At 48.7% G+C, this 124,094-nt stretch overlaps 2 protein-coding genes across 2 annotated transcripts; both read left to right on the top strand.

Moving 5' to 3' along the window:
* The first annotated feature begins 23,695 nt into the window (after nt 1-23,695).
* LOC146195064 (high-affinity choline transporter 1-like) lies at nt 23,696-30,121 on the top strand. Its single transcript, XM_084596712.1, has 5 exons — nt 23,696-23,945; nt 24,530-24,637; nt 25,563-25,718; nt 26,382-26,530; nt 30,092-30,121. Exons 1-5 carry the CDS (start codon nt 23,696-23,698, stop codon nt 30,119-30,121), a joined length of 693 nt encoding a protein of 230 aa, XP_084452838.1.
* A 117-nt stretch (nt 30,122-30,238) lies between these two features.
* LOC146195063 (high-affinity choline transporter 1-like) lies at nt 30,239-68,564 on the top strand. Its single transcript, XM_084596711.1, has 6 exons — nt 30,239-30,259; nt 30,637-30,807; nt 61,005-61,134; nt 62,325-62,542; nt 65,019-65,220; nt 67,153-68,564. Exons 1-6 carry the CDS (start codon nt 30,239-30,241, stop codon nt 67,815-67,817), a joined length of 1,407 nt encoding a protein of 468 aa, XP_084452837.1. The 3' UTR covers nt 67,818-68,564.
* Nucleotides 68,565-124,094: the final 55,530 nt, after the last annotated feature.

The following is a 124,094-nucleotide window of genomic DNA, read 5'->3' as shown; positions in this document are numbered from 1 at the left end:
ACGTAGAACTTAAGACTGAGCTAAATGGGAGCGAACAAAAGAGAGCGACGCGACGAAGCGGCTCTGCGAAAGCGACTATGTTTCAATATGTCGCCTACTGGGGAAGATGCGTGCTCGCGAAAGTGCGACCCGGCGGCAAAGCCAAACGGCGATGATGCTCTGCGTTGCTGGCCTAGTAAACAACTAAACTACATGCAAATGCAGTAGCAGTCATAACAATTGCAAGAATTTAAGTATTTTGCGACAGCATGGAAAATTAAATGGATTTACAACACACTATATCGAATTTGAAATACCATGTGTTAACATGCGCTATACATGCAGTCACGACACCTCTTGTTTTATTGGTTGTTATTCAATTTTCGTTGAATGTTTGGGTATTTCCCACTATTCGTACAAAGTGCGAAATTTACACGGCAATCCATAATCACCATCAAAAACACTTAAAACGGGCTAAATGAGCAGCAGTGACGTATGCTGATGCACAATTCCGGGCGAACGACGAAATTTTTTCTTTCGGCAAATTCGAGCGACGAGCCAAGCGGCCAAGCGACATTCATTTTTCGCGTACATGTAGCTCAGCCCAGTCGCTTACATTCTTTTCTTTCCTTAGCTACTGCTCCTGGTCATTCGCCACGCTGTTCGTTTCCAGTTCTTCGACATAAGCCTTTAGCATATGCACCCTCTTTGATGACTGGCTCTTTTCTATGCCATCGCTGGTGCCTTAAACGATAGAAAAGCTTATCTTTATACGGTCGATCCTGTCGTGACGCTGGGGCTACGTCGACCCGGCCTTCACTTGGTAGCGTGCAGAGACTCGGGGTTGAAGAAGGACTGAATCTTCGAAGTTGGTAAAATATATACAAGCAGGTTTAATGGCACTTTGAGAAAACTTATTTACAAGATTATTTACAAGAATATTTACAAGAAAAAGAAGGGTACATCGGCAAAATGGCAAGCGTTAAGAGTTCATAGCGAGAAGCGACTGGATGAGCCGTTTACCCAGGGCCCAGAGCGACATTTCGTGCTCTGCAGCGTCCTTAAAAACCCCTATGTCCAGCCCCTCTCTGAAGATGTTGACCAACCAAATCCAGGGCACGCCCCTCAGATATCGGCATCCAATCGAACACATCACTGCACTGATGGTCTGAAGCACTGACTGGCCCGGCATTGTTTCGTTGAGCCTGGTCACTTGTTGGCGGGAAAAGCTTGGCGAGGAGGAAAACGGCGAGGAGGTACATTTCTATTCTTCAGCCAAGAATCGATAGGCAGCTGGTTCCGGCAAGTGGATTTACTTCTCAGAAACCCAAGTGCACGAGCGCGCCGCATACGCTCCCAGCATTGTCCGTTTTCGACAATTGCAAATCTTTCCTGCATTCCCGGGAAATCATCTAATGGCCGTATGCGTCATGCTCCTTTCTTGTCCGGCATTCCCAGGAAATCCTCTAATGGCCGTAATCACCTTGCTCGTTTCTTGTCCTGTACGTCAGCGGACGTGTCACTCTGTCGCCTCGTTTGGACAATAGGCATTCCTTACTTGACCATAGCGCTTCTCGACGGGAAGGGTGAACAATTGAACGAAAGCACTTCAGGCTATCTCCCGCAGGGACATTTCTTTGTGTTTTTCTAGACGTTCTCTTGACAGGGTCAATTTGGCATTTGCAGGGTGTCCACAAAGCAAAACAGGCTTACAAAACAGGATTCCTGGAAACAGGCTCACTTAGAGCCATTGGACCATCACCACATATCCACAGCACTTATTCATGCCCACAGGCGAACAATAGAGCGCGCCAATGCGGATGCACGGTCGTAACAGCCTCCTCCCCCGCCAGAAGAGTCTCGGAGGGCAGCAGTCGCAGCTGCTGCATGAAGAGACGACTTAATGGCCTGCACGTGAACGCTTGAAGCTCGCTGTTGCTTGTCGCGTTGTCTTGATTGTTGTAGGCCAAATTGCTCGAGCTGTCTGAAACTCAACCACATGTCTAAACAAGCACTCGGCTCCGTCTGAAGAGACCAGGTTAAAAGAAAACTGCCATTGTTGTTCGAGAAAAGCCCACTCTCAAAACGTTCAGGACCCACGTATGCCTCGAAAACCAAACATGCTGCTTTACATAGTCACATATATTCAAGCGCACGAAAAAAAAAAAAAAAGAAAAAAAAGAACCTGAGTATCAGTTTGGATACATGGTGAGGAACATCTCGGACCGCTTAGAAAGAGCGGCTAAGCGCGTCCGCATTCCCATTTAGCTTCCCCTTTTTGTATCTTATTTCAAAATTGTACTGCTGTAAAATCAAGCTCCACCTAAGAAGGCGACGGTTCTTCGATGTCGCAGTTTGCAGCCAAGCCAGGGGACAATGGTCCGTCTCTACGGTGAATTTGGCCCCTCCAAGATAGCACTGCAATTTTTGAATGGCCCATACAATGCAAGCGCACTCTTTCTCTGACGCGCAATAAGCCCTCTCTCTAGAACTCAGTTTTCTGCTCAGGTAGAGCACGGGGTGCTCATTACCGTCGTCATCTCTCTGGCAGAGAACGGCACCTAACCCTCGATCACTGGCATCACACTGGACCGTGAATTCTCGGCCATAGTCTGGAGCTCGCAATACCGGACGGCTAATCAGCACAGCCTTCAGGTTTACGAAGGAGGCTTCCTTTTGTTCGTCCCAGACTACATTTGTCGGTTCTGTCTTGCGGAGAGCGTCGGTCAGAGGGCTAGCCAAAGATGAATAGTGAGGGATGTAGTGGTTGTAGTATCCCGTCAGCCCTAAGAATGCCCGAATTTCCGTCTTCGTGCTCGGCCGCGGGTAGTCTGCTACCGCAGAAATCTTAATCTCGCTGGGTTTCCTGAAACCTTGACCTAGATTGTGACCCAAGCAGTCCACGGTCGCCCTTGCCAGGCAACATTTCTCTGCCTTTACGGTTAGTCCAGCTTGACGCAAAAGGCTCAGTACAGCTCTTAGATGTACCATATGGTCCGCCCATGAGTCGGAAAAAACCGCAATGTCATCTAAATAAGGCACCGCGAATGTTTCACACCCCTTTAAAACCCTATCCATGAGTCGGGAAAAACAAAATGGAGCATTTTTGAGCCCGAAACTCATCATTGTTGGCTGGTAGCTGCCCGTCGGAGTGACGAAAGCCGCGTATCTGCTGGCGCGTTCAGTGAGCGGTACTTGCCAGTATCCTCGAGTAAGGTCCAGCGTAGTCACATATGCCGCTCTACTGACCTGTTCTACTCTCTCCTCAATATTCGGAATAGGATACACTTGATCCCTGGTGAGAGAATTTAGCTTTCGGTAGTCTACCACAGGCCTAGGGTCTTTACCTGGAGCTTCTACTAAGATCATAGGCGAAGCATAATCGCTTTCCGAGGGTTTTATTACTCCTAATTCCAGCATGCGAGTTACTTCCCTATCCAGAATTTCTCTTTGCCTTGGAGAGAATCGGTAGCACCTTGATCGCACTGGCACGTCTGAAGTCAGCTCAATATCGTGCTCAGTCAAATCAGTTCTGCCTGGCCTGTCCACGAAGCAGGCCTCAAACTCTGTTATTATTTCGCCCAAATCGGACAGCTGGGATTTCTTTAGTTCCCCTCTCTGCTCCGTCTTTTTGAGAAGCTCCTGAGCGTTGCTTCCTTTTCCGCTGAGGCAAATCAAGTTGTCCCCCATCTCCTCGGGAAGGTTTAACGTTAGATTTACCACGGCTTCCCTCTGCACATAAGGCTTCATAAGATTGCAATGATAAATGCGCACTTCTTTACGCCTACCGGGAATTTTCACTGCGTAGTTAGTGTTAGAAAGCTCTGCAACGACTTTAGCAGGTCCTTCCCACTGTACTTCGAGCTTATTCTTGGGATCATTGGTTTGCTCCATAGCTAAGTCCTCTCGGGTTCCACTTAGAAGTCTCGTGAGATTACTAGACACTGGCGGCAAGAGGTTACTCTCAAGAACGTCCTCATTCCGCGTCTCATCAAGCTCACTTTCAAGTTGACATATCTGAGATGCCTCGCTCTCAAAGCTTTCTGACCTGCTATCTTCCGCATTTACCACTGTTTTAACTGCCGTTTCCTCCGCTGTGGCTTTTTCTGGAATGAGCAGTGTAGCTAGTTCTCGCGCCTTTGAACGTGTTAAGGCTTGCACAACTCTGTCTCCGAAAAGGATGCCCCTCTTTCGCAGCAGCATGTCCGATTTGTTGGAGAACAAATACGGATAGCACTTAGGAAGCTTTCCTGAAACGGCAGCCTCGGTTGTTAATTCGTCGAAAGGGCCCTCGATGACCACGTTCGCGATCGGCAAGCACACACTCTGTTCCTCAACTACCTGTCGGATCCATGCACACTGTCCTGTATAGTCGGAAGGCGATACATACGCCGGATGGACAACATCCATCGTTGCGGCCGAATCGCGCAGTACCTTGCAAGGCTTCCCGTTGACTACTAGGTCATGCAGGTAGGGTTCTAAAAGCTGCATATTTTCATCGCAGTCCCTGACATACGAGAAAGCAATCTTTTCTTTCCGGCAGTTGATGGCAATGTGACCCTGCTCATTACACCTAAAGCATGTGAGCGGCTTCCTAGCCTCAAGCTTATTCTTTGTGTTCTGCACGTTGGTCACTTCCCCACTCTTCTCACTGCTGTCCTTTCTAGGGCGTTTGCCTGAAGAAGCCTTCCTTTCTTCGTTTGCAAATCTAGCAAAGTGCCTTTTCTGACGGTTATTCACACTCAACTTGGGATTGCGGGGCCTATCCACTGCTCTGCTGCTGCTGAATTGTCGGCGCGAAGCGTACTCCTCAATGAGTTCGGCAGCTTCAGTTGCCGCCTTAATGTCGCCTCGGTCCTGTAACCAATTTCTTTCTTTTTCTGGGAGGCAGTTATAAAACTGCTCCAAAAGAATTCGCTCGACTACAGCGTCCCTATCACTGTAGGAATCAGTGCTCTTTAGCCACTCGCCCAAATTAACTCTTAAATTGTATAGGAATTCAGGGTAACTCTCGTCCCTGGACTTAGTAGCTTTCCGAAAACGTTGTCTGAACGCCTCGGCGCTAAGCCTATACTTTCTCAGAAGGCAAGCTTTGACCTTCTCGTAGTTGTCCGCGTCCTCCTTGCTTAGCCGCGCGACAACCTCCGCTGCCTCGCAGGGCAGAACCGTCAATAATCTCTGAGACCAAGTGTCTCGCTGGAAGGACAGTTTTTCGCAGGTTCGCTCAAAGTTAGCCAGATACAGACCGATATCCCCTGATATCACATATGGCTGCATGTACTTTGACATCTTGAAGTCTGCCTCCTTGTTGAGAAGAGGTACCGCTAGCTGGGGACAATCGCCCGACCTCTTGCTCAACTCTAGTTCTAATTTCCGGAGCTCAATTTCTTGGTCCAGCTTTTTTGCTTCTCTTTCACGCTTCTTTTCCTCTTTTTCCCACTCTTTCTGCTGTCTGAGCTGTTCCTTTTTTTGACCGATGAGGTTCCATGCTTCACTGAGCTCCTCATCATCGGTTCCCAGATCAGTGATTGCCTTTATAATCAAGGGTTTTCGTGCCAAACCACTTGTATCAATTCCCAATTCCTCACACAATAGCAACAGGTCCGGTTTCTGCAGCTTTTGTAGGTCCATGATCGCTCCGAGTGTCGGCTACTTCCAAAACAACTGTGCAAACTACCAAACCTAAAGGCGTTTCCACACTCTTTTTACCAGTTCTAAAATCTAACCCTGTTCTAGAACCTGGTCCACATCAGAAGAAAAGCCAAGCACTCACCCACACATGCGATCGATGTTCCGAGCTGCTTTCTTGTTGGCCGATTGTTGCTCCTGCTTGTTGCCTGAGATGCCACCTCCGATCACCAGATGTTGTGGCTTGTAGATTCTGATCCACCTCGAATCACCAGATGTTGTAGCTTGTAGATCCAGATCCCACCTCGAATCACCAGATGTTGTAGTTTGTAGATCCAGATCCCACCGCTGGTCACCAGTTGTCGTGACGCTGGGGCTACGTCGACCCGGCCTTCACTTGGTAGCGTGCAGAGACTCGGGGTTGAAGAAGGACTGAATCTTCGAAGTTGGTAAAATATATACAAGCAGGTTTAATGGCACTTTGAGAAAACTTATTTACAAGATTATTTACAAGAATATTTACAAGAAAAAGAAGGGTACATCGGCAAAATGGCAAGCGTTAAGAGTTCATAGCGAGAAGCGACTGGATGAGCCGTTTACCCAGGGCCCAGAGCGACATTTCGTGCTCTGCAGCGTCCTTAAAAACCCCTATGTCCAGCCCCTCTCTGAAGATGTTGACCAACCAAATCCAGGGCACGCCCCTCAGATATCGGCATCCAATCGAACACATCACTGCACTGATGGTCTGAAGCACTGACTGGCCCGGCATTGTTTCGTTGAGCCTGGTCACTTGTTGGCGGGAAAAGCTTGGCGAGGAGGAAAACGGCGAGGAGGTACATTTCTATTCTTCAGCCAAGAATCGATAGGCAGCTGGTTCCGGCAAGTGGATTTACTTCTCAGAAACCCAAGTGCACGAGCGCGCCGCATACGCTCCCAGCATTGTCCGTTTTCGACAATTGCAAATCTTTCCTGCATTCCCGGGAAATCATCTAATGGCCGTATGCGTCATGCTCCTTTCTTGTCCGGCATTCCCAGGAAATCCTCTAATGGCCGTAATCACCTTGCTCGTTTCTTGTCCTGTACGTCAGCGGACGTGTCACTCTGTCGCCTCGTTTGGACAATAGGCATTCCTTACTTGACCATAGCGCTTCTCGACGGGAAGGGTGAACAATTGAACGAAAGCACTTCAGGCTATCTCCCGCAGGGACATTTCTTTGTGTTTTTCTAGACGTTCTCTTGACAGGGTCAATTTGGCATTTGCAGGGTGTCCACAAAGCAAAACAGGCTTACAAAACAGGATTCCTGGAAACAGGCTCACTTAGAGCCATTGGACCATCACCACATATCCACAGCACTTATTCATGCCCACAGGCGAACAATAGAGCGCGCCAATGCGGATGCACGGTCGTAACAATCCTTACACAGTGGACAGTGTGTTATGCCAAGAAAGCGCTTACAGTCCAACATAAGAACTTGAGTGCTGTATGTGCCCGTATTTTTTTCATTGACGGAGTCCCGTCACATCGTCACATCACTGAATACAAAAGCCTATTGTCAAACTCCCTGGTGCCTTTGGGACTGAAGCCTTCATTATCTTCTGCTGGCACCACCTGAAGGCGATTTCCTTATTTGTGCACAAAGCGCAAAATGCGTTTACTCGTGCGTCACACCTAGAAATGCAAAAGTAAAAAAAAAAAAAAAAGAGAGCGCAAACCAGCTTAAACTGCACAAAGTCAATGAAAAAAATTGCTCCAATAATAGCAAAACGCTTAATAATTCATGCGAAGCCAATGTCCTAGCCTTCCTCATGACTGATGTTTATTGCAGTGTGGTTTCAAAACATAATGGCTGCTAATAACTTTCTTCTTTTAATATCTAGGCGACATTTGTTGAGCTCAACGGCAGTTTAGTAAACATGCAAGGCAAGATTTGTATTTCAAAATTGTTTCGTTTGTCTGCTTGAATGAAAAATTTGCTTGCTAGCTGTCACTTTTGTTTTAAATTTTGCGCTTTAATGTGAGTATTAGGCCAAAAATTAAAATTGTTTTTTTTTGCAGCACACGTCGAATATAGAATTTGAAATTTTTTTTATTACGCAGGCTTGCCATAAGGCGGATATAAAATCCATGTAAATTATTTTCTATAATGAACCGGAGGAGGCTCCTGCTCTTATTGTTGTCGGTGAACCATTTAGAGAAGTCTTCTTCCCTTGTTGCAGTTAGTCCCACATCCTGCAGAATCTTTATCCTTGATACCTTTGTCCTTGCAAAAAGTTCACAGCAGGTGGCGAACATGCACTTCTACAACTGGCGTGGAAAACTGCGGGCATGTGGTTGGTCCGATGCCTTCTTCATATTCCCATAGGCATGTTACCGACGGGGTAAGGGCTGCCCCAGCTGTTATCCTTCTAAGGCAAACCTCCTCCAATCTCGTTAAAGTATGAGGGAGGGGGAAATTACACGGGGGAATGAGAGCACGTCTACTTCTACTTAAAGAGGATGTTAGGGTGGGAATAGCGGAGCGGGCATCAAACCGAATCCTAATGGGGGGTGCATAAGTGTTTGGAACTTCGTGTGTGAGGTGGTCAACTTTTTTCTGCTTGGCGTTCTGAGCATCGTCTTGTGTCCAGTGTATCTGAATGCGTATCTTTGTTTTTTTTTATTCAGTGCGTGGATTTCCTGGGCTACACACAGTGTCTTTGTGAAACCCGCCGGGGTGTCGCAGTGGTTAAGGCGCTCGACTACTGTTCCCAAGGACGCGGGATCGAATCCCGGCCTCGGCGGCCGCTTTTCGATGGAGGCGAAAAGCAAGGTGTCCGTATGCTGTGCGATGTCAGTGCACGTTAAACAACCCCATGTGGTCGAAACTTCCGGAGTCCTCCACTACGGCGTCACTCATAGCATGAGTCTCTTTGGGACGTTAAACCCCACAAACCAGCCAATCAACAGTGTCTGTCGCTTTCTGCAGTTGTTTTACGGCGCCTAGGAAGTCTGTATAGATGTGGGCTTCTGTTATGGAATTTATTCTATTTATGGCCTCCATAGCATCGTGGATTGCATATAATTCCATCGCAAGCGGGTCCGGGTATTCTGATACATATTCATTATGTACTTTTAGTTCACTCTGTGTTGGGCTAGTGGCTGCTGTTCTACCGTCATTTTCTATAATTGATGCGTCCGTGTATGCAATGCAGGTACCTGGAAGTACATCAACCAGAGGTCGAGATGCCAGTTTTTTTTACGATGAAGCCGAGTAGTCTTGGTTGTCGTAATAGTCGTGAATTCCCACGGAAGGGGGTCGGCCATTGTTGGTGTTTGCACTGTCACTTCATCATACAAGGATGCTATGGGCATAATGTACTTTCGCTTCATATGCCTTGTTACCTCTCGTTGTTCAATTAATTCTGTCAACGTATTTAACTGTGCAAATTCTTGGAGAATAGGGATAAGGGTAACTTTGGTAATGCCGTGATTGTGCGCGTTGCGTTTTGTATTTATTGTTTCCAATTCCACCCACTGCCGCCTCGTGAGTCTTTAAAATTGGGCCTGGTATAGTATCCTCAGCTGTAACACCGATTGTACAAGACGCCTTGTCATGTATCTCCGAGCTCCACCTCCCCTAGACGAAAGGCGTTTTATCAAGTTTAAGAAAGTCGCAGTTACTTTTTTGACCTTATGGAGCCATTGTATTCCTTTGCCAAATTTGTGAATTTCTAGGCCAAGAACCCTGAACTCGTCCACCTCTTACAATGCCTGATGCAATGACGTTTTTAATTAGCAAATTTTTATTCCAGTCAAATTCAATTCTAAATCCAATCCACGTTTTGTAGTGTGAACAACATGGCAGATATGCGATACTGTTTGCACTAGTGCACTGTCCTGTTCTAGTTCGCTCTACTGTTGTGTTCGAAGCTGCATCAATTTAATTTTATTGTTAGCGCACTTTAAGCTCTTTATTCTTGGAATTGCGAGAATGATGAAGCTGCGGAACCGCTATTTGGAATAAAGGGGTGATCTAGACGACATTCTAAAGACAACAGATATCGAATGATGCATCGTCTGCCTTGTGGACCTGAAGTTGCCGATATGCCAAACAAACGCAGCACGTGGACCTCGATCTACAGGTCACAAGAGACTGACTAAGGACAGCAAGCAGCAAGCCAGTTCGACAGGGAATATCAACAACCATCAGGTGCCGCTATGCCTCAGGTGACAGATACGCCGAAGGATAACACAAAACCGCAAACAGCAGAGGAGGAGGAAGAACATTTATTTCCGCCGAATATGGTGCAGCAGCCACCTACGAGTCCGCACGCAGGCGTCCGGGGAGGCAGTCTGTCACACCGCGGCCAGAGGACACCCGGCCTCGTCTAGGAGAAGAGGTCTTCAGCCTCGGCCGCCAGGCGGACGGCGAATCGCTGTGTTTTTTCGTCGGAGCTTCTTAGCGTGGTCTCCCATTCATCGCTAGTTTTAATCGCGTTGCGCCCTGGGGCACGAACGCATCTCCATATTATATGATCTAATGTTGCCACGTGGCCGCAAAATTTACAAATTTCGGTTTCTGCACCGTCCCTCTTCCGCCCTCTGGCACCCGTCCAACTCCTCCACAGGGGCGAAAAGAAATTTCGAGCTTGGAGTCTTCTCCAGTCATACGATTCCTTTTTACTCAGGGATCTAACCGGTGGCGGATATATCCTCCGGTCTTTCTTCAAGTTGTCCGTTACATCCCTAAAGGTACCTATACATTCTTTGGCTTTAGATGTTGTGGAGGCGTCCGCAGCACCCCGAGGTAGCGAGGAGCGGGCGAGCATGTGGGCAGCCTCGTTGCCGGCGAGACCGGCGTGTGCTGGGGTCCAGATTATGGTCACGCTTTCGGCGAGAGACGACTCGTTCAGAAGTTTTGCAGCACGATTGCTGACTGACTCTACCCTTGCTAAAATTTCTAACCGCCGCTTTGCTATCGCTGATGACGTGTTTCACGCCTGGTCGTGCAATGGCAATGGCTATTGCAATCTCCTCCGCCTCTACCGGCGGTAGATCTCGATTTCTTTCTATTCCTATGGCGATCCCAGTGTCCAATAGGGCGACCGAGGTTACGTCGCCTTCTTTCCCGATCGCTGCATCGGTGTAGGCGACCGATCCCGGCGGGAGTTTGTCCAATTTGTTAGCGAGGTGCTTAGCTCTGCTTTTTCTCCTCCCCTCGTCGTGTACGGGGTGCATGTTCTTCGGTATGGGCGAGACGTATAGATGCTTTCTGATTTCTCGATCTATGCTTTCTCTGACACTTTCGCCTTCCCCGGGCGCTAGTAGGTTTACCCAATCGAGGATTTGCCTACCCGCCGCCGTTCCTGCGAGTCGCTCTCTCTGGGACAGCCTGACCGCCGCAGCCAGCTCTTTCCACTCATTATGCAACCCCATTTTCTCTAGAATGTCGTTAGAAGTAGTTATGGGGAGTCCTAGAGCGCACTTCGTGCATCTCCTAATTATGGTGTTTAATTTGTGTTCTTCGGTCTTGTTGATATTTAGGAATGGAGTCGCGTAGCACATTATGCTCGTGACAAAAGCTTGTACGAGTCTGAGTCTACTAGCCTCCGTGAGACCACTCCTTCTGTTGGACGTCTTCTTAAATACTCTGGCTACGAGCTCCGCCTGATCTTTTAATTTCTTCATCAGACTTTTGTTACTACCCCTGCGGTTGATAATCATACCTAATATTCTAATTTCATCTACTTTCCGGACTTCGTTTCCGTTGACTTTAATTTTGATATCTGGAGTTATCTTCCCACTACTGGTGGTCATTACCAGAAGCTCCGATTTTTCTGGCGAACAGCATAGACCTACGTCCTCTGCGTGATAGCTGATTATATTTGCTGCCTCTTGGAGCCTGGATGTGATGTACGAGTCGTTCCCTTCGCACATCCAGACGGTCACATCGTCCGCGTAGATGCTTAGTTTTAAGTCATCGAGATGGCCAAGCTTACTGGGGAGCTTCCTCATTACGATGTTAAAGAGGAAAGGTGAGAGCACAGCCCCCTGCGGAGTGCCTCTGTTACCCAGCGGGAACTCCTCCGAACATAAGCCCTGAAAGCTGATGATCGCCGTCCTGTCTCGCAGGAATGATCTAATATAGTTGTAGGTTCTTTCGCCTACTCTAAGCTCAGCGAGCCCGTCGAGAATGGCGTCGTGACTGACGTTGTCAAAAGCTTTCTTAAGGTCTAAGCCTAGAATAGCTTTCGTATTTTTTTTCCTGAAGTCTCTGACAACATCGTTATGTAGTCTGAGCATGGTATCTTGCGTACAAAGGCCGGGCCTGAATCCGACCAATTCAGCCGGCCATGCATCATTCTCTTCGGTGTATTTGGTTAGCCTCCTCTGAATAACTTTCTCAAGTAGTTTGCCTACGCAGGATGTTAGCGATATTGGGCGGAGATTCTCCAAGCCCGGTGGTTTTCCCTGCTTGTGGATTAGGGTGATCTTAGCCCTCTTCCACTCTTGGGGTACTTGACCACTCTCCCACACCTGATTTAAATATTTGGTTAGGGCATTGATCGATTCGTCGTCCAGATTTGCGAGCATCTTGTTATTAACGAGGTCCGGCCCGGGGGCCGAGCGTCTTTTTAGGCCGTGCAGCTCCGCTCTGACTTCTGCCACTGTTATGGACGCGTCAAGCTCGCTGTTCGCCGGTCCGTTGTAATCTCTGTAATGCGCTGTGGCGGGGGGAGCTACGTACATGGACTTGAGCTTGTCAATGAGCTGTTTGTCCGTACCCTTAAAGTTATACCTCGCCTTGACCTGTTCTATATTGGCGACCGTTTTGGACTTAGTCGGGTCTATCAGGAACCTGAGCAGTTGCCACGTCTTGGCCCCATTCATGGTGCCCTCCATCTCGTCGCATTTGTTATCCCAACGTTGCGACTCGAGTTTCCGGACGTATGTTTCTATTTCGACGTTGTGTCTGGCTATCTCTCTCCTGAGATTGCGGTTCCACTTTTGCTTTTTGAGCTTCTTCGTTAGCTCTTCTTTCTTTTTGAACATGCCGAATAACCTGCTATCCATCGCCTCAGGCAGAGCTTCGCCTTTAATTTCTTCGGTGGCCTCGTTGACATGGGTAATTAATTGGGCGGCCCAATTTTGAATGCACTCTATATCTCCAATTTCTTCCCGTTCTCTGATCTGTCTGAATTTATCCCAATCCACTTGGGTTTCCGTCCGACACACAGCGCGCTTAACGCTCACTTTCCTACTTAGTTTACCTCTAGCACGTAGTGGTCGCTACCTAGATCCCGATGCTTGTTCGTCCACTTGACTATGCCAGTTCTATGGCAGAGAGTCAATTCCGGGTTTGTGTCCGCTGACACACTGTTGCCCACCCTCGTCGGGCATCTAATGTCGTTAGCAATGTAGAGGTTTGACTCAGTGATATCTTCCAACAGCGTTTGACCCTTCGGGCTGCTGGTCGTGTAACCCCATTCTCGATGTCTGGCATTAAAATCGCCGGCTATTATTAGTGGGTTCTTACCTGCCAGGCTAATCGCTCTCTTAAATATCGGGCCAAACCTCGCCTTCGTGCACTTCGGGGAGCTGTACACATTGAGTAGAAATATGCTGCCTCTGTTCTTTTTACCGGTCAGGATTTCCACAAAGACCGTTTCGGTCTCCCTGTTGCCTACTTCGTGCTGGACGACGGCGACGTTGTTTTTGACGTACGTCGCGACCTGTGTTTTACTTCCCTTCCCGCTATCGTAGCTTTTGTACCCCGAAAGCTTCCATACACCTCGCGTTTCCTGCAGAGCCATTGCCAAAGGCTGTGTGTTCTGGCTAGCTACGTACTGTTGCAAGAGCCATCGCTTCATTGACAACGACCGGCAATTCCATTGCCAAATCTTAGACGTTTTGGGATCCATTATGATTTTGATATTGTATACCCGATGCGTTGCAAAGGGCTTGAAGCATCGTTTCTAGCACTCCAAATCTCGCCTCAAGTTTCTTATTCAGGTTCAATTCGAAGTCTATGATTTCATCCTTGACTAATTTTCTAAAAGCCACGTGCTTTCTGGCTTGTCCAATTACACTAGTGTCGTCCGATTTACGTTTCGCAGGTCTAGCCTGATCGATATTCATTTCATCTGAGTCGTCACTGTCCCTGCCACAATTGCTCTCGCTCGCCCCACCGGGGCCCCGTATGACGGGCGGCCTGAGCATCGGAGGTGCCGGTGCAGGTGTAGCTTTTGCCTCTTTTAACTCTTTAATTACCTCGACTAGAGATTTGAGGGTTTCTTCAATCTCTTTGATGTCTTCTTTAATGATCTGATTTCTTTGCTATGCTCGGCTTGAGTCTGTTGTAATTCCGAAAGTTCCAAGTTTTTTTCTTTGGAGACCCCGCTAGCGAAGCTGACCGACTTACCGCCTGCGTTAACTTCTTCATTCGTCTTTGCTTGTCCGGCCGGCGTCTCCCTGGGCTTCGGCCAGTGGTTCTTGTCTTCCTTGGGTGGCGGTGGTTGTGGCGGCCCCCTGTTCTTGCTCTTGGATCTGGGCTCATCTCTGGTGACGGATGCGCTGGAGTCTCTCGCACGGCCCGTTGTGCCCGCGGCGTCGCCTCTTCCTCTCGATCTGCCCCGGGTTTTCGTTGGCTCTTGCTGCTTGTTTTGAGCCTGGGTGGCTTCTTTCTCTGCTTGTCGGACTTTGAGAATGTGCGGGGTCCGGTACATGCTCCTGCAGCGGTTGTGCCCCAGGGGGTGGCAGCCGCCGCACAGTAGGCATTGCGGCTCGCAGTTTTGTTCGTGCCCCTCCGGTGGATTAAGCATTCTGCACCCTCGGCATCGAGGGCTGGTGGGGTCCGGGCAGACGTCCGACCGATGTCCTAGGTTGCCGCATGCGTAGCACACATCGAATTTCTTTTTGTAGAGGTTGCACCGGTATAGCAATCCGTTGAACCACACCTCTCGCGGGACTTCTTGGTCTTCGAAAATGATGAGCACGGTTTTAGACTTTTTCCCGAGCCTCCTCGCTCCAATGTAGCCAGGGTTATCTCTGAGTCCCTGCCGAATTTCCTCCTCCGTGACGTCCAGCGGAACGTCGTATATGACGCCCTTGCCGCCCTCCGGCATGGCCGCGTGAGCAGTTGCGTCTATCTCAACTGGCCCGATTTTTATGGTCGTAATTTGCTCGTACCGCTTTGCCCTGCCGAGCTCCGGGGTCATAATTAGTAGGGACTGATTCTTCGGGTTGGCGATGAATCTGTCTTCCCCGTTCAGGTTGAGGCCTGCAGCCGTAACCAGGACCTGGCGCAGCTTCGGTCCCGCTTTCCTTGTCAGCTGATCGGCGCCGCCGTGCGGCCGCAGCACTACGCGGAACATCCCCTTCGGTATTTTCGATCTGACCGTGCCTACGGATCTCTCGGCGAGTGACCTTCCTATCGCTTTTTGCCGCGATTTGGCGGCCTCGGTCCCTTCGCTCCCCTTCACGGGTGCCTCCTTCTTCGCTTGGAACGCTGCGTCGCATTCCTTCACATATCTGCCTCCTTGTCGGCGGAACCATGAATTTTATTCTAAGGCCTCAACCGCCTCCATATTTCCGTCCTTACTAGTGTCAGAGCAGAAATCCCATTCGACACTCAGCTTCAAGAATCAACAGGTGCTTCTGTGCCCCAGGTGATTGGTGCACCAAGCACTAACACAGCACCGGTCGCAGCAGTGCCAGTTGACAGCCGACTTCAAACGTCTTCAGGTGCTGCCATGCCGCCCTTTGTGTCCTCTGCTACGCAGTGCTTTGCAATAGCACCCTGTACAAATCAAATTGACCTTCAAGTACAATCTTCACCTACCGAGACGGTACCAAGTGGCGCTTTTGAAACAGAGCCTGTTCAGCCTTCTGATATTTTAGAAGTTAATCCCGCTGATGAAAGCGAAACAAGCTGTCTTTTACCACACGATCTCCTGGCTCTTACACTCAACTTTTCAATCGAGTTTGGTCTACCTTGGAAAGGTGTTGAGGCACTCAAAAATATGATAGCACACATCCTTGGTAGAAATGGTACGCTAGGTACAAAATACTTGTATAGAAAGCATGCTGGTGCAAGCGTTGAGGCTGCATGTTTCCATTTTTACTGTAGAGAGTGTAAGACGGACGGTTGAAGAGACATCGGAAAGTCTGTCTGAAAGAAACAGTATTTAAAGGCACTGTCCAGAAGGGGAAAAGTCCTACAGTGGCAAAATGGCTGCAACATGGCCACCTTTTTCTGACATTGTCCCTGGAATCACTGCTAGAATCGCTAATTGCTGACCGAGCCGTGACAAATGCACTTTTAGGCCGGCTTGAACACATTCTAGACAGCAGTACGGAAGAAATGAGTGATCTGACAGATGGTCACTTATACAAAAAACTTCGAGCCAATCTCTCTCATCATGACCTTATTTTAACGTTCTGTGTGGATGGTGCGGCGACGTTCAAATGATCTAAATATTCAATCTGGCCGATTCAAGTCATAATAAATGAACTGCCTGGGCACCTGCGCTCCCAATATATTCTCATACCAGCCTTATGGTATGGGCAGTCACATGCAGACATGACCTTATTCATGCAAGCATTTGCCAGGCAGATGCATCAGCTTGAGCAAGCTGAAATTGCCTGGAAAGCTGGGTTGTAAACCGCGCCCTCCACGGTAATCTGGTTGACAATATTTATCATATTTTTTCTTTTATTTTCCTGCAAGTGCATTAGGCTCGTAAATGATATGAAGTTTCAGTCTATTTTTTATTCTTGCAGTGTTACTGCATCAGCTCTTGTGCTGATCACCGGCATGGGCACTCTTGAGTACATGGTTCACTTTAATCGTCGCTACGGCTGTGGCTGTTGCTTTCTACCAGGAGAGATCATTGATGGTCGGTAAATACTCAAGTCTCCGCACTGATATTTATTTCATATGATATGAACCTTGCATTGCATGAGAAACGTCAATTATATACCTACATGTGACATTATGTCACTTGACTTTGTTGATTGCTTTTGTTTTCAATTTAAAATGCATGACATCCTTAAAGAAGGGTTCTAAGCTTAACATTGCAATAGTTATATATGCTGACAACAATTTGCAGTAACTAAATTAGGCTTTCAATTAGGTTTATGCCAAATGGTGGTTGCCAAAATCAGGTTGGCTGCCATCTTGTCCCATTTGACTCTGCAGGTGCAGGAGCCATAAAGTATCCTTTTGGCACCAGTGTGCAAGAAAGGACCAACTCTGCAGCCAGAGAGGAAATGGCTGGTGCTGCAGCATCAGGAACCGTCATTGCTGGAGTGAAGGGACCAACTCCCCTTATGAACTTAAATTGATTTATTCTGGGGGCTTACCCGAGATTACATGCATTGTATATTGCTAGGTGTGACACGACATTTACTGAGATGTGGTTGATAAAGGTACATGAACCATACTATATTAGCTCACGTCATATATTTCAAATATTAGATGCTCGCCCCCTAATGCTGAAGCCACCACAGTGCATCTCACGACTTCAGCTTCATTGTCAGTGTGAATATTCTGGGCAGCAACAGAGTGGCAGCAGTGGCTGCTGTATTTCTCTTTGCAATGCCTTGAAGGTATTTCGGCCTCACGCTACCTTAAGTATTCAGCTCGCCTTGTGCAAGATATCTGTATCTTGCTTAAAGACACTGTGACAATGACAGAAGTAGCAGAGAGAGAACCCACTACCTCGTGAAATTTGCTGTGGACACAGTTTCTTTATAGCAAGAGGCAGATGACATTTAATGCGCACCAAATTATGCACTTGCCAAAGAACGCGATGCTTTAGGGGCCCCTATGGGCACATTCTTGTTTCGCTTTTGAGATAAACATGGGCCGTTTGAAAGAGCTGGTGAAATCAGCCAAGGGTGTTCCACTGTAGATTGTGGAACGCTTTCCGATAATCAGCAACGCTAAAAGCCTGACAGCATTGGCATCAGTGCATACGTTGAGGTTTTTGTGAAAAGCCCGGAAATTGTCTAGCAGGAATGCAGTGCTGCTCCAAGGTAAGCCACAAAGAATATGTGAACCACTAATGACCTATGCCAAAGCTAATGTTCGCAGCATTGTTAATGGGCCCGTTATTGAACATAGTGGAGTTTTATTGTCTGGCCATATATTTGATAGTGAGCAGCACTGCAGGCTAAACAAAACGAATTCAACAGCTCTGATGTTATCAACTTGGCTTTGAAAATTGAGCACATAGTGTCTTTTAGAGACACAGAAGATAAGGTTAGGGGTTTTGCCGTTGCAAAAAGTACTCTATATTGCCATTGCTCATGACCACTCACATTGCAAGGGCACAACTGCACTGGAAAAAAGTATTTGTTGAAATAACTTCAGATGTTATTTCTTGTATCTTTATGGATTTAGGCAATAAAGTGTACTTTGCAAAAGTAGGACAAAACGTTCCTTCAGTATCTCGCTAGATATATTGTAGTGGCACATGTACGTACCCACTCAGATGGCGGTTATAGTGTGTGAGCTTTTCTCTTCGCACAGCTACTCCCAAGGTTAGGTGGCATCACTTCGTCGGCCTCGGGCCGAGAGATGCTTTAGTGAAGGGGTTCTGAAATTTTCAGCTACCTGGCTTCCTTTAACATGCACTGACGTTGTGACCAGGTTGGGGATGGGGGGGAATTAACGACTTCTTTGCAGGCAATTGGTTGCTCAGTGTGATGCATAGCCATGCTTGAGATATCTTATGCTCAAATAAATTGGTTTAATTGGGATAAATCTCTCCAATATTTTATTCAGAAATGAAAGTGGTAAAACTGAGATTTTAATTAGACGCTTGCCAAGATTATCCCCCCCCCCCCAAAAAAAGTTAAGAACCCAATGGCTTATCATGCAATTCCTGTCGGTGCCTCAGATCTCCTCATCATAAGTGAATGTCAATTCAACCATCTCAGTTACAATGCTTTTGGCTTTGTCCTGTTATCAGTTCCTAATATTTAGAGAAAACAGATCATTTGAAGTATTTAAAGCACTAATCATCTTAAAATACCAAAAACAAATGTTGCACTGACAAAGGACGTGCATGTCCTGCTTTAAAATAGGGTCATCCATCTTTAAAACAGTGTATTGTGTTTATTTCACATGCTTCGCTGGAAATTGTGTGCACGATTTTGCTGACTTATACCCCATATTTTAAAACAATTACATCTGCACACTGCACCTTTCATAGAGTGATTTTACAGCATTTAGTATGTGTGTACTGATGTGAAAGCAGCACCCCAAAGAAATATGCATATATACATTCGAGAACATTGCAGACCATTTGTTCACAGTTGCTATCAGCTTAATGATATTCACTGTTGGAGATGGCTCTCCAATAGCTCTCAATCCTTAGTCTGTGCCAGCCATGTTACCTCAGCAAGGTTCCAATCTGATCTGCTGACCCGACTTTGCCACTCCTTGCTGTGTTTGCCCAATTTTATATTCCACTCTGTTACTGCAAGGAACTAGTTGATTTCGACATTGCAGCTAGGGTATCAACTTCTGTTGTATACCAATTCAAATCTCTTAACAATGTAGCTATAATTTTTCCCCTTATTTCCGTGTGGTATGCTCAATTTTCATTCATGTGTTTACATGAGGCTTCAACTTTCTAGTGGAATACAGCTTTTATATAATTGTGTCTTTTTTACCATATTTTTCTTATTTTGTAATTTTGGCTACTTTAACCTTATATTTCGTCTCACAAGATGTTTGCAGCATGGCGAAAGCTACGGCTCTCTCGTCCAATCAGGACTGCGCGCACTGCGTGACTGTGTTCCTACGCGCCAGTGGCCCCGACAAATGGCTCCATCCACGTGAAAGGAGGCGTACTAGTAGTTAGCTTCATTTTGGCTCTTGCAAGTGGCGCTTAATATCTTTTTGTTCTTTCTTTTGTTTTTGGACAGGAGAACGCCCGTTCCAAAGGAACTTGCCCCACATTTTTTTCACCACCTGTTTTTATCAGATCCTCAGTTGTAAAGTCACAGCTATTTTCAGCATTTATGTCATGTGCACATAAATTTACTTACTCCAGCGTGGTCACTGCACAAGTAGGCTGGGTCAAATGCAGGCTGGGGCGGCGGAAGTTCGATGTTGGCGGAATGAAAAACAAAGTAAGTCCCGAAAGTACACGCACAAGCGCTCAAAATTAATCTAGAGTCCTCCACTATGGCGCCTGCGATATCTCATGAGAGACGACATTGTTCTCATTTTCACTCTCGCTGCGACCGTATGAATGGTCCAGATTTGTGCGTGCACATTCCAGGAATCACGTTTGCACATTCAAGGTGATTATTTCATCGTTCTTATCACAACTCTATTCAGCGCAGCTGGTTGTGTCGTTCTTCAGGTTGACAACAATGCCTTGGTCAACAACATCGTCGATGAGGTGGTACAGGTTTCGCATCACATCTTCCTCACTGATAACATGCTGCACATATTTCTTCCATTTCTCAGCTGCCACTTGCCGGAGCCTTTGACAAAGCAGAGGCTCCACGACTTCGAGCTTAAAGGCCTTAATATAGTCCAACGTAACGCAAGCGCACGCGCACGTCAGCCTCCGCAACATTACGTTGGCCAGAAACCGAGGAAGATCGATTTCTCGTCGCGTTCATTTGTAGCATAGTGCACGCAGAACGGAAAAGCGTTTTCGCTGTGTCATTCGTGCTGTGAGCGCGAAAGGTTTTTATGAACTAATTTACTGCTCAAATACTGCAGCAGAAATGGTTTATTATTGTGCTGGACCAGTGTCGGTAAAGCTTGTACAGCTAGTTCACTACAGCTACCTAAAATGCTTTGCCGCACTCTGGCGTTTTTTAAACTGGGCTGTCCGAACATTTGCGATACGTCGAAACTATTCCGCTCTCCGTCTTTTTGTGAGCTTTTCAGTTGTCTTACACTGGTTGGTAACAACTTTGGGAATGCGAAAAAAGCCTACTTGGGTTCTCATCCCAGGGCCCTTTTTTTAGTGATTACTAAACCGAGACACAGCACTGTTCCCCAATGCTGGCACTCGGCAGCCGCGCTGGGCGACGCGGCGCAAAACACTGCCAACTTGTTCAGCGCAGAAAGCTCCTGATACGAATGTGGTTGCGGGAACAATCACCACCGTGCAATCATCTTGCGGGTCACTTCCTATGGTGTCTGTAGCCCATGGCGAACTTGAGACTGCGAGCAGGAGCTTCGGGCGTGCGAACAACGACCGCGAAAATGACGGTCTAGAACGTGCAATGCTAGCGCCTTCTGAAAGCACGGAATCAGTGAAACACCCCTATAGAATGGATGTAGTGCTTATTCAATCAGCGCCTGTTCGTATTATCTCCAAAGCCTCAAATATTTCTCGCGTATTGTTGATATTGCTGTTTTTGTTCTATTCTTTTTTTGTCTTTTACTGCATTCTGCGATTTTGTTGTAATTATAGAGGCTAACACTCGTCAGGCATTCGTATCTTTTTGTCAGTCTTTTCGAAAGAAAGGTATTTTTTTCTTGCTCTCGTCTGTCTGAAATAAAGATTCATTCAAAACTGAACTTGACATAAGTGGAAGATGCAGACCATCCTTGCTTTTGTACTTGCACTTGAAACAGTGAATGATCGTGTGCCCCCCCCCCCCCCCTTGAACACACACACACAAGCACACCTTTTTTGTCCACGTTGTAATCATGCGCCCTTAACGTCTCATTACGGCATCTTTCTGGTTATCAATGACTAGAGCGTGAAGCGCAAAAAAAAAACGACAGGCATAGACATGGTATCGCTATAAAGGACCCTTTTCTAGTACGTAGCTATGTAGAAGTGGTCAATGTTGGGGAGGTTATTGATGTGAAAGATTTAGATTACTCCCTGACTCATGGCACGCTGCTCACTGTAATAGAGGATACCATCCCTCGTTTCGGCGTCGTGTCTTTCGACAATGAATCCGGAGTATCCATCTAAAATATTTTAGAACTCTTACACTTTTATCTCCGTTCCACTTTCATAGATTTGCAAGGCATTCCTCACATTCAGAAACAGGAAATATGCATTGGGTCTTGCCTGGCCTCCATTCTTAGTAACCTGTAATTGGTACGTCTTGACAGGATCCTCCAGGATAGCCTTATCTGCCCTCAAGTGGTTAGAATCTTTAGATTTGTTGACGGTTTTCTTCTTGTCGTTTGTATGTCATCTCGCTAGGAGCAGGTGGCTTCCTGTAGTTTATCCACTATAAAAGGCGGTTTTTCACCTCTCAATTAACGAAAGGCCCACCGAACGAGAGATCCGTTTTTTTCATATCTGTTTTCGTTCGCCGAAGCTAGCCTTCATGACAGAAAATGCGCTGCATGCATGAATGAAGCTTTCTCGTGGCAAGCGGTTCCGGCTCACGTGACTGCCAGCCCCGATTCGTACAGTTGCTCAGGAACGGGGAATTGATAGTCGCTGAACGACACCAGCTCGCGGAAACCACCAGCGGCTACAGTGGAACGCGGTCAAGAGCCTATGTCTATTAAAAGGTTGCACACGATCATTACCTGTACGTTAATGCTCAACTAGCATAATAAAGGTTTCACTACCGCCACTACCAACAGATGCAGCGAATTGTGACGTGGATGCTGAGAAATGAATGACATTCGCCCATACTTGTTTGCTATAGTCCTTTGAGACCAACCAACCAATAATTTATTTATTAGCTCTAGGCCTTAAAGTATATGTTATGATGGATGAAGGTTATGGTCAAATAAATAAAAAAAGGTTAGCTGTTGTAATGAAGCCTACAATTGAACTATGATGCGGCACCTACATCCAAATGCATATGACGACGGACCGTGGGGGGGTTAGACGAGCTGCAATCAGGTGCCGGATCCACGTCGGCTTCAGCGCTGGATATTCCCACAGCAGGAGATGGATATCGGTTTCAGCATCTAGGTACTTGCAGATAGGACTTCCAGGCTGGGGATACATATCTCGAAACTGAGGCCACTTCCGAGTCATTGCACGTGTACGAACAGCACAGCTCACTCTCCGAAGCGCAACCTTCTCGGCACGGGTTAGACTGCGGGCGAGGCTTACCATACAATGATGTATGAGAGTAAGTATGTGGTCTCGGAGGTGCTCCTTTCTTGTTAAAAGGAGAATAGCAATATCCAGATTTAGGAGCGTTGGCGATGGCAAGGTTTGGATAGAAAGGCGGATCACAGAATCAGCACGGCTTTGGGAACTCGGAAGGTCATGCGGAATGCATTGAAAACGGATTGGCTGCGGAATACGTGCCGCTAGACAGTGTATATTGTGGCAGATATCGGTGCTGCTACTGGCGCGTCTAAGCAGCTGTGTTACCTGAAAGGCATCGGTGCGTGCCCCAATGCGGGTCTTGGGAAGCATGGGAGTAGCGGTCATGGAACGAAGCGCCCCTCGAACAGCAAGAATCTCGGCACAAAAAAATAGATGTAGGTCCGGTAATGGAAACCTTGATGTCTTATTAAGTGCAGAACTGAAAGGGCAGTAAACTGAAGTTGTCACTTCGCAAACCTACATAATGCCATTCGCAACCTCAGGGACCGATTGCAATTGGCAGAGCTGATTGGAGCATCCAAAGGGGATTTCCGATTGGAACATGATTCCTCATTTTCATTTTGAGTGCCATTTGGAAAAATCTGATTGTAGTTTTACACCTGATTGGAAAGATTTGGGATCCCGAATTTGTATCTGCACATCGATTTTGTTAACCCTGTTGGATTACGATGTCCTAATGGGTCGCATTAGTCCCATTGAATTTCAGTTAGGTCGATTTGGAACCAAATGGAACCATTTGCGAATCCCGGTTGGTCCCAAGCGACTTTTTTCACTGGGTCTGCAGACAGGAATGGTATCCGTTGTTTGTCGGCTTTTGATATTCTGGAATCGCTTTTTGCAATGAGTTGCTACGCCCATGCTGCATGCAGCGACCAGCTAGGCTCGTGGCTACGTGCCGAAAGTGCGTGAGAAGGAAGAAGACAAGCAGCCTGTGTTCTGTCCCCAGTCTGGCTGCGCTCGGGAACAACTGGCGCTGGCGGAGAACAGTTGTCCGCGATCCAACCAAGGAGCAGTCTTCTGCAGCGAGGGATGCCCGCACTGAACATACTGGCTGCGTTGGTGGTGATCGTGTACTACGTGGCCGTCGTCTTCGTGGGCGTCTGGTCAGGCCGCAAATTGCACCAGTGGCCAGCCGGCCTGCGGCGTATCAGCCGCGGTTCAGTCGTGCGTGTCAGCCGCCTCGACTGTCGCACAACCGAGGATGAGAACGTCTACCTGCTCAAGCTCTTCGTGGCCAACCGCGACATTCCGCTCTTTGTCGGATTCGCCTCTATGACCGGTGAGCGCGTTTCAGTGCCGTGGTACCTCACCCTCTTCTTGGCTGATGGATCTCCGAAAGCCATTCGAAGTAAAGAATATGAGAAGGTCTGCAGGTTGTGTGTTGTATATTGGGCACAGACGTTTTCGAGCAGTAGGAACAAAGTGGTACGTGTTGTCTGCACTATTATTAGCTCCTTCGTAGCGTAGGTGTTTTGCCTATCGCACTAAGGTACAGGCCGAGCGTGTGGATAACATTAATCGCTGGCGTCTCGCACAAGAAGGCGCTGCGTAGATTGGATGGCGGAGCAGAAAAGGGTTCGAATGTTTCAGCAGTGTGCCAAGGTTGACGCGGTAGTTCATGGTTGCTAAAGACCACGACGCCAACTGTAATACACGGCATAAAGCACTTAACTGATCTCTCCCCATAAATGGTTGCCCGAAAATACTAAATTGTTTTCCGCCCTTTTCTCTCACTGAGTGTTGCTTTTATCTATCTGTGTTCCGTGGGGCAGCACTTACGGAACGAACACATCGCAGCGGGGTTGTGGTTGCTTCCATTCATGAACTTCCATTTTGCCCTCTTGCTTTGCCCACTGCCTGCAGCCACGTTGGTTGGCGCCGCCTACCTGCTGGGAAGTGCCGAGGCAGTGTACCGGTATGGCCTAACTTATGTCCAGGTTCCAGTCGGCTGCGCGATCAGCTTGCTTATGGGTGAGCCCTCTACTGCACGAATATGCTCGTTAACGGCGGATACGGGATAACAACTCGCGCACCTCTTCTAGAATAGACATTCGTGCAGATACAGATGTAGGTCAACACGAGCTGTTGTATGGGCTGTCTCGCCTGTCATACCAACAATTAGGTACTGCGCATTCATCAAGAGCCCCGCGAGTGAGCTCTGACGTGCTCAAATTCGGTATGGACTCAATCATGTATCGGGCAACGCCCTAAGCCGGGTTACATCGTTATTGCACTTTCCATTTGGTTCTGTTCGTGCCACTGTACTGCCTCTTCCATGCACAGTTTCTTTCGACAGACAGCTTTAGTCCCAAGTGTGGAACTTAGCACTGGCGGCACAGCATACACCGTTGATGTTGCATGTCCACGAACAGAGACCGACCTCGAGCTCAAGTGTCGATTATCCACCCTATATAAATTATGGGGCTGAAACGTGGAGGCTAAACAAGAGAGTTCTACTTAAGTTAAGGACAACCCAGAGGGCTATGGAACGATAAATGGTAGGGGTAACATTAAGAGATAGGAAGAGTGCGGAGTGGGTGAGAGAAATAACTCGAGTTGCCGACATTTTAGTGGAAATTAAGAAGAAGAAATTGGCATGGGCAGGACATGCAGGGCGAAGAGAGGATAACCGATGGTCGCTTAGGGTAACAAACTGGATTCCAAGGGAAGGAAAGCGTAGCAGGAGGCGGCAGAAAGTTAGGTGGGCGAATGAGGTTAAGAAGTTGGCAGGGGTCAAGTCGATGCAGCTAGCACAGAACCGGTTTAATAGGAGAAATATGGGAGAGGCCTTCGCCTTGCAGTGGGTATAGTCAGGCTGATTATGATGATGATGATGATAAATTCGTTGCAGTGCTTGGCGACCACTGAAGATGCTTGCTCTTATATCTCTTCGCAGGTGGCCTGTTTTTCGCTAAGAAAATGCGAGACACTAGGTCCTTGACTATGATCGACCCGTTCCAGAAGCGCTACGGCAATTGGATGGGCGTAGTACTTTCCATACCCGCCGTGTGCGCTGATATCTTCTGGACGGCCGCTACATTCACCACGCTCGGTGAGCGATGCAGTCAAGGCTGTAAATTAATCGGTGTGATCGCAAACAAATTTGTTAGCGGTCTATAATAAGGGAACATACGCTCTGGGGTGACTTACCATCTCGGATAATGCGATTCCTTTAGCTGACTCTGTCTAATATCGTCACCATGTTCCGTCACCACGTGGCTAATTGCTAAGAGACTTAACGTGGCGCGTCAATTAGCGTGCAGTGAACAATAGCAAAAGCGAGCGCGTATTTATCGAACGCATGACAAGTTTGGCAGCATATGATATAAATCTTAGTTTTTTTTCGTAAGCAACTTTAATTGTGAAAACACATGCAACGGGACTGCGTGCGCGAACCCTGGCATCTACTTCACTGTTCCTTATCCTAGGAAATACGTCTTACAATGCTTTCCTAAAGGTCTGTGAAATGACTGACATTAGCGTGTTCCCGATGCCCATTTTGCGAGGGGTGTACACGTTTAATGACTGGTGATTTGAGAAAAATAAACAAATTAGGCAATACGCCGGAAATAAAATTGTACATGGTCATTTTGGGGTAACAATGTTCGGCCGACATAGAGAAACATATGCCACATTCCTTGAACCAAATGCCATTCACATTTTAATGGCTTCTGCCACTGAAACAAATTCTCCCTCTGCTCTGCGTAATCCGCAGGTCAAATGGCGCAGTTATTCATTGGTGTGGACGGCACGATGAGCATCATAGCGTCGGCCAGCACCACCTTCGTGTACACTGCCCTCGGCAGCCTCTACTCTGTCGCATACACAGACGTGCTCCAGCTCGCAGTCACTTTCTTTGGCCTGGTGAGATGCAAAATCTGTTTACCTTTGTAGCGCCATTGTGTTAATTTGCAACTATTTCAAGAGAAAGCTTCGCTCTAAGACAAACCCCAGACTACTTAAATAAGTTTCAGAAGTGAAATAGACGTTACAAAATGTTTTTCAGTTGCGTAGTTGTGTGTTACACCAACCATGCTGAAATAGAGACTTGTGATGTTGGTTTGCCAAGCCACATTTCGACTTCAGAATTTTCTATGATGCACTAACCGCTTACAGGCTTTGTCTTACTAGTCACGTTTAGTTGCACGTTCGCAGTGTTTGTGTACGGACCGCTCATTGTGTTGCGTGGCTGTAAACCACGCGAACAAGACATATTTAATTGGCCTTGCCGCAGTGACAGTCATGTGCAATTGGCACAGTCGCGTTATTCAGTAGCAAGAAGTAAAAAAGAACTTGAAAAAAGAAGAAATACTTGAGCACTCGGTTTAAAAAAACATTGGCATGCAGTTAGTTATGAAAAGAAAAGTCACATTTCGAGTATTTTACTTCAAGAGAAAAGAGTACACGAATTCAAGAAAGTATAAATGCCACCATAAACCTGAGAAAGCATGTCGCTGCTATGATGATTACACACGCAGCCTAAAGTTAAGCTTACACGGCTGAAATCTCCTAGTTATGTAGAAATCAATTATTTGTTGCATATACCTTGCCGTGTGGGCGAGAGTGAGTGCAAAAAAAGAGACAGGTATCATTTAAGGAAAGTTTACGCACCAAAGAAGCAATGGCGAGATGTATAGGGGACAACCATCGCCTCGCCATGTTGTCAAAGCATCCCGCAACGCGCACCTATGGTAAAGTAAGTTAGAATTCTGGCTCTATTCTAGCGGATGTAGCCGGGATATGTAGCGTGCCTGCGTACATAGGGCCACCCAAGCTACGTACGGATCCGCGCATATGCATTCGTTACCCGCATAATCGATGCGTACGTATCGTCAGTGAATACAATTGTCTAAACGTGTTAATATTATACGCTATCATAAAATATTGTGCAAAATGTATGACAATTTATTGAATGGTAACGCTTGTATATTGATAATAAGGACAAGACAGAACTCTTTCAGGAGAGACATGAGTAGATGCCAACCGCCCTGTGGCTGTGACTCAGCAGCAACTGCGCAGACTTTGTAGCTGGGCACGCGGTCGCGATCTCGCCTGCGGCGGCCGCGTTTCGACGGAGGCGAAAACGAAGGCAGCGCTGTACTGTGAAATGGCAGCGCATGGTAGAAAACTGTAGATGATCAAAAAGGCGTTTGTAATATCTTCAGTTGCTTCGATGGTAAATCCTGTGAGATCAAACTGTGCACGTCGTGAGAAGGTTTCACTCTCAGAAGGCAGGTCAGCTAAATTCCCGGTGGAGAAGGGAATAGCAGAATGCTGTTTTTGTAGCAAGCAGAGCCAACTTCAACACGACCATGCGTGGCGACGACGATGGACAGTACATTAATTGGCGAGAGGAATATGGATACAGGAAAATGTAACAGGAAAAAGTGCGATGGAGTAGCAGCGAGCGCTTTATTGTGCTCTGCTGATTACTTCGTCATTTTCATTATATTACGTAACCCGGGTGTATCGAATAAAGCATACAGGCTTGTCACTCAATTATTGAATGTCTATAATGAAATCGGGGGCGTGCAGCTTAATCGCATATGCGCCACGCGGGGGGAGGGGGGCGCCATCTTGTTTCCTGTGGTCAGTGCGTCGTAGAGGCAGAGTTTGGTCATGAGGTCGCATAGCCTTGTTGATGTCGCGTCTTCACCTCGTCGTGTCGCGTTGTCAGGGCTGTGCACTGGGAGGGGGATTGTTGCGGCAAGTTTCAGAAGGGGTAAGTTGTACGACAGAATCACTAGGCCCTCGACCGACGACCAAGCTGAACTGAAGGTACTGAAACTTTAGGGCTTGCATACGGAGGACGTTCACACCCCCGCGATTATGCAACGCGTTCACAAGCCGATCACGACAGGATGACGTAGCTACAGGTTAAGTGGACCTAGTGCGAGTATTGTCCCGGACCTGTGTCCGCTTCGTAACCTTCTGTCTGTAACAATAGAGCGAATGTCTGCCGCTGAAGCGCGAGCGCTGTTCTTCCTGATCATTGGAGTCATGGCACATGAGGGGATTGACCAAGGCTTAGTGAATATACCTGGAAATTGCTGTGAGCCATCCATTTTCTTTCTCTTGATTCTAGTTCGTGACTAAGTTCGATTGAGGCGCGTCCTCAGAGCAGTGGCCAGGGCCTGTAGACGCGACTGCAGTCTCATCGCTGGTAGCCTGTGGGCTCACGGGATTTATATTTGGTCGAGGAGGGGGGGGGGGGGGGAGAGGAATTCGCCATCTTCGCGGTCCTTCATGTCCACTGGCCTCGATATTGGATTTACTATGGAAGGGAGTGGCGATGTCAGACTTCGTGATTCTGGCTTTGGCACCCAACAGGGCATGTCGCGAGCTCACACAATGATCAAGGAAGTGGGAAAGGTCTTCTGCAAATGCACCAAATGTAATTTGGTCTCCAGCCACAAGACTATAAGTGATCTCAAACGGCGTTGATGTGATTTAATGGCTGTGTATGTAGCTCAAGCGCTCCGCCTGCTCCACTTCTGATTCTTCGCCTTCCGAGTCGTAAACAATATGCTTCCTGCGTGCTATACTTTCGGAATAATACTTATCCTGGCGTTGGTGATTTCTGTGTCACCGAAATGACCTTTCTGCCTTTATGCTTTATATTTTTATACCCCCAGTTATCGTTTATCAATGTTGTAGTCATAACATTCTCTTCACGCTACACGTCCTAAACTGTTGCATTCACCATAACCGACGACAAGCGGGTTAGTCAAATACTTGATGTTACCAATATGTTTCGTTTTACAATGCTTGTACACGTTCGGCATTGACCGTCTTTTTATTCGCCTAAAATAGCAGGTCGACAGACGTGTGTATTGACTTGGTACATGACCTTTGTTTCTGTCGAATGCCACGAAGGATGTTCAGTGCTTTCCTTTCCTTTATTTTCTGGGCCGGTATGTTCAAGTTCTTTTTGTGGATGTATGCACGGATCTAGATTGGGAAGAGGAAACAAAGGTAAATCTCAGTAGGAAAAAGCTCAATATTCGGCAATTGTCTTATGCAATAGCACGAATCGCACAGCAAGATTAAACTATAAGGAACGAAAATAAATCTGGTAACGTAAAAGTAATGTGAAGAAAACGAGTTATATTACTCAAGCTGAGGAATAAAATGATGTTAAAATGGACCGTGAAGGAATGAAAATGGTCAGTGAATTGTCGGCTTACAGCACGTTATGACTGCATGTCCGCCTCACGAGAATGAAATGGCTGAAAATGTATTTCATTAAATGAAATAAAGTTGATAATAATAAGGAAAAGGTTGGTTAGTTTGTGGAATTTAGCGTCCCAAAGCGACTCAGGATAAGAGAGACACCGTAGTGCAGGGCTTCATATCGACCACCTGGGGTTCCTTATGGCGCACTGATGTTGCACAGCACACGGGCGCCTTGTTTGTCGCCCCCAGGGAAAAGCGGCCGCCGAGGATGATGCGTAACCTGACCTTTGGGCACAGTAGTCGAGCACCCTAGCCACTGTAGCACTCCAGTGGGTATACTGGATTTATTTATTTGTGATACCATCCGTCCAGTCAGGAAGCCACAGCCGTGGCGTCATGTGTGAATGCCTGGTTCGGGTGCGGAAGGCTGGGGGTTCGATTCCACATGCCGCCGGTCTACCCAGCCAATCAATGCATTTGGAACAGGCGGTCCCGCGGCCAAGCGCTTGGCTGTTCAGGGTTGCTCCCCTTGGGAGAAGAAAACCTAAGCCTTAAATTCCGGTCGCCTGTGGGAAAATGATGACTCCCCAGTCTAAACAATCGCCACACCAACTTGCAACGTTGAAAAAACCCCCGAGATTTACTCCGAAGCGCATCTCAGCAACACTAGCCTGCGGTATTGCCAAGCTGCAATGTGGCAGCCTTTTCCTCAGGCCTCCGGCATCATGTATTTGTGACGGGAATAAAGGTATTAATAAGCCATCAGTATTGCTGGACTTTACCCGCTTAGCCAGTCACGCGCTTTACAACTGCAGTGGCTGTGCGTGCCTTTCTGCGCATTTCACCCGGCATCGGGCCTGATCGGACCGCCCAAGAACGAGTGGAGAGGGCCGTCGCGTGGAGTGACCACCCTGCAGCTTTTGGATTACTTCGTAATGGCCGTCTGCGGCGGCATTCCGTGGCAGGTAAGCGCGCATCATCATACGTATGCCGTAGTTCAAACGCGCATGATTTTTCAAAAAGTAAAAAAAAATACGATATAAGATAGCATGAGTGTTAGAATCGGATACCAAAAAGGGAGAGGGCAAATACCGTCACACCATTCGTCATTGCTGCTTCAAGACAGCGGCAAAGGCGCTGAAGCTGTCCGCTTGTGTGAGCAGCGATGTCTGGCAATTTTGGGGATGCTGGGAGCGCATACGGTATCTCAAAGGTTTGGTTTGGTTTGTGGGGTTTAACGTCACAAAGCAGCTCACGCTTTGAGAGACGCCGTAGTGAAGGATTCCGGAAATTTCAACCACCTGGGGTTCTTTAACGTGCACTGACATCGCACAGCACACGGGCGCCATGCTTCTCGCCTGAATAGAAAAGCGGCCGCCGAGGCCGGGATTCGATCTCGCGTCCTTGGGAACAGTAGTCGAGCGCCGTAACCACTGCGCCACCCCGGCGGGGCGGTGTCTTAAAGAAAAGTAATTCCGGATTTGTTTTGTTCTACAGAAATCGTTGCGTTTGCTCACTTCCTAATGGAGTTGGCAGAGCCAATGTCCGTCGCTTCCACTACGAGGCTGCTTTTAAGAAAGCCATCCTGCGCGCTGAGGCTGCCGGCAACAGAGCCGCCGCACGCGCTTACAGCGTGCCGGAAGCGTATTCACGCGCCCGCATCAGATTTGGGGGCCTAAACGTTTCTCCTTCATTATCAAAGTCAGGTACACGTTAGAAGTTTTTTTTTGGGGGGCGGGGGTATCTGTAGACTCTGGTATGTATAAAGAAAGAAAGCTGGTATAAAATACGCGTGGTTCTGTTACCGCTGTTGTGACTGTATAAGGAGAGGAAAAAAAGGCCCGTGCCTGCCATCTTGCTTTAGCTGAGTCACCACCCCTGCCTCGTGCGGACAAAGAAGAATTGAGAGAGAGGAGAAAAAATAGAAGTCAAAAGAGACGCTCGTGGTAGCAGTCGTCGTCCGCCACCGGAGAGGCGGCGTCTTCAGTGACGGCATGCGCTACATATAGAGATTCACTAGTGGCAAAGGGGCCTCCGCCGCAAATGGCGAAAGTCTCTTGGTTCCTACCCCGGAGGGCTGGGTACAACGTGTACAACGACCCCCTTGCGTTGTTAGAGCACATCAAAACCATGAGACCCTCCGGGCCCAAAGATACTGTACGCTTTGCGCGCCTTATTCGGGTAATTGCGTCTTATTTTTGGTTGAAGTGCTTATTCATGCTGGCCACATTTAGCGAGAACGTCGGGCACAAGATTTGCGTGGCAGCGATGGTATTGCAATGGGCTCTTTATTGTGCCTACTAGCGCTCACGGAGGGCGGAGAGACCACCTGGGCGGCGGCGATAACATCTTCGGTGGTCGTCGCAGGGCAGAATGCGTGCAGCTGTCGATCGCGCTCAATTTAAAGCTAGCAAGGAACCTCTGCGCAAAGGCTCTATACGCTCCGTGCAAAGCGATGGCCACGCCGATGGTGGTACAGTTGACAGTACACCCGGGAGCAGAGCTGGCCGCATCATCTGCTAGCCGCGTGTTGCCGTGTGTTTCTATATGCATCCTCGTGCCATGAATTCGCTTTCACTCGGCGTTTGTATCGCTTCATAAACAGTATTCGCTGCCAATTCATTGTGACAGAAACCACAGGGCATCTTCAGCAATAGGTTCTCATTGGGTAAAGGTTCGAAAGCTATCAAAAATTGCTAAAGAGTATATTTACTAGTGCCAGCTCAGCAAGGAATACGACCGAAAGCGGACTGTTCGAGTTCGCTTCCCGTTATCAAGCCGCTTGCCATTCGTGTCTTATAATTCGATATAAAAGCGCTTCAAAGAATATCAGCACATCATCGTAACTTTTCTGTAGATCGCTACTATTCGGGTTTAGGTACAGGAAAACACCAACTACAGGAATCTACAGGAAAAACTGGAATCTAACATTGGCATTTGCGTAACCACGGCGGCTGCGTTTCGATGGAGGCGAAACGAAGAGGCGTCCGTGTGCTGTGTGACGTCAGCGCACGTTAAAGATCCCCAGGTGGACGAAATTACTCCGTAGCCCTCCACTACGGCTCCACTTTCTCTCTTTCCACTTTCACTCCCACCTTCCTCCCTTTCCTTACGGCGCGGTTCAGGTGTCCACAGAACAAATATGACAGATACTGCGCCTTTCTTTTCATCATTCTTTTTGAAGAGAAGGTTCTCAAAAGTATATTATTCTTTTAGGACTTGTACATATGTTTCGAACTGCGGTATATTGAGCTGAAGTAGAAGGTAATCATATTACATATGGAGAAATTGTCTGAAGCCTAGAACCTGGTTCAGTGAGTCCAGTTAGGAAAATAAATCCCGCCGATCTCAGATAACGAAAGGTTTGTGCCTAATGTTCAAATGTTACTATGATTTGTTGTTGTTGCGACTGTAGGAAGAAGGAAAAAAATGCACGGGGCTGCTACTGGCTCTGCAGCTGAGCCACCTCCGCTGCCTCGTGCGGAAAGAAGAGAAAATGGAAAAGAAAAAAAGAAGAGGGAGAGAAAGCGCGCGTCGCAACAGCCATCGTCCACCACTGAAGCGGTGGCGGGTGCAATGACGGCCTACAAGAGATAAAAATCTGGTGGCAGGCTAGCACCGCCACAAGAGGCAGTGAGTGACCTTCCAGTCCCAACCCGGTAGGGGTAGGAGCAGCCACCCCACTGAGACTGTCAAACTCTGGATATCAAATTGTGGATCTATCACCGTGGAAAGCGAAGCACATATATTAGAGAGTTTGATCACCCTTGCCTTTCCCCCTTTGCATATCACTGAAGCTTGTGAAACGCAGCTGTCGGGACGTGGTGGTGGTTAAACATTTATTAACTATTAAATAGTTACAAAGAGGTGATTGGGATAAAGCCTTAGCGTACTCCTCCCCTCACAATACTAGGGGGAGCCCCTATTCCGGGGCTCCATTGGCAAGCAACGCCGCCCGCGTTCGTTGCCTCCACCTCGGAATAAGGTTAATTTTATACATACTGCGTCGTCTTACAACCGGAGAGTTGTGCACGTACGACGTGGCTCACTTGCGCCACAAGACGATGAATTCTGGCATTCACTCGTGGCGCTTCCTTCGACCTCGGTGCCTTACATCGGCCAGGTGGTGATGAAAACGTTTATAAATTCTTGCGCCTTATGAATATTACCTATACTGATGGGTCGGATCGATATTGCATAGGATGGGCGGGAGCTTGTGGCTCTCAGCGACTGTTAGAACCCAGCCCACCAGCTCCTTCTGTGCAGCCGGGTCCGAGCTGGACACCGTGACCTTCCATCGCTCTATGTCTGATAGTTGCCAATTGCAGGGTGGCTGGAGCTCAGGGTAAATGTAGAGAATTAAGTGAAAGTCTGCTTTGGGTGCTCCGCAGAGGGTACATACAGGGGACAAAAGGCCGGAGTGGATATGGGCAAGCTGAGTTGGAGATAGAAAGATACGGTTTGCTTTGGTTTGCAAGGTTAAACGTCCCAAGCGACTCAGGCTATGACAGACGCCATAGTGGAGGCCTCCGAAACTTTCGACCACCTGGAGTTCTTTAACGTGTACTGACCTCGGATAGCACACCGGTGCCTTCCTTTTCGCCTCCATCAAAAAGCGGCTGCCGAGCCAAGGATTCGATCCCGAGTTCTTAGGAACGGCAGTCGAGCGCCGTAACCACTGCTTCACCTCGGCGGGGTAGAACGATACAGGATTTGAGCATTGCGCCAAGTCACCTGCTCTAGTAGATTGGTGTGGGGGGCGTATATTGGTGTTGTTGCTCCCTGTAGGCGAGAGTAATTTCGTTATAAGTAATCAAGCGTTCGCGTGCATTGCCTGGGGTTCTCCCTGCCCAAGTGACGTGCGCTCGAGCTGTGCTGTAGGCAGCTTCATTCCTAAGGTTGCCCACATGAGTAGGTACCCATAAGAGCTCGGCCCATCCATACACTTTTCAAAAATGTCCACCCTGTCCACTACCTAGCTCGGCGCTGCACAAGCGCTATCACGTAGATACTACCCAACGTTACTAGACTAGGTAGTAACATTGGATACTACCAGTGCAGTCTATGTGGACACCGCAGAATATGCTACATCGGCCATGCGCCAGCGCAGATGCGCGCATGCACGATCAGTGACAGCGAGAATAGAACAAGCGCTCGTGCTCTCCAGGAGGGCGCTGCGATAGCCGAGAAGCGCCTTCTGTATAGTAAGATAAGGGTAAAGTTGCAGTCTCGCTGACAATTTCTGATCGTGATCGCTGACGACCAGTTCGTCTCGAAGGGGGGCGCCCTCACAATGATTAGAAAGCATGTAAACTGTACTCACGAAGTCTTTCGCTTGGTGCATTTTTGCGCCTACTTGATGCATAGGAGAAAACCACATCATCATCATCATGCACGAATTTTCTCACATTGGCTCTGTCTTCTATACATGATTCCGCAGCGATTTCAACCAAATTTCACCGTCTTTAAGGCGAAAGTCTTTCACGCCTTATCGTCATCGACAGAAGGTGGTCAGCAGAAGGCTGCCAGCAGTGGTATCAGAGCAAGGGTTAAAAATAAATTAATAAACCTTGTCTCCACCGCGAATCTAACCTCCACCCCTTTGATCCCCAGCCCAGTGCTTTACCAACTGTGCCACGCCCCGGAGTTTTTTTCTTTAATGCCTGGCTTTGTTTTGCCTCCATCGAAGCCTGGCCTCGGTGGCTGCGTTTCGATGGAGGTGAAACAGAGTGGCGTTCGTGTGCTGTGCGATGTCAGGGCACGTTAAAGACCTCCAGGTGGTCGAAATTTCCGGAGTCCTAATACGGCGTCTCTCATAGCCTGAGTCGTTTTGGGACGTTAAATCCCAAAAACCAACCAACTAACCAATTTGGCACACTACATAAGACGAAAGCTATGTACATAAATGAATGTAATCGTGAAACGCTCTTCATAACCCCTTGTCTACCGTGAGGATAACAGGATTCCGCGAGTGACAGATAATGCGCCTTCCCTTTCCTGCTCCGCCGCGGTGGTGCAGCGGTAAGATGCCCAACTGCTGTGCAGGAGCATCGGGTTCGATCCCGATCGCGGCGGCTGCGTTTCGGTGGAGGCGAAAGGAAGAGGCGTCCGTGTTGTTGTGGCTGTAGGAAGAAGGAAAATAAAATGCACGGGATTGATACTGGCTCTATAGCTGAGCCGATTGATTTATAGGAAGGGAGAGGCGCGGTAACTGTATCACTTGTTTTGTGGACACCTCAACCGCGCTGTAAGGGAAGGATTGGTTGATTTTATAGGAAGAAAAAGGCGCGGTATAAGTGTCACGTGATTCTGTGGACGCCTCAACCGCACCGGAAGAGAAGGGGAAAGGGTGGGAGTGAAAGTGGAAAGAGCCGTAGTGGAGGGCTACGGACTAATTTTGACCACCTGGATATCTTTAAGGTGCACTGACATCGCACAGCACACGGACGCCTCTTCGTTTCAACTCCGTCGAAACGCAGCCACCGAGGTCGGGTTCGAACCCGGGAACTCCGGCACAGTATTTGGGCGTCTTACCACTGCACCACCCCGGGCGTCTTACCACTGCACTGATTTATTTAAAACTGATTTATTTATAGGAAGGGAAAGGCGCGGTAACTGTCTCACTTGTTTTTATGTGGACACCGCAACCGCGCCGTAAGGGAATGGAGGAAGATGGGAGTGAAAGTTGAAAGAGAGAAAGAGGAGCCGTAGTGGAGGGCTACGGAGTAATTTCGACCACCTGGGGATCTTTAACGTGCGCTGACATCTCACAGCACACCACGCCTCTTCGTTTCGCCTCCATCGAAACGTTACCACTGCACCTGATTTATTTATATATAGGAAGGGAAAGGCACAGTAACTGTCTCACTTGATTTCTGTGGATACCGCAACCGCGCCGTAAGGGAAGGGAGGAAGATGGGAGAGAAAGTGGAAACCACTGCACCACGGCCACGATGATTTATTTATATAGGAAGGGAAAGGCGCGGTGTCTCACTTGTTTTCTGTGAACACCTCAACCGAACCGTAAAGGAGCGGAGGAAGGTGGGAATGAAAGTGAAAAGAGAGAAAGAGGAGCCGTAGTGGAGGGCTACGGAGTAACTTCGACCACCTGGGGATCTTTAACGTGCGCTGACATCGCACAGCACACGGACGCCTCTTCGTTTCGCCTCCCATCTAAACGCAGCCGCCGAGATCGGGATCGAACCCGGGTACTCCAGTACGAAACCACTGCACCACCTTCACTGCCTCGTGCGGACAGAGAGAGAGAGAGAGTAGTTGTTGATGGGGATGGACAGAAGAGAATATAGAGAAAAATATGACGAAGAGTGCTGTGCAATGTCAGCGCTCGTTGAAGATCCCCAGGCAGTCGAAATTACTCCGTAGCTCTCCGCTACGGCTGCTCTTTCTCTCTTTCCACTTCCACCTTCCTGCCTTCCCTTACAGCGCGGTTCAGGTGTCCGCAGAAACAAGTGTGACAGATGGTGCGCCTTTCGCTTCCTGCGAACCAATTATTATTATTATTATTATTATTATTATTATTATTCACTTTCCTGTAAACGAATTATAGAATGCCGGTGCACTTTGATGCGTTCAATGAAATGCTGGTTTTGTCCAACAAATGGGGCGCGATGTACTGTCACGACAGGTCATTACGTCACCAGGTAGGTCACTAGGCAATTCATGCATTTACAATGCCGGGGGTGGGGAGTTAGGGGACTCTATTTAAGGTGGGCAATACAGGGTTTCATCCATCCATCCATGCATTTACGAAGCTGATCCCGGCCGGCGTCTGATCCAGACATTCGTGCGGCGCCTTTCATTTGCCTCTTCTTCGAACGCCGCACCACACTGCAAGCAGAAGCAGGCCCAGATGTCTAGGAGGCGTTAGTACAACAGGCATTCCCCGCCGGGGTGGCGCAGTGGTTACGGCGCTCGACTACTGTTCCCAAGGACGCGGGATCGAATCCCGGCCTCGGCGGCCTCTTTTCGATGGAGGCGAAAAGCAAGGCGCCCGTGTGCTGTGCGATGTCAGTGCACGTTAAAGAACCCCAGGTGGTCAAAATTTCCGGAGTCCTCCACTACGGCGTCTCTCATAGCCTGAGTTGCTTTGGGACGTTAAACCCCACAAACCAACCAACCAACAACAGGCATCAGCGGCGTTTAAAATTGATTGACAAGCTAGAAAAGGCGCAGTATAATTCACCGCGGACATATGTACCACGCCGTAAAGGAAGGGAGAAAGATGGCAGTGAAAGAATAGAGGGAGATAAAGGGGCCGTAGTGGAGGGCAACTATCTACCGTGCCTTTCACCTCATTGCCCTTCAGTGGTCCAAAGTGCGGTCTAGAATTTTTTCTTCCACTAACATCTCCGTGAAGTGACGCGGAACCTATGCATAATCGACTTAGAGGTGGAACACTAATTTTCATACATTTGTGTAGACGTTTCTACCGCGACTCAGCCGCCGCTGTGCTGAGTGCTGATGCCTATAGGCGGGAACAAGAGACCCTGGGCTTAGCGGATGCGCAGGTGCGCGCTCGCTGGCGAGTGTTCCTTGCCGCATCGAAGAGTAAAAACTGATTGATTTATAGGAAGGGAAAGGCACGGTAACTGTCTCACTTGTTTTCTATGGATACCTCAACTGCGCCATAAGGAAAGGGAGGAAGGTGGGAGAGAAAATGGAAAGAGAGAAAGAGAAGCCGTAGTGAAGGCTATGGAGGAATGTCGACCACCTGGGGATCTTTAACGTGCGCTGACATCGCACAGCACACGGACGCCTCTTCGTTTCGCTAGCCACCATCTCCATCGAAACGCAGCCGCCGAGGTCGGGTTCGAAACCGGGTACTCCGGCACAGTAGTCGGGCGTCTTACAACTGCACCATCCCGGCAGAACCCGGCAGACTTCTATACTACGTGACACCGACGCGTTTCAGCGTGAGCTGAATCTGACGCAAGACCCTACAAGCTCAAATCATCAAGGGGTAAAACCGAGAAACGCCAAGACGCGGATCATCAAAGCCAATAGGATGCCCCTCCTGGCGAACATTAAGATAATTCTCAGACACAAGGGCTGTCTCGACATACTCAAGGTCGGTAGGACGACTGTCATGGTGGCTATTTTCCAAGCACGCGTATCAACCACAAAGAGAGAAAAGAAGACAACGTGCGCCGAATACGCAGCAGAATAATCGTGATAATCAGCACGCAAAGTCGCGCGAATACGGACAGATACCTCCATGTGGAACAAAGTCAAATCTACGACACAAAGTACGCCGTGAAGAGCTACGAAGCGGCCAAAATAACAAACGAAAGGGGGTGATCAGGGAGACCCCCTCGCAGACGGATCTAAGGAAATCGATGAGAACACAGTCAACCTAAAAAATCCGTTGCCGGTGGCGGTCATAAGGTTTAGAAAAACAAGAACAGTGATCATAGCCTTCGACTGTCTTGTGGTACCCAATGTGGTGATGTGCGGCGCAACCCTCGTCAGATGTACGTTATACCAGAAAAAGATGCATAGATGTCTGTTACCAGTGCGCATGCCTCGGACACCGAATGAATGTGTGCCCAACCCGAAGAGCAGGATATGCAGAGGCTGCGTGGGACACATTCGCAAACCCGATGAAGCGCTAGCTTGCGTAGGAACCAAGTTCATAATTAGCGACAGCAAAACTGGCATCCAAAATTTTGGAAAGAGCAGGATATCGTCGGAGACAGCCAAAATCCTCACCCAAAGTATGCTGAATAGAAAAATTCAATTAATTTGGGTACCCTCTCATGCTGCTGTCCCTGGTAACGAGGCGGCTCACGAGCTAGTCCGAGCTCTCTACTTTCGTGTAGCCGTCGAGCCCCCCGAACACAGGGAATACTACGAGCGTCTGCAAAATTACGGGGAAATCATCGACCATAGTAATTTGGGACGTAGATTGGCACCCCCGCCAGATGTTAGACTAAATAATAGAGAAGCTGTCGCGTGGAGGCGACTACAAACTAATACCTGCATTAACCCGTTCTGGGAGTTTCACACTCGACCAGACTTTGTGGACAATGATCTGTGCAAACACTGTGGGGTGAGACGGACCCTCAACCACATAATTTGGGAGTGCCCACAATCTCCAGGGATATGACTAAATATAACACGTAGAGAAGCCTGGGATACCCTGTTGCGCGGACCCTACAATCCAGCACCGCTCCGTCCATCTGTCTGTCCATCTGTCCATCAAGAGGCCGCAACAAGCCAAGGGCTACCTGCTAGCCTCTAATCCGCGGGCTCACGACTCCCCGTCTTCCCCGGCACGCGTGCCCAGGGTGGGGAAGAGCACGTCCATTTTCGATGGAAATAAAAGTTCTGCAACCAACCAACCGATAATGGACACCAGTGTTCTCTAAAGTGCAGCCTGTGCGGTGGACCACACCGAACGGCGACAGAGAGTGTAGAGCCAGGCACAAGACCCGCTACGTCGTTAGGAGGAGATGCGAACAAAGTGCTGCGACAGAGCAACAGGTCGTCGACGCCAGCGACTTTCCAGCCTTGGGGCGTGGGTTCCGCCCCACATCGAAATCCCGGACGAGGAACAGATCTCACAGCAGTGTGATCACTCGAGCTACTTAAACTGGTCCTGGGTCCACACTGGGCATTAGGAAATGGAGGCAGACTCGGGATATACTTTTCAACATATTTAATTTAAACAACTGGCTCAGTTTCGCTTACAGCTCACCGATCCTGGGCTGCGTAGATGCGTCGGCGTGGTGCGGCACGGTCTTCGAAGAAGGGCTGGAATGCCGAATGCTGCGGGTCGCCATCACTGGGCTGCGTCGCTGCGTCGGCGTGGTGCGGCACGGGCTCCGAAGAGCTGTGCTTTCGTCAAGGCGAGGTTGTGGAATGCTGCCGCTGCTGCCTTTGTTCAGCTAACGGTGGGATGAGCTGCCAAGTGTAGAGGCTAGATGAGAGGGACCGAACTTGAACGGCGGCTAGACCCCGGATTCTCAGGTCGAGGCGCAGCCTCAGTCAGGTGGCTCAGCAGCTGTGAATGCGAACGGACGTATGGCACATCGGCTCCTTCAAGTTTCGCTAATTTCTGCGGCACATCAACTCGGGCCCTCTTGAAATTTGTGCTACTGTATTCCTAACATCATCAGGATACCGTGAACGCCTAATATAGCCAGGTGGCCCAATTTTCATTTAACGAGGGGAGATTTTCTCTTTGCCACGAGGAGTTGGCGCTCGGCCTAACGGCTGCGTCGCTTCCCGGGGGCAGTGACTCACCCTCGTCACCTATCAAGATGGCTTCTCAAGCTTCTCTGAGGGGCTACGAACCTTCCGAAATGGTCTGGAAGACTGTTTCGACTGTCCAACCTGAAGCTGTGACGGAACCTGCCCGTTTCAAGCACGAGGAGCTCGTTCAACGTGTCAGCCGGCGTTCCAGAGCCGGCTCCAACATAGCGCCTGTCACATCGGCGGCGTCCCAAACCAAGCAGCAAGCGCCAGCGCACGAATCTGCCTCATCGCTTCGAAACCAAGCTAAGCCGTGTCTGTGGAAGCCCCGTCTTATGCCACGGATGCACCCTCAAGACTATGTTGTCATCATCAAGCCCAGGGTCACCGCGGACCTGAGGAACACCTTCCGACGCGGTGAGCTGGGCAAGGCACTGAACTCGCACCTAGGCATTTCTGCTGCCGACAACGTTCTCGACATTGTACCCGCATGGGAGCAGAACCTGCTTGTTGTAGGGACATGAAATGCAGACCGCGCCGATCGCCTCATTGGCGAATTTAATTTACCAACTGGTAAAAGCCCCCTACCAGTGCACGGGAATTTAAAGCTTACCGGAGACGTGTGCCGCGGTATCAGCGGGGGCGTCGCCGACGATGAAACAAGCGCGACGCTCACTGCCCAAATTGTCTGGCGAGGAGGCCAGATCGCCAGCATCCGCCGGCTCGGAAAATCAACCATCGCGCTCATCACATTAGTGGGAAAGGTGGTCCCGCGATGCGTTCACTACAACGGGGAACTTACCCCCGTCCGAGAATATAAACGAACTGTGCCGGCATGTGTAAAGTGTGGTTTTGTGGGACACCGCTCGGGCATTTGCTCCACGCCGAACTCGCCGAGGTGTGGCCTTTGCGACCAAACTGTGACTGTGACGCAGGACGGTCCTGCGCCACACGAATGCCACCCGACCTGTGCAATCTGTGGACTAGCCCACCCCAAGGGATCGAGACATTGCACGGCCAAATTTCGCTGACTCCATCTTGCCGGAGCCAGACCTTCCCAACCTGAAGGACCTGAGACGCCAGCGTCTGAAAGCAAGCAAGGTCGCTGCACCGGCAGAGCCAATGGCGGAGCGCCACGGTGCGATCATACCACCGGCTCACACCAGAGTGACGTGAACACGGCCTCCTCCTCTCCCTTACAGTCATCAACTGTGAAGAAGGGGAAGAGGAAGAAGAAAAACAAAAGAAACAGATGCCGCCAGCGCCCCCCAACTGAGACGATGCCGAGCACTTCCCGCCCTCAAACCAGATGGCGCTGCCGGACCCGGGCTCCGGCGCAGCAACAAAACACTCAGGTGAGCAGCTGGGCGCGGGACGCCTCCTGCCTTCCCTCATCCTCACCGCTTCCCCTTCCTCGACACACGGCGTTGATGTCGAAAGCCGGAGGCAAAATGAGCAGCTTAAGGCGCAGATCGGGCAACTGCTCGCCAGAATTGAAAATTTAGAAGAAAAACTATCCGCTGTGACGGGTGTCTCGAGTCCCGACGCCATGGAGAGTGAGCCCGAATTGCCGCCCGCGTTCGCGTCGGCAATGGCCGCCATGGAGGCGCGCCTCACCTCCATTTCCAAAAAATGGTAGAAGCGGCCATGTGCTGCTTGCAGACCAAATGCGGGGCATTGGTCCCTGCAGCCATCACCCGCTGCATGAAATCAACCACCCTAACGAGCCATCGGCTCGAAGGCATCCAAACCTTCAACAGGCACAAAAAAATTGTCAACCCCACAGACGCGAAATCAGAGGACTACAAACCCGCACCCCCATCCGTTGCTGGCTCTGGGTCGGCGTCTCATAAATCCCCATCTCTCATTTCCATTCCTAATCATGGCAGGACGGCTTAACAAGCGTTCCTCTCCTCCCAAAGCTCAGAATTCCGTACCCGTAACGCAATGGAACTGTAGAGGCTTTAAGGCTCGTGAGAAACGCGCGAACCTGCGTCTCTACCTCGAAACATTCGAGGCTTTGCCTGCCGGGGTCGCCCTCCAAGAGCGAGGAGCGGCAGCCATGTTGACTATTACGCGACGTTCCAGCATGACCCTTTGTCGTGTCTCCTCGTGCACAAATCATGCACAGCCACCGAAATTGACCTCGATGTCAACATACCCTATTCATACATGATGGTGAGGATCCTCCCTCTTAGGCGATCGGATCCTTCTCTGCACGTGCTTAACGTATACTGCTCCCCGAAACTGAAGCGAGTGACCTTCGCGGGCCTCTTTAGCCGTGCGCTTAAAGGCCCACTGTCCACCTTCTGGTCGAAAATATTTTCTTCCTCGCCCTTACGGAAATCCCATATCTGCTCCAGATATGGAACATATGCTGCCAGATACAAATATATAAGGCAGCAAATAAGACCTTAACTGGGCCAGATAAGGCCATATATGCGCAAAATGTTGCCCTTATATGGCTCAGATTTGGCCATATCATGCAACATATAATCCATATCTGAACGGGTGACGGGACCTTATATGGCTTGATCAGGGGCATATATGGTATCCTCGCGACCTTATGTGGCCTGATAAAGGGCATATATGGCATCGTAATGACCTTATATAGAGAGACCAGGGCCATATGCCTGGCATCAACGGGACTTTATATAACCTCATCGGGGCCTTAATTATGTACGCGCCATAGTGATTGTATATTAGCAATATATGGCTTTCGTCTACCTTCCGCAAATATTCAATATTGGCATCATATGGTCGAGCTTCAATTTTTCTACACTCAGCATGGCCTGCATGCTTAGTGTTAATTGTATCCAATTCAGAAAATAGCTACGACTCCTAATATTTCAAATATTCTGCAGATTTCGCCGCACTATAATTATTACACCATGTGTTCCTTAATCCAGGAGGGCGCTGGGTTATGGCTACATGCTCCTCTTTCCGTCTACTAACTCGCATTTTCATTTAAAATGCGGCGGCAGTCCGGTGCACAAACGCATAGTCGGTTAAGTTGAGTGATTCAAAATATCAAGAAAATGATGGCTGTTCAGTATACGGCCCCCTTCGAACTGTCTAGACGTGACTCACCCTCAGAGAATGCTGGCGGTTGCTACGTGGAGGGCCACACTGGCTAGACAGTGACCTCTCCTCTCCTGCGTTCCCCTCTTCCCTCTCAAACAGCGGCGGCCCCTGCGTCGCGGGCTCGCATTTCATCTCTCCTTCTCGCTGCCACGCTCTATATCGCGTAACCGGCGAGCTCTCCGTTTTGTGTGTGCTTGCTTCTTTCCCCTCCCCCTTTCAACTCCGTGCGCCTAAGCACTTGTCTCGTTCCTTTCGCGGTGGCAACATCAGAGTTCGGTGCGGCTGGCGGGCGTGCTGCATGCTGTGTACGCTGGTGTGTGTGTGTGCCAGCGCCTGTTCGCTATTAGCTGTGTGCATGTAACAAAAATGCGACAGCAAATCTACAAGAGCTTCAGTCTGACTGTCGGCACAGAGGAAATTACTGTGTCCCACTGCGGGTGGAAGCTGCCTCCCCAGCCGTGGCAGCGAACCTGATGGTCGATTGAGCTTTTCGAGGCTTCTGCCCTGGGTGGCCCGGCCAGATCTTCACCATTGCGTCGGATCGCACCCTCATCGTGCCGCCCCATCTTCACGCCCGATCGCCAAAACCGTGAGCGTGAGACTTCTTGTCGGGAACTAGCACTTGCCAGCCTCAGGATATTGTTCACTTTATTATTTTGATGGAAAAATTTTCCAATCAGTAAATTGGATGGTAATTGTCAGTATGTGATATTTTTCCGTACATTTCGTTGCTAATTTGTCTTTCGCTCCAGCAATTTTAACAAATTTCAGTGGGTGCATAGGGTACTTCGTTGTTTATTATTATTATTTGCACTACCTAAGTAGCTTCATGCTTGATTTGGTTTAGGGGCACAGCTGTCGCTGTCATGACAAATGCCATCGGACATGCTTTTTTCTTTGTTTTCTTTCTTAATTTCAAAAGTAACCACGAGTTAGGCACGTTCGCTCATTTTGCACTGCAGTCTCTGCTTAAGGTAACACCAGTACTTCCTGACAGCCTATATGTACTTTGCTAAGGTTTAGGTATTATCAGCAGTCCCAGCAGTGTGTGTTTTATCGTCCTGCGGTTTAGCGGTACCTTTTCCGGGTATCGAAAAACCTTTAAATTCCCTTTCAATAGTCTAGTTCAATTATTAGCCATTTATTTTATTTAGCTTAGCAAGTAAACCAGCTCAAACTAAAAGCATTTACTGGTTAAAGCTGTGTGTAAAAGAGTAGAGTATTTTATTTAGCTTAGCAAGTAAACCAGCTCAAACTAAAAGCATTTACTGGTTAAAGCTGTGTGTAAAAGAGTAGAATAATTTAATAGGTTAATGTCTTTCACTTTAGCTTCTCGTGTAGACATTATTCTGTTCAGATATTCCATTAGTTTGTTATAGTATCGCGCCTAAATGAGTAGAATCTCAATATTTACTAACAGATGAGCATGTCTTTGACCCTCGGTATACACACGTAATTCAGGCCCGTCTTTGAGCGATTCCATATTGGCTGGGAAAAAAGAAAACCTGTGGTTTCAAAGCTATTTTCCTGTAAGGTTTGAAATAAAAGGGGGAATTCAGGTTTCCCTTGGCATACTTGATTGAGCATGCGTTTAGCTGGAATACTGAAATTGTCTTGTGTGTGTTGTAATAAAGTGTTATGTTGATATGCAGATATATAGATCTATAGTTCAAAACCTACATGCCATGCGGGCTAGATCGTTAAATCAGGAATTGGGTTGATAAGACATATTTGACCAGATATGCCTTATCTGGTACTCGAAATCAGGAATTGGGCAGATATGCCTTATCTGGCCTAGATCTGTCCTAATATACCATATCTGCCCAATTCCTGATATACCTGATCTGGATTTTTTTATAAGTACAGATATGGCATTTCCGTAAGGGCGGTGACTGTGAGACTTCGCCCCCAGAAAGCAAGGCCGCAAAATGTTTTTGAAAAGGGTAACTAATAACGCAGTTACAGCCACCCTAATCGCCTGATTCTGTCCTGGTTCTCTCCTTCCGTTCCCTCGCAAAGGTTTTTTACTCTCCTACCCGGTGGTCTAGCCTCCGCAAGACAAATTCCCCTTCCTCTGCGTTTGGCGGGAGGTGGGGCGTGGCACTCCGCTTGCGCGAAAAAAATGAAAACAGGCGAGGGAACGTACGCCTCTGGATTCAGTCGGGCCGTGGCGAGGGAAAAGCGCGCAGCGAGCGGTAGACACCCATCCTTCACCCTCAGAGAGCGAGACGGACCAATGGACGTCGTTCGAGGAGAGTACGTCATTACTGTGGCTCGACGGGCCAGCACAGGAAACGGGAAGCTGGCTTCCCGAAGGAGTGCTTGAGAGAGCTTTGATTTGTATTTTTGTTGCTTTGCGGCGCGCGTGTCCCTGTAGCATTTTGCACAGACTATCTCCGGTACCTGATCGAAACACTGGCCTCCTTCGCCTAAAAGGTCCTTCCCTGGACAGTGGCCCTTCAAAGAGGCGGGTCGTGATCCCCTGCTGATTGTGGGTGGCTTCAACGCCCCTAGCCAGCTGTGGGGCTATCGTAAGGAGGAAGTGCATGGACGTATGCTGGCAGAACTGGCGTCCACATTGGGCCTCATCCTCCACACCGACCCAGCATTTCCCACCCGCGCAGGCAACTCGGTGACCCGAGGCACATGCCCGCACCTCACCTTCACTCGCAACATAAGACACGCAGACTGGATCAACACCGAGGAGACCCTCTGTAGCGACCACTGTATCCTCAACACAACCGTTTACACACGCCCCCTGAAGCGCCCCACAACGAAAGCCCGCATCTCCGCCAAAATGTTTCAACAGCAACTAACACGAGCATCACAGAGTAAGGCTACACGACCTGGTCCCAGTCAGTCCTGGCGCACCTTCACTCCCATGAGAAACAAATACAGCTCACAGAGGTAGTTACGGATGCGGACAACTACCTCCTGCATCTCTTGGAAGCACGCCGTGGCCTCACGCGCCGCTGGAAGCGTCAGAAACACAAGAAGAAGCTCAAAGCTCGCATTGCGGATCTCACCCGGCAAGCAGCAGAGTGCGCGGCCCAACTCGCTGACTCTGTGTGGGCCGTTGCAACACGGCGGCGAGGCAAATGTCGAGCCGCAACACGTGGCGGCTATTCCGAGCCCTCATCAATCCAACACAGACACGCACGGAAACGCACAAACACCTACACAAAGCCATGCACTCATTCCAAGGAAACACAATGCAGCTGGCAGTGGCGCTACGCGATCGCTACCTGTGCACAATTCAGGACCCCCGCGGATCGGCCTATTCCTATGCAGGCAGGGAAAACTCGGAGTTGGATAACCCATTCCGGCTCCACGGTCTGCGGGCCAGTCTGGCCAAAATGCACAGACTATCTCCGGTACCTGATCGAAACACTGGCCTCCTTCGCCGAAAAGGTCCTTCCCTGGACAGTGGCCCTTTAAAGAGGCGGGTTGTGATCCCCTGCTGATTGTGGGTGGTTTCAGGGACCCACAGGGACCCAAAGGGGCCCACAGGGGGCTTCAGGTGCGCCAGGCAGGGACAAGGTCACCGTAAAACGTCTGGCTAACCTCCCTGACATGGCGCACCAGTGCCTTCTTGAATATATCAATGCGATCTGGACAGGGGAAACCCCCCTTCCCATTGAATGGAAGCAGGCTCTCGTCACCTTGATTCCTAAAGCCGGGAAACCAGTCGACACGGACAACCTCCGACCCATCTCTCTCACCTCGTGTGTGGGCAAATTGATGGAGACGATGTTGCGGGATCGGCTGTCTGAGTACCTTGAACAACACAACACTTTCGCGGACACCATGTCCGGATTTCGCCCACACAGATCCGCACAGGATGTCCTGCTCCAATTCGACCGCGAAATACTGAACCCCATCACAGGCACAAGAAACGACAAAATCGTCCTCGCCCTGGATCTCAAAGGGGCATTCGACAATGTAACACACGAGGTCATACTCACGCACTTGAGTCAAACGCACTGTAGCACGAACACTTTCAACTACATCAAACAATTTCTCACAGACAGACTGTCTTATATCCGAATACAGGATCAAGAACACGGACCTTTTTTGCTCGGCACAAGGGGCACTCTGCAAGGCGCAGTGCTGTCCCCTCTGCTATTCAACGTTGCAATGATGCGCTTACCCGCTCTGTTGGGTGCGGTCGAAGGGGTGCAACACGCGCTGTGCGCCGACGACATCACCCTTTGGGCCACGCAAGGGCGTCTGGGGGACATGGAGACCGGCCTGCAAACGGCTGCTAGCATAGTGGACCGCTATGCCCGCGGCTGTGGTCTCCAATGCTCACCGCAGAAATCTGAATTTGTGCATCTGCGCCCCTCGCGCTCATGCTCGACACAAATCAATCTCACCTTGCAAAGCGGCTCCCATTCAATAATTTAAGGAAATCGGAGTTCTTGGGCTCAACCAGAGACGATGTGACACAATACAGGATCAAGAATGGCTGACCCCCCCCCCTCCTTGGGAATTCACTACTATCACGACAAACAAGACCACTCGGCTTCGTCGCAAAGAAAAGCTGGCATCTCGACCTCTGGTTGATGCACTTCCAGGTACCTTAATTGCATATACGGACGCATCAATTATAGAAAATGGCGGTAGAACAGCAGCTACTAGTCCAACACACAGCGAACTAAAGGTACATAAAGAATATCTTTTAGAATACCCGGACCCGCTTGTGATGGAACTCTATGCAATCCGCGATGCTATGGAGGCCATAAATAAAATAGATTCGATAACAGAAGCCCACATCTATACAGACTCCTTAGCCGCCATAAAACAACTAAAGAAAGTGACGAAGACGCTATTTGTTACCCAGGAAATCCACGCACTCAATAAAAAAACAAAGATAAGCATCCAGATACATTGGACACAAGACAATGCTGAGAACGCTGAGCAGAGAAAAGTTGACCACCTCACACACGAAGTTCCACATACTAATGCGCCCCCCACCAGGCTCCCTTTCGATGCCCGCTCCGCTGTTTCCATTTTAGCATCCTCTTTAAGGAAAAGTACACGTGCCCTCATTCCCCCGTGTACATTCCCACTCCCTCGTAACTTAACGAGATTGGAGGAGGTTTCCCTTAGAAGGATAAGAGCTGGGGCGGCCCTTACCCCGTCGGTAAAATGCCGATGGGAATCGCAAGCTGAAATCGGACCAACCACATGCCCAAAATGTTCCACACCAGCTGCAGAAGTGGATGTTCGCCACCTGCTATGGACTTGTGCAGGGACAAGGGAATCAAGGAGAAAGATTCTGCGCGAAGTGGGTCTAACCACAACAAGGGAAGATGACTTTTCTAAATGGCTCACCGACAACGCTAAGAGCGGGAGCCTGCTCCGGTTCCTCACGGAAAACCATTTACATGAGTTTATATAATATGCTTTATGGCAAGTTTGCGTACAAAAAAAAAAAAAAAAATACTCGCCAAGCTCCGGCAGGTGGCGGACCAGGTGGGCCACATGGTCCGCCGGGTTTCCAACAAGCGCGGTGGGTTACGATGTAAGGATGCCTTGCGGCTGGCGAACGCATTCGTGACCATTCGAATCTTGTATTCGACTCCCTACCTCCACCCGCGGAAACAGGAGGAGGATACTCTCGAAGTTATCCTTCGTAAAATCACAAAACGAGCACTGGACCTCCCGGTCTCCACCTCTACCAGCCGTCTCATGGCGCTGGGTGTGGTGAATACTTTCAAGGAGCTTCGGGAGGCCCACCTCACAAATAAGTACACGCGTCTAAAAAAGACAGAGTCGGGTCGCCGTCTTCTTGCCCGACTTCACATCCAACACACCCAGCTCACAGAGGAGAGATGTCGCATTCCCGAAAAAGGGAGACGCGCCCTCCATGTGCGGCCTCTCCCCGCCAACATGTCCAGAGGACCATAATGGTCGGCGCCTGGCGCGGGCGGAATCCTTGGACCGCCATTATGGAAGCAAACCAGGAGGCTTCTGTGGACGTCTCCGGCCCGAACCCTAGGGGTTGGTACACAGCCACGGTCATCTACAAGGGTAAAACAGTAGATGGCCTTACGCTGAAGGCCCGCTCACCAACCCACGCAGAAGAGGTTGCCATCGCCCTCGCAGCCTCTGACTCCTCCTCCAAATACAACATAACCGACTCGCGAGGGGCTTGTCGGAACGTCCAGCAAGAGTGGACTGCTCCCCTAGCTTACCGCATATACCAAAATTGTAGTCGAGATTCGAATCCCGCGTACCGATCTCTCGTTTGGGCTCCAGGTCACCAAGCTCTCCAAGGGAATGGGGCAGCCGACGCCGCCTTCCGCGCGCGCTCTCTCCGGGCATTTCCCACGGGACCCGACGCGGACCACGATTTTGATTTCAGCGCAGTTTACAAGTTTAAAGAAATATGTGAATATTACAGATTTACGCATCAAACTCTTCCCACCCCGTGCAAAGGGCTGGGGAAGGCTAACGAGCGGGTGCTCTTGCACCTGCTCACCAGTACAATGTTATGCCCGGCTACTCTAAAACATTTTGATCCGCAATTTGACGGGCTGTGCTCGCACTGTGCGGAGGTGTCTGACACCTACCACATGGTGTGGGCCTGCCAGAAAAACCCATCTTTGCCCCCTATCCCCAACCCCACCCGAGAGAACTGGGAGGCGACCCTGTCCGGCTGCTGCACCCTAGAGGCCCAAAAGGTCTTAACGCAGCGCGCCCGGGCTGCGGCAAACGCCAATGGAGTGCCTGTCTAGGCATCCCACCTAGTGTATATACCTCTATGTGTTATAATAAATGTTTTCACCACCACCACCACCAGCCTCAGTCTTCTGTCCTGCTCGTCATGCGTTCACCCGTATCGTCCGCTGTCTGTGATTCTTCCGCCTCGCTCTCCCGTTCGTCTCCTATTTTAAGCCCTTTCGCTCCACAGTTGCGCCTACATGGGTTGACTGGTTTCCGCGGCCACCAGCTGCCTTTCTCAGTTCCCGCGTGGCTTTTGCATCTTCGCAGGTGCCGTCCGAAGGAAGTATTCGGTGGTTGTCCATATATGGGTAGGTTTTCGTGCCACGATACCAAGATATGCGTCCGCAGCTTCTTGCATGCGCACGAGCCGTCACACCTGCACCCCAGGCAGGCTCAGGTTCGGACTTCATGTACAGGGTCGTCCACTTCTAGCTAGAACACGGTCACTGCTTTTAAAGCAACATTGTATCTGACGCAGGCAGATATCGATGCAAAGCGATGCAAGCACACAGAGACACGGATGTGCTGCTTCACATGGCCAGCCACTTTAGATTACTGCGTGGCCGGGTCGGATGCAATGACACCTTGAAAGCAGTGACCGTGTTATAGCGTTTACAATATGCGGCCGTGCTGCACCGCGACAAGATGAGCTGGGCAGATTCGGCTAAAGACACCTCGCGAGAGGTATCGGCAAAACTCCCAGAGCCTAAGAAATACGCCGAAAACGTGGCACTAGAACAGTGAATAAGAGAAACGCAGTCATGCGAGAATTAATCCAGATTAACTCGTGAGGTACAGCAGCTCAAAAGCGAACGCATGCACTATAAATCCACACAGGTCTTAGTATCCATATCTAACGACAAACCGCCAGTGATGTCCACTGCCAGTCCGGTAAGGAGTCAAACTCCCGCACCTTTGCAACCACAGGAGGGAAGTATGGGGGCTTGGTCAGATCGAAAATCAAGGAAATGATCACTAACGTGCAGAGTACTATCGGGAATTTGCACAAGACGCTTCTCAAGTTAGCTAACAGGATCACGTGCCTCGAAGGTAGGAGGAGCAGCATTATGGTGACGGTACATCAGCATTACCCGCAGCATTTTCCACATACAGACATGAAAAACATCTCTCACGATGCCTATGCACAGATAGGCGTCGCTCCGTTAATCAACATGGCCCTCAGTAATCAAGGGATCTTCATATGGCAATGGAAATGTAGATGACTGCTCGGTGAAAAGCCTGTCCTACAACAGTACATTAGAAACGCGACACGTAAACGGGATATCGTTTTACTGCATGAAAAACTACACACACCAGATTCCCTTTGTTTACCTGGAACATTTCCCCAGTGTTTGAAAATATGGGTTTATTCCCTCTATTTGGCAAGATGATGACTATAGGGCGTGAACTGAAGGGAGTCAAAATTGAACACCTGTTCATTGAGCTATACAAACCAAGTTTATGAAAGAAAGTATGTTTGCCTTCAATCTGTGCACTTGTCTCAATCCCACTCTTTAGAAGAAGTGCTTTCGTCTCTCCTAAAAAAAAATCAAACAAACAAAAAACACTGCGACTGGCCGGCAACAATGCCTTTGTGAATGTAGGCGATTCCAACACTAAAAACAGCACCTGGGGTTACAGCTAGAGCACAGTGAAGGGCAGTCAGCTGTGAGAAGACTCCCTACATCCCGACCTCACGCTCATAATCGATCCCACTGACCCGAAGAGGTCGAAAAATTCCGTTTTTTGAGACGGAATGCCCGATTTCACTTTCACTAATAACGCCAAGTACGCCACACGGAGAAACACTGCGGTCGACGTGGGCCACGATCATAGATTCTACAGATAGTCCTCGCGATCTCTGTTAAGCCAATAACAGACAAACAGGAAGTGGACAGATTGGGAAGAATTGCAGTCAGTCTTAACGGCCAGGCAAAACTCCGCGTCCTTCTCCATGAATGGACACGTGGACTCAACGCCACACCAGAAACGCCCCGAAGAAAATCGCGACCGAAGCCCAGACAGAGGGCATGAACAGTCGCCTCGCTAATCGAATCCAATCCAATCGAAGCCAAGGTGTACATTCTCGCCAGATGGAAAGGTCAGCGACAGGAAAATACGAAGGAAGGTTGCCGAAATGAACAGAAATATCGAGGAGCGCTGTCGAATCCGCTGCAAACAACAGTGGGATGAGATATGCAACTCGTTCGACGGAAAGTTACACTCTACTCTAGCATCTTTTAGATAACGCAAACAATACGTCGCAACAAAGCGACTGCTGTGCATCGAGTTCAAGGAACTGGGCAAAGAAAGGTTGGCAAAAATACTGCGGCAGAGGTATCTCCCTCTGGGGCTTCGTCACACAAAGCTCTTACGCTGCTAGGCCTAACGCTTCACCAGATGAGATTTCAGCAGCGAATAAATTCTTGTGGCGCTGCACGACCTTCACGGTAGGTCGGCTTGCGGACTGGATGGCGTCACCAATAAGTCTGAGAAACTTGGGCGACGCCTCAGTGGAGAAACTCAATGAATATATAAATGAATGATGAAGGGAGGGCTCCGTACCGAAGCAATGGAAGACCGCGAACGCGGTACTCATCCGCAAATCTGGGAAAACCCTTAGCCTGGAGAACCTGAGGCCTATATCGCTTACTTCATGCGTGGGAAAATGCATTCCTCAAATGAAGTAAACACTCACCTCGAAATGACAGGTGACTATCCACACACCGACATCGTGTTCCGGCCTCCTCATATCATAACATCATATCCTGGACTACAAGAGTCGACCCGCCAAAGCCATCCTCGGACTAGAAATCGAAGGTCCATTCGACAAGGTCGCCCATTCATCGATTCTGACCAAAATCTCTCGTATGAACCCCGGCTAAAGAGCCTATAATTACGGAAAAGGCTTTCTCGCAGACAGAGGGGTGTTCTTCGTAGTGGGAGGATCTGGGTAAACTGTGGCAACGATTGCCAGTTCAAATCTTTGCTGCAGGAAGCGAGATGTGAAAAAATACTGGAGTAATACGGCGCTCCGCTGCTTGCCCAAGAGGTCATGGCTCCTGTTTTGCCGCCACGTAAATAGGCTACCATCCAGGGGATCAAAAGAGACAGAATATGAAGAAACCAGGTTAAACATAAGTGATGGCGAAACCATTCCAATCGTGAAAAAAATTCGAGGCGTGATCATATAATCCAACGCCGTAAACGGGGAGACGATCGGTAAGTTTATACACAAGACTGCCAATGCAATGTGATTACTAAAGATAGTCACCAATAAGTGAAATGGCATGAGGGAGGAGAGCCTGATACGACTCGTCATGCGCCATATAACCTGTGTGGCCGCATTTCACAATTGATGCAAGGCGGAAAACAAAATAGATGTGATTATACGCGGTCCTTGGACTGCCAGACTAAACTAGTACAGATTTCCTGACACAATTAGGAATCCACAGCACGTTGGACAAACTTCCAGAAGCGATATCGTGGCTAGGAAGACTGACGATCACCGTAGCTAAACGACGTGTACTCGAGCGGTTTGGCATTGGCTACCACTGTGAACACGGTGAGAAAGAAATAGTCCCTCGGAACGTCAGGGACGGCATCCGCGTCTGACAAATCAGGCGTAACGTACACCCGACGGATAATCTATTCAGCAGACAGGCCAGAGCCGCGGCCCTGCTGCGGAACTACGGAGAAGTGAAGGAAGCGCACTTCGTGGATGTTTTCGAGACGATCGACGATACTCTAGTCGACACTGCTAGACGCTTGTGCACTGCATCAGCGTAAAATATTTACACGCCGAACTATTAGACACTGCATTTTCCTTGAGACCGGCTGATTACCTTGGTGTCCAAGTGCAACAATGAGTCGACGAGAGGGAGGTCAGTGTTGTGCGATGGAGGTTTCCGTACGAGAAGTTTGGGAGTTTCACCAGTTCAGACGCCTATTTCGATTGCAGTCAAAGCCGTCAATGAGCGGCTCGACTGATATGACCGGGCTTTATGCGAAATTATGTTCACAAATACGCACTTCACAAATGGGGTTCTGTTTACCTTCTGCCGTTCCCCTACTGGCGTAAATGTCATACGTGACGAAAAATGAGACCACTGTCGATTACTGTATTGCACGTTTACTGAAGCGAGTAGCTTAACGCTGGGAATTTGAGAGGAGGGAAGCAGCCCTGCATCGTTAAAAAGAGGGCTTTGCGGTGGTCACGCGCGTTTAAATCAAGAGCCAAGGACGGGCAGTGGTAAGACGGAAGTGAATATGCAAAATTCTTGAAGAGCGGCGTCAGGTGGCCTGAAACGGATGTAGGAATGGTGATGCGATCCGTTAGAAATTAAGGGAATAGGAACTGCATTCGTGTATGGTCAGGAGTGACTGGAAGAACTATGAACGAAAACAAAGCATGCACAGCCCCGAGAAAAATGGAATGTGACGAAATGAGGCGGGCAAAACATTAACCGATATATTTACCAGAATATCAAAAAAGAAAAAAACTTGCATGTAAACCATGCAGGCCCTTAGCCTTCTCGGTGTCACGATTCTGGTCCGTGTCCGGGTATTAAGGCTCCGATGCCGCAAAATTAGGCGAACGAAAGGTGAATATATACAGTATTTGCAGCCATGTTATAGGGAGCAACAATACCGGCAATGGAGCCGAAAGTTACTAGCTACTCGCGAGTGTCTTCGCACAGCGGCGACCAAAGAGACTCCGCCATGTCCGCTTCAGGCGAGCAGCACTGCACTCGACGACGACTCTCACGATGGCCTCCCACGACAAGCGGCGGCGTCTTCTTTTATAGCCACGGAAGCCGCTGGCATTTGAGCTGACCAATCCAGAGGCAGCAGCCAGTGGCGGCCCAAAATGCCCAATAGCTAGCGCACTCGCTCCCACCCCGTATCTGCTGCGTTGTCGGGGAGAAGAGGGCGCGCCTCTACGGTGTTGGCGAGGGGGTTGGGGCGCCTAGCTGTCTGGCCCACTTGCGTGGACTTGTCCGACGCTGAAGACATGAAGCGCAGCACCTTAGCTTGTAAGGGGCATTAGGCGCTGTTCGGCAACCGCTCGGCTCCACTCGGTCGTTGCAGGAGGTGCGGGACCCGCGGCTATAAGCCCTATCATAACATCGGCTAGACACGGGCACATGCAGGAACTCTTAAGAAAAAATAGCAAGGCCACACTACATGTGCATAAATTTCGTGTGTCACAAAATATTCAATTACAAAAATAAAAATGAAACACTCATGAAATTGCGCAATGGATGCACAGGTAGTAAAAGGTGACGTGTGGCCAAACACAGCCCCCCCCCCCCCCCGCCTCCCTTCATTCTAAGCGCCCCCATAACTGCGCAATACAAATTTGAAAAAAAAAATTAGTTGTGGTTTAAGTGTGGTTAACCCTAGTTGAATAGCGATAGCAATGGCGGAAGCTTCTTTTGCCTGCAACATTATTCTGGTATCACGCATATCAGTGTACGGTGCTACATTATTGAGGACACTTAAGCTCATCCTTTCAGAGTATGACGCGAGAGCATAAGTTACCAGTCTTCTTATATTCCTCCTCGGCTGTTAAAGGTCAAGCGTTGCCTCCGCCTGAACCACGCGACGGCTCGAAATTTGGCGCAGTATTGCTTTCGCAATAAAACGTTTCCATGCGAACCTAAGCACCCCCGTTTTTGCGATAAAAAGCGATGAGACAAGGCTGGGAGCGCGCTCGCTCACTCATTCATTCGTAGATCCGAAGCCGTCGGAGTCCCGAGGGCGCGGTTTCCGTGGCGTGATCTCCTGTTTCTCAGGTTCCTGCGTTCCGAAACTGCAGGACATCTGACGACACAGAATGACAAAAGCCGGGCGATGGTGACATAATGACTCTGTCAAAATACTGCCACGCGCACCCACTTGGAAACGGCGGCACAGCGCACATGCGGCAGTACTCGGAGGTCTCGCAGGCATCGAGAGCCCGCGTTGCTTTGTGCGGTGCGAGCTCTTTGACAGCCATATTGGACGTCGGAATTAGCAAATCTTACGCCAACTGTAATCGCGTTTGCTGAAAATGTTTTCAATGTTTCTTTACGAAATAAAATTTTATTGCTGCGCCCTTCTCGGCAAGACGTCGCCGCGAAAACGAGGTGTGTGTCGAGGCTGCAGGGGATGGGGTATTTTAGATTCTTAGAATCTCAGCACCCCCTCTCTTTCGACATTGTGATCATGAAACAGAGGGTGCTTAGAATAGAGTAAATACGGTATAATGGAGTCACATAATGATGACATCTGCAGAAATATTATTTCGGCGCTTGCAAAATGACCTATATTAAAGCTGGGATGTAGTTTATTGTTCCATACTATGGTCGCAGCGTACGCAACAGTTCTTTTGCCGTGCACGTTCTTGATAGTTGTAAGATTGAATCAACAGCTAGCAAATTCTTTTTGGATGATGTGGGGAAGAAGCCGGAGCCAAGCACCTCAATGGCTGCACTACTTCAAGAGAGGGAGAGTGGAATGCCTTTTCGTGGTATCTTCACCAGAGGAGACAAGTGCAGGATAAGCTCTAGGTTGCTGCCAAACTATCTCTCAGGTACACTGTCCTACCCAAGCAAAACATTCTGCGGCACCTTTGCCCGAGATGGTGACATCTTCATGACAGCATGCCAGGACTGTGTGATCCGTATCTACGACACGAGCCACGCCAACTTCAATGAATTTAAGACTGTGCCTGCTCGAGATGTGGGGTGGAGTATTCTAGACATGGCTGTAAGTCCCGATGGGCTCTACTTTGTGTATTCAAGCTGGTCTGAATATCTCCATCTGTGCAACGTTTATGGAGATCATGAGGTCCACGAGGCACTGCCACTTAGCTACCGTGCGGTGACGATGACATCACCTCCGACGCTAGCCAATGTGTCGAACAAGCACTACAAGTACGCCAGCTAGCCAGCATGCACATCAAGAGATAACAAGCTGCCGATGCCCGACATTACAACCTTCGCCACAGGGACGTGCACTACGAACCGGGTGACCAGGTGTGCTTGTGGACACCTGTGCGTCGCAAGGGTCTGTTTGAAAAGCTCCTGCATTGCTATTTTGGCCCGTACAAAGTCCTCCGCCGCCTAAGCAACGTGAACTACGAAGTTGTACTTGACGGAACTATGGCAGTGGCTCATCGGCGTCAGCGACCCGAAGTCGTGCACGTGGTGAGGCTCAAGCCTTACTTTTCGCGGGACTGAGTTCCTTAGTGCTGTGCTTTGTGTAGTTCTCCTTTGTGGTGTGATTGTGTGGTTCTTTGTTGTTTTTTGTTTCGTTTTTTTTTACATAGCTCTTTTCGCATCGAGGCGATGCTTACTCTTTTTAGGGGGGAATAATCTCACGTGCCCAGCACCACGCGGCCTCGGCGCTGGGCTGCAACGACGACGAAGTGGTAGTTGGCGCGTGGACCTTGTTCGAGGAATGCTGCGTTGAACGCTTGGAGAACGTTTCGTTGGTCTGCCTGCACGTCGCTCTGCGTCCGCTCGTCTGAGGCACTTTTGGTCGTGCCAATAAATATTATATATATATATATATATATATATATATATATATATATATATATATATATATATATATATATATATATATATATATATATATTGTGAAGAAGAAGATGAGCCCTTTTGGCTGTACGCTGGTGAAGAGGAAGCAGTCTGTGGAATTGTGATCGCGCAGATCATCGTGCTGGTTTGATCATCGTGCGCTTTCTTCATGCATGTAAAACCACAGAAGCCAGTTTGAATTCCCCATAGCAGAGAAGGGTGTAATGTCTAGGTTAAAGAGAACAGCATATAGAGTGGCTTGATGTTTGTTATTATATGACGAGCTGTTTTTTGTAAATAGGAATACTTGATTTAGATACGTATGATGTACTAGTCTTCATGACTACACAGCAGTAAATCATGTGGCTGTGAAAAAGGCAATAGTACAGAGATTTGATTGCATGAAGTGGAAATACCTTTCAAGCCTTTTTAGGGCAAATATCGTAATTGACCGTAGTGGTTACAAGAGTTATATGAGGATGAAACTTGAAACCTGAGTCCTGAGTTAAACCAAGACATACCTGTTTACCCACTAGTTTGGGACGCTTTTGGGAATTCGCAAGGCAGATTAGGTATTAAATATGCTATAAGGACAATAGAAGGTAATGTACTCAGTTTCGGAGGTATTTACTATTAATTTATACTCTAAGAACTATTTGTTGATCAGAGAAAGATTATTGGCCTGAATTTCGAGCCGAGAATACGAAGGTAGGGCTATGCCATTCGCATACATTACAGAAAAGCCATAATATTATGGGAGATTATATATACAGTTTCTGTTTAATAAAGGCGCTCACTGCGATGCGGTAAGAACCGATTATTAGTGACCTACAGCGTAACAACCTACATGAGACAAACTCTTTCAAGCCACCATGATTAGGAAGACACGCAAGAAGGGATGCATAAGTGAACAATTTAGACAACAAGCCATGGTATACGTAGAAGCCGTGTCCGTCGATGAGAACCAGCCAGGTTTCTAAATAACATCCTCTCGTTATTTCTGCGTTTTTTCTGCTATCTTGTACAATCAAGCCGGCTACTTCGTGCATGTACGTACTTTCGATTTACGAAGATGTCGTGTTTACACGATCACTCTTAGGAAACAAAAAGGGCGATAATCGCATGTGGTGGAGGGCCTAATGCAGAGATCGCGACAGTGTTCGTAGGCAGAGAGCCACTTAAGTGTTTGCGTGAGAATTCGAAACTTATATAGGTCTCTGAACGTTATTCTGATATTGCTGTATATATTTTTTAATAATTTTTTGTGCACGCTGTCTCATAACGATAACGTCTTGACTTTGTCGTTTCTTTATTTTTCTTTTCCGGTAGTGGTGGTATTGGTATTGTACCAAAATGGTGGCAAGTGGGCTAAGATAAATTAGCCTGGGTAAAGAATATTGGGGCTTGAATTGAAGACAAAAGAGGGTTGGCTGTACAGAAGTGGTGCGGGTATAGACTGCGTTCAACAGCTGAAAGTGAGTTCGGTTATATGTGGGACGCCGTAGTGGAGGTGCCCGGAAAGTTCGACCATAAGGGGGGGAGGGCGGGGAGGGGGGGTATTGTTCATTCAGGTATGATTTCGTATTCTGATATTGCAGAGCACCCGGGCGCCTTGCGTTTCGTCTCAGTCAAAAAACGGCCACTGCCGATCGCATCGAACCACTGTCTCCTGGCTGACTAGTCGAGTGCCCTAAACGCTTGAGCCGTGTACAGATCATTGCAATGCACTTTGTATAAAATTGTCTATGAGGAGTGTGAGGCATAAGGTCTCTTTGAAGTTACAGTTTCAGGAGCCATCTTAAAGGCCAATTTTGGCTCCACGTTTGAAAATCGGTTGCCCTGCCTCAAGGATAAAACGCTTTTGCAAACATTAACCGTGCCTGTGAACCGGACCACGAAGTTTCTTTTGCAGGATTGTCAAGGCTTTTCTCTGGATTACCACTGGTGATGCACGATGCGAGCTGAAAAAAAAAAAAGCTTCTTGTCACTTTGTAAAAATGGATTTACCGTGTATCCGGAATAATTTCAGGGCTGCTGACATTACCTGTTGACAACGCAATACCAGTTGATAATTTAATTGAGGTTATTAAACCAAATGATATATAAAGTCTTTGGTTCAAATCTCGGTGGCTCCAGACAGCATCAGCATGGGCCTCAGGTGGTGCTTTCATGCTATGAAGCGTCCCCTCGCTGCTTCATATAGGGGCGTGCATAGAGGCACCTGGCCTTCTTTGAATGCCATTGAACCAGTCACGTGCTCAAAATTCGACTTGACCCCTACCGCGATGGTGCTGTGGTAAGGGCGCTATACTGCAGTGCCTAAGGATGCGGGATCGAATCCCGGCCGCTGCAGCTGCTTTACGATGGAGGCGAAAAGCAAGGCGCCCGTGTGTTGTGCGACGTCAGTGCACGTTAAAGAGCCCCAGGTGGTCGAACTTCCTGGAGCCCTCCCCAACGGCGTCTCATAGCCTTGGGAGGCTTTGCGACGTTAAACAGAATACACCTAACCAAACCAAACTTCTACTGGCCTATACAAATGCCCGCGTGGTATCTTGCGCACGCAGGTGTACTTCCAGCGAGTCCTCGCTAGCAGAAGCGTGTTCGACGCCAAAATGGTGTCCTTTACGACTGCTTTGGGCTGTCTCGTCGTGTCCGTCCCTGCCGTCGTGATCGGTTCTATCGCCAAGAACGCAAGTGAGTACTCCTATTCCCTCACGCACTGGGCTGTTGAAACCTCTGATCTTTTAACCTCTGCTGGCAAGCGTTTCAGGTAGAAAAGTAGAGCGCAAATTGAACATTGGACTTTGCTATACGCTATTCATCGTCTGCACTACTACACGCTAAAGCTAGTTCTCTATTACATCAGGCTGTTGTTCAAGGCCACAATCTCCAGGGATAGGACAAATATTACAAGCAGAGTAGCCTGGGATACCCTGCTGCGAAGCGCGGACTTTGCGATCCAGCACCGCACCATCCATGTGGCGGAAGACACCGCAACAAGCCAAGGGCTACCTGCCAGCCTCTAATCCGCGGGCGCACGACTCCCAGTCTTTCCCGGTACGCGTGCCGGGGGCGGGGAAGAGGACTCCCATTTCCGATGGAATTAAAAGTTTTGCTACCAACCAACCAAGGGCCCGCTTTTTCGTTTACGGGCGTTTGAGGATCTGTTTACGGCGTAGTTTTAATCTGCACAATGTGATCTAATCCCTGAGCGCTAAGACACTCAACAACGTTTCATTTACCAAGTGGTGCTGTATGTGAACGTTCGATGTTTTCAAAAGTGCTCCAAATTTATAATCGCAAGTTTAGCCACCAGGAATCTGGGTTTAGATTCGAACGCGTGCAGATGTTTTCTGCAATTTAGAGCTACCCCAGTTTTTAGGGCGACAGCCTTTCTAAGCACATGTAATGAAATCCCATGCTCGAGAGTTATGCGCCGCATCAGTGCATCTGATTTCTGCGCTGATATGTTACTTGCAATCATCCTGTTGACGTCATCAGAACAAAAAACTTGCTCCACGGAGAATTGAACCTCCATTCCTCAGATCCCCAGTGAAGCTCTTTAACCAAGTGCGCCACACTCGGAATTGTGAATTTCCTTGCATACCGTGAGGATGATAGTAGCGATGACAAATAAGCTGTAATGAGTGATAATGACAATGATGACAGTAGCGATGATAATGACGGTGTATTTAGTTATAATTAGAGCAAATTTGATGCACTGGAGCAACAGCAACGCTCCAGCCTTCGAATTTCTGCAGTGTAGATTCCAAAGTGCTATTGGAATTATTTATTTACCAAGAAATTTGTGGCAGAGAGCTGCCTGAAGCACGCCTATTGCATAAAAAAAATTAACGACAAAGAATCGTTATGCTGCGTTGCAGACTTCACAGCTGCAGGATACGACGGCCCTTACAACTTGCTCGAAGAAGCGCAGCCCCAGGTGTTGGCGTACGCGCTCCATTTCCTCTGCCCGGGCATCATAACAGTGGTGGGCGTCAACGCTCTGCTGGGTGCCGTCATGTCGTCGGTGGACTCATCCATGCTCAGCGCGTCGACAATCGTCACACGCAACTTCTACCACTTCGTAATCAGGCCCGCGGTACGGAATGTGACGTCCCTGTCATTGAGGGCTTTTAGAAAGGCCACATCAGTGCCTTGTGCCATTTATAAATATGAGGAATATTTTTCACTTCTTTGTTTTTTAATCTCTACATTATTCTTCTATATACCAGAAATGTCGGTACACCTTCCTCCCGCCCCGCCGGGGTGGCGCAGTGGTTACAGCGCTCGACTACTGTTCCCAAGAACGCGCGATCGAATCCCGGTTTCGGCGGCCGCTTTTCGATGGCAGCGAAAAGCAAGGCGCCCGTGTGCTGTGCGGTGTCAGTGAACGTTAAAGAACCCCAGGTGGTCGAGATTGTCGGAGTCCTCCACTACGGCGTCTCTCATAGCCTGAGTCGCTTTGGGACGTTACACCCCACAAAACCAAACAGCTTCCTCCCCGTTTCCACACTGCACCAAAGGCCCTTGAAAGCATCACGAAAAGCTCCTAAGCGCACCTCCCGAGCGATGCTTTACTGCATTGCGGAGTGGCGCCATGTCTGCTCCTACTGCCCTCTGTTGTAGCTGCGAAAGCACCTTCTGCGCTATGCCTACACGTTTCTTCTCATTCTTGTATAGGGCACAGGAGCTGTCCTCGTAAGAACTGGCGCCGCTGCTTCTTATTTATGTGCTTTTAATTTTACAGCACCATTCCGCTGCGACTTTTCTTCCCTACTGCGTCGCTCCTGCGTTTCCCATTTTTTTGCACGATGTCTCACTAATACATCTGCTTACGGTGAAGAATGGCAAGTGCTCAGTGTGCGTGCAAGCTTGAAAAAAAAAAGGCATAAGGCTTCGAAAGGGAAACTCAAGATGCCACACTTTGTACAAGTGCTGAACAAGAAACGAAACTGCGCACTACACATAGAGGAAAATAACACTAAAGAGAACATTGCTATCCTACCGCACTAATGGTCCTTCCGCGTAGTCGACGAAGTCACGCTCATACCGTCCTGTTACCGAACGCTGGTGGTTCGCACGCTATCTCGGATGTGAAGTACGGGCAAAAACCCAGGTGTTACCTTGTTCAAGAGAAGCCGGTGTTCCCCACTTGAGGAGGACCAGGAGAAGGGAGTCGATGCTGCCTCGTCGCCTTAGCTGGACGTCCGCATTGGAGTATCCTGTCACTGGTGACGAGGTCTCGGAGGTAGCAATAGCCAGTGGCTTTGCCGGCGTTCTGCTGATGTTGACACAGGGCCCGCGTTCCGAAGACGGGGTCAGTGTCATGATCCGCGAGACCGGGGCACCAGCCGGTGCCCCGGTCGTTTGAAGCCCCTGGTCGGTAGGCTTCAAACGAACAGCTCCTGCAGCAGCTGACGGCCATGCACTAATGTGTGCACCTAGAACGCTCCTCCCCTGTCTACGTCGCCACTCCTCCTTTTATACGTGTACTTCATGTCCATCTTCCACCTCTTATTCGGATTCGTCTCCGAATACCACTGCACTGTCTCTTCTTCCCTCTGCTGTTTCTCTCAAGTGACAAGTGCCTATTAACGCACTTCTACTTAGGTGTAGTATTTTAAGCATCTCTTTGTTATTTTTCTCTCGTGACACAGATTTACTTTTTTTTTCTGATATGAAAGGCAGGCTTAGTTGAGAGAGCTAGGTACGCTGACGGAAAATTTGTGAATTTGTGGGTTCCATCTGGTCGCCCCGATCGGTTTTTTGATTACTCTACAAGAACACTATCACAAAATTTGGCGATTTTCATTAGGAAGGGCGCATACGCAGAGGGGTAATCGTACAAAAACACAAAAAGTACTCGCCTCTGAGACCACCTCTATATTCATCAGGCAATTTTATCGCCGGTGTACGGTGCATACGGTTACTACGGGAAGTGATAGCGTGCGGTAAACGTGACTACATAATACTGGCAATGGTGTCAACGGTAGCACAATATCGTATCTGCCGTATGAATATCCGGATGCGCTAAAGCTCAGTAATTACAAAAGAATGAGTGTTTTATATTAACGAGAAAAACCAATTGTTTCAGTATACACGCATAATACAAGTGCAGTATAGCAGCAAAGATCAGTAAGCACTAACAACTGCAGACGTAAACGTTAACGTCATAGCAAAAAAAATATTAAGCGAGAAACATGAAATCTTATGGTTATAGTGCAACTTTTGACACATTGTGCTGATAGTAATGAAGCATCATGTACAAGTCTGTATTGTATGCTGGTGTATACTTAGTTATTCCTGAAGTGTGTGACTAATTGCTGGTTCTGGGTTGTAATACTCCCTAACTGTGAGTGTGAAAAATCAGTCTGTACAGTCAAAGCGCATGAGCATTCCTTTTTCATCCAATGTTTACGAAGTGTGGATCCTGTTGTGCCGCGCAAATATTCTCATGCATTACGTTCAAGAAATTGCTATCAGATATGGCTTTCACATGTGTTAACGGTTACTTCAGACGCTTAGTCAAAATGTTCGCTGTGAACACAGAACTCTGCGCGCCTGTGCTCGTGCAGGCGACGGACAGGGAGATCACCCTGGTGCTTAGGTCTCTCATCTGTCTGCTGGGCACCATGTCGGCAATTCTGTCGCTCTCCGTGACGTCAGTGTTCGCCCTGTGGACGTTCGCCTGTGACGTTGTCTTCGTGCTGCTCTTCCCGCAGCTGCTGTCGCTCTTCTACCTGAAGGAGAGGACCAACGCGTACGGGGCGTTCGCTGGTGAATAATTTGCCCCTGCGTCCTCCCACACCCGAATCTCGCTAAAACACTGCAGCGGTGGTGCAGTGGTTAAGGCACTCGACTACTGGGCCTAATGACACGCAATCTAATCCCGGCTACTGTAGCCGCCTGTAGATGAAGGCGAAGAGCTGGGTGCCTGTTTGCTGTGCGATGTCAGTTAAAGAACCCCAGGTGGTGGACATTTCTGGAGTCCTCTACTGCTGTGTCTCCATAGCCTTGGTCTCTTTGAGACGTTGGTTGTCATAAACCAAACCAAACCAAACCAAACTGAAGCTCTCTGAGATCGCAAATAGAAGGTTCTAGCAGCCCGCTGTCGGCGCAGCCAAACGACAGCATGAGCATGCTTGTCGTTTTAGAAAAATTGAATATAAAATTATATATGCGCCGATAATGAAATTCAAGCACTGTGAAAGTGACAGGCATAGCAGACACCGATAGTGCTGCGTTGTCTGGTGTTCTATGAAGATACAAAATTGCCGACGATTACGTTACTTCTTAATGCCAAGTTTGAGTGCAGCTCATGAGTTGCTTTCAGCTTTTCGATAGACTGAGGCTACGAATTCGAGAAAGATATGTATATACAATTACATGCTTTTTATTTTTCACACATATTTCCCTTTCAAGAAACACTCCACAAAATGTTATTGTCACGAAGGAAGCTTTGTGGTCGAAGAAATAGATATAGTCTCTATGTGCTACACCAACGCATGGTTCTCAATGACGAGGTCTATACAAGTATTTTTCTAGGTTGTCACTGTCGTGGGAGGCGTTACGAGCGTGAGGAACGGGATGTCCTCCAACATAAGTGTTATATCTACATTAAATTCTCTTATTACTAATGTTGACGTAGATCGATGGGCGGTTAATGCGAGTCGCAGGAAATGCACGACGTATCTGGTGAGCGCGCTAGGGGAGAAGTAGGCAGGCACTACCAGCAAGCTGTTTGCCAACTTTGCAGCGCACTGCTCACCAACTTCATCTGACGTGCCAAACATTTGAATCGGTATTGCAAATACCCATATAAGGAGATGCGGCAGACGAAGGACTTCCACCGGTTGCCTTGCTCACGCAGTTGCGAACGGCGGAGAAGCTATTTATTAGGCAAGCGGGTCGCAGTTGCGAACGACGGCGGCTATACGTTTCGGCTTGAGCGGTTTGGGCCACGTTTGGGCTATCCAGCGCTGCATCGAACTCAACCAGCGCTCCGTTGAACGCATCAAAGTTCACCGGCGTTCTAGGCAGAATCCACTTTTATGCCGGGAGCATGCATACCGGGAGACGCTTTCCTGCTCCATATATATTATATAAATTATATATAACCCTCCGCTTCTCGCTTCTCGAACCTACGCTTTTCCCTCCGCTCCGCGCCGGCTGATTACGAGGCACAACGGTGACGTCGTGAAACGAAGGAACGGACGCCGAAGGGCTACGCTCTAAACTTCCGAGAGCACTGTGGAGTCTACACTGCAGAAATGCGAAAACCTAAGCGTTGTTGGTGCACACGGTGCGTCACTTTTATTATCAATTAAATGCACCGTCACTATATATTGCTAATGTGGCCATTCTAATTACACTGCAGTGACATTGTCATCGCTACTATCATACCCACGGCAGACAAGGAGAATTATAATGTGCGTTTCACGATCCCGGGCGGTGCGCAGTTGTTAAAGCGCTCGGCTGAGGATCCAAGGGACGGAGGGTCGATTCTCGGTGGAGACAAGGTTTATTTTTTAATTTAATTATTTAATTATGGAGATGATTACGTGGGGCAACGCCGATGGCGACGCCACGAAATGCAGGAACGGGTGCCGAAGAGCTGCGCTCTGAAAATGCGAACGTACCTCGTGCAGCAGGTGTGCGCGGCGTTGCTCTCGTACGACCTATTTAACGCGGCCCCTGAACCACCCGCAGGTTTTGTAGTGGGCGCCGTGCTGCGGTCCTTGTGCGGCGAGCCATCCATGGGCATACCGGTGGTGCTCCGTCTACCCCTCTACGACAGCGAGGACGGCCAGCGGTTTCCTTTCCGCACGGCGTGTATGCTGGCGAGCCTCACCACGCTGCTGCTGGCCTCGCACGTGACGCAGCTGCTCTTCGACCGTGGATGGCTGGCGCCCGAGATGGACATCTGTCGCTGCTGCTGCCCAATAAAGCGCGACGATCGCAGGGATAGCATTTGGCTGCGCGAATCCCAGATGCACACGAGAGAAGGGGAGGGCATCGCAGCGCCTTTGTCGGAGGCGAGACGACGGTCTTCATCGGTGGCACAGACCAGCACCGTGCCACACACCAACGCTGTGTTGCCCAACAGCTCCGCGCCGCCCATCAACGCTCTTGAAAATGCCAGCCGTACGTTGCCGTCTAACGGTTATTCAACTCACTCGCCCTCCTCACCTGGTGTCAGCGCATCCCCGGACATCGTCTCGCCGCCAAGTGCTGCCTGTCCACCTGCGGCGCCAGATGCCGAGGATGCCACCAAGAATAAACCGCGGTCGTCGGGCGCTATGAAGGAGCAGAAGACGAAGGGAAAAAAAGACAAACCCAAAAGCAAACAGGCGACCTCAAAGGTATCAGCGTGACCGAAGACGGAGTGGCGAAAGCGATATGTACATACCCGAGAACATGAGATATATTCCCATTTTGCTGCCTACTGTTTTTTGCAGTACGTGTGCTCTGTACTTCGGCGTCCACCCTTGAGTTGGTTGTTTTCTGTGAATTCCGGAAGGGTGCGTTGTGCGTCGCTTCTGCCATACTTTATAGCTGTGGTCAGCGTCCTGTATTGACAAGCCTCAGCAGGATGTAGCGATTGCAGCCATCCTCCTACACAGTTCGCTTCATTAGGGGAATTGTATAACGCGACAATCGTGTTTTATATGACATTTTTATGTACATTTCAGTGTAGTTATTGAAGTGTTAACTATATATGCTGGACTGTTTTGCCTGTGTATATTGTTTGCCACCTGATTTGTACGAAAGTACTCTGTTAGGATGCATAACTTCGATTGACGAAATTATTTCTGCTTGCAATTTGATGCACTTACCGCTGCGAGAACCTGGAGCTCTGCGATGCATTCGATCTACTTATTTCACGTCCCCAACCGATGCGTACAAGCATGCAAGGAACTTGCGTAAGTCAGGCGGTGTCAGGCATCTGATATTAAGGCTAGTGTTGCGCAGGATCTGGTTTATTATGCCTTATATCTAACACTGTAAACCTGTACCTGCTAACCACAAATAATATTTTTTGTCCTTGACTGAAAACCTCAAACCAAGTGTATTCCTATATGCCAATCTTAATGTTCAGCTGTTCTTCAACCTGCAATGGGATATATGCTGAACTGAAGCATCCCTGAAATCACCATCACCCCTTTCACGTGGAATAGCGCTTCCACTGGTGGTTAAGAAACAGAGCGCCAACTATGCTATATTCTTTGTAAATAAAGAAACTTAAGTTTATGTGAAACACTGCAAGTGCTCATTAAGTTTTGTCAATGTGTGGGGCTTGTAACACCCCACAGCAAGAATATTTGGTTCATCATCATCATCATCATCATCAGCCTGACTATACCCACAGCAGGGCGAAGGCCTCTCCCATATTTCTCCAATTAACCCGGTTCTCTGCTAGCTGCATCCACTTGACCCCTGCGAACTTCTTAACTTCATCCGCCCACCTAACTTTCTGCTGCCCCCTGCTACGCTTTCCTTCCCTTGGAATCGAGTTTATTACCCTAAGCGACCATCGCTTGTCCTCTCTTCGCACTACATGTCCTGCCCATGTCCATTTCTTCTTAATTTCCACTAAAATCTTTGGTTACGTTTAACTATATGCTCAGTATAGCTGGGATTTGAAAATGTGTACCGGTTCATCTATTTAGCAGCGACTGTTATTAAACGAAGCTTTGTAGAAGTCCGTGAATGTGGTGTCTAGTTTCACGAAAAGAAATTTTACTACATAGGGATAACAAACCTCCCTCGAGTCGGAAGTGGCGATTCCCCAATAAGTACGTCAGGTTCTATTGGCACGCCACATTTCCTTACAGATTCGATGTGACAAATCGCCGTTCTTGCGTTCTAAAACATTTTCTTTGCCCACGGGACACTGCAAGTGTGCTGTACATATCTCTGCATTGCTATTTTGTTTTTGCAGCATGGCTACCGAGCTTGAAAATGTTTGGTAGAGTACCTCGTGTGCTTTTGATATCCATGTTGCGCAGGTTTCACTGGTTGAACAAGCGGAAACGCAATGCTTGAACATTTAGGCATTTTTTGAATCCAATAACAAACGTAGTATCCTGCATTCGGGGACATCAAGACGGGTATACCTGGAGCCTTTTACGGCATAAAGCCGGCACATCAAAAGGGCATTGTCAGAGTACGTGGCAGGATCGCACAAGCACGGAATGCGATCAAGACAACGACTTATAATGTACAGGGCAAGTGAGGGGCGGTTAGACACTCCGGCACTGTGATCGAATGCGGTGATGGGCCAGTGCTTTCGTTCCGTGGCCACAGCAACTGAACTGTTCGCTCAATTGCTCGGGCCGAAAATTTGACAGTGGCTTCACTATTTCATTTCTGTTAAGGTCAGAGGCTCCTAGAGTACCGTCGGGATAGCCACCATACCCTGGGGTTCGTAGCGAAAACTGCATAGGCCAAGAACGAGTTTTTCAGTGGTAGAAGGAAGAGCCGTTGTCTAGCCACCGCCGCAGCTAGCGGACGTGGCGCGCTCGCCGCGCCATCTGGCAATCGAGAAGCAACCAAAATAACATGTCTGATCTTTATTGCAACAAAATTGCCAGACATAATGAGTAACGGATCTTAATTCTTCTCTAGTGTTAAGATGACAGTAGTGATGATAATAGGCTAGTGAGCAGCGCATTCCAGGCAATCGTGTACTTAGCATGGGACAGGATTAAATGGACTAGATTAGATTAAACTAAATTCGACTGGTTTGGATTGAACAGGTTCGGTTTGAATTAGACAGGATTGGTTGGGTTCTATTTCACTCGAATGGACTGTACTTGATTGGACTGGATTTGATTAGAATGGATTGGTTTGGATTGGGTTACATTAGACGGAATTGGACTGGATTACACTGGATTGCATGGGATCAGATTGGATAGGAGAGGAGTAGGTGGCCCAGCGCCAGGCACACACGCATTCGCTACCTATATTCTGGCCTAGATGACCTAAGCCATGGCCAATTTTTTCATCTTTGGCTAGTGAGGTAACGCTCTCTAGCTAATAACTTTTCTCTTTAGTCAGATATCGGCTCTCATAAAGTTCTCTGGTCTGGCGCACACAATCTGCGCAAGGAGGTCTTGTGCCTTTGTGATCGTCAACTGAGCAGCGATTCAGCCAATGTAATGGCTTTCGAGGAGATCATCACTTTGCCCCTTCCTCACCAGCGACCATTATCAGGTTTATTATCTATAAATGGAGCATACTGTCTGGGTAACCCTTTATTTTTTCTATTCAAAATTATCTAAGACCCGTCTTATAAATATGAAGCCCTTGCGGGCGGCTGAAGACACGGCCGCATGCTTGTCACGCTGTTACATTTGATTGACGTGTACCTATATTATTTGCTAGCCGGTAATTTCACTGGCATCCCACAGCTGCAGCCATGACCAACTACTCTAATCACGAAGGAGCGACTATAAATAAGGAATTGTTGGGTTCATTTGACTTCGTTATACAGGTGTTGTGTCTACAGTTTCTAACGTGTAAAGAATATCACAAGCATTCAACTGTTCGGTGTGTACAGATATCAACAAATCATAACTATTAAACTGCAAAGTGACTGCTCACGGTGTGTGCAATGCTGCGTGCTGCGCTGCTCTATGCACTGCGCACTCTGCTTCGAACTCTCCATTCTTTGACAGTTTGCTTTTTGTGTCTTCGTCCATACCGCTTGCCGTTCATTTCGTGGCCGTTCACTCAGCGACATATACGCACGTAGCATAAGTAAGCGTCCTCCGGTTTACTCTCAGCTTCGGTGCGTATGTGCTTGCCGCCTCATGAAAAGGAACGCCATCCTATAGGTGATCGCCGCCAGTTGTGTCTGTTACCGGTGTGCTCCACGCTCACCTCCTTAGGAAATGGTTTCATACTGTCTTCCTACTAACGTTGGCTAACGGATCTAGAATCGCTCTCTAGCACAAAAAATTAAGCAATTTTAACACGGCTGAACTTAAAGGGGCGATGACAGGGTCGTTCGATGTATTGCCATTTTATACTTCTATGAATAATATTGTTACGCTGCGTAGCGGCGCACTGAGAAGCAGAAGCAGAAGATGAAGGAAAAGAAGAGGAAGCGAGGCGCGCGCAGACTGATCCGGGTTCCTGAGCCGTGTGCGTTCGTCCTTCATACGACGTTCATCTGTATTAAAACCATTTCATCCGTTACATTTGGTGGAGGTGCTGGATGAAAACGTTCTCGATCCGCCAGTACCTCGTCGCAGCCGTCGTGTAGCAGGTTTGCCACGTTTATCTCCTCAACAGTACCTTTAAATGGCTACCACCCACACGACGCAGACTCATGAACAGCGACCTGAAGAGAAGACCTTTCCCCAACAGCTATAGCCGCGTACGTTCCACGGTGAGTCCGAAGATGACGTCGAAGAATGGCTCCGACATTAAGAAAGATGCAGTAAGTACAACCGCTGGAACTCGATCGCACGTCTGTAAACCGTTTTTTTTTTGTTTGGTTTGATAACCACGAAGAAATCCTGACGACGTGAAGAAATTACGAAGTCCTTTGGGGATACCTTTGCGAAGTAGGAACGCGCTGAGCATCAGCTTTCCCAGAGAGCCCAGCTGCCCGGTGAGACATGCACACGTTACATCGAGGAAATATTGAAACATTGTCGCGTTGTAAACCGGGAGATGTCAGAAGAAGACATGGTAGGGCACCTTCTCAAGGGGATTACTGAGGATGTGTACAACTTCCTTATTTCGCGGGACACCCTTGCCACAGTAGCAAATGTCATCAAGCAGTGCCGAGCATTGGAGGCGTTAAAGGCACGTCAGATAGCACCCAAATTTGGCCGTATTTATAATGTGACAACTGTTGCCGGTATCGACATTCCGGAGGCTGAAGACATCGCTTATATGGTAAGAGCACTCCATGGGCTGCACAAAATAACAGCGAACCATCTTACAACAACGGCGTGGAGCGGACCCGGCAACCAACATCGCACCCTTATTTCCAGCAGCGTCCATTCCATCCGGATGAAGTGCCTCGTGGTGCTCCTCGTCGCGCTTCTGTCGCCCCATCTCGGCCTCCAAGGGATCCTGAAGTGAACTACAAGAGCCGCCAGCCACCCGTATGTTGCGGCTGGGGGGGCAGCGGACATATCTACTGCTTTTGCCCGCGTCGTCAAATTACCCGACCCCTGTCCAACGAGCACCGCGCTTCACGAATGGTGCCCAGTGGGGGAAGCAGCCACCCGCTACCTTCTATCGGCCCCCTTCTCCTCATTGCCACGCAAGGAATGACTCCCCTGTGTCCGATCGCAGCATCACTCCCCCGCCTCAGCGACAACCCCCTTCGCCATCCCCACGTCGCCGCTTTGTTTGTCCACCGCTGGGAAACTAGGTGGTGCGACCAATGTAGGTAAGGTCGCCGGACGGTCAATTTCACGCATGCCTCAACCTATCGTCATGCTAAAGAGCAAAGTGTCAGTGTGTGTAGACAATGTTAAAACGAATGCTTTGGTTGACACTGGTGCCACTGTGTCAGTTATGAGCCTTTCAGTTAAGAACCGCCTTCGACAGAAAGTTATGTTTGTGTGGGACAAAAACACTACGTTTTGTGGAGTTGGGGGTGAAACTTTAGTTCCGGTTGGCCTGTGCTCAGTTTCAGTTGTAACTGGTGACGAGTGCTATAGGACAGAATTCGTTGTAGTGAGACGGGCCATGCATGACGTGACCTTGGATGTTGACTTTTTGCGCGAGTGTGGTGCGACTTTAAATTTAGTGCCGATGAAATTTGCTTCCAGCCGAACATTATCTCCGCATTAGTGCATAACATGTCTCAGAGTCATCAAGGAGTTCTCGCCCTGAAGGAAGATGTGCTGCTGCCTGCTATGACGGCGATGTTTCTCCCCATTACAATATACAGGTGTGTGATTCTATTCGCAAAGGTTTAGTGCTTAGCGCGCGGCGCATATTACAAAATATTAGTTGTGGTTTAACTCAGGTTAAGCCTAGTTGAATTGAGATAGCAACGGCGGAAGCGTCTTTTGCATGCTACATTATTCCCCTATCAAGCTCTATCAGTGTAAGGTGCTACATTATTGGGGGCACGTAAGCTCATGACGCGAGGGCGTAAGTTATTATGCAGTTTTCTTCTCCTGCTCACCCTCCTGAGCTGTTCAAGGTCAAGCGTGGCCTCCGCTGGGGCCAAACGACAGTTCGAAACCTGGCTCACTATTGCTGTTGAAATAAAGAAAGGCAATAGAAACAGGAATCGGGAAGCTCCTCCCATTGAGAATGACCACCAATTCGGAAGCTCGTGTGACGTTCCAGAGTATACGCGGCGGAGCGTCGTCTGCAATGCAGGTTGCAATATCAAATGACACGTCCTTTTGTTTTTTGGATGATTGACACAGTGGCCGTCCCTCATGTAGAAGTATTTGCTGAAGATGTTACCGCACGAAAGCGGTACAGAGTAAGGCGTTTTTTCAGCATAAGGATGGGTCTCAGTCAGTGGGCTGCACGGTTATAGGTTCCTTAGTATATCGACGCACGGATCTTTTGAATTACACCGGCGACAACGCCAGCACGGCCAACGGTCGCTTATCACCGTAGTGCGAGGTTCTTGGCCCCGCGACGCCGACGGAACTGGCCAGCGGACGGTCGTCGGATTTGTTTTGGTCGGATCGGAGGCCGAGCGAGAACCTCACACCCGAGGAGTGAACGGCCTGAACAGCTGCGCTTGACTATAGCTTAGCTGCATTAGAAAAAGGAAAACAAGGCGCTACAGTTTATATGTTCCTTCTTGTCATCAGCATTTACTTCGGGCAGAAATGTTAGTCTGCCTTGAGCTGGCCGCTCGTTCAGCGACGCGTAAGCCTAGCGTGAGTACGCGGGGTTCGGGTGTAGAGTTTTGGCGGATATAAAGCGCGCATTCACAAGCTTTAGCGGTTGCATGTGGCCATCGTGTGTAGTTATGGCAGTAGCGACTGCAAGCTGACGACTTCTTACATCACAAAGTGAGTGCACATTGAGCCGGAAGCGCCGATATGTGACCCAGTCTAGCGAGTGGAGCAGGCAGCTGTCGGCGCCGCGCAGGCATGGGACGTAGCACCCACGACGCTTCTTGCAGCGCAGTTGTAGTTTGTGAACAAATGAAGGTGCCACCGGTGAATGAAGTGGATAGTTTTGTTATTGCTAGCTCAGCTTGCATTTCATGCCGTGCGAACGAGCAGCATACATCCAGTAGTTGCAAAAACTATGTAAACAAACACACAGGGACCGCAGTCGTAATCCGCGAATCGGTGCATTCCTGGGGGAGTTTAGGGTTTACACACTACATACTAAATGGTGTATGCTTATGTTGAAGCAATCACGAGTCATTCGCTGGAGAAGCACTAAAAATGCAAGGTGGAGTTCGAGAGTCAGTCGCAGTCTCGCGCGCGGCTGCGGGAGAAGCGAGGCGGAGACGGCGGCGACTGGGAGGCTCTTGTTCGTTGCGGATATGTAGCGGAGAGGAATCGAATCGCGTTGGGTTTTGCATTGACGGTACTGAAGCGGCGGCACATGCTGTCGTGCGCTGGCCGTGGCCAGACTGAACATGGTTTTGCGAAAATGCTTTACCAGCCGAAAATAATTAATTCTGTCTAACACGCGCATATAACTAATAAATAGGTACCGGTTCGTTCAAAGGTTTTGTCTGGTCCTCTAATGTCGCTAGGTATGCTGTCACGTTAAGGTATGCTTGTTAGAGATTTAGTTTTTGGACCGAAAAAACGACGGCAATAGCTCAACACGGCCGAAGGAAACGTCGTACAAGTGCCTTTCTATATGCGGGAGTGCTTGTTGCTAAAACAAGCTAACTCTCATAACGTAAGTATAATATGCTTCTAACTGTAATTTCGGCCTCCTCGGCAATGCCTAGACGAACCCTAAAACAGCTTTGAGAATCACTAATTTCGCATATTACAGTGAAGGCTTCTCAAAGAAAATAGATTATGGGAATAAAATATTTTTGCTGAAGAAAAGAAGAGTCTCAGTGACCACCATCCACGGCATGCATGCAAGAGTGTAGCCGACAGCGCGGATAGCAGACGTCATGGGGATATCTCGTTGTGACGTCAACGGCTAATGGTGGCCAGACCAGAATGCTGATTCCGATATTATTAATAAAAATTAAATTTAAATATATCTACTGCACGGAATGAGCTCAAATTTCGAGAATTTATAATTAACGTGTGTGGGGTGAAATGCAATAATCAGTTTATGCTCAGTTGTTAGCTTGTATGATCCCTTTAAGTAGAAAGGCGGAAGCCTATCATTATGCGCAGTTTACTTTACTAACAACCTAGTAGTTATTCTGGAAGGCTGTGTGGCATTCTGCCAGGCAATGGTGCATATTTGCGAATATATGGGCTGGCTCGAATAGTTTGCAAATTGTGAAGAACAAGAAGAAAGTGCAGGTGTGCGAAGCCGAAAAAGAAACGAATTAAGTACTACGTTATTATTGAAAGAAGAGGTGGGTTGTTGGGAAGGTGCTCAGCACCTGCCTCTGAAACCAGGGAGATCCCGGGCGACATAGGCCCATGCCACAGTTCGGGATTGAATATCTGGGCTGAATACAGCTGGATACACTCATAACCCCTGCACGGCTATATCTGTACAAATTTCGCCGTGCTCCATCCCCTTCCCGTTATGCCAACCTTTCCCATTGCCTATTTACATGCCCGGGTGCACTGCAATCGGGTTTCTTTCCCACCCCCTCCCATACTATCTGTACCTGGATGGACCGGCTTGATGCTGAGGGCGAAGAACAGCACCTGCTCGTCCAGAGGCCATCGATATACTAGGCGCCTACATGGTGCGCCCCAATAAAGTCATCTACTACTTCTCTTGGCTGTCGCTGGCCTTTACGTTTTTCCACGTGTCGAGGTGGGGATCAGACATGATTTTCCTGGGAAGCAGATGTCCACAATAATCCCAAATTATATGGTAAATGATGCTATTGCACCGCAGAAGTGCCAGGTTGGGCTATTTTCTGAAATAAAGAATTTGGAAAAAATGTATGGGTTAAGATATTTATCAGTTTGAAGTTTTCTGCACACCACCTTTTGCTCTTTGGCGAGTGACTGTGTGATGGTAAGTGTATTTTTTACCCAAGTCTGTGGTGTGCGATCTAATTGTGGTATACGGTGAGCGGCTCTCAGAAGTGCTACAAGTCCAAGGCAAATTTCACAGTTCGGCCGGCTTCTACTCGAGCGTATAAGTGGTCTGCCTCGTTGTCTGGGTTACCCGCCTCCGCTGGCAGCCAAATTAGATCTATAACTCTCCATTGTTCAGTTAGGTCCTGTTTGAGTGGTGTGTCCCAAGCAGTGCTGAAGAATCTCTGTCACCGCATGCTTAGAGCCGCTCATTATGGTGGCGGCTCTGGCCGCAGCGGTGGCGGCTTCTTCCGCGGCAAGAGAGTTCGAGGTTGTGATGGCTTCCGACATCGTCAGTCTTGCTGGGCTTCGTATCTCGAGTTGCTTGACTCCGCAAATTGTAAAACAATGTAAAACAATGGGGGTCGTGTTGCTTACAGGCAGCGTATACATATATCTTCGAATTTTTGCAAACTTCCACGGAAGTTCCTCGCCTAAGATTCACGCCTGCCTTGTGTTTGTGCATTCATGTTTTCAGGTAGTTGATTGATCATGACCAGTTTTCGTATGTTAGCTGGTAGTTATTCTGTGGAGTCGGTTCCCTTTCGATGCCCATTTGTGTAGGCTGTCTCTTGGGGGGTTGTAGTGCATAGCATCGGAACTTGTATTTTTTGTTGTACATCGTTCATTTCTTCAAATGTCTTGTGGCCGCCAAGCGCAAGTGGTCACTTGTTGATTGTTGGTCACTGTGATTGCTTCTAGCGTCGTTGCGTTACCCTCTTCCTTAAGTATTCTTAGTGCAAGAATATTCATTCTTTTACTCCTTTGACTTCATTACATTGGAGGTTTACCGTTCACGGTATTATGTCGTCTGCCTTCCATCGTCTAAACGCCAACAGTTCTGACTTGCTCGGCGAGCACTCAAGCCCTGCTTCCATTTCATTTTCTTTAACTCCCATGACAGCATTCTGAAGCGCTTATTCCATCCTTCCATCTGAATTCAAGATCATCTGAGACTTGACTGACCCTTATAGTAATATTGTCACGCTACTGACGACGAGGAAGGATTGTTCTGGTGTGGCAAACAAGAGGAAGAAGCGTTGGTGTATGGGGGCTAGTAGGCTTCACCTTGTCCCGCTGCATAGCACTGTAAACAAGCACCCCCTTTCTTATTTAACCGTAACAACTTGGTGGAAGGTGCTCCGTTCGTAGTCGCCGCCTTGCTTGACTGCCACCGCTTCCAACTATCATGGACCACACTGACTAGAACCGTGCAAGCCGCGACGCTGCAAGCCAGGCTGGTGACAGGCCTGCCCCCTGCAGCTCTATTCCCTCCCAGCCTTACCGGGAACCACGACCGTTTGCAGGAGAAGAAGGTGAGGACGTTGAGAAGTGGCTACTTCATCATCAACGAGTTAGTCGGTACAACCGGTGGGACCCTATCACCATGCTAACAAATGTCGTTTTCTTTCTAACACACATGGCGATGACCTGGTTTGAGAACAACGAGGATAATTTGAAAAACTGAGAACGGTTTGCCGCCGAGATAAAACAGCGGTTTGGTGACTCTGTACCGAGCAAAAAGCGGGCTGAGCAAAGCCTTGCTCAAAGAGCTCAATTCCCCGATGAAACTTGTACCACTTATACTGAAGAGATCCTCAGATTCTGCAAATGTGTCAATTCCAACATGCCCGAGGAAGACAGAGTCGGCCACATATTTAAGGGCATCGCGGCTGACGTGTACAACGTTTTAATCGCCAACGACACCTTTGAAACCGTCTCCGATATTATTAAACACATCCGCGTTTTTCAAGCTCTCAAAACGCGTCGTATTGCGCCGAAATTTGGGCGGCTGGCCAACGTGCCTAACGTGGTCAGCCTTGATGACCATGCCCAACTAGGTCTTCCGTCGAATACCCTGCAAATCGTGCGGGAAGATCTTCTGCGGCTCAACCCACTTCACCTGCACGAATCTGCTGAGGTCTCTGTCCAGAGGGTATCTAGACGGCCGGCTTCACCCCCGCAAGCGATTGCAGTGCAGCCTTTCGCACAAGCACCTGAAGTAGCAGCTTCTGACTATCCGCCTATGCCTTTCGCCAACCGGAATGCGTCGATGCTTGACGCTTCAAGGTATGACATCGCCTCACGAGCACCTAGATCTTCAATTCGATCTACCAGGATTCCTGAGCAGTATGAGCATTCAGCCAGACCTACGACGCGCCCAGCGGTTCCTGGCTCTTATCCACAACAGCATTTTATACCTTCCCCACGGATATGCTACCGCTGCTGCGTCGAAGGTCACATCCCCAGGTACTGCCGCTGTAGGTTCCCGCCTCGCTATAACCGTCCGGCGCCACCAACAGTACTCAACAATCGGCAATACAGCCCCGCTTTTCAGCAATCAAATATTCAGCGTGCGTATTACCGCAACATTCATAACGAGAATCTCCGCGAGCATTCCCATGCATCTGATAGAAGTGTTACTCCTCCACCCGCCTTCCGTGTGCGTCGTTCTCTATCACCGCGGCGGCGCTCCATGTCGCCTCGGCAGGAAAACTAAACAGCGCGACTAATGGAGGCGAGGCCGCTGGAAATGTGCTGTGTACCAACATTCCTCCAACTATAACGCTCAAAAACAAAATTCGTGGGTTCATTAGCTTTGGTGGACACGGGTGCGACTGTGTCTGTGATGAGTAATCAGTTTAGGCGCTTGTAGGGACGCAAAGTGATGTTTGAACATGGCCGTGCTTCAACGTTTTGTGGTGTGAGTGGAGAGGTGTTGCGGCCACTGGGTGTGTGTAGTGCGCAAGTGTCTGTGGGTGGTGCAATTGTTTAAGCCGAATTTGTCATCTTACCCCACTCTACGCATGACATCAGTTTAGGAATGGACTTCTTGAAGTTTTGTGGCGCTACCGTGGACTGCGAAGTCAAGAGGTTCATTTTAACGGATTGCATCTGCCGACTCTTTTTGAAAGTGACCGTAATGAAGAAACAGCTTTAGTATTACCGAAGACAGAGTAGTTTCAACTTTGGCTGCCATGTTCATCCCCGTGTCCGCTCCAATTCTTGACCAGGTTTCCTTTCAGGCCGTGGTGCACACAGTTCACTCAGCATGCCTGAAGAAAAAATATTATTCCTCACTGTATGTTCTCCGTGCATCACGGTAGTGCCTCGTTATGGAAAATCAATCCATCGTCCGAGCCCGCAGTTTTACCAATGGGATTGAAGCTTGCCTCCTGTGGACTCGATGCGCCCCGCGTCTTTGCTTTGGTCACGGATGCTACGAGTGCCATCGTACGTCTGGCTGCTGATGAAACTTCGATTTTCCGAATGATCAGCGCCGATCTCAGCTCTCTTCAACGCCGCACTCTTGTGGATATTCGTCTACCATTTTCGCCTATGTTCGACTTTTTTCAAACAGATGGACCAAGTTCTCGCCCTGCACATCGCACCCATCATACTATCGACACTGGCTCGGCTCGTCCCATCCGTCAAAAGCCAAATCGTGTGTCCCCATCTGAGCGCAAAGTCATTCATGAGCAAGAGGAGGACATGATACGGAAAAAGGTGATACAGGAGTCATCTATCCCCTGGACTGCCCCTGTTATTCTCGTACGCAAGAAAGACGGTTCGTGGCGATTCTGCGTCGATTACCGGCGTCTAAATTCTCTTACGAAAAACGACGTCTATCCTCTTCTTCGCATAGAATATGCCCTCGACTGCCTATCTAGTCCATCCTATTTTTCTTGTCTTGATCTCAGATCTGCCTACTGGCAAATTCCAATGGACCCTACGGATAAGAAAAAGCAGCCTTCGTAACGCCAGATGGCCTTTATAAATTTAATGTTATGCCATTCAAGCTGTGTACTGCGCCTGCCACATTTGAATTCTTTATGGACACAGTTTTTCGCGGCTTAAAATGGGACATTTGTTTTTGCTATCTGGACGATGTCGTCATATTTGGAAAGTCCTTCCAAGAACACAATGATCGTCTCGTACGCGTCTTGAATTGTCTGCACAACGCTGCCCTAATTCTAAAATCGAAAAAGTGCCGCTTTGGAGAGCGCTACGCGCTGGTGCTGGGACACTTTGTCCATAGTGATGGTGCAATGCCGGATCCCCAGAAAACTGCTGCTGTTGAGTCTTTTACCCCCCCCCCCCCCCCCCCCAGACAGTGAAGGAGTTGCGCAGTTTTCTAGGGTAGTGTTCGTATTTTAGACGCTTTATACATCGCTTTGATGACTTTGCTTACCACATTGACGTGCCTTCTCAGCAAAAAGTCCACTTCTGACTGGACGCCACACTGTGACGCGTCATTGCGTCAACTGAAGTTTCTTTTATTATCGAAACCCATTTTACGTCACTTCGACTCTGCTGCAGTGACAGAAGTTCACACGGACGCTATTGGAATTGGTCTCGGGGCAGTCCTTGTCCAACGGTACGATGAACGAGAGCATGTTATCGCGTGCGCAAGTCGTACCATGAGCAAGCCGGAGCGAAACTGCACAGTCACCGAACAGGAATGCCTGACTGTAGTTTTCGCTGCGCAGCGTTTCCGTTCATATTTGTATGGACGGTCGTTTACTATCGTAACTGACCATTATTCACTCAGTTGGCTGCGGAACCTTCGAGACCCATGTGGTCGCCTCGCACGCTGGGCGCTTCCGTTACAGGAATATGACTTTGCCGTGTAGTACAAAAGCGGGAGGCGTCATGCAGACACAGACTGTCTTTCTAGGATTCCAACGGTCACGACCTGACCTGGCAGCGACGATTCTGACAATTATATATCGACCATCGAGCCAGCGTTCCCCGACACGAATGTTTTCAAAGCGGAACAGCAAAGTGATAGCAGTCTGCAGCTTCTCTTTGCCGCCGACCAAGCCAGCGCAGCTAAAAGCCGTTTTTGTGTTCGTGATGGCCTCCTATAAAAAAAAAGTTATTCGCCTGTCGGCCAGCGATACCTACTCGTAGTTCCCAACATGCTTTGCACGGATGTATTGCGTGTCATGCATGATGATCCAACTTCTGGGCATTTGGGATCGGTTCGAACACTCCACCGTTCTCAAGAAAGATTTTACTGGCCTAGAATGTGCTCGACAATTGAATACGTTGCCAGTTGCAAGCAATGTCAACGCCACAAACGTCCAACTGCAACTCCATCTGGCTTACTGCACCCTGTGAAGACTCCGAAAGCTCAGTTTGATCAAGTAGGCATTGACCTCGTAGGTCCATTTCCGAAGTCCGTTGATGGAAATCGCTGGATTATAATCTGCGTCGACTATCTCACACGTTACTGTGAAACCGCCGCTCTTCCATCTTATACGGCGCATCAGGTGTCGCTATTTGTGCTGCACTCAGTCATCTTACGACACGGGCTGTCACGAATTGTCATCACTGATTGGTGCCGACAATTCACTGCTGATGTTGTTGAAGAGCTCACGCGCTTATACGCCGTAACTTCCCGACACTCGACGCCATACCATCCCCAGATAAATGGCTTCATTTAGCGCGTCAACAGAACGCTTATCAACATGCTAGCCATGTATGTGGATGCAGGGCATAAGAACTGGGGCACCATACTACCCTTCATCACGTATGCGTTTAATACCGCCACTCATGAGACGACTGGGTGCAGTCCATTCTTCCTGCTGTATGCCAGACCGTCACGCTACTCCCTGGATACTATCCTGCCCTTCTCAAGCCGTCAAGACCACTGCCTGGCTGAGAACCTCTGTCTTGCCGAAGAAGTGCGGAGAATCACCCGATTACGGTCTGGTGCTTCACAAGAACGTTCGAAAGTACGATACGATGCCAGTCACTGGCGGGTCACGTATCTATAGGCGATTTAGTCTGGCTGTGGCGTCCAATTCTGCGCCGTGACCTACATAAAAAACTCTTGGCCTACTATGATGGCCCATATGGGGTGGTCAAACGCATCAGTGATTTAACGTATGCAATAGCCCGCCTGACAGCATCTGTTCGTCGGCCTGTCAAAACCGAACTATATCATGTTGCCCGCTTGAAGCCGTGTCAGCCTCGCACGACTCACGAACACGCCCAGAGGGCTTAGGCTGAGTAGAGGGGAAATGTCACGCCACTGACGACGAGGAAGGATTGTGCTGGTGCGGCAGAAGAGGAAGAAGCGTTGGTGTCGGGAGGCTAGTAGGCTTCACCTCGTCCCGCTGCATAGCACTGTAAATAAACACTCCCTTTCATATTTAACCGTAACAATATCATCGGCGTACAGGCTAGATCTGTTAGGTAGCTTACGGATGGCGTTATGTTGATTTTGTAGATGAAGCATACAAGGATGAACAGAAAGGGGGATAGGACCTCTTCCTGAGGTAACCCTTGCTCCCGAGTTTCAACCCACACTGTACCCACTTGAAGCTGCACTTTAGGGTTCTCCAGGAAGCCTGTGATGTAATTAAAGACTCTCCTCCGTGAGTTGAGTTCTGCCAGGTGCTGCATTATTGTGTCAAGCGCCTTTTTAAGGTCCAATCCGAGAATCGCCTTAGTATTGGTTATCATTGGTTTATGGATGTGATGTGTGAGTTGTAGCATGACATCTTGCATGGATAGCCCTCTCTTCAACCCAGTCATGGTGTCCGGTAGAATGTTCCCATCGGTGTGTTCTTGCAGTCTCTGGAGGACTAAGTGCTCATTACCTTTCCCAAGTATGAAGTTAGGGAGATGGGCCGAAGATAGTCCAGCTCAAATTTCTAATGTGGCTTGGGAGTGAAGATCGCTCTGACACCTTTCTAATTATTCGAGATTTCTCGAGCTTCATAGCCCTTGTTTATATAGCTGGTTAGGACAGTGATTGATTTTTCGCCTAGCTTTCTTAGTGCTTTTTTACCGAGTCTGGTCCAGTGGATAATGTTAACTTCGGTTGTGCTAGGGCTGGCCAGACTTCTGCTTCGCGTAAGCGTTTGTCTAGCCTCGTGTTGGCTTTCCTATGGGGCTGAAACGTGGAGGCTAACCAAAAGAGTTCTACTTAAGTTGAGGACAACCCAGAAGGCTATGGAACGAAAAATGGTAGGGGTAACATTAAGAGATAGGAAGCGTGCAGAGTGGGTCAGCGAAAAAGTTACCGACGTTCCAGTGGAAATTAAGAAGAAGAATTGGACATGGGCAGGATATCTAGTGCGAAAAGAGGATAACCGATGGTCGCTTAGGGTAACAAACTTGATTCCAAGGGAAGGAAAGCGTAGCAGGGGGCGGCAGAAAGTTAGGTGGGCGGATGAGGTTAAGAAGTTCGCAGGGGTCAAGTGGATGCAGCTAGCACAGAACCGGGTTAATTGGAGAAATATGGGAGAGGCCTTCGCCCTGCAGTGGGTATAGTCAGGCTGATGATGATGATGATGATGTGTTGGCTTTCCAGTGTATTAGCGATTGGCGGTACTGTCGTGCTTATGGGGGTTAGTTCTCGTAAGAGAGAATGCGCCACGGGGGGTGGGGGGGGGGGCTAGACGCTACAGTCGCCTTCTAGCCCCGACGTGCCAGCCCTAGCAGACAGAGCGGTGACCCCCAACCCGCGGTGCGAGAAATCGCCACTGCGACGGGTTCGGGCCAGAGGGGACAAACACCGAGTTGCGTACTCGAACAGAGTTTATTGTGCTCGAGTACACGGCAAAGGAATAGCAATTAAGAACAACCACCGTGTAGCGAGCGAACGCCGCGTACGGGGGTGAAATAACAACCACCTAATAGGGAAGCGCGTCAAGTAGGTGAGAGGAAGTGTCTGCTCACCTGACACAGCTTCTCGCTCACATCCCGTTGCGGTAAGTGCCTACGGTCAGTGTGCGATTTTCGGTGACGGCGGTGGTCTCCTCGGCAGAAATCATGAACCGCGCGCGTGCGCGCCCATTCCCCGAAGAACCCCAGCGAGTTGCTACAGTCGCGCTCCTCGACACGGAACGGGAGAGGAGGTCTCCCGGTTGCGCCGGCAGGAAAGAGGGAAGCCCGCGGCAGCGTCGCCGCAGTCCCGGGAGGCGGCGGGGGGTGGCCAGCGTGCCCTCTCCTCCGCCAACCTCTCTGCCAGCGCGCGTAATCACGCGTGTTAATTACGCGCGGGCGTTATAATGGAGGAAGGGGATTGTGAATCCCCACATGCTAAGTACTGATGTATTTTTCTGTGAGCTGTTCAGCAGCTCATACTATGCTCTAGAGAATGAATGGATGATTTGGGCGGATTTTTGGGCGGATTTCGTTTGAGTTGGATCCAAGGGCTGTTATAGCAATTGCCAAGTACTTTTGGTGCCTAGTTGACCATTAAGGTTTTTACACGTTTGGTGCCACTGTTGTCTAACGAGCTCCTGCGCGTGCTTAGCTTCAATTTCCACTATGTAAATCCCTATTTTAAACTTTCTAATGAGGTGCCGCTTTTTCCATCTGCGCTCTAGTCTTTTTCTTTCGTGTTTCGTGTTTATGAATAGGTGATCCTGGCCGGTTTAAGTTTCACTGGTGTACGTTTGAACATGGTAAAGTGAAGTTTTTGTTCCCTTTCCAATGTCTTATTTCCGGTGGGGCATTAGTGTCCCAGTCTTTATTGAATTGGTTCCAATCTGTGTAGGTGTGGGTTTTTCATGTTCGCAGGCTGAGGGGGTCTGTTCTGATGGTTATAGCTGTATTGTAGTGATCGCACTTTAGGTCGTCAATGTATTATTCCAGATCGGGTTGTCGACGCTCTTCGCCAGAGTTAGGCCTGGTATAACGTCCCTACAGAAGCATTTGCCCGTTCTGGTCGGTTTGATGAGGTCCTTTAAGAGCGTTAAGCCGAGCTCCTGGAATTTCTTCCAGAGGACTTCTCCCCTTTTGTTAAACCTTTGATATCCCCACTCCATGTGGCGGGCATTAGAATCGCCGAATAATACAATGGGTCCCTTTATAATGTTGGCTAAGAGTTTGGGTCATCTCGTGTTTGATCTCTAACCGCGGCTGTATATTTTTAGAATGAACACGCTTTTCTGCATTTTTCTGGCTGTTACAATCTCGGTGATTGTGTATTCCACGGGTGCGTCCTCAATTTCGCTCGGAATGTAGCTGAGTTTCTTGCTTATTAAAGTAGCGGTGGCGGGGTGTCTTCTGTTGGTTCGCAGGTGTGCCACCGGTTGGTAGCCCAACAGGCTGACATCGCCGAATGGTTCTAGTAAGGCGATGATGTCTACCAACGCCAAATAACGGGAGTATTATTTTTGTACCCTTCATTAGTTGGTTTGTCCCGCACTGCACAGTTGTCTGTCCGACTAGCTGCCCGGAGATAAGTTGGAGTGTGGTGTTTATTTGCTCTATTTTCCTGTAGCTTTGATTGGTGCCCTCCAATCACACTGGGACGATCTTTCGTTTTCTTTTGTCTAAGCTCTAAATTAGAGGGAGCCACCTCCAGCTTTGCAAGCGTTTATTCGGCACTGTCGCTCTTTTTTCTATGATGGTGTAGGAATGAGTAGATTGTAGCGTCATGGTAGGTTTACCGGATTCGTTCTTGTTTTTGGGGTGTCAAGCTATCCACATCCTCTACAGAAGCAGGTCTTTTTGTCAAGTAAAGGCTTTCAGTTTCCCCCCGCCGGGGTGGAGCAGTGGCTATGGCGCTCGACTACTATTCCCAAGGATGCGGGAGCGAATCCCGGCCTCGGCAGCCACTTTTTGATGGAGGCGAAATGCAAGGCGCCCGTATGCTGTGTGATGTCAGTTCACGTTAAAGAACCTCAGGTGGTCGAAATTTCCGGAGTCCTCCACTACGGCGTCTCTCATAGCCTGAGTCGCTCTGGGACGTGGAACCCCACAAACCATACAGACCAGCTTTCAGTTTCTATGTAGATCTCATCAGATGATTTTGATTTCTTCATTGAGCTTAATATCCCAACGCTACTAAGGCTATTTGAGACGCTAGTGTGAAGGGATCCGGAAAGTTCGACCACATCGGGTTCTTTAGCGTGTACTGACAGCGCACAGTTCACGTGCACCTTGACTTTCGCCTCCATCGAATAGCGGACACCGCGGCCGGAACTCGATCGCGCATCCTCTGGTTCATCTCACCAGATGAGGTCGAAGGCGTAGGTAATTTTGGAGGAGTGTTTTCTCTTCTAGGCAGGGATCGTGTTTGGGACCTTAATGTGACAACCGTTACGAGCCTATCTACTAGAGCCTGCAGCTTTTCTATCGTTTTTTCCTGATCCCACAGCTTTTTGAAAATGCCTTTATTCTCATCCTGCCATCTGATGATCTCTTCGGTGGAGTACCGGGGGTTATCCTCTGACTTTTTCCTCGTGACCAGGCAGTGGATGTATCTCTCCTTGAGATGGACATGCTTCGTGATGTTGAGAGCGCCGGGAAGGATGCCAATGAATCTCTCTTGCGATAGTGATCGTCAGAATTGCGAGTTATTCTGCTGGATTGCTTTTCGCATGCATCTTCTTTCTTCCTACAAATATATTTCGCCTTGCGCTTCTTATTTGGGTGTTACTTTCAGAAGCGATACTTGCAACTGCGGCTTTCGCTTTTGTGCGGGCCTTTGCATATGTTGAATACCGGCCAGCATGTGTGGTTTTCAGATCCTGGGGTGGCGGACGGGTATTTACACACCTGGGGCACATATTCTTCCTTGTCTGAGGGTAGATGTCGTCTCTGTGTCCTGTCTGACGGCAGTTGAAACAGGCTTCAACTTTGTTTAGTAACAGGACTGCCTTATGTAATGATCTTGGTACCATATTCCTCTTAGGAGTTTGGTCCTTGCTACCGTGATGAGTATGTGGTTTGTTTTCCCATACCGTCTGGCAGCGATAATCACGCGGGGATTGTAGAGGAAACGAAGTGGAGGAGGAAGTGAGCGCCGAGGCCTCCGCACGCTACATTTGGCATTTGCGAAGACGCGTGTCGCGCGGTTATGAAGCACGCCACAACTACCTGCAGCTTTTCTCGAGCACAACTTCATCTAAGTCAGTTGCAACCAGAGCGAGCATTGTACAGCAATGCCTCTCCAGCTCTCTGAAAGCCCACTTCAAGAAAGATCGACATAGACACTTCTGTGCTTATGCATTCATCAACTCGGGAACGGGGACGACCTGTCTTTCTCAGGCTAAAGAGGAAGCGAGGTAGACCTTGAACATGATCAAACGTTCTGTTCCCAAAACTGGTGGCGCCAGCTCCCATATCGAACGACATTTAGTGAGAGTAGCTCTACAACCGCGCATCATATATCAAGCCCAGTTGCAGCACTTAACCGGGGCTCAGTGTGGTCGCCTGTAAGCCGAAGTATCACTTGCGTTACCTGTATCACGCCGATCGTGGAATTTCAGGCGAATGGCCAGCTCGACGCACTAGAATAGCTGCTGCAACAGCGGCGTCAATCTCGTAGCCTTAAGGCCAGTCTGTCGCACTCACCACGAGCACTGCGGGCTTATGACACATCACACACCCCAATGTCATCACCCCCATCAGTTCTCCCGCCATAAAGTTTTCTCCAGCCTAATTACAATAAATAGACCCATATTCGTCGACCAGCCTCGTCTTCTGCGGCTTAGACACCCACTTACCCCATAGTTTGATCATTGCATATTGATACGTGGCAAGGTTAGTGCACGAAGGTTAGTCCAGGTTGACGCAGCACACTGTGGGCGATTCCTCTGCCCGAGGGATGCGCACGACAAACACACAGTGGGCCGTATAACAAACATATTTAATCTCACAGGGATCTTGTCGTCCGGGTGGCTGCGGGTCGTTTCCGTGGAGAGCCGGGAGGGAAGCGGGAGCGACGAGCCAGGGACCAGGAAGCGCCAGGGACCAAGAAGAGGCCGAGACGGCGGCGAGTGCCTTCTTTTATAGCCCCCTCGCGCGGGACCGGTTATCCCCGCGCGAGCGGGGAGAGGGAAACAGGCACGCGCGCAGGGAGCATTGGGAAGTGGCGCGGCCTTCGAAAGCGCGGCGCGCCATGAGCCCTACATCTTCCCCCCCCTCAGCGTCCGACCCGGGCTCCGCCAACAGCCGGGCCATGTCCATGTCCGAGCCCGGGTCGGCGTAAAATATGAAGCCTTGTCGCCAGGCTCTGGCGGGATGCCATGCCATCTCAGCTGGTCCGTGGAAGCAGCAGGCATGGCGGGACTGTTCCGGCTGGTCCCTCTCCGGCAGCGGCCACATCCTCGGGGTCACAGCGCAGCTGGGCTCGGCCACGGATACGCCTGGCAGCGGCCCTGAGCTGCTATTCTACATCGCTGACCCCTCTCCACGTGGCGCCTTGCTGGATGTACATTGCAGCAGGCGTTTCCGCCACGGGCACACCTGGCTTCCTGAGGCCTGTACTCCAGGCCTGGGCAGCGGGCTCCAATCCAACTCGTTGAAGACGGCCAGCATGGCCGCGCTGGTCACGATGATGGGCCACCAACCACTACAAACTAGGGGGGTACCCCCTGTTTAAGTGGCCCCTCCTTGAACCATGCGCTGGGTGCGGTTTCCCGCCCCAGCGACGGTAGTTCATCTGGCTGCTGCAAAATCTTATCAGAATGCATTCTGAAAGAAGCAAAGACGTTAGACAAAGTAGTGCACTACCTTGGCCTTAGGTTATAGCGTCGGTTGCGAACCGGGTTGCTACCTGCATCGTTTTGAGCTTCCCCCGCTTCGCAGTTATCGTCCTTGCGAAGGTGGTAAGCTTTCAAGTCTGCGACGTGCACCGGACCAGCGGTTTCACCGCTCGCCAACAACCGCAGCTGGTAGGTGAGTGGCGTTGTCCGTGCCGTAACTTCGAACGGTCCAACCCACTTGTGCGCTAGCGACGCGGCGAAACCACGCGCTGCGTTACTAAGCGGGTGCGTTCTTTTCAGTACCAAGTCGCCCGTGTTGAAAACGACGTGACGACGACCTTTGTTGTACTGATCCGCTTGCTCCATGCGCGCGACATCGAGGTTTTCACGAGCCGCGCGCTGCGCTGCCTCAAGGCGCTCGCGGAGCTTTGCCGCGTACTGTGTAAGCGGAGGGGGCGCGGGCCCCGCCGCGTCAAGTAGGGCGTTCTCTAGCGGAAAAGCGATCTCTTTCCCAAAATTCAAGTAAGCAGGTGTCATACCCACCGACCTGTTCACGGTTGTTCTAGTGGCGAAAGCCAGTTCGGACAACCGTGCGTCCCAATCTCTGTGCTGCTCGGTCGTCGCAACCAGCATACTCTTAACATTCCGATTCACTCTCTCGGTTATGTTGCTCTGAGCGTGGTAGGGACTCGTTTTCCTGTGGCGGATTTGAAGCGCCCGACAGGAATCAACAAAGACTTTGCTTGTGAAATACGAAGCATTGTCTGTAATCAAGTCGGAAGGGAAACCGAAACGAGTGAATGTCTCTAACAGTTTCTCCCAAATCCGTTCTGACACCAGCTTCCTAAGGGGGAAAACCTCAACCCACTTGGAATAGTGGTCCGTTATTACCAGGATATATTGGTGTCCGCGCGCGGAGCGAGGGAGGGGTCCCATGATATCGCACGCGACCACTTGCCACGGATAGTTGCTAACTACCGGCTTCATCATGCCAGCGGGTTTCCCCGCCCGAGGCTTGGCTACCTGGCAAACAGGACATGTACGGGCGTAACCCAGCACATCCTTTCTCATACCTGGCCAGGTCGCGACACGGCATAACTTGTCGTAAGTCTTACTGCCGCTGCCATGGCCTGCCAGCGCTGAGTCATGGAAGTACTGGAGGAATCGTTTCCGCAACTTCCTCGGGACCACGACTCGGAAGGGGGATGCAATCGCCTCTTCCTCGTCAAGTTGGGGGATGTAGCGGAGCAGTAAGCCATCATCGCCCAGCAGATACGCGTCGTACTTGCCCTCAGCGTTCCCGGTGCAAGCTGCACTACTCGCAAGCTCTGTCAGCACCCGCTGGCATAGACCGTCTGCTTTCTGGGCCTCAATTAGCTCTTCCCTACTGACCGCTACTCCCCATGACAGATTTCTCTCTGCCTTGCTTCTTGGCAGGCGAGTAGTCGCCGCCACCAGCTGCTGCGCCTTCTCTCTCTCGCAGCACAGCGCGGCAACTCTGTCCGCCTCCTTTCTCTTTTTACCTACGCAGGGCGCGACACTCGCGTCCGCCCTCTCCTCCTCTCCACTGGCGGCGACGCCGCTTTCAGCAATGCTGGTCTGCGCCTCTTCTGCGCATCTGCCTGCCTTCAACGGTGCGCGCGATAAAGCATCGGCCACCTTATTCATGCTGCCCCGGCGGTACTCAATGGCGTACGCGTAACGTTGCAACGTCAGCGCCCATCTCGCGAGTCTGCCTGCGGGGTTTTTCAGCCTCTTTAACCACGAAAGTGCCTGGTGATCTGTCTGCACGGTGAAAACCGCTCCGTCTAGGTACATGTCGAACTTTGACAATGCGAACATTATCGCCAGGCATTCCTTTTCGGTCACGGAGTAATTCCGCTCCGCCGATGTGAGCGTGCGGCTAGCGAACGCGACAGGGCGCAGTTTGCCCTCGTGTTCCTGCAACAAAACAGCTCCTACACCGGCATCACTAGCATCTGTCTGCAAGACAAACGGCTTGTTCAGGTCGGGGAGGCGCAAACTAGCGGTGTTCGCTATCGCGCGAGCCAAGGCAACAAAAGCGTCGTTCTGTTCCTTGCCCCAGACCCACTTCGAGCCTTTTCGCAACAGCTGGTTCAACGGCCTAGCGAGCTCTGAACAACTAGGGATGAATTGTCTGTAGAAGGCAACCATTCCCAAAAACCTCTGCAAGCTTTTCACGTCCGTCGGGCAGGGGTAGTTCAGAATTGCCTGCAGTTTGTCATCGTTCGGTCTCAAAGTGCCATCATCAACCACAAATCCCAAGAGGTTCACTCTCTTCGATGCCAACTGCACTTTCTTTGGGTTGATCGTTATACCCGCACGTCTCATTCTTTCAAGAACGGAATTCAAGTGAATGAGATGCTCTTCGAACGACTGTGAGAATATCACGACGTCGTCGAGGTACGCCATCGCGTAGTTGAACCTTGCATCGCCCAGCACGATGTCCATCAATCGCATGAACGTGCTAGGTGCATTAGACAAACCAAACGGGAGTCGAGTAAATTCGAAGAGCCCGCGGTGACAGGTGAATGCGGTTTTCTGAATGTCACCTTCCGCCACCTCAATCTGCAGGTACCCTCTGCTTGCATCCAGGACTGTGAAGAACCTTGCGTTCCCTAACGCGTACATCACAGCCTCGATCGACTGGAAAGGGTACGCAACCGTAGGCGTCAGTGAGTTGAGCTTTCGATAATCAACACACAGCCTGACCGAACCATCTTTCTTTGGCGCTAGAACCACTGGGGACGCCCAGGGACTTTGTGAGGGTCTCACCGCGCCGGTATCTATCATCTCGTCAAGGGCGCTGTCGAGAAGTTGTCTCTTATGCGCGCTTAACGGCCGCGGGTTACATCTGAAAGGGCGCGCATCACCCGTTTCGATCTCGTGCTGAAGCAAGTCGGTCCTGCCTGGTTTCTCTGTGAAACAATCCGAAAACGGGAGTAAAGTTTCTACGAGCCTTCGGCGCTGACTACCGGTTCCCGAGAAGGACGCGATAATTGCTTCTAATGGGCTACCATTCAGTGTCGCGGGGGAGCCCTCTGCGACAAAAGCGTGAACGCTCGCTCGCTCAGCGACGCATTCCTGCTTGGGTGCGCTAACAAAGGGAATGAGAGGGGTGAAGGGGCTGTATCGATAGCCGTTCTCTCCCATGTCAAGCACAATGCCTTCGCTCGAAAGAAAATCTCTTCCCAGAATAACTGGTATGGCTAAGCCGGGCAGATAGACGAAGCGATGCCTCCGCTTCCTGCCGTCAAAACGCAGGACCAGACGCACCGCTCCTTCTGCTTTTGTTGTCCCTGCTGCTAAGCTCAAAGGGGTTTCTGCTGGCCTGACACGGATGTTACATCTACGGCAGGCCTCGAAAACATCATCACCGACCAATGACAGAGTTGAGCCCGTGTCAACGAGTGCCGAGTAGCTTTGACCAACTAACCGCACTAGCATAAAAGGGCTCGAGCGCGACAACATTCCTTGCGCTCTACAGGCGAGGGGGACAAAAGCCTCAGCGCCCGGTGACGCGGCGTGGGAGTACATTTCCCATTTTCCGCCGTGGCTACCACGAAATTCTCCCGCCGACGGCGACAGGCTGGTGTTACCAATTATGGCCGCCGGCGGTCCGCGTTTCCCTGCATACGCCTTGCTTGACACTCTCGTGCCACGTGGCCCGGCTGGTTGCAATTCCAGCAAAGCCGGTCGTTCACCTGCCGCGCGGACGGGGGATGCCGCGTTCCACGAAGCTGTTGGGGACGTCTTTCCCCTCTCTCCGCGCCTGTGCGTACGTCGCTGGCGAGCCCAGCTCGACGCCGCTGCTCGAACGCGTACGGGTCAAGAGCGCGAGGAATATCGGAGCCTTCCGCTGGCCTTTCCTGCCCTACCGTCATTACGTCTGCGCCCCTGGCGCGCGGCGCGGAGTCATGGCCTCCGGCCCAGGCGCATTGCGGCTCTAGCGATTCGGCTGGCCTGGGGGGTGGCTGGTAGCGCAATTCAGCGAGTAAATCCGCCTGTACTACCTTCGCTTCCTGTGCTAGGGCCTCGAGGTTTGCAAAACCACGTCCCCGCAAATACGGCTTGAAGCGCGGATGGCATTGCCTCATCACGCGCGCGACCTGTTCAAGATCGGTTGCCGTGGGATCTGCCCTCTTGTAGAGCTCCTGCATTGCGCGTACATACTCGAGGAGGCTCTCCTCTGGGTGCTGTGTGCGCAACGCTAGCTCCTCAAGCATCCGGCGTTCGTAATCGGGCGGCAAGAACTCGGCGCGGAAGCGATCTGTGAAGTCTGCCATCGACTGGAAGGCCGGCTGGCAGCGTCTCCACCGCGCCGCGCTCTCAACAAGTGCCACGGGGATTACCTGCGCTAGCACCACGTCGTCTGGGGAACCCAGTGCCGTCTGATAATCCTCGAGTTCTTGCAGGAACTCGTGGACTGACTTTACGTCCGTATAACCGGAGAAGGAGGGAACCTCTACATTTATCCGCGGACGCGAGACTGCCGCCGCAGCTGTGGCTTGGTTGGCGCTAGCCACCGAACCGAGCTGAAGGGCGAACACCGACAACACCTCGTTCATCTGCCTCATCAAGGCGGCCGCATCGGTAACCTGCACAGACTCTACCGCGTCCTTTACCTCACTTCCGGACGCACTGGCGTCCGAAGCGGCGGCCCTATCTGGCACGTCTTTTCTCGGAGGCATTTCACTCAACAACTAAGGCCGGTCGGGAGCCTAAACGCGCACGACTACCACCTAGCCCGCATCAAGAGGCTAGTCACAAAGGCTAAACACTTCATAAAACTAACATATGCAAAAAAAAAAATTAAAACACAAACCGGCCGACACTAAAAAACACGCACATAACCCAAAACAAAATTAAAACACTGTACAAGCACCACTATACTACACTCCGCCTCATATGCACACACGCTAGCCCTAAACTCAAAATGGCGTCGTACCTAACACACAAAGGACCGGCCCGTCGTGTTGCCGTGCGCTGCCACGTTGGCAGAAAAATCGTCCACATGGGTGCTAATTCAGCCCCAGTTGGGCGCCAGTTGTGGGCGATTCCTCTGCCCGAGGGATGCGCACGACAAACACACAGTGGGCCGTATAACAAACATATTTAATCTCACAGGGATCTTGTCGTCCGGGTGGCTGCGGGTCGTTTCCGTGGAGAGCCGGGAGGGAAGCGGGAGCGACGAGCCAGGGACCAGGAAGCGCCAGGGACCAAGAAGAGGCCGAGACGGCGGCGAGTGCCTTCTTTTATAGCCCCCTCGCGCGGGACCGGTTATCCCCGCGCGAGCGGGGAGAGGGAAACAGGCACGCGCGCAGGGAGCATTGGGAAGTGGCGCGGCCTTCGAAAGCGCGGCGCGCCACGAGCCCTACAACACAAAGCACAGAATCACAACAGCGTTAACCTTCTTCTAGCACTAAACGTTGCTACCACTTTGTCGTCTTCTGTGTCACTGTTTCTGATCGTTGTCTTCTTTAGCGTCCAGCGATGCAGGGCATATATGTCACATTACCACCCACGAAAAGGACAGTCCCGGTGCGCACTAGGACGAACTACTGCAGGGGTAGTACGGCTTCATTCTGGCGACATGAACAATCTCGTTGCGTGGCATAGAGGACTGTCGCGGCGGATGTACAGGGGCGACCTCGTATGTCACAGGGGTGACTGGCCGTAAAACACAGTAGGGTCCTGCGTAGCGTGGCAAGAGCTTCTCACACAGCCCAACTTTACGAGCGCGAGTCTAGAGCAAGACGAGAGAGCCCGGAGAGTAGTGGCCATCCCGGTGGCGAGAATCATGGCGCCGTTTTTGAGAATTTTGGGAGGGGGCCAGTCGTTGGCGAGCAATAACACGTGCTGCGTCAGCTCGGGAGATGGCTTCACGAACGTAGCAACTGGCGTTAGCGGTGGGTGGCAATACTCTGTCAAATGAGGAGGGTCGCAGCCGTATAGAAGATAAAACGGTGAGTAGCCCATTGTGTCGTGACGAGAGGAACTGTACGCGAACGTTAGAAACGGCAAATTAATATCCCAGTCACGGTGATCATCCGAGACATACATAGACATGTTCGTGAGCGTGCGGTTGAGGCGTTCGGTGAGGCCGTTCGTTTGTCGATGGTAAGCGGTGGTAAAATAGGGCTTAAAAAATGCTTAATTAAGTCCCTTTCAAGCCGAGCAGGAGAGAGTCCATCATGCGCTCGAATGTTGCCGGTGCATTAATTACACAAGCCGAAAGGCATCTCCTTGAATTGATACAGGCCATCGGAAGTGACGAAGGCGGTATTCTCCCGGTCCCGTTCGTCCACTGCGATCTGCCAATAACCGGAACGAAGATCAATGGAAGAGAAATAGCTGGCACCGTGCAAGCAGTCGAGGGCATCATCCTGGGGAGCGGGTAAACGTCTTTATTTGTAATTTTGTTGAGGTGTCGGTAATCAACGCAGAATCTCTAGGTATTGTCCTTCTTTTTAACAAGCACGACAGGCGACGCCCAGGGACTGCTCGAAGGCTCTATAATGTTTTTTGCTAACATCTTGTCCACTTCATCTTGTATGACGCGTCGTTCAGAAATGGCGACTCGATACGTTCTTCTGTGAATTGGGCGGGCGTCTCCGGTGTCGATACGATGTGTAACGAGGGACGTTTGTCCTAAGGGGCGGTCACCAAAATCGAAAATATCGCTGTACGAATTCAGAGGACTCGTAAGTGCTGTAGCACGGTCAGGGAGCAAATTAGGCGCAACCATTCCTGATATGCGAGCCTCTGGAGATGGGGACGGTGCTGGCCGTGTCGACACTTTAGCAGTAGGGTCAGGCAAAGGAGCGGCAACTGTGACGTCAGACAGTGGGGTCAGTTCGGCGAGAGTAATGCCCTCAGGAAGAACGTGCACAAAAAGGCCGAAGTTCAAAACTGGAATATAAGCGTTGTTATTTTCTACATGCACGATGTTATGAGGGAGAGCGATTCTACGCTGCAGTGTCACGTCCGTTATGGGGCAAACAACGTAGTCGCCATCAGGAACGGAGGGGAAAGGCGACATGAGCACATACACTGCAGCTTCTGGTGGCAGAGGAGTAAATGTAGAGGAGCGGAGACGGAGCGTTGAAGTATCAGAGGTCTGTTTGTCAGGACAGAGTGGCAAGTCCAGAAGAACAGTCAATGAGCGCGGAATGTGCAGTTAAAAGTCGAGTCCTAATATAACGTCGTGAGGGCAACTGGTGAGGACTGTAAATAGGACAGGGATATGGCGGTCGGCAATGGTAATTCTTGCAGTACGTATACCAATCACAGTAGCTGTATTGCCATCAGCAACACGAACGGTAGATGAGGAAGCGGGTGTGAGGACTTTGTTGAGGCGTTGACGGAGTGAGGAACTGAGAACGCAAATGTGGGCGCCAGTGTCAATAAGGGCAGAAACTGAGACTCCGTCCAAAAAATGTCAATGAGGTTACGTCTGGGTGCGAGGGTCAGTTCCGAGTTGACAGTCCGGGTCGGTAATGCAGCGTCACTCCCGGGCGCTGCACTCGCTAGTTTCCCGAGTGGGCACTGGCATATGATGGGGAGGAGTTGCGACGAGACAGCGGTGAACGAGATTGACAAGACCGTGGAGATGGAGATCGGCTGGAGTGACGGACACTTGAGATGGCTTCGGTGTGAGGTTCATCTGGGTGAGCAGGGAAGTATCCAGGTCCATCATATGCGGGGCGGAGCTGTTCAGGTTGGGCAGGGAAGTGTCGAGGTCCGTAGTAGTACCGATGGTCAGCGTTGTAATAGGAACGAGGTGTGGGGAAGGTGCGACTGCGGCAATAACGGGAAGTGTGGCCGGCTCGACAGCAAATAAAACAAATTGGCTTGTCATCTGAGGTGCGCCACTCCGCATGATTGCGATTACCGTAGCGACGTGGGGGAGGTTGCCTAGTGGTTGCAGCAGCCACTACAGGAACAGGATGCGATGGTGACGAAGGTGGTACGGCGTTGGAGGAAAGACCGACGTTGGCAAGTTCCTCTCGGACAACAGTCTGTATCATGGCCACGGTGTCAGGCACTGGAGATGGGAATGGTGCAGGAGCTAATGCCTCGAGTTCTCGCCTGACGATCCGAGTCATTGTTGCGGACTGAGAAGGCTGTTGCAGAGGAGCCAGATCATCACAGGATGATGTGGCTGCCGTGTTCGGAAGGCGCGCAAAGCGATGTACCAGGCGTCGTTGTTTAGCCTGCGCGAATCTTCGGCAAACTTGAAGCACCGACTCGACGGTAGAGCAATCCATGCAGAAGAGGATGTTGAACGCGTCATCTGCGATGCCCTTAAGGATGTGTCCTACCTTTTCACCTTCCAGCATGGAGCTGTTCGCCTTGCGACACAACGCGAGCACGTCTTGTATGTAGGCCAGGTAAGACTCCGTGGTGGATTGGGCGCGAGACGAAAGTTTGGTTTTGGCTGCGAGAGCCCGTCCAATGGGCTTCCCGAACAAGTCGTGAAGCTTTTGCTTGCAAATTTCCCAGGTCACCAGCTCATGCTCGTGATTTTGAAACCATGTGCGAGCGGTTCCCGCCAAATAGAATATCAGATTGGCCAGCATGATGGTCGCGTCCCAATGATTGTTCCGGCTGCATCGCTCGTATTCATCCAGCCAGTCGTCCACATCTGTCTTGTCTTCGCCATTGAAGATGGGAGGGTGGCGGATTTTTGTGAGGACGAGTGGTTGCGCCGATGTTGCGGTGGTAGGAGCTGCCTCAGAGATTATAGTGGCCGTCGTTGACGTTGTGATCCCAGGTAGGTGGCGGCCGCTGCGCATATCCAGCTTTCGGCAGCTTAAATGGATTTGTGTGTGCACACGGGAATCTTTAGTCACCTCCACCAAGATGATACGTGGCAAGGTTAGTGCACGAAGGTTAGTCCAGGTTGACGCAGCACACAAAGCACAGAATCACAACAGCGTTAACCTTCTTCTAGCACTAAACGTTGCTACCACTTTGTCGTCTTCTGTGTCACTGTTTCTGATCGTTGTCTTCTTTAGCATCCGGCGATGCATGACATATATGTCACAATATGTAGATGCAATGCTCCAGCGCTGCAAGATGGCAACTACAGTTTATTGTCCCTGCAAGCTTGCACGTAATAAGATTACAGGTTTCAATTCGCTCAACCTCTTTCCACATTCTGTTCACAGCAGATTAGTATCCAAGTGTTTCGTTCTGCAGCCATAATTACCTTGATTCTTATGGCCCGCATTGCCATCCGCACAGACGTCCTTCAAGGAACACGCCTACTCAGCTGTATCAGTCGCAGCCCAGAAATATGCCAGAAAATACATTGTATGTCCACTCTTATCCCGGAACCTATTCGAATTGAGTGGGCTTCACGTGAGCTGTTGAGTTCACAAAGCTCTGCAGATTCTGCAATCCGCCTCCAGACCCTACCCTAATCAATGCCTCGTTCCTCAGAATGGATAATTTTACCTTCCTTAAAGCACGAAAGAAACACCGGGATCCACGGGCCTCATCCACACTCCCCCCTCTTCGAACGGGTGACCTTTTCTCATTTAATTAACATGGCCTCTCGTAATGCAGTAATGCATTTAATTGCTAAATTTTATTGCCTCATCGCCCGCCATGGTTCCGTCCACCAACGGATATAGACATCCCGACGTGGAACGGTAAGCCACATAAGTTGCTAATATTCTGTGTCCTATAGTTTCCCCTTCATGGATCACTGCCTTGTCGTGGCGGAGGGTCTTGCGAAACTCGATGAAGTCGCGAGCTCTGCTGTGTAGGGCTACCTAAGATAGACAGGTCACGGCAGAGAGTTCGGACAAAATGCGATTCACTGGAGAGGGTAAGTATTTCCTGCCAAGAAAACGCTATGGCCAGTCACAATACCATTAATGATATGGCGCCAGAAGATGAGCCCCCCAGATTGGAAGGCGTCCCACATGTTACTGGGGATGAACAAAGGGCGATTCCTAGTAGCTCCAGAACGAATGAAGCGGCTGGACTAAAGCCAAAAGGACGCTCAGTTGTGGATGTGTCAGGAAGCGACCGGAAAGTCCGATGTTGCAATGAGATAGATCACATAGCAACATGGAATGTAAGATCTATGACGCAAGGTAAACTGGATGTCGTCAAGCGAGAAATGGACAGATTGAACATTGATATCTTGGGTATCAGCGAGCTCAAGTGGACCAGAATGGGAGAATTTAACTCCGGCGACCATTATGTCTTTTATTGTGGGCACGAATCCAAAAGAAGGAATGGGTCGCTCTCATAGTAAACAGAAGAATGGGCAAAGCAGTGCTAGGGTACAACCCCATAAACGACCGAATGATTTCGCTTCGGATCCAAGGTCACCCTTTCAACATAACAGTTATCCAAGTCTATGCACCGACCACTACTGCTGAAGAAGCTGACGTTGAGAGATTTTATGCGGACCCACAATGCCTTTTAGACCGCACCCCATCATCAGACGTCGTTTTTCTCATAGGAGACTGGAATGCTGAGGTCGGGAGTGAAGAAATATCTGGAATTACAGGCAAGTTCGGTCTTGGCGAGCCAAATGAAGCTGGGCAGAGGCTAGTAGAGTTTTGTCAAGAAAACAACCTGACCATAGCGAATACTCATTTTCAACAGCACAAGAGGCGCCTGTACACATGGACTTCACCGGACGGTCTGTACAGGAATCAGATCGATTATACTATTTGCCGGCAGAAATGGAGAAGCGCTATACAAGCAGTAAAAACAAGGCCTGGGGCCGATTGTGGCACAGATCATCAGCTTCTTGTTGCCAAATTTAAGCTACAATTGAGGAAAACGCAGAAAACTAGAAGGCCTTTCAGGTATGATCTGGATCAAATTCTATTAGAATATGCTGTGGAAGTGACGAATCGATTTCAAGGATTAGATCTAGAAGACAAAGAGCCCGAAGAGATGTGGACTGATGTTCATGATATAATACAAGTTGCTACTAAGGTAGTTCCAAAGCAAAATAAATGCAAGAAAGCAAACTGGTTATCTGAAGAGGCTTTGCAAATAGCTGAGGAAAGGAGGATGGCAAAAGTTATGAGGGAAAGAGAAAGATACAAGGTTCTCAATGCAGATTTTCAGAAAATAGCAAGGAGAGATAAGAATGCCTTCCTGAACATACAGTGCCAAGCAGTTGAGGACAACCGCCAATTAAGGAACACAAGCGCTCTGTATAAGACAATCAAAGATATCAAAGGAAGCTTCTGTGCTAAGCTGGGCATGATAAAGGACAAACGAGGCAAGGACCTCACTGAAGCCTCAGAGATAAACAAGAGGTGGCAGGAATACACAGAAGAACTGTACAAGAAGGACCCGATTGTGCAAACCCAACATAAGAGGGTTGTGATTACTGATCTCGAGCCGGGCATCCTGAAGAGTGAAGTTGAATGGGCCTTAGCCAGCCTTGCTAAGAACAAAGCTAACGGAATTGATGGCATTCCAGCTGAGTTGCTTCAAAACCTCAACCATGACGCTGTTAACATTCTGCATACATTATGTCAGGAGATTTGGACAACCCTGCAGTGGCCACAGGATTGGAAGAGGTCAGTTTACATCCCCATTCCAAAGAAAGGCAGTGCCAAAGATTGTTTCAACTACCACATGATCGCGCTTATTTCGCATGCTAGCAAGGTGATGTTGAAAATCCTCCAAGGTAGGCTGCAGCAGTATGTGGATCGGGAGCTTCCAGACGTGCAAGCTGGGTTTCGCAAGGGCAGAGGAACTAGAGACCAAGTTGCCAACCTTCGCTGGATCATGGAAAAAGCAAGAGAGAACCCATGTACTTCTGCTTTATTGATTATGCGAAAGCGTTTGACTGCGTAGATCACAGCAGATTGTGGAAAGCTCTCCAAGAGATGGGAATTCCAATTCACCTCATCTGTCTCCTCAGGAACCTGTATGAAGGGCAAGAGGCCACAGTTAGAACTGGGCATGGTCTTACTGGTTGGTTTCCGATTGAGAAAGGAGTGAGGCAAGGCTGCATACTGTCGCCCTGCCTATTTAACCTATATGCACAGTGCATCATGAGGAAGGCCGGTCTGGACCAGTCTTCAGCTGGAGTGAAGATTGCTGGAAAACGTATCAACAACCTTAGATATGCGGATGATACCACTTTAATGGCAGAAAGTGAAGTGGAACTCGAGAGACTTCTGATGCGCGTACAAGAAGAGATTGAGAAGTTTGGGCTTAAACTGAACATTAAAAAGACAAAGATCATGGCGTCTTGCCCTATCAAGTCCTGGAGCATCAATGGACAAGAAGTGGAAGCTGTGACAGATTTTCTGTTCTTGGGCTCCAAGATTACCTCGGAAGGAGACTGCAGCCATGAAATTAGGAGACGCCTGCTTCTGTGAAAAAGAGCAATGGTTAGCCTTGACCGCCTAGTAAAGAGCAGAAGCATTAGTCTGCCAACCAAGATCCGTATAACTCGTGCTATGGTCTTTCCAGTTGTGATGTATGGATGCGAGGGTTGGATGTCAAAAAGGCTGACCGCCGAAGAATTGACGCGTTTGAATTGTGGTGTTGGCGAAGACTCTTGAGAGTTCCTTGGACTGCCAGAAAATCTAATCAGTCGATATTGTCGACCATAAACCCTGACTGCTCATTGGAGGGTCAAATTCTAAAGTTAAAGCTCAGCTACTTTGGTCATCTGATGAGAAGAGAGGAGTCGCTGGAGAAAGATTTGATGTTGGGAAAGGTTGAGGGTCGCCGGAGAAGGGGTAGGCAGCGAACCCGATGGTTAGATGGCATCCTCGAGGCACTGCAGATGAAGTTATGTGATGTTAGGAAGATAGTGAGAGACCGGAAAGCGTGGCGTGAAAGGTCCATAGGGTCACGAAGAGTCGGACACGACTGAACGACTGAACTGAACTGTCCTGTAGTTACTGTAGCCCATTTCAAGCCACTATCGCAAGTACATCTTATATTTATTACATCTTTAGACTACTGTTCGATGCAACAAATATGAACTATGTTTTACTTTGTTATCATATCTCTCTAGTCGCTTTTTTGCGTGATTAAAAATGTCCTCAGAATCTGCGATTTGTTTTTGCCAACAGAACAAGAGCCAGCACGTATGTGTTCCTACAGTGGAGGTACCTAGGCCTAGCGCAGTTCACTCCGCCAATCTGATGCCTTGAGGCAATAAAGAACGTTATTAAAGAAGCTAGGACAGGGCGTAATAAAGCTTTCTGTCTCAAATTTGTGTCACATTTGATTTTATTCGTTATCGTTCACCTACAGCAGGAAATTATTTTTTTGTCGAAGGTTACAACACAATGTTTTGGTAACCAGGAGCAGTAAAACTTTGCTTATTCTATGGCAGAACATTGTATTGCATGTTTAGTGGTATTTCGTCTTCTGAAAGCGACATTTTCTTTGATAAACGATGCAGCGGAAAGAATAAGCAGTTTCGAACCCACGCGGTTATTTAGCGTCCCATGGTATAGCAATTTATGTTGACACATTGCGTTTCACCTGTATCGAGACGCATAAGGCGCGAGAGGTGTGAAACCCGCCTACACGGTGTCACCCGTTAATAATTAGGAGGATTATTAACGATGCGCCCTTAATGGTGCGCACACTCCCAGACACCCTTAGAGCGAGGGGGGGGGTAGCTGTTCCGGTCGCAAAAGAGATGCCCTCGACCTGCATGGCAAGCTCAGCCGGAATTCAACTACCTTGTAGTGACAGAAGGGGGTGGCCGTTTGGTGCCCAGCTGTCGCCGGTTCAAGCCAGAGTAAGGTTGAGAGTCAGAGGTAACAAACAAAACAAAATATATGATTAGCAAGAGACGATACAAAGGAATACACAAGATCATTTGAAATGCACAGAAGAGAGGTTCAAAGGATAACAAATGCTAAGCATGCAATAGAGGGTTTACAAAAGTAAGTCTGGCAACCATGAGCGGTACGCTGATCCGGCGCTGGCAGGCATATTTTGTTCGCTCCATCCGTTCGCTTTGGTGCGCTTCGTGTCCGTCCGTAGAGCGCCCGCCATTCTGTCCGCGCTTTTCATGTTGTAACCTAGTGTACTGTACTTGGACCTCTCTTCTGTCCCTGGCGGTGTCTGTTAGCGAAGCCAAGAAGCCTATTTTGACAGCCGAAACGTAGCGGTTCAAACTGCTCTACGAGTCGGGCATGGGCCCCTCGTCGATCCGCGCAGCGTCATCCGTATCCAGGTACAGTATCTAGAGTTTTGTAATGTGCAGATTTTTTTTTGTCTGTGTGCCTTTGCTATTTACTTTAACGACTATGAGAGACGATGGCGAGTTGCTTGCTTTGCGCATCACCGTCGCTAATCCCACTGCTACCAGTGGGATACTTGTTGGTGAAATGAGCGAGGATGCAATTTGTTTTGAGATGAAAGAATCGTGCGTAATTTGACGTAAGTCGGAATGGCGCTTAGCACCTTACTGCCTATGCTGTCGACGCAGTTATTGGCACGGGTCTAGGAAATAATCGGGGGCTGCGTAAAAAAAGAAAAATATGTCATGGTAATTTCTGCTTCCAGTGAGTGAAGATTGATTGGAGTGCAATAGGCGATGATGAGATAAAATATTGTAATTAATTGACCAATTGATGAAATAAAGCAACAAAAAAACAAAAAAATGGAAATTGAGGATTTAAAGGTGACAGAATGCTAAAAAGGAAAAACAAGTACTTGGTGATGCTAATAAACAAAATTTAGAATGTGTAATTGATTAATTGAAATAATTGAATGTGGTCAAAGGTGTCAAATTGCTCAGACTGGAAAGGTGATTGTTGCTGAGCCTGAGTTGTATAAAAATATGAAACATTAAATATACAAATAATCGAAATATAAAATAAATAAACGCTAAAAATTCAAAAAGGGAAGAAAGAAAACGTGCGTGCGTGAGAGAGAGACGCTATCGCGTCATACCCTTAACGGCGGAGCTTAAGTGTTCCCCTAATGTTTTATAACAGTATTATATAATTATAAATCTGACTATGAACACGGCCAGTTGCACCAAGCACTGACACTTTGCAGTTATGCGAGTTGACTTTTCAAATTTCTTTTCATTTCAGCCGAGTTCCTCTTTCTCCGAGTTCCTCGAAGCTTCCCATGACAGCACTTTCATATGAGGTTAAGGCTTCAAATGTCTGCTATCTGACAGAGGGAATAAACCAGAAATCGGCATATTTACAAAATCAACTGAATTTCAGGTGGCTGTCAATTAGCGAACCATCGCGCGTACAAAACGCACAAAAGTGAAAAGCAAACTTCGTTATTTTATCGGCCACACTAGCAGGTATGAAGGCACAGAATGCAAACCTGAGCTGTGCGCTCTAGACCCGGACCGGACTTCGCATGCATTATCACGTGATAACATCTTTCGAAACGGGCTGGACGTGAGCATATTACAACACACTAGTGGGATGTCATCTTCTCCTGCTTTACTAGACTCCGCGGGTTTGGCAGCCGCTTTTGCAGCGTGAAACACGCACCTCGGGCGCACTAGATAGCCGTATTGCTCTCTGCACCAAGCACTACAATTTCGTACGACTGTGGAAAGTAGTTTCGGTAATCATGCCCTTGTCTTAAATCAAACGCACAATGGTAAATGCAGCCTACGCACGTATTTGAACTATAGCGTTCGGTATACATGTATTGCTCCTTCTTCAGTGTCCTCCATCGAAGCATAAGCTTATCCATCAAGTTAACAAGGCTCCATAGCACGCAAAACACCCTTGCTGTTTTAGGTGATAGCACGTTCTGAGCTAGTTCCCAGTCAGAGAGACGTGCAGTAATGCTTTACATGATGCAAGTGACACTAGTAAAACCGATTAGGATTGCAAACGAACGGTCGCATCCGTGCGCATCTACGACGGTGCGCTTGCTGCACAAGGACACGCAGCAACATGCTGGCATCATTCCGAATAGAGCTTGGTGCTAGAAGCAACTGCTGTGATGTTAAAAAATGAAACATTTGGTTGTGATCATTCCAATGCACCTTGCGGTGCAAGCACGGGTTCCACGAAGGCGCACGTTGACAGCGTACTAGATGGGAGGCGCGGGCGGACTGAACAAAACATGGCCGCCGCGCACAGTTTCTGTCTCTTTCACTAGATGGCGCTAACTTTTGTAAAGCCTCTATTACAGAGGTATTCAATAACATAGAGGCTTTACAACACAGATGAAACACGAGAGAATTACATAAACAAACACCAAATTGTTCACCGGGCACTGTTGCAGTCCGAGGCCTCGAGAGTCACGATGTGGCCGCCATACAAGACGAGCGACGTTCCCTCACAGGTCCGTGGGCTTGCCAGCAGTGGGTGATCTCCGGGAGTCCAGCCGAAACACTGGCGAACACGCCGCAACCAGACTGACTGGCTGACTACAGAAGCGGCGCGGTCTCTTTAAATAGGGCGCGCCGCGTCTGTCTGTTAAAAGGCGCCAAAGTTAGCGCGCACACACACTTAGCTTCACTGGTTAGAGAGCTCCCTTCTCCTCCCGTCGAGCCGCGCGTCGTCATTGGTTAGGTCCCATAGAAGGTTCTCGAAAGGTCTGCCACATTCCAGACCGATGAACCGCCGTCATCCCCGGGCAATAGGAAAGAGGGTGACGGCAACGCGTACAAAGCTACGCGCTCTCTCGCGCGGGGAAGGAGGCTTTTCTTTCCATGTGGTGCCGTAGGGGCCTCGCGCTGCGCCGGCTTGATAAAAATGTGCGCCGATTTCGTGACACTGCCCTCCCTTAAAGAATGTTGTCCCACAATATTCACAATACCCAAAAACATCGGGCGCACATGAATGCGCTCACAAATTATATGGGGCAAATGTCCACGTCACACACAGACATCGCACAAATTTCACAAACTGCAGTCACAAATTAAAGTTCACACATCAATGCCATTTTCACAAACTTAATAACGCACTGTTGTCACGATACACATAGGAATCAATAATACAGAAACACGCAGTTATTCAAATGTGAAGCGCACAATCCTAAGGCATGCTTTCGCATATATTTCCAAACTCGTGTCGCGCTTCTTCCTTGGAACGTATTAGTTCCTCTCCATCTTTCATAGAGGCCAGTTTTCTTTCTCGAAAAGCACTGACGTTCTTTCTCACGCGTGTCCTGGCTCTTTTTCTGGTTCTAATGATACTACTTATCTCGCTCCTCCCTCTACTCTTGAGTTCTGCTTTCCGATCGGAAGCTTGGGCAGAACTAGCGCTAACATGCCTAGGACCACTTCTATTAGGCAGTCTCATTCCTTGTCGGCTTGTAATACATTCTTTGAATTTGCGCTTCAGTCCTTCATGAACTTCTTCCTTGTTTGTATTCGTGAGCTTTCTTGCTCGGCTTCACTTGCCTTGGCAGATTTAAATTCTTTTCTCTTCATTTTCGACTTCTTTTTTCGCACTGCTGGCCGAGGCAGATTTGCTCCGGATTCATTTGCATATTCAGGACATTGTGGTCTTGACGGAGCATCTCGTTGAGAATCATTTTGTTCTCCCTTAATTCTATCAATGTTCTTCCTTTTCTTTACGACCTTCTGTCGTAACTTCTTAGAGCAGGGCTCATTTTCTACTGGGAGTTCATTGTCCTCACATTTTTTTACTTCTTGTTCCTCAAAGCTTTCTTTGAACACTTTCACCTCAGTGCAGTCCTCGATTTCTTCCATATCTGAATCTATTAGTCTAGGATCTGCGCTGCTGTTCTCTAAGAAAAAGGCTTCCTCATCTTCCTCAGCGGGAAGAACCTCCTCAGTAGTTGAGCCGTCACTCGAACCCGGTTCTTGAATTTCGGCAAGAATGCTGTCCTCAGCATCAGCTCCACCTGAGTTTTCGTGCTCGCTGTTATTTGACAGCTCTTCCTGCCGGTCAGTCATGCACTCGGGCATAGTGCAATCTAAGGTGGAGCTAAAATCCAGTTTATCATCAGGCGATGAGCACATGCATGAGCCTTCTGGCTCGACAACTGCCTTTGCAGCTTCTGTGCAACCTGTCGTCTCCGAGGGCGCAATCTGATTTTCCTGAGAAATTTTAGTTCTAGTAAAGCCTTCTTCTGAAATTTCTGTTGCAGGAACACGCTGTTCCACAACCTCATTCTGGCTGCTGGAGCTAGTTTCTTCAGCGCCTGTGGCTGTCAATGAATCGCTTGTTTCACTGTACTTCCAAATATAAGGAAAGGTAACCTCCGGAGGCTCGATGATACCTTTCAAACGCCGAAATTCAGCTAGCTTTTTGAGGATATCTCTCTCTTTTAAGAATTCTTTTTCTTTTTCTGCCTGCTTCCTGAGCCATTGTTTCTCTCTTTCTGATAGTTTCCTGAGCCATTCTTTCTCTCTTTCGGCTTTCTTCCTGAGTCATTTATTTTCTCTTTCTTCTTCTTGTCTTTTTGCCTCTGCTTGTTTCCTTTGCCATTCTCTCTCTCGTTCTTCTCGTTATCTCTCTCTTTCTTCCTCAGCCTCTTCTCTTTCCTTCTTAGCCTGTTCTAGAACCTCCCTTTCGTTTCGGTCCACCCATTTCCGCAGTTCGTCTCCTTTAAGACTCTTTTCTAGGCCCAAGGTAATAATCTCCTTTAGATTCATCTTCAATCTGAACTGTCTAATGATAACACGTAGCACTCTCAATGAACCGTTCTCAACCGCTTCAGCGCGGTACCTCTCGCTATCGCTCTGCTGCTACACTGTTTACGACCTCTTCGTAAACTCTTCCAACTCGTTTCCGTCCTCTGTGCTTGAGTGCACCAAACGTCCTGTCGCGGACGCCAGAATAATTGTCACCGGTTAATAATTAGGAGGATTATTAACGAAGCGCCCTTAACGGCGCGCACACTCCCAGACACCCTTAGAGCGAGTGGGGGTAGCTGTTCCGGTCGAAAAGGAGATGCCCTCGACCTGCGTGGCAAGCTCAGTCGGAATTCAACTACCTTGTAGTGACAGAAGGGGGTGGCCGTTTGGTGCCCAGCTGTCGCCGGTTCAAGCCAGAGTAAGGTTCAGGGTCAGAGGTAACAAAGAAAACAAAATTTATGAACCACAAGAGACGATACAAAAGAATACACAAAATCACTTGAAATGCACAGACGAGAGGTGCACAGAATAACAAATGCTAAGCATGAAATTACAGAGGTATTCAATGTCCTTTGTGGATATATAGTAGCAAGGTCCCCACCAATGTTTGCTAAAATGCTCTGCGTGAAAACAACCTGGGACTTGCAGACCTTTGGCCACTGGTGAGTGAGAAAGAAAGAGGGGTTTAACACAAAAATAGGTATAGCCACACCGGGAGTAGCCTCAAATGATCGCAAGAATGATCTGACAGAAGCCGGAAACAGGAGTTAAGGTCCGGAATGCGGGCCTCCAAGTACAGAACAGTGGTAGAGATTGACTGTGGAAGCCCTAGGCAGAGGTGCAGCGCCCGTCTTTCTAAAAGCAGCAAAGGATGCAGCTTATATTTGGGACACCCAGAAAAAAGGATGTAGCCAAATTCCAGAATCGGTCTCACATAGGCTTTGTAGAAAAGGAGAAGAGTTTCTCGACGTATACCAAATTTCCTGTTACTTATCCGTATCGGCCTACCAAGGACAAGCTCACCTTTCCGAACATTAGAATTTATGTGAAGCCTCCAATCCATACTAGCATCATACGTGATGCCTAAATACCGCACAGATTCCATTTGAGATAAGACATCTGAGCGGTAGTTTAACGAAACATATAAGGGGGTTATGGTTTTAAAAACTAGCACACTACTTTTGGACACATTTAAAACCAATTTAAGTTTGTCCAAAAAGACCTGAAGTGCATTTAGGTAAGCCTATATTGAACGATATAGGTCATGAATATCTTTTACAGAGGCGAAGAATGCTATGTCATCTGCATATACATATACAGTGACATCAGGATGAAGCGGAATATCGCGCATTAATATATTAAAAAGGAGTGGGGAGAGCACAGAGCCCTTAGGCACCCCTCTTGTCTGTGCATAGGTGTCTGAGATTAATGAGCCATCAGTGCAAAATAATCTCATCCTTTCAAAATTTCAAAATTCCCTGATCCACACATAACTGTAGAACGGAGGACATAATAATGACAACTTTTTAAGTAGAATGGAATGTTCAATACTGTCATAGGCCATAGCAATATCGAGCGTCACTAACGCTGGTACCTACTTGTTGCACATTGCAAGGCGAATCCTGCTTTCTAAATCTACATGTGATGATCATATTGAGCATTCATTGCGGAAATCTGGGAAGAACTCAAAGCATTAACCTCTGAGATATGCTTTGAGAGGCGGCCATGCACAATTCTTTCTGTTAATTTTACTAGATTCGAAGTCAAAGCTATCGGCCGAATGTTTTCAACATGAAATCCTTTACCAGGGTCTTTCAAGAGCAATATAATTTTCGCCACTTTCCAGACGTGCGGCGCCATGCAGATTCTAATGATTCATAACCCAAATCCAGGAGATCCTGAGTGAATTCATTTGCTAAAATTTTGAGCATACCTACCGTAACCCCGTCCCAACCTGTAGCCGAGTTTTGAATGGAAGAAATCAGATAGGCGTTCTGACCTATCAAGCTCAACATAGTCTGAGCAGGAAATATGAGCGGGCAAGAAAACTCTGCAGTGCTCCTGGAAACGTAGTGCTAGCCCTTGTGCAATTTGTTCCAACTCATCCTTTGCCTCCCGTGGAGATAAAACACTACTGAACTTCCAGTAATATGCGTTGTGGGGTTAGTTGGTTCATACTCAGATTGGTTTTATGCGCACAAAAAGACGACACAAAAAGACAAGGGAGCCAGGACGGAGCGCACTTTCAACTGTTTTATTCCGGAAATGTACACGACATTTATACCAAAAAAATCATCAGTGCATAATCATCAGTGCCACGTGCGAGCCAAATACCCAGGAAAAGCATAAAGGAAGGGCACAGGTCACGCACCTCTTATCTAATTTATCTAAGAAGACAAATTATTTATCATATATTGTCACAGATGGTGCGCTAATACATGAACTTCCGCTTTTCCTAATATGGTAGGCCTCAGCCAATACTCGCGCAAGCGTGTCAGTGCTCCTGCACAAGACGCCGGTACGTTGTAGCGTTGCATCACACAGTTTTTTACTTTCTGTTTTTGGTCATTATCTTTTTCACACTCACTGATGCGCGCCGGCAGGTGCGAACCGGTACCGTTCCTCAAAGACAAATTGTGCTCCCTTAACCGGTCATTAACACATCGGCCCGACTGCCCAATGTACACCTTCCCACACTTAAACGGAATCCTGTGCACCACCCCTTTTTCACACTTCACAAACTTATTAACATGTTTGAATTTGCAGTCTGAGTTACGGCTACCATCTTGCAAAACCAGACGACACAATGAAGAGAGTTTCCTTGGGGCCGAAAAAACCACGGGTACCTTAAACTTGTCAGCCACGCGTTTGAGGTTATGAGCCACTTTATGCTGATATGGAATGACTACCAGTTTCACTTTCTTTTGTGCAACTGCAATCGTTGTCTGGTTCTTATTCCTTTCTTGTTTAATCTTCTTGAGAAGAGCTTCAGCCACTGAACTCACAATTATATGGGGAAAGCCTGCCTATTTCAGCTTCGCGATCGGATCGTGAAAGCTTTCCTGCGCCATATGGCAACAGGACTTCCTTAGGGATGACTCAGGCACATCAAAGCGATAGCACGTTTGACCGTTTTTGATTGCTTGGAATCAAAAGGCAACAATTTCTTCTGTGCACGCGGTTGGTACTTCCAGCAAAAGCTTTCGTCCTTAAGGGTTGTATTCAAGTCTAAAAATTGCAAACGCCTGTCATTGGCGAGTTCACAAGTAAAATTCAATCCTTTGGAGAGTCGTCTAAAATTAGAACGTCCTCCACGATTTGTGGATAGGTCAAAGGTGAGTGTTTCTTCGAAACAATGAAAAAATCGTCTTCATATCTAAAAATCTTTAGAGTGCTACCGTTTTCAAGAGCCTCGGCCAATGATCTGTCCACACCTGCCAGAAAAATGTTGCAAAGCACAGGGGCCACGCACGACCCGATACAGATCCCATTTCTTTGTACATAATCATGTACATGCTTTTCCCGAGACACCGAGCATATCGTCGCCAGTAAGCTTCAATCTCTGATGAAGCTAGCCGCCCAGTCGACGGAATTTTTGTGGCGGCAAACTCTCGCAGTGATAACCAAGGGAAGTAAAGAAAGCAAAGATGACAGTTCTGCTCTTCAGGTTCTTGACGACACCAACATTCCGGAGGACATCGCTAGCGTCCTCAGGAAAGGACCAAAGTACAGCTTTGAGCCGGGAGTTAAAGGCCACGAGCTCCTGGCACTGGCGAAAAGAATTTCCCACAAGGCCGACCCGGAGGACAAGGAAAGGTGTTCTGGAGGGAGTCGACTCTCTCATCAGGACCAGGCCCTCTAGGGGGCCCCGCGTCAAGACGCCAACAAGGAAAATTGTTCGCTTCTTTAAGGATAACGACCTGCAACTCGTTCAGGCGGATAAGGGAGGGGTTTTTGTCGCTATGCCGTAACAAGAAAGCCTCGGAGGCCATCCACAGGAATTTTAAGAAGACAGAACTAAAACCAGCAAAGTAAAAAGCCGAGCCATTGTGTTATGCGAGAACCTCGGTCTACAGAAGTTAGCCAGTAGTATTAAGTATACCAAATGTAATAGCTTGCATGTTTTGTTCACTGCCAAAAACCACAAAGAAAGTGTTTCGTTAGGTGCATAGTTAGCGAAAGGGGTACCTCGCAGAACCTACTTAGCCGGTTCCTGCTGAAGGAACTTGACAGACTGGTAGTAGACGATCCGTTTGCCATTAAGAATAGTCTTGAGGTTGTAGAATTTTTGCACGAAACTAACTCTGATGGACACATCTTTTCTATAGATGTTGTTGACCTGCTCTATTCTATTGAACAGAGCGAGCTGTTGGCTGCTGTCAGGTTGTGCATAGAAATGAACGGAGCGGTGTCTTTTCAAAACAGCGCTGGTATGTCGGTTGACAACTTCATTGTACTCCTGGAGTTTTACTTTAGTTCCACCACTGTTTCTTTTAACGGGTATGATTATGTACAAAGAAATGGGATCTGTATCGGGTCGCGCGTGGCCCCTGTGCTTTGGAGCATTTTTCTGGCAGGTGTGGACAGATCATTGGCCGAGGCGCTTGAAAACGGTAGCACTTTAAAGATTTTTAGATATGTAGACGATGTTTTTATTATTCCGAAGAAACACTCACCTTTAACCTATCCACAAATCGTGGAGGACGTTCTTACTAATTTTAGACGACTCTCCAAAGGATTGATGTTTACTTGTGAACTCGCCAATGACAGCCGTTTTCAATTTTTAGACTTGAATATAACCCTTAAGGACGAAAGCGTTTGCTGGAAGTACCAACCACGTGCACAGAAGAAATTGTTGCCTTTTGATTCCAAGCAATCAAAAACGGTTAAACGTGCTATCGCTTTGATGTGCCTTGAGGCATCCCTAAGTAAGTCCTGTTGTCACATGGCGCAGGAAAGCTTTCACGATCAGATCGCGAAGCTGAAACAGGCAGGTTTTCCCCAGATAATAGTGACTTCAGTGGCTGAAGCTCTTCTCAGGAAGATTAAACAAGAAAGGAATAAGAACCAGACAACGATTGCAGTTGCACAAAAGAAAGTGAAATCGGTAGTCATTCCATATCAGCATAAAGTGGCTCATAACCTCGAACGCGTGGCTGACAAGTTTAAGGTACCCGTGGTTTTTTCGGCCCCAAGGAAACTGTCTTCATTGTGTCGTCTGGTTTTGCGAGATGGTAGCCGTAACTAAGACTGCAAAATCAAACATGTTAATAAATTTGTGAAGTGTGAAAAAGGGGTGGTGTACAGGATTCCGTTGAAGTGTGGGAAGGTGTACATTGGGCAGTCGGGCCGATGTGTTAATGACCGGTTAAGGGAGCACAATTTGTCTTTGAGGAACGGTCCCGGTTGGCACATGCCGGCGCACATCAGTGAGTGTGGAAAAGATAATGACCAGAAACAGAAAGTAAAAAAACTGTGTGATGCAACGCTACAAGGCACCGGCATCTTGTGCAGGAGCACTGACACGCTTGCGCGAGAATTGACTGAGGCCTACCATATTAGGAAAAGCGGAAGTTCACGTATTAGCACACAATCTGTGACAATGTATGATAATGAATTTGTCTTTTTAGATAAATTAGATAAGAGGTGAGTGACCTGTGACCTTCCTTTGTGCTTTTCCTAGGTATTTGGCTCGCACGTGGCACTGATGATTATGCACGGATGATTTTTTTGGTATAAATGTCGTGTATATTTCCGGAATAAAACAGTTGAAATTGCGCTCCGTCCTGGCTCCCTTGTCTTTTTGTGTCGTCTTTTTGAGCGCATAAAACCAATCTGACCACTGAACTTAATGACTGAGAAAGGTGCGAGTCTCTATTTCGTTCCATGAAACGATACAAAGCCTTCCTGTGCTTAGGGTTTGACCAATAAGTATTTAAATTTTCGTTGCACTTGTCCTTTGCTTGCGCTATGGCGCTTTAAAATGAGGCCGAACAAAAGTTGTAGTTTATCCAGTTTACTAGGCTCTGGTTATAAGAAAGGCTTTTCCATGCTGCTTTTCTTCGGCGGAAGGCTTTCTCACACGCGTCATTCCACCATGGGGATGGCGACTTATTGTTTACTGCAGAACGCACAGTGAACTGGGAATCTACAGTAGCATTCGCAATTGAGGAAAATACCTTTTGTGCTTCGTCGGTCCTACATGAACAAAGGTTTGATTTGAGGGAGGTGCGTAGCGAAGCTACATATTTGGCGTTGTTTACTAGTTTACGGTCAAAAGTGCTATCTCGTGTTGTGCTCATCATGATGGTAAATGTTATTGGAAAGTGGTCGCCAGATGTACCACTGTCTACTGTTGACCATCCTCCTATACCTATCCCACCTGCTGCCAGGGATAAATCGACGACAGATCGCGAATTTCCGCGCATGAAGGTTATAGCCCGAGAATTGCAGCAGCGCACAGCATTTGCCGACATCCACGTCCATAACAGCTGTCCACATGCATCGGAGTAGTTATCCCAAAAAGTATGGTGCGAGGTAAAATCACCTACAATAACGACCCTATTAGAATTTGTAAGTAATCTGTCAAAATAGTCTGTGCTACGTACATCTGTGGGGCAGTAGACGTTAGCGACTGTGACAGGGCGACAATGCGGCAATGTGATATCTACAGCCAAAATCTCACACTCAGGATTCATTATTGTTTTGCTTATTTTTGCCCGGTGACATAATTTTGACGATATCAAAGTATTAAGCCACCGGCCCTACCGTTTACACGATCGGCACGGAAAACATGAAATTTCTTTAAGGTAAATGACTTTTTGAGGGAGAACCAAGTTTCTTGCAAAAGCACTATGTCTGGCTATGTGTTGAAAGGAGAAGATATACATCTGGAAGTGAAGATACAATAGAGCGACCATTCCACTGCAGAACTTGTACACCTGCCATGATTACTTACCTAAAATTGAGGCCGCAACAGCCTGTTTTAACACATCGGTTTGCTGTAAAACTTTGGAAGGCCCTTTTTTAGTTTTGGTCTGGGAAATGGAGGACTTAGAGGGTGAGCTAGAAGCACAGCGCTTTTGAGTAGGGCATCCCATTTCAACATCATTAGAGCAAATACCTTTGCGAGAAATGCTTACAGGGACACTGTCGATAGGGTGCACTTAAGCCAGCACTAGAGAATCTACATTTAAACTTTCAGCACAGGTTTGAGTTGAAGTCGATGCTGGAGTCAGCACAGGTTGAGGTAGGCAAGATGACTGGCTACCAACAATACCAGACAAGGCTTCAGTAAAGCTGGTAAGCATACGGTCAACTACGACAGAAAGGGCTTTTTCAACCGTTTTCACAATTGCGGTAGACAACGTGGCCTCAAAGTTTGGGGTAGAAGGGCGCACACAGTTGGCATAAGTGTGCCCTTTCCGATCAAGAAGGGCATAAGCCCCTGCTCGAGAGCAACGATTCTCTTGAATTAATTCTAGTAACGCCTGCTCCTGAGAACGTTTCTCACAGCTGGCGTCATCAGCCGAATGCTCGTTACTACATAGACAACAGCTAGGTTTTGCAGCGGTGCAGCTATTAGAAGAGTGTCCTTCCCCATACACCCTGTATCTTGTCGCAGACTTCCACGTTCTTCCACTGTGTCCAAATCGCCAACAGTTGGTACATTGAAGGGGGCGAGGACGTAGCGGGTCAATGCGATAAATAATTGGCCACATGTTTAACTCAGATGGACACATGAGACCGGCAAAAGTTGTTATAACTGACTCTGTAGCAACACGCACCCCGGCCGCTATGCGGGAGCAGCGATACACTGAAAGAACACCAGCTCCTGCATCTTGAAATTCCTCCAAAAGTTCTTGAGCAGTAGACGCAGGATCCACTCCACGCAGAATACCCTTAGTGCGAGCCAGCTGTTCAGGAATAAAGGCTTTGACAGGAATCGAGGTAAAAGAACTGTAGCGTAGCAGATCTGACACACAATTAATGTTTGCAATTTGCAAACCATACCTCGTCTCTCGAAAGGTCACACCTGAGAGATATCAAGGTATTGATCCGTCAGACGTTTGAGTTGCTGCTGAATAGTTTTCGGATTTTTCATTTTCAGCATTCTATCACCTATCGGTATGAGTGCGACAGGAATCACATCGACACCATTTTTAGCAAATGATTCAAGAGGCAAGCTTTCAATCGGCAGGCTGGCGAATCAATCTGCCAAGCCCCCTCCCGGGGAGGGGGCTTGGCAGATTTTTTTTTTTTTTGTGTAATGACACCTTTACATTACCAAATCCTATAAAGCTAGCCTGAACCCTGACCAAAACCCCCCTGAATGTGGAAAGGCCTCACCGCGAAGAAGCACTAGTCACCGAACACCTTGAGGACTCCCAGGACCGCTTTTGAGTAGCCTTCTTCTGGCTGTAACTAACACAGCTTTATCAAGTAACAGTTTTGTAACTAGCAAGATTTAGCTGGTGCTATTTCAATCAGAAAGTTTAGAACTGCTGTGGAAGGGAAGTTTCGATGTCATCTTCGTCCATTTCTAATTTTCACGGTGACGTAATATTTTCTGTGTTTTTCTATTGTGTTCAATGTACCGAATGCTCGTAACGTATTAGTTTTGAAGAATATAAACTCTCTTTACTACATAACGTTTTTTAACATCTTACATATTGTACATCACGCGCCACAAAGCTACAAACGTGGTGGAACGTGCGCTTGAGAACACGCGCTGTGAAAGAAGAAACGTCGCTTCACCTGTCCACCATTCGTTTGCAACCGCTGAATCTCTGCCCCTTCACGGTAAGTAAATTATGTTTACGGCTTCTGCATCAACTGCGTGGCCGCCGTAATCATTGCTTGTATGCTCGTATATAGGCGCCGAACGGATGCGGGAAAGTGATCTGTTGCGAGAGTATTTTCTACCTCTGCGTTTATTCTGAACAAACAACGGGGTTTGATGATACTGAGCTGTGGTGGTAAACGAGAGCATCGGATTCCCAACGAGACCACATAAAACAATAGCGAGCTGCAATTCGCTTAAATGCCGTATTTTGATTTCAAATTAGGATGTTTTTAACGTACAGTGGTACTAAAATGGCGGCAACCTGTATGAGATATCTTAGTTTATAGGAATCATATTCACTCTTGACTCAATATGCTCAACGCAGAATCTTGAGCTGTTTTCTTTTGAAACCATGCAAAGCAAAAGCAAGAGTGACGCTTGGCTTGGCCATTTGTTCCACTACATGAATATAATATAGCGCTCAAGGACGACGTACACAGACGCTTATCAACGCTGCTCCTTTGCGCTATATTTTCGTCATGATGTAAATGGAAGACAAACTGCCGATGTGACTGTACTGTCACGGCCGCTCGATGGGATTGCGCTTCCATCGAGCGGCTGTGGTACAGTTCTCCAGTGAGCTCACAGCGCACCAGAACAGCGCTGGATTCAAAATTAGAGGAAGCGGGATCGGCATTCTGGTCGATCTGGCAGAATCAGTAGGTTATGCGAGCGTAGGAAATATGCTGGCAGTTGTACTAGCTGCGCCGCAAGTTAGATTCAGGTCAGGTGCGCAAAAAGGCTTGTGCGCCACATAAAGCCTTTCCGCGGCGCACACGTCATGCATTTCTGTGACTAGCGGAAAGTATGCTATAAAATCGGAAGACGGAACTGCTCTTCCTATGTCGCCACTAGCAACGGATTTAGCCCATGCGCAATTGAATTTTTTCATTTCAAATTTATTTCAGCTTCACTGTTTGGCAAGCGCGGCTCTGTTATTTATTCGAACAAATGGTAGTGCACTGGACGCGTGTGTTGAAGGGCATATGGTTAAGAAAAAAAAGACCCAGAAAGGGACTGTTACATTACACCATTCGAAGTACAGGTGCCGATATAAGTAAATGGAGCCCGCTGTTTTATTCTGATTGAATTCTCACTTTGGTGTTAGAAACAGAAATGCAATTATCATAACTAAGCTAGGTAGTGTCAAGCTCTCGATTTCAATATTCAGCGCATAATAAAAAAATTGCCAGTGGTTTAGCTCCGGTAAACCTAGCTGAGTCGCGAAAGCAAAAGTTGCATGGGCACGCTTAGAATAGCTTAGACTACGCGCTGAGCAGCGGCCGGGCTCTCCTCCATACCTGGTCGACTCTGGCTGCTCGCTCTTAGCTGTATATACACCCCCCACACACCTGGTCTCCGCAGAACCAGCAGAGATAGTGATGCGCAGCCGGCGCCGGCGGTAGTTATGACGTCACATCCGGCACCGGCGAAGTGCGGCCGCGACGGCAGTTCCGGCACAGCAGCTACTGCCTCTGACGTCACGCGGCTCTTTGCGCATGCGCAGCTAGGCCCACGCTGTGCCACGCAAAATGGCTCGACTAGCTTAGTGTTGCTTTCGCAGCAAAATCAAAAGACAGTAACGCGCTCCGCTAACTTTTCTCCGTACATGTAGGCTTCTATACGTATACGCATGCACCAAAAGACATTCATTCTTGTACCTTGACATCCTTTCTGTCATCATCATCATCATCATCAGCCTGATTATACCCACTGCAGGGCGAAGGCCTCTCCCATATCTCTCCACTTAACCCGGTTCTGTGCTAGCTGCATCCACTTGACCCCTGCGAACTTCTTAATCTCATCCGCCCACCTAACTTTCTGCCGCCCCCTGCTACGCTTTCCTTCCCTTGGAATCCAGTTTGTTACCCTCAGCGACCATCGGTTATCCTCTCTTCGCACTACATGTCCTGCCCATGTCCATTTCTTCTTCTTAATTTCCACTAGAATGTCGTTAACTTGCGTTATTTCTCTGACCCACTCTGCACGCTTTCTATCTCTTAATGTTACCCCTACCATTTTTCGTTCCATAGCCCTCTGGGTTGTCCTCAACTTAAGTAGAACTCTCTTGGTTAGCCTCCACGTTTCAGCCCCATAGGTGAGTACAGGCAAGATGCAACTGTTGTATACTTTCCTCTTGAGCGATACCGGTAAGCTGCTAGTCATAATCTGCGAGTGCTTGCCAAATGCGCTCCATCCCAATCTTATTCTTCTTGTTATTTCCTTTTCATGGTCCGGATCTGCGGTTACTACCTGTCCTAAGTAGTTATATTCGCCTACTACTTCCAGTATTTCGCTACCTAATGTAAACTCCTGTTCCTTCCCGAGGCTGTTGAACATTACCTTAGTCTTCTGCATATTGATTTTCAAGCCTACCTTTCTACTTTTCCTGTCTAGGTCATCAATCATTATTTGCAGTTCATCTCCCGAGTTGCTTAGCAAGGCAATGTCATCAGCAAATCGCAGATTACTGAGGTATTCTCCATCTACCCTTATCCCTAACTGCTCCCATTCCAAGTCTCTGAATACTTCCTCTAAACAAGCTGTGAATAGTACTGGGGAGATTGTGTCTCCTTGCCTAACACCTTTCTTTATGGGAATTTTGTTACTTTCTTTATGCAGAACTATGGTTGCTGTGCAGCCACTATATATATCTTCCAGCACTTTCACGTACGGCTCGTCTACCCCCTGATTTCGTAATGCCTGCATCACCGCCGAGGTTTCAACTGAGTCAAATGCTTTTTCGTAATCAATGAATGCTATGTATAAGGGCTGATTATATTCCGAGCATTTTTCTATCACCTGATTGATGGCATGTATATGATCGATACTAGAGTACCGTTTCCGAAACCCTGCTTGATCCTTTGCTTGATTGCAGTCTAAGGTTGTCCTGATTCTATTAGCGATTACCTTAGTAAATACCTTATACGTAACAGACAGTAAGCTGATTGGTCTGTAATTTTTAAGGTCCTTAGAGTCCCCTTTCTTGTGAATGAGGATAATGTTTGCATTCTTCCATGCTTCCGGTACCGTCGATGACACCAGGCACTGCGTATACAGGGTGGCCAGTTTTTCTAGCACGATATCCCCCCCGTCCTTCAGCAAATCTGTAGTTATCCGATCCTCTCCAGCTGATTTCCCCCTTTTCATAGTTTCTAGTGCTTTCTTGACCTCGTCCTTCGTCACTGGTGGAACGTCTGACTGTTTTTCCCTATCGCCAATCTCATTACGGTCCTGACTACTTTGGCTACTGTAGAGATCTGTATAGAACTCCTCGGCTACTTTGACTATCTTTTCCATATTAGTGATGACGTTGCCCGCCTTGTCCCTTATCGCATACATCTGGTTTTTGCCTATGCCCAATTTCTTCTTTACCGCTTTAAGGCTTCCCCCGTTCTTTACAGCATGCTCAATTTTCTCCATGTTATACTTCCTTATATCGGCCACCTTGCGCTTATTGATTAGCTTTGATATCTCGGCCAATTCGATCTGGTCTGTTGGATTGGAAGCTTTCATACTCTGCCGTTTCTTAATCAAATCTTTCGTCTCCTTAGACAGCTTACCGGTATCCTCTCTAACTATCCTACCGCCTACTTCTACCGCGCACTCAGTAATGATATCTCCGAAATTATTATTCCTTGCCTCTAGGGTAATGTCGCCATCCTCAGTTAGAGCTGAATACCTATTCTGTAGCGAGATCCTGAACTCTTCTGCCCTCCCCCTCACCGCTAATTCGTTGATGGGTTTCTTTCTTACTAATCTATTGCGTTCCTTCTTCAGATTTAGGCTAATTCGGGACCTCACCATCCTGTGGTCACTACATCGAACTTTCCCGATTACCTCTACATCCTGCACAATGGCGGGGGTTGAACACATTATGAAGTCGATTTCATTTTTAGTCTCTCCGTTAGGACTTTTCCATGTCCATTTTCGGTTCTTCCGTTTGCTGAAGAAGGTATTCATGATTCGTAAGTTATTGCGCTCTGCAAACTCAACTAGTAACTCCCCCCTGCTATTCCTAGAATCAATGCCATAGTCACCTACTGCCTTGCCTCCTGCCTGTTTTTTCCCTACCTTGGCATTAAAGTCGCCCATTAGTACAGTATACTGCGTCTTTACTTTTCGCATTGCCGATTCTACATCTTCATAGAAGCTTTCAACTGCCTGGTCATCATAACTACATGTAGGTGCATAGGCCTGTACAACCTTCAGTTTATACCGCTTATTAAGCCTAATTACGATGCCTGCAACCCTCTCATTAATACTATAGAATTCGTCTATATTACCCGCTATATACTTATTGACAAGGAAACCTACTCCTAGTTGTCGCCTCTGTGGTAAACCTCGATAACACAGTACATGCCCTTCCTTCAGTACAGTATATGCCTCATTCGGCCTCCTAACCTCACTAAGCCCTATGACATCCCATTTCATGCCCTCTAGTTCCTCTAACAGCACTGCTAAACTAGCTTCACTAGCTAGGGTTCTAGCATTAAACGTTGCCAGGGTCAGTTTCCAATGGCGGCCTGTCCAGCGGAGCCAGGCTTTCTTAGCACCCCCTGCTGCGTCACAGGTCTGACCGCCGCCGTGGTCAGTTGTTCCGCAGCCGCTGGTGACTGAGGGCCGGGGTTTTATGGAGCTTATCATAGGAGGTTGTGGCCAATTACTGCACCAGGGTGGCCAACTCCTGTTCTGGTGAGGGAGTGCGTTGCCGGAGGTGTTCATCGGCATCAGGTCGCACCCCAAACCTGTATATGCAATTCCATCGACACGCGGATTTTTTTTTTTTTTTTCATCCGGTGGAGAATTGCGCGGCACCGGGATTTGAACCCCGGTCCTCTTGCATGCGAGGCGGATGTTCTACCGCTACGCCACCGCTGCACTGTATCCTTTCTGTATTAACGGCTAACACAGAAAAATCTCGGCATTCGATGAACTAAGCCGCTCGCACTTCGCGCTAGAAGCACTTTAGTAGTTCTGCAAGATTATACGAATGCGCTGTATGATTGTTGATGCCAAGATTCATTAAGAAGCCTTCGCCACTGTTGCTTCATTTAGACTGCGGTGAAACGAAAAACCGCCTCTGCTTTTTTTTCATATAACCTACCCGCTGCTTCTGGACATATGATCTCATAGCAATTATGAGATAACTTTCTCTTCAGGAAGATTTATCTTCGCGGTTACAAAAAATGGCCGCTGGGTTGCCTGGCCCTTCGGCGGGTGTAACTAACCGTGACAAGAAACATTCTTATCCAGCTATAACTGCCTTGTGGATGTAGAAAAGAAATCGTAGAAATGGCTAACTGTTATTTCTTTTTCAAACCCCGCGCTAAGCTTGCACTACTTTCTTGGGGCGTAATAAGAATGCGCTTTTAGGTGTTTAGAAGCGTGGGTGTCGATATGCAAAGAAACATTTTTGTTTATGCCTGTACAGTGCAGCTGCAGCCTATTATCCATGGAACTACCTGGCGGTGGGCTATGTCTACTCCCATAATTCCAGCCTCAGCGGGGCTACGCTTGTCGATGTAACTAAATTTGATTAAAATCTAGAATGTCAATGTGTGGTTTATAGAGACATAATCAACTGTATTAATATTGAGGGCTGGTTGCTAGCGCATACAAGGAGAAGCGGGAAGCCAAGGGCGACGTGATGTAGCTTTTGTGTCTGACAAACATTTTGATGTGATCTCAGCTTTCTGCAAGTATGCTCAAGTAGAGAACGTGAAAAAGTGTGGAAGCCTTTAAAATAGATATTTTGATTATGAAAATGTGATCTTGGTAATATTATTAATAATATAATAATAATGATAATAATAATAAGTGGTTCACAGGACGGGAAAGGCGCAGCGTTTGTAACCGCGCCGTAATGGAAGGGAGGAAGGTGGGAGTGAAAGTGGAAAGAGAAAGAGGAGTCGTAGTGGAGGGCTTCGAACCAAATTCGACCACCTGGGGACCTTTACCGTGCGTGAAGGGTGGCGGGTCCTGGCCCTGATGGGGCTGGGACAGGTAGCTCACCGCCGCTGGCGGCGGGGGCTAGCCGGCCACTGAAGTTTTATCTGTTGCAAGCCGTCATTGCACCCGCCACCGCTTCGGTGGTGGACGACGACTGTTGCGGCCAATTTCCTCATCTACCCCGCCGGGGTAACGCAGTGGTTACGGCGCTCGACTACTGTTCCCAAGGACGCGGGATCGAATCCCAGCCTCGGCGGCCGCTTTTCCATGGAGCCGAAAAGCAAGGTGCCCGTGTGCTGTGCGATGTCAGTGCACGTTAAAGAACCCCAGGTGGTCGAAATTTCCGGAGTCCTCCATTACGGCATCTCTCATAGCCTCAGTAGCTTTGGGACATTAAACCCCACAAACCAAACCAATCCATTTTCTCTTCTGTCCGCACGAGGCAGCGAAGGTGAGCCCTGCCATGGTGATGGAGTTGTAAACGCCCGACTACTGTGCCGGAGTTGACGGGTTCGAACCCGACCTCGGCGGCTGCGTTTAGATGGAGGCGAAACGAAGAGGCGTCCGCGTGCTGCGCGATGTCAGCGCACGTTAAAGATCCCTCAGTTCAGTTCAGTCGTTCAGTCGTGTCCGACTCTTCGTGACCCTATGGACCATGTCACGCCACGCTTTCCGGTCTCTCACTATCTTCCTAACATCACATAATTTCATCTGCAGTGCCTCGAGGATGCCATCTAACCATCGCGTTCGCTGCCTACCTCTTCTCCGGCGACCCTCAACCTTTCTTAACATCAAATCTTTCTCTAGCGACTCCTCTCTTCTCATCAGATGACCAAAGTAGCTGAGCTTTAACTTTAGAAATTACTCCTTCAGCCCTCCACTACGGCTCCTCTTTCGATATTTCCACTTTCACGACCACCTTTATCCCTTCCCTTACGGCACGGTTGAGATGTCCACAGAAAACAAGTGAGACAGTTACCACGCCTTTCCCTCCCCATAAATCAATCAATCAGACAGCGGAGGTGGCTCAGCTGCAGAGCGAGTAGCAGTCCCTTGCATTTTCTTTTTCTTCTTCCTGCAGCCACAATAACAACGTGCGCTGACATCGCACAGCAATGTGTTTCTCCAATTCCCTCGAATGCCTCCCGAACTTAATGTTTTGTTTATTCTTCGTTAAAAACAGTCGTTAGTAGCAGTAGCGGAGGTCGTTGTCCTTAGGCAATGCTGCCATGTGCGGTCCAAAAGAATGTCATCAGTTTGGAATATTTGCTTTAGAAGGACTGCACAAGAGGACAATAATAATAATAGTAATAATAATAATCAATCAATCAATCAATCAATCAATCAATCAATCAATCAATCTTTATTTAATGTGCGCAGGAACAACCATGTGGTCTTTGTGCTGCAGCACAAAAAAAAAATGAGAAAGCACAAACATGTGTACACACACAGAGAGAACACAAAAAAAAGAAATAAATAATACATGAAATGAAACTGAGACGAAAAGTATCACGGAAAATAAGCAAACAATGAGTATCATCACTTATATACACAGTGAGAGAATTTTTTAGCACACCAGGAAATAAAGAAAAAAAAAAAGAACGGTAGGTAGAAGAGGA

This window comes from Amblyomma maculatum, chromosome 3, assembly GCF_055883805.1.
Source record: "Amblyomma maculatum isolate TAMU_Amacu chromosome 3, ASM5588380v1, whole genome shotgun sequence".
In the NCBI taxonomy this organism is placed as follows: Eukaryota; Metazoa; Arthropoda; class Arachnida; order Ixodida; family Ixodidae; genus Amblyomma; species Amblyomma maculatum.
This window is presented reverse-complemented; position numbering and strand designations above follow the sequence as displayed.

Excerpts from the sequence above, each read along its gene's own strand:
- LOC146195063 (XM_084596711.1), top strand. The coding sequence starts at position 30,239 with ATGTGTGAATGCCTGGTTCGG. Across the intron at positions 30,808-61,004 it reads GCGGCGGCATTCCGTGGCAG|GTGTACTTCCAGCGAGTCCT; the intron begins GTAAGCGCGCAT and ends TTGCGCACGCAG. Across the intron at positions 61,135-62,324 it reads TTCTATCGCCAAGAACGCAA|ACTTCACAGCTGCAGGATAC; the intron begins GTGAGTACTCCT and ends GCTGCGTTGCAG.
- LOC146195064 (XM_084596712.1), top strand. The coding sequence starts at position 23,696 with ATGCCCGCACTGAACATACTGGCTGCGTTGGTGGTGATCGTGTACTAC. Across the intron at positions 24,638-25,562 it reads CGCGATCAGCTTGCTTATGG|GTGGCCTGTTTTTCGCTAAG; the intron begins GTGAGCCCTCTA and ends ATCTCTTCGCAG. Across the intron at positions 25,719-26,381 it reads CGCTACATTCACCACGCTCG|GTCAAATGGCGCAGTTATTC; the intron begins GTGAGCGATGCA and ends CGTAATCCGCAG.